Below are 144,179 nucleotides of genomic sequence, written 5' to 3' on the forward strand. Positions count from 1 at the left end.
TTCTAAGCGCGAAGTCTGAAACCGTGCGACTGCTACAGTCGCAGGTTCGAATCCTGCCTCGGGCATGGATGTGTGTGATGTCCTTAGGTTAGTTAGGTTTAAATAGTTGTAAGTTCTAGGGGACTGATGACCTCAGATGTTGAGTCCCATAGTTCTCAGAGCCATTTGAACCATTAGAGTCACAAGGGACAGTACATAACCCGTATTGCCTGAATATACAAGTTGTTACATTCAGCCGGCCGCGGTGGTCTTGCGGTTCTAGGCGCTGCAGTCCGGAACCGCGGGACTGCTACGGTCGCAGGTTCGACTCCTACCTCGGGCATGGATGTGTGTGATGTCCTTAGGTTAGTTAGGTTTAAGTAGTTCTAAGTTCTAGTGGACTGATGGCCTAAGATGTTAAGTCCCATAGTGCTCAGAGCCATTTGAGCCATTGTTACATTCAATGCAAGTAATTTTATAAAACCACTATTATATATCTGTTCTGTTGTTGTTGTTATATAAAATAGGAGCTGTGGTGGTTGTCGTACAATGAATTTGATAATTCCAAGATTTGAAAGTTGTGGCTAATTCGTCGGATCAATTTCCTAAATATGGAATTTTACACAAACTAAACTAAACTAAACTAAACACCATCCGAACAGGCCTCGAAAGACCCTTACGATACTGATCGACCGCCGTGTCATCCTTAGTCTACAAGCGTAACTGGATGTGGATATGGAGGGGCGTGTGATCAGCACACCGCTCTCCCTGCCGTTGACAATTTCCATGACCGGAGCCGCTACTTCTCAATCAAGTATCTCCTCAATTTCCTTCGCAAGGGCTGAGTGCACCCCGCTTGCCAACAGCGCTCGACAGACGAACGGTGACCCATCCAAGTGCTTGCCAAGCCCGACAACGCTTAATTTCGGTGATCTGACGAGAACCGGTGGAATTGTACACGAGCAGATTTTAAATATGGCTGTTACTGCATGGAGGAAATAAAGGTAGGGCAGTATCATTGTCTCTTGGGTAGAATGTTGTCAGCTAGGTCATGGCGATAGCCACTGATAGACGCAATAAACACAATTACATTTAGTTCAGTCTGAAAAACCTGTTTTGACATTGGTATTAATGTGAGACGATCGACCATTAAATGGAAGGCAGCATGTTTGTGTGTTACGGATGTCGTGAATAAGAAGGTATTACAGTGTGACGTATGTTTTAGTTCGTAATTATTTAGAACGACAAAAATAAATATACTAAAAGTATTGCGTATATTACTGTGCTGGCGTATATTACTATGCTGTTCTCAAACTGTTGTCCATATAAGTTAAATTTACTTGTAACTAAAGTAGGAAGTGAGGAATATTAGGGTTTATGTCCTGCCGACATGGTGGTCATTATAGACGCACCATTAAGCTGGGATGACGAAAGGATGGGAAATCGGCCACGCCTTTTCAAAGGAACCATCCCATATTTGCCTGCATCGATATAAAGAAATCACGCAAAACCTAAATCTGGATGACCGGACGCGGATTTGAACTGTCAAGCCGGCCGGTGTGGCCGAGCGGTTGTAGGCGCTATAGTCTGGAACCGCGCGACCGCTACGGTCGCAGCTTCGAATCCTGCCTCGGGCATGGATGTGTGTGATGTCCTTAGGTTAGTTAGGTTTAAGTAGTTCTAAGTTCTAGGGGACTGATGACCTCAGATGTTAAGTCCCATAGTGCTCAGAGCCATTTGAACCATTTGAACTGTCAACATACCAACGTGTTTTCAATGTGCTACGTAAATAACGTAAATGACTGATAGTCTAATGTAAGTAATTACAATGAATATAGCTAGGTAATAACTAATTATCGTTTAATCATTGTACCCTTGACTACCCAGTGAACCATCGCAAAAGTTCTCTGTACAGTTGGCTTTCTAACGAAGATTATGCATTTAAGTACTTCAAAGTTTAGAATTGGTTTAAGGAATCGTAATGGCTTTCGTCTGCAGTAATTCAGGGAAAACACGGGATATCTAAATAATCTTGTTCATGATTGGATTTGAACCCCGCTCTTCCCGAGTGTGGGACGCTTTTCTCCACAATGTTGCTGTTGCAGTGTTAGCTGCAAACGAATCTGTGTAACTTTAGGTAAAACTGGTAGAAGTATTTCGTGTCTTATTTCGTGTCTCCGTTTCCTCTTTCCATACCCATTAAGTGAGAAAAGATCGGTTGTAGCACACTCCATTACGAACGACAACCGTGTCAATGAGATGGGTCGGAGGCCGATGCGGTGAGTGCTTTGTCGTGGATTGGTGACAAAGCAGCGGTTGTCCAAGGAGGTTGGTTACAGTTCTCACTTGCAGGAGACATCAGACTGCGTGGTCCCCAGTGGAGACACCATTCCGCGAGAAAACGTAAATTCCTGATATTCATCCAAGAGAAGAGTTCTCTATGCTTACTGCAGTAGAAATATAGCGCTTCATGCTGCGAATTCTATTTTCGGACAGCCGTAGATTGTTTCACGGGCCACATCCTTTCTGTAGACCGAACTCAAAAGCTTCTACGTGTTTGAAAAATGAAGTCATGGCCACCGGATAGCTTCAGTATGAGTTTGTTTTATTGAATAACTAGACAGTGTTATCATTCGATCTACCCTATTAACACACCACTGTCATTTAGAAACTGTAACTGGTAATATCTAAAGAAAGTACCGTAGAAACTTTGGGAACGGGTGCGGCTACGTGTAAAAGTTGTCGGCGCGCGAGGTCAAGTTTGACAGATAGAGGGGGCGGTAACAAGCACCGCGGTGGCTGAGCGTGGCTGCACACAGTGGCAATCGCTTTGTAGTTCGTCCGTTAGATGTCGGTGCTCTTTGAGTTCTGCTATTGGAGGGGACACCATGTATGAGAAATTCTGATGCTAGCAAACGACTAACTCACTCTGAAAGCACGTAGCCGGTATTTCCACTGCTCGAAAGCCGTTGGGGAGAAACTCCCGTCATGAGGGACTAAAGGATCTTGTTAAAGACTGAAAACTCAGACACGTTCTAATAAAATGTGAACCCAGTAAGATATTGGGAACCCAGACCACAGAAAAAAAGGGAAAATTATAGCGAGTACGAGGGTATAAATGCACCCTCGGTGCGATGAATAGCATTATTCTGTGTTAAACAACTTGTAACTCTGTGACAACTACACCGATTTTCATAAACAAAGTGTGAATGGGTAGATCTAGTACAGCCATATCAGAGAATGAAATAAAAATTGTGATAAACATTAACATTTTTGAATTATAGTCAGGAATGTTTATTTCGTACTGAACAATAGGCAAATTTAGCCACAAGATTAATTTATATCGTAAAAGAAGCAGCAGCACTAAAGAATAAGAACTGTTAGTAAAGGAGAAATAGGTTCGTAATTTGTTAACAATGGTGTCACTAAAAGTAACGTTTTAATGTTAAAAGTGTAGTTTTTGCGAAAACCGGTGGCTGAAAAGCTGATAAAATTTTCAAGAATATATATCTCAAGATATTTATATTTTTACTTGATCATGAAGCAAATATACTTTATTTACCTCATGTGACCTACACGAGAGTATAAATTCCCGACCGCCATCTTCGCGCAGGCAGGCTGATTTGGGTGGTAGGCCTGCTCGCGAGCAGTGTCTGTGTGAGTTGGTTGGACAGCGAGTTGGTCGTCTCGTGAAAGTATTGAGATTTTTCTAAGTGCTGAATTGTGGACTTAGAAAATTTTCCCGTGTGTGACCAGTAACATTTAGTAATATTTTCGAGCTGTGGACTTACGAGTATTTTTGCGTCAGGGAGCGATTTCTAACTCTGAGACCTTACCGCCTGTGTAGAGTGTAGATTCGGACTTGTTATTTTTGCCAGTTGGCATCTGAGAATTTTAACTTGGATCCGAACCAAGCTGGACTTCGAATTTTTCGAAGGTCTGGAGTAACTGGGGACTGAGCTAAACGGCTCTGGAGTAAGTGGGGACCTAGCTGAGATACTGCCTGGTTATTTATGTTCCTACATAGGATAAACATTTATCCCTGGAAGTTTCTGTGGGTCATAACAAAAATAAAACTAATAATTTCGTGAAGCTTCAACCCTTGTGAGTTGTGGACTTTATTGCGCAAATCCCTGCCTGCATTCTGTTTAACAATTTGGGCAAATGTGACAAGTGAACGTTTGCGCCCTCGAAGTTAACGCAGCCAGATTTTAGAAAAATCCAAACTTTCACTGTGGCTCGCGATGGTGTGCTACTAATTAAAACTTTAATAAATAGATAATTTTGCACAGTAGTGCTGGGCGCTCAGAGCTGTTTTAGTGGTCTATTGGGCACTGACATCCAAGTGGCATTTGTGCGGTTCAGTACTCCAGTTTTAAGTTTACATTTTCAAGTTAGGCAGTGCATATTGCAATGAGTGGACAGTGTAGTATAGTCGCAACATATAGGGTGTTTCAAAGTCTTTAGATCAGACGTTGTGGATGAGAGATCACGTCATTGGGTACAACTTAGTTTAGAAATAATATGTTTGCTGGTGGGATAAAAAAGTGCCCCCACGCGACTCTTTAAAATCCCTAGATTCCGCATTGTGGCAGAGTTCTCAGTCAGACGATCTGGGCTCCGACTCCGCGTCCGTCGACTCCAGCCTCGGTGCAGCTCCGCGTAAGTCTGCTCTCTCACTTGGAATGCCTCAGTGAACAGTGCCACATTCAGTATGTTTTGTTTTGCAACTAAGTTGTTGCCTTAAGTTTCTGCTAGTGTTTGCTACTGTGGTTAGCATCCACTCCTGGGGCTTCTGCACTGGATTCTGTTGTAACAGTGTTATTCATGTTTTTTCTGACCCTAGAACTAGCCTCCAGCCTATTAGTTAGTCCTGTCTGGAATAAACAACTGTTTTAGAACCGTGTTTGTCGAAGAGTCTCCACAACGAGTTCCCTACCAAGTCCCACCACCTGCATTTCTAGTAAATGTTTGTACCAGTGTCGGGTCACAAAGAAGAAAACAATCAAATGCCTTCACTGTGAATTGTCCCTCTGCCTTCTGCTCTGTACTGCTAGGGAGCGCAGACTGACCAGCAACCCCTTTTCTCCCTCTCCCACCTATGTCGGGACACGACAGACTCTGATTATCCTGAATGTCGAGATCGAAAGGAAATGAGCTTCTGTTGCTTACATACAGTATGAATTACTGACTTTCGTTCAAAATGGTTCAAATGGCTCTAAGCACTATGGGACTTAACATCTGAGGTCATCTACTACTTAAACCTAACTAACCTAAGGACATCACACACATCCATGCCCGAGGCAGGATTCAAACCTGCGACCGTAGCAGCAGCGCGGTTCCGCACTGAAGCGCCTAGAACCGCTCGGCCAAAGCGGCCGGCACTGACTTTTGTACCGGTTCGATTAGCGTTCCGCAGAGTACACCATGAGAAGACGAACTGTCTCACACTCCAGAAGTATTTGTAAATTTATTTATAAATACATATCTTTTTTATTTTAAATATATTTACATATTTATTGTCATACTAGACTACAATGTAAGCCTGTCATTAACACTGGAAATATTTTTCATTTTAGTCTGTGCTTCCAGATTTTAATTTATAGGAAACTAATTTAACATATTTTATTCCCGCAATTTTTCCGTCTTTGAAGTTAAACACTTGTTGCTTCATGAATTTTAGACCCAGACAAGACCTTTCCTTCTTTTTTTTTTTTTTTTTTGAGGAGTTGATTGCAATTTTGGTGTCTAGTTGAATTTGTTTCAGTACCCTAGAGATCTGTACTATCTAACTATTTACTTGCTGTGAAAACATCCGCAAGTATTGGTAGTCCTTTCTCTATTACAACTTAGTTCTACCCACGGAATTGGAGGAACGAGTGCGTTTTCATCTGTATAAGTATTCACTACGAAGCCGCAGAACGTTTGTAGTTTCCCACATGCAGGCATCACTCATGCTAAATCCTGACAAAGCAATCACCAAACATATCAGGATCCAGCACTGGGAAACCGAATATAGGACAGAAACTTCCTGATTTCATTTCAGGAGTATAGGTCATGTGTAAGTCTCTACGTTTGTATCTTTCGCAACCAGTTCTGTGTTAGATGATATTTACAACTTCGGATTCTCACATTAGTCCACACTTCACTTCCGACATTCATAATACTTTCTTGTAAGTCTGAAAACATTGTTGACAGAGATAATTTCAGACCTTGACTATCGCACTTGACAAGAAGTGTTGAAAACACATGCTGATAAGATGAAGCTTTCTTATCGTTCAACAAAGAAAAATAGTTAGAATATAAAGTCCATTAACAAGCCCATGGATTGCAAAACAGTGACTAAATAACTTTGTGCAATATTTGAAAACTCCACCAACATATAATGCATTGTGTCATACTAAGTGATTCGATAACGTTGTTGTCACCATTATGACGTAATAACAAATCGACCCAATCTTTAGTTTTCACACTTAAGGTGTTTACTCGTAGAATAACAAGAACCTCCTGAATACTTGTAGATAATTACTGTGGAGTTTTCCGTCTATCTTTGTGAATGGATTTAAGAAAGCTCCAGACTTGTTTAATGGTTACCTCTGTCCTGTGTGGTCCTTTCGCTTGATTATATACAAATTTTGATGCTGACTCATACATATCGCCTGCAGCTTTCCTCTTCAGATCACAAGCTGTTTTCTGCCTCTGAATTTTATCATCAACTATTTCTGGTGATTATGGTCGTTTTAACTCTCGAGCACATCGCTGTCTTCAGTGGAGGCAGTTTTAATAAAACTTTTGAAATTCTTAATGTGCACGTCCAGCGCGCTACACTAGCTATTAACAATTTAGGAATTCGAAACAGTAACCTTTCTGAAGTCGCAGTTTCTCTTCCACTATACTCACAGTAACTGCAACAGCGTCGGAGGATACGTTCGCCACGCAGCAATCCGTCACAGGTTTAAGACTGAACCCTGAGTTCACAAGCTGCCACTCCGAGGAGGCACGGAGTTCTTAGGACTACTTCCTACTGGCATGTGGACGTGTTCAGGGACAGATAGGTCCTGCTGACTGCTATACCTACCTGCTTACCGGAGGCTTGGATCTTGCGCCCGTCGTCCCAGGGCGAGTGAATGCTAATGTCAGACCGGCGGAAACATCAACGAAAATTTTATCTCTCATAAAAGTTGTTCCCCATGACGTGATCTGTCAGCCCTAGACATCCGATGCAAAGACCCTGTGTATCAAAACTCAATAGCAAAAACTTACGTAGTTGAGTCGTACTAACCGATACAGCGAGCCATTATCATCAAGAGCCACAAATGATTAAACATCCCTGTTTTGATCCTAGCAGCGCAATTCTGAATTTGTTCGATGTCTGCTAAGACGTCTGATAAGAATCTGATCTCATCTTCGGGAGGACAGTGGTTTGAAAACCCATCGGGCCATACAAATTGGGTTCGTCACGGTGTCACGATATCGCTTGAACGAATGATGAGGTCCAAGACAGAAAGACAGTCAATTTAGTTTGACTGATGCATGTACATACCAAAGTTTATTCCAATATGTGTCGTTGTAATTATACAGAGTCTAAATGACTCCTGTAACGTACTGATGATACCTGCACTTAAGCTGAAATCTAGATTTTCAATAAGATACATACGATATTACGACCGACGCTGACCTCCTTTCTTTCCTGGATTACACTATTGTTCCCGTGGAATCAGCCCTGATAATATAACGGGACGGTCGATTCAAAAACGACAGGCCGATTTGTTTCGTCTTCCTCCTGCTTCGTCTCTAGCCATCTCTTCGTCCACGAGCCGTTAAAAACCTAGACCCTTTCCTTCTTTTCTTGATAAGAACTCCAGACTGTACCAGAATCTTGGATGCAACGTATTAGTAAGCAAGGAAGCAAAGTGGCCAGAGATGGAACAAGCAAAGAGGAAGTAAGAAGCAGAACTGCCCAAACGAGAAGTATCTCCAATAAATAGAAGAAGATATTAACCTTGTATCGTGGCCAAGGAATAGAGTTCTGTCGTCACAGACTTGAACGGTTATTAGAACGCTTTGATCGTTGTGTGCAGAGACTTAGCGACTATGGTGAAGAATAATGTCATTTATCTGTGTCATTTTGAAGTATAGTGGGGAATTCAATGAAAGTTACTTGACCTATCATAATAATCTTCTATGTCTAATAGCAAGAGCCGCGCGGGGTAGTCGAGCGGTCAGAGGCGTCTTGTCACGGTCCGCGCGGCTGCCCCCGTCGGAGGTTCGACTCCTCCCTCGGGCATGGATGTGTGTGTCGTGCTTAACGTAACTTAGTTTAAGTTAGATTAAATAGTGAGTAAGCTTAGGGACCGATGACCTCAACATTTCGGTCCCATAAGACCACACATAGGAAGACCAGCTGCAGATCCTCGCGCACATTTTGTCTTTTCGTACTCCAACGGGTAGAGTGAGTTGTTGAGATCTGGTCCATTATACAGACGCTTCTTTCCAGCCAATGTCAGGCGAGGTGGGAGGTGGGAAACGAAGATTCCCAACTGTGAATAGCTGGAAAATTTTGGAGGGGGTTATAAGTTCTGGTACTTTATTTGTATTACATAAAAAGGAAACTTCCCGAAATCGTTATTCGGAACCGGGGCATCGGAACATTTTTTTATTCATTTCTGAGAGAATGTTGCTCATTGTTTAAGACAAATGTGAAAACAATGTGTGTGTGTGTGTGTGTGTGTGTGTGTGTGTGTGTGTGTGTGTGTATGTGTTTAGAGATGGTGGTGGTGGTTGTTAGTGTTTAACGTCCCGTCGACAACGAGGTCATTAAAGACGGAGCGCAAGCTCGGGTTAGGGAAGGATTGGGAAGGAAATCGGCCGTGCCCTTTCAAAGGAACCATCCCGGCATTTGCCTGAAACGATTTAGGGAAATAACGGAAAACCTAAATCAGAATGGCCGGAGACGGGATTGAACCGTCGTCCTCCCGAATGCGAGTCCAGTGTATGTGTTTAGAGATAGGACTCATGCAGTTCATCTCTGAAACACTCTCTTCAAAAGGACTAAGGGAACACGTGAAGCAACATCCGGTATTTTAAATCTATTTCGATACAGGCGGTACCTATGGTCTTACTGCATGTATTGAGGTCTTCACTTTCCATGTATGCAATAATTAAGATCGTTCGCCATCTGTTAGCTGTGTCATGCATTGCAGTGTCAGGTAACCCCTCAGGAGGAAGTGAGTACCGGTGTCCCAATGTTTTCTGGTGAGGCACACAGATGGCAGTTGTCGTTTTTTGGACGTTGTATTCAACCAAGCACATGTAATGCGACATCTTAATGCAATGAAAGTTGCAAGTGCGCTTCGTTTCATCCAAAAAGAGTAGACGTTCCGTTGTGTTGCTGCAAATCCCAATTGTCTCTCTACGTGTCATCAATGGGTTGAGTTACAGGGAGGTAGGTCAGTACCCAAGACGAGCTGGACGAGGTCGCCGATGCATGACAACGCCACGTGAAGACCGATATCCGGTCAACTCTGCGTTGCGGCGTCTCGCAGGTACTACCAGAGCGCTGCAAGACGATCTCGGAAGAGCAACTGGAACCGCTGTGTCCGATCGGACTGTAACGAACAGTGTATAATAAATGATCGTACGACCAAGATGTCGTGTTTGAGGAACCCGCTTGACATGACAACATCTTGCAGCTCGCCCTCAGTTCTGCCGTTCCCATGTCAACTGGCAACTTCGTTACTGGCGAAACATGTTATTCACAGACGAGACCAGATATCCTCTGACGCAAGACGATGGTCGAGTTTCTGTGTGGAGACCCTTAGTGAATGTTCATTCCCAGACGTCCAGGAAATCGTCAGATTCGCAAGGTCCTATGGTTTTGAGGAGGCCTAAGTGTTGACAGCCATACAGATATCTATATGAAGATATGTCCGAAAGAACAGATACCATCTTCATATAGACAGGGCTTACCGGCTAATGATCTTCTTCAGTGCGGATGCACTCACATTGTCCGAACACTTACGGGAATCGGTAGATTGACTACCGCGTGTAACGAGTATAGTGGGCAGGGGCACTACAAATGTAGTGTGCGGACAGGACCTTGCGAATCTGACGATTTCCTGGATGTCTGGGACGTAACACTCACTAAGGGTCTCCATACACGAACTCGGCCATCGCCTTGCGTCAGAGGATATATGGTCTCGTCTGTGAATAACATGTTTCGCCAGTAACGAAGTTGCCAGTTCACATGGGAACGGCAGAACTGAAGGCGATCTGCGAGATGTTGTCATGTCAAGCGGGTCTCACGGGGAGCGTGCTAGAGATAAGTCCCTGCAGTCGCACTATCCTTTGTGTCCTCGGTGGCTCAGCCGGATAGAGCGTCTGCCACGTAAGCAGGAGATCCCAGGTTGGAGTCCCGGTCGGGGCATACATTTTCAACTGTGCGGGTTGATAATTATCAATGCCTGTAAGCAGCTAAAGGTCTGATTTATTTATTGTTCCGTGGGACCAAATTAAGGAGAAGTCTCCATGATCATGGAACGAGTCAATACATGAAATTATAACACGATATGAGAAACAGATAAAATGAAATATAAAAAAACATATTCAGGTGACAAGTCGTAAATTTAAATAAAGAAAATCAACAATGTAACACTGGAATTTGCTTAATTTTTTAGCTCTTCTAGGAGCTCCTCGACAGAATAGAAGGAGTGAGCCATGAGGAAACTCTTTAGTTTCGACTTAAAAGTGTTTGGGGTACTGCTAAGATTTTTGAGATCTTGTGTTAGCTTATTGAAAATAGATGCAGCAGAATACTGCACTCCTTTCTGCACAAGAGTCAAGGAAGTGCATTCCACATGCATATTGGATTTCTGCCTAGTATTAACAGAGTGAAAGCTGCTAACTCTTGGGAATAGGCTAATATTGCTAACAACAAATGACATTAAAGAAAATATATACTGTGAGGGCAATGTCAGAATTCCCAGACTATTGAATAGGGGTTGACAAGAGGTTCTCGAACTTACACCACATATAGCTCGAACAGCCCGTTTTTGAGCCAAAAATACCCTTTTTGAATCAGAAGAATTACCGCAAAAAATAATACTATACGACATAAGCGTATGGAAATATGCGAAGTAGACTACTTTTCGTGTTGAAGTGTCACTTATTTCAGATACTGTTCTAATGGTAAATAAAGCAGCATTTAGTTTCTGAACAAGATCCTGAACATGGGCTTTCCACAACAGCTTACTATCTTTCCGAACTCCTAGGAACTTGAACTGTTCCGTCTCGCTTATAATACGCCCATTCTGTCTGATCAAAATATCGGTTCTTGTTGAATTGTGTGTTAGAAACTGTAAAAACTGAGTCTTACTGTGATTTAGCATCAAATTATTTTCCACAAGCCACGAACTTATTTCATGAACTACGTTATTTGATACTATTTCAATATTACACACAAGATCCTTCACTATCAAGCTGGTGTCATCAGCAAACAGAAATATTTTTGAATCACCTGTAATACTAGAAGGCATATCATTTATATAAATAAGAACCGACCCTTGGGGAACGCCCCACTTAACAGTGCCCCATTGGGACTGAACATCACTACCACTCTCAATATTGCGGAGAATTACCTTCTGCTTTCTGTTCTTAAGGTAAGAGGCGAACCAATTGTAAGCTAATCCCCTTACTCCATAATGGTCCAACTTCTGCAGTAACATTTTGTGGTCAACACAGTCAAAAGCCTTCGTTAAATCAAAGAAAACACCTAGCGTTCGCAACCTTTTATTTAATCCGTCCAAAACCTCACTGAAAAAAGAGAATACAGCATTTTCAGTTGTTAAACCATTTCTAAAACCAAACTGAACATTTGACGGCAAATTACGTGAATTTAAATGGTCCAGTAACCTTGCATATACGACCTACTCGATAACTTTAGCAAACACCGATGGCATAGAAATAGGTCTATAATTGTCAGCATTATCCCTGTCTCCCTTTTTATAAAGTGGCTTCACTACCGAGTACTTTAATCGGTCAGGAAACCGACAACTCCTAAAGGAAAAGTTACATATATGGCTAAGTACTGGGATAATATACATAGAACAATACTTCAGTATTCTGCTAGATACCCCGTCATATCCATGAGAGTTCTTGGTCTTTAGTGATTTAATTATCAACTCAATCTCCCTCTCGTCAGTATCATGGAGGAGCATTTCAGGTAACAGTCTCGGAACACTTTTTTCTAAGAGCGCTATATGATTTCCTGTTGGGACTAGGTTTCTATTTAGTTCACCTGCTATATTCAGAAAGTGATTATTAAATACTGTACATATATGCGACTTATCAGTAACACGGACATTCCCACACGCACTGATTCTATATCCTCGACCTGTCTCTGCAGACCAGCCACTTCCTTTACGACTGACCATACGGTTTTAATTTTATCCTGAGACTTAGCTATTCTATCTGCATACCACATACTTTTTGCCTTCCTAATAACATTTTTAAGCACCTTACAATACTGTTTGCAATGGGCTGCTGCATTTAGATTTTGACTGTTTCTAACGTTTTGATATAACTGTCACTTTGTTCTACAAGATATTCTTATCCCTCTAGACAGCCACCCAGGCTGCCTGTTTGTGCTAGTACCCTGTTTTGATCGTTCTAACGGAAGGCATCTTTCAAAGAGCACGAGAAAAGTCTTGAGAAAAGCATTATATTTATCGTCTACTGTATCAGCGCTATAAACATCTTGCCACTCTTGTTCCTTGATAAGGTTTACAAAGGTCTCTACAGCAACTGGATCAGCTTTCCTAAACAGCTGATGACTATATTTAACATGTGTTGCAGCACAAAAATCTTTTAGAGTTAAAATTTGTGCATCGTTATCTGAAAGGCCATTCACCTTTTTGCTAACAGAATGCCCTTCTAGTAATGAGGAATGAACAAAAATGTTGTCTATGGTTGTTCGACTGTTCCCTTGCACTCTCGTTGGAAAGAATACGGTTTGCATAAGATTATATGAATTAAGGGGGTCTACCAGCATCCTCTTCCTTGCACAATCACTTATACAATTAATATTGAAGTCACCACATATAACTAACTTTTTGTATTTCCTATAAAGTGAACCAAGAACCTCCTCTAGCTTTAGCAAAAATGTTGTGAAATCGGAGTCTGGGGATCTATAAATAACAACAGTTAGAAGTTTAGCTCCGTTAAATTTAACCACAACTGCACAACATTCAAACACCTTTTCAGTGCAGTTCTTTGAAACATCAGTTGACTCAAATGGGATGCCGTTTTCACTGTAGTTTCATACAGACATCTTGTCCATGGTCGCCTTACCGAAAAGCATAAAATCGAGCAGATCCTGTTGGATCATGTGGTGGCATGAATTTCTTTCAAAAGCCAGGGCCCCTGTGGCAGGCATCAACAAGGAAGTCTTGCGAAGTCTGGACATTGTAGTAATGAAATGACCGGCGCTGAGTCCTGACCTTAATCCCATCGTGTATGTGTAGGACAACGATGGTCATCCTCCTACATCATAGACTCTCCAAGAATTTCCACAGGCTCTCACTGAAGAAAGGGAAAGGATACCAGAGTGTAACCTCCGCAGACTAATACGGAGCACGCCCTGTAGGTGTCAGCCAGTGATAAACGCTCACGGTGGGCGTAAGCATTATTGAAGCCTTCATACTACGATGAAAAACACCCAGCACGACGGAATGAATGATTGTTTCCACACTGTTTTCGCCGCCTTTCGAACATTTCAGTTCTTCTTACACCAACGATCGAGGATGTAATGATGTTCTGTTGTGCACTTGGTTTCTGAAAAGTAATATTTGGTAACATACCCAACACTCAGTTATCGGTAAGTGAGGTATGGCAGACACCAGAAGTCATGTTCAGGTAGTTCTTTTGAGCAAGGCATTCCTGCGAGGTGACTTGTAGCAGCTGTGACAAGTAAACCTGAATAGGAGCGAGAAGTGTCGGATGAAGGACACGGATGCTATGGCAGTGCGTACAGGTGCGTGGGCAGCTGGCGGACTCGTTAGGCTCGCCTGCGTGCAGCGGTGTGGGAGGGCGTGCCAGAGGACCATTTAGCGGCGGTGACGGAGCAACTTGCTGACGGCGCTGGGCTGCTCCGCCGCCCGTAACCTGAACGCGACGCAAACAAAACTCCTTGCGCCGGCCGCAGCCAATGATACCCGCATCCGGAAACGGTCGCGGTCAGCGCATCACGGCTTCGCTGCTTCTGCTGCCGCCGTGGCGCATTACAAACAATGACAGGCCGGCAGAACGTGCACGAAGTGTGTCTTCACAGAAAAGAAAGAGCGTGGTGCCATGGGTTTTAGGCCAGTGTCCTAGAAAAAGGTGCGAAATTTAACGGGATCCGTAATAATTGCATCAGAGTAACCCAACTAAGGATGCTCCACTAGTCTGAGGTGACAAAAGTTATGGGCACTTCCTACTGCCCTGCGTAGTTCGCATCTCGAGTTGGCATGGACTGAAAATGTCGTTGGGTCTCCAGCAGAAATAATGAGCCGTAATATCTCTACGGCCGTCCGTAACTGCGAAGTTGTTGCCGGTGCAGAATTTTGTACACACTGACCTCTTGGTTATGTCCCATAAGTATTCGATGTTATTCTTGTCGAGCAGTCTGGGAGGCCAAATCATTTACTGAAACTGCCCAGAATGTTCTTCAAACCCATTGCGAACAACTGAATTCCATCGTTGTCTGGGCACATGAAGTCCATAAATGGTTGCAAATGGTCTCCAAGTAGCCGAACGTAACCATTTTCAGTCAGTGATTGGTTCATTTTGACGACAGCAGCCAGACGATTCCATGTTCTATGCAAACACAGCACACACCATTTCGGAGCCACTGTCAGCTTGCACAGTGCCTTGCTGAGAATTTGGTTCCTTGACTTCTTGGGGTCTGCGCCACACTAGAACCCTACTATCAGTTCTTACCAACTGAGAGCGGGATTCATCCGACCAGGTCATCGTTTTCCAGTCGTCTAGGGTCCACCTGATATGGTCGCGAGGCGATGAGGGGCACTGCAGGGGATGTCATGCTGTCAGCAAAGGATCTTCCGTAGCTCTCGGTCGTTAAGTGAAGGCCACCTGCCACTATGTTGGCCGTGGTGGGAGGTAATGTCTGAAATTTGGTATTCTCGCACACTCTTGACACTGTGGATCTCGGAATACTGAAATCCCCAACGACTGACGAAATGGAATGTCCCAGGCGTCTAGCTCTGAACACCATTCCGCGTTCAAAGTCTGTTAATTACATTCGTGCGACCATAATCACGTTGGACGACTTTTCAATGAATTACCTGAGTCCAAATGATAGTTTAGCCAATACACTCCCCATTTATACCCTGTGTACACGATAGTACTGCCATCCGTATGTGTGGCTATCCCGGTTCCACGACTTTTGTTACATCGGTGTGTAGTGAAGTGCGCAGCGGGAATTCGATCAGACTTCAGAAGGGCCCTTTAAGGAATTAAATCCCACATCTGCTTTCTCATAATTTTTTATTACATGACAGTCCGGGTTAATGAGCCCTGAAATTTTGTTGTTGTGCTGGAGCGCACATTAGGGAGAAGCTTAGAATACTAAATTGGCTGCAAGTTGCATTTATTCATAAACTGCAGCAACCCTGCAACTTCAGATAACATTTAAGGCTTACAAATTCTATCAATCATTTCGAACGAGAGTGTCCACACGTTCCAACATTACAGGGTCAGAGCCGTGTTAGGCCTGCCGGCAATCGGGTTTGTGCGACCTCTAGAATTATTATTGTTATCTCTCTGATGGTATAATGGAAAATCTTTTATGCTTAAGCCAACTTGTTCAAATATTAAATTTTTAAAACTAGTTCCAATGTTCAGGGTCTTTTTATCTTCTTTTTTTCAAAACATTATTCAGTACTGGAATGAGATTTTCACTCTGCAGCGGAGTGTGCGCTGATATGAAACTTCCTGGCAGATTAAAACTGTGTGCTGGACCGAGACTCGAACTCGGGACCTTTGCCTTTCGCGGGCAGGTGCTCTACCAACTGAGCTACCCGAGCACCACTCACGCCAGGAAGTTTCATTATTCAGTACTTCTTGTTGCGTAGCTAGCAGAGCTAAGCTTTTGAAGTGCATTTATTTTCTCTGTCAGTACAAAATTAAAGGCATTAGATGCGGTTTTCTTAGGAAAATTTCGTTTATTAAGACAACTTTGCCAATCAAGATCCACTCATCGTTGTGATGTGAATCAGTAATTCTACTTCTTTCAATAAATTCATCTGCACTCCCTTCTCAAGTAAATTTAACATCCTTAAGTTTTCTTCAGTGCTATTCTGTGTGCCCGTGACGACGATCGTTGGCTGCAAAGTTCATATGTTTAATCAGATTAGCCTGAGCGTATCCATGTTTTTTTCGGAATGTATCAGTTTGGTGAATATAAAATTTGGTGCTTTCATAACAGTTCGGTTTAAAAATGTCAGATTTGTGGTGTTTTTCGTCGTTACTTTTAAATATGAGGTAATTTTTCTTTCATTTTATTTGTGGAAAAGCTAATCTGGGTATTTTTTAGCAGAGAACATGTTTGCAATCTGATATGAAATATTACCAGTGGCTATGCTCCTCATAGTGTAGCGGGGGCAACAGTATCAAGTAGTATTTGTTGTGGATATGGAGCCTTTTTTAATTTTGTTTGTTCTTTATATTGAGGTGGAGTTTACCGATTGTAGCAGAGCTATAACTATTTTTGCAAGCCACTGGTATAATTGTACAATTTTTTTAGCGGAAATATTTCCATTTTTTCAAATTTGCGCTACAATAGGGCTTTCTTCCGGCCACTGGAACAACGATTAGTTTTTCTCGTAGAGTAAAATGCTGTTTTCCTTGTAGATTATTCCAGGGAACTTATTTCACAATGTAAAAAGCTAGTGCTACAATGTTTATTCATTTCTCAACACGAATCACAGCATACCTTCTCAGTTGACATCAAAACCACGACTGTGATGTTTAATTTTCGTTTTGTCACGGCAACTTCTCATTGTTTTGCCTCAAACGTTGGCTCACCAACCCTCCATAATGATAGAGACATTGTATTCAGAAATAGCTTAAGATGTTAGGATTATCAACAGCAGAGCTTTCGTCTAAATCCTTCCAGAAAAAAAGTTACAGTGCATAACCCTATCGTAAAACGAATCGTGTTTTATTACTATTTGAATTTGCCAAACCCATAATACCCTCTGTTATCTAAGTAACTTAATACACAGAATTTACTGCTTAACACGTACATTTAACTACCCGTTTAAAAAGTTTGTTTTAGTAATCTCTTTAATGACTTTAAGCAATTAATTGTCTAATTTATTTCATGATGGAAATTGCTGTGTCTGGGTTTTCTGTTTTTCTTTCTTGATAAAAGTTAGTTCATTCTGGCTCCCACTCCATGGAGACAACTGTTTGCACTGTAATAATTAACTTATTTTTGATGTGCATAACTAATTGGTAAATATATTCACAGAGTGTAGTTAAACCTTCACTGATATGAACAGATCTTTACAACGAACTCGATTACAATTTTTTAGCTAACATTCTGTCTTGAGACATCAAGGAATAATTTCAAACGTACTAGTGGGAGCTCTAGAAGGTAAAAACCGTAGACGAAGAAAAAGATTATAGTATACCTAATAAATAATTGAGGACTGTGGTGCAAATACTTTCTTAGAAGAGCAGGTTGGCACAAGAGAGGAATCCGTGGGGACCTTATCAAACCAGTCACGAGACTGACGATAAGAGGAAAGTAGTTTGAAAACTATGTCCATGTGTCACGCTATTGTTACCCAACGAAGAACTGCCTAAGTGTTAGCTAATTGTACATATGAATAGTACGTAACTAAAACAAGTTTATTGATGTACACTAACGACTGGATACTAAGGCATAATAAGGTGATGACTTTCTGTTTACCAGTGTCTTTGTCTGTTTGCACCACTTCATCAGATAATCTATATTTATTCCTAAGAAGTTTGTGTTCCTTCGCAGTCTCCTTTTAATTTAACAGTGTTAGTCTCCCTGTTCACACTGATATTATCAGTATTCGTTATCAGGTTGGCAAATATATATTTATTGTATATTGGCCATCTGGATAATTCCACAGAGGATACATTTGCTTTCTCAGCAAGCAGTGAACTTCTCTTTTTTCACTGGCTATGATATTTCTGTCATTAGAAAGGTTTCCTGTAAAGAGAATAAACGTTAATATACCAAGCTGCCATCTGGATATATGTAGAATAAGAACATTGTGAACTGTAATGCGAGTGATCAAAATTTATTTCACGTCTCTTGCCTGAAAGGGCATAAAATGAGAAACTACAAGGACAGCACTGCAGTATCAACAGGAGCACATAAGTCTTGGCGAGTGATAAAAATGCCGTTGCAGAAACAGATTAAATAAAATCAGTTGCAGTTTCCCGATAAAATTTATTTATGTGTCGCATTCAGAGGGTTAGAGAAGCTTACCTTCTAGTGGCGACACGTTGCACAAAACTTAGAGTGCGTGTTTTGTAGCGACCGAAGCTAAATTATCGCAGTAAATTGAAGCAAACAACCTTTAACGCAGTATTTAGCTCCACAGAAGTAAGTAACGTTTTTCAGATGCTTAAATATTGTTGCAAGCTATGTGTCATATATATCAGATTGCTAAAGAGACAAACTGACACGTAGAAATATCTTTGACGTAGTCAAGTGAACTATATCGTTGAGTGTTGTCTTATTGCTGTCATTTGTTGGTATACAAAATGTTGAGAAATATTCTAAAGTATAACATCAAAATAAAATATAAATTAGGTATTATGAAAGGATTACAAAATTCTCATCTTTTGGTCTCAGAAGCTTTGTGCTTGACTGACAAATAAAAAAAAAGAATATAAAAATGCGCATGCAGCAGCAAGAAAACAGCAACTTTAACACGACACAACCTTGTGAAACAACACCACAACATCAGAAAACCATGGTAAGCTGTAGAATGAATGGGTGTGGGATGTCAGAAGTTTGACCCTGATAGAGAAGCTAGAAAATGTGAAAAGGAAAATGCTAGGATTCAATCTAGACATAATGGGGTTGGTGAAGTGAAACAGAAAGAAGACAAGGTTTTCTGGTCAGAGTGTAAAGTAATATCAACAGAAGCAGAAAATAGTATAACGGGAGCAGGGTTCGTTATGAGCAGGAAGGTACGGAATAGAGTAAGTTACTGCGAACTGTTCAGTGATACCGTTGTTCTCACCAGAATCGACAGCAGACCAACACCGACCGCAGTACTTCAGTCAGACACGCTAACGTCGCTACCAGAGGATGAGAAGACAGAGAAAGAGTATGAGGATACTGAACAGGTGATGCAGTACGTAAAGAGAGAGGACAAGAGGTCGTGGGGGTATTGGGATGCGGTTGTAGGGGAGGCAGAAGAAGAAAGGGTTATGGGAGAAGTTGGGCTTCGTTGCAGAAATGAGAGAGGAGAAAGACTAATTGAGTTCTGCATTAAATACCAGTTAGCAATAACGAATACTCTGTTCAAGAATCACACAAAAGGAGGTATACTTATTGGATGATTTCAGTTGGATAGTAAGGCATATCCAGAATCAAATACAGACTGAGATTACGATTTGGTGTCTGCCCCCGGTAGCTGAGTGATCCGCGCGACAGACCGTCAATCCTAAGGGCCCGGGTTTGATTCCCTGCTGGGTCGGAGATTTCCTCGCTCAGGGACTGGGTGTTGTCCTAATCATCATAATTTCATCCCCATAGACGCCCAAGACGCCGAAGTGGCGTCAAATCGAAAGACTTGCACCCGGCGACTGGTCTACCCGGCGGGAGGCCTTAGTTCAAAAATGGTTCAAATGGCTCTGAGCACTATGGGACTTAACATCTATGGTAATCTGTCCCCTAGAACTTAGAACTACTTAAACCTAACTAACCTAAGAACATCACACAAATCCATGCCCGAGGCAGGACTCGAACCTGCGACCGTAGCGGTCACGCGGTTCCAAACTGAAGCGCCTAGAACCGCACGGCCACAACGGGGAGGGCCTAGTCACACGACAATTTGGTGATGATGAAGAGTAGGCTGAAGTTTAAGAGAATAGTCAGGAAGAATCAATGTACAAAGAAATGGGATACTGAGATACAAAGGAATGAAAAGATACGCTTGAAGTTCTCTGAGGCTGTGGATACTGCGATAATGAATAGCTCAGTAGGCAGTTCACTTGAAAAGAAATGATCTCTAAAAAGAGGAATCACAGAAGTTCTAAAGGCAAAGATAGGTACAAGGAAGGTAAGTGGAAAGAAACCATGAGCAACTGGAGTAATAATTCAGGTGATCGACGAAAAAAGGAAGTTCAAAAATAGGAACGTGAAAGAACTTTGGACGATTTAAGATCAAATACGGCTGAAGGGATAGATAATATTCCATCATAATTTCTAAAATCATTGGGGAAAGTGGCAACAAAACGACTATTCACGTTGGTGTGTAGACTGCGTGAGACTGGCGATGTACCATCAGACATTCGGAAAGACATCATCCACACAATTCCGAAAACAGCAAGAGCCGACAAGTGCGAGAATTATCCCACAATGAGCTTAATAGGTCATGCATCCAAGTTGCTGGCAAGAATAATATAGAGAAGAGTGGTAAAGAAAATTGAGAATCAGTAAGATGTTGATCAAAGTGATCGTTATCTGATCCTCAATTTTCTTTTCTTCTGTATATCAGTTTAGTCATGGAGAGCTGCATCAAACCTTTCTCAGGACTAAAGACCACAACAACATCAGTTTAGCTTTGTGAAAGGTAAAAGCATTAGAGAGGCAGTTCTGACGTTGCGGCTGATAATGACTGGAGAAAAGTCAAGACACGTTCATGGGATTTATCGACCTGGAAAAAAAGTTCGACAATGTAAAATGGTGCAAAATGTTCTAAATTCTGAGAAAAATAGCGGTAAGCTACGGGGAAAGATGGGTAATATATACTATGTACATGGACCAAGAGGGAATAATAAGACAGGAAGACGAAGAACGAAGTGTTCGGATTAAAAAGGGTGTAAGACAGGGACTTAGTCTTTCGCTGCTACTGTTCTGTCTGTACATCGAAAAAGCTATGACAAAAATAAAAGGAAGTTTCCAAGATGGGATTAAGATTCGGGGTGAATATATATTAATGATAAGATTAGCTGATTACATTGCAGTCCTCAGTGGAAGTGAAGAAGAATTACAGGAACAACTGAATGGAATGAACAGCCTAGTGAGTACAGAATATGGATTGAGACTTAATCGAGGAAAAACAAAAGTAATGAGAAGTAGTAGAAATAAGAACAAGGACACACTTAACACCAGAATTGGGGATCCCAAAGTAGACAATGTTAAGGAATTCTGCTACCTAGCTAGCCAGCAAAATAACCCATGTCGGACGGAGCAAGGAGAACATAAAAAGCAAACTAGTACTGGCGAATAGGGCATTCTTATCCAAAAGAAGTCTACTGGTATCAAACATATCCCATAATTTGAGGAATAAATTTCTAAGAATGTACGTTTGGAGCACAGCACTGTATGGTAGTGAAACATGGACTGTGGAGAAAGCGTTTGAGATATCGTGCTACAGAAGAACGTTGAAAATTAGTGGGCTGATAAGGTAAGGAATGAGGAGGTTCTCCACAGGATCGGCGAGGGAAGGAATAAACGGAAAACACTGAAAAGAAGAAGGGCTAGGGAGATAGGACATCAGTTAAGACATCACGGAGTAACTTACATGGTACTAGAGGCAGCTGTAGAGAGTAAAAACTGTAGAGGAAGACAGAGATTGGAATACAGCCAGCAAATAATTCAGGACGTAGGTTGCAAGTGTTATTTTGAAATGAAAAAGTCGCCACGGCAGAGGAATTCATGGCCAGCCACGTCAAACCAGCCATAAGACCGAAGATTCGAAAAAAATCTGCCATCCGGTACAAGTTAATAACGTCATGTGAGAAAGAAAATAAAGGAAAAAACAACTGAAGACAGCACATAAAAAGCGATGAAACAGGTCTGTGTAAAACAAAACTATAAAATGGTGTCTTACGCAGGGCTGAATACCTTTCCAGTTTATATATATATATATATATATATATATATATATATATATATATATATATATATATATATATGAAGCATCCCACATTTGTTAGGCTCGGACAACTCAGTCTCATGCACTTGGTGTGTATGTCAGTAGTAGTCATTTCTGGCATTTGCAATGCACATTTATAACTTTAGGTTAGGGGGACGTGGTTTAACTGATTTGTTCGCTTATTTGTCATCCTCGCCTTTTTTATCATCTTGCTCTTGCTCGGTTGCTGGATTTACAGTTAATACCTAGTTCTGTAATTGATCAAGAATCTCGCCACTTTACCTCTGTGCTGCAATGACAGCACCGCCGAATTACTGAGGGTCGCTACTAGATTTCTCCGAGATTTACAAGTTTCCTCAGAGTGAAATATCTAATTTGCCTGAACCAAATATTTTAGTGCTTTTAGGAGCAAGTTGTACTCTACTGTTTTTAATGGCGGTAAACGTATTTTTTGATTTACCATCTTATACGTCGGTGATCGTCGAGGAGCATGAAAGGGAAGCAGTGGTTGGGAAGGGAGTGAGACAGGGTTGTAGCCTATCCCCGATGTTATTCAATCTGTATATTGAGAAAGCAGTAAACGAAACAAAATAAAAATTCGGAGTAGGAATTAACATCCATGGAGAAGAGATAAAAACTTTGAGTTTCGCCAATGACATTGTAATTCTGTCAGAGACAGCAAAGGACCTGGAAGAGCAGCTGAACGGAATGGACAGTGTCTTGAAAGGAGGATATAAGATGAACATCAACAAAAGCAAAACGAGAATAATGGCATGTAGTCGAATTAAGTCGGGTGATGCTGCGGGAATTAGATTAGGAAATTAGACGCTTAAAGTAGTAAATGAATTTTGCTATTTGGGGAGCAAAATAACTGATGATGGTCGGATATAAAATGTAGACTGGCAATGGCAAGGAAAGCGTTTCTGAAGAAGAGAAATTTGTCAACATCGAGTATAGATGTAAGTGTCAGGAAGTCGTTTCTGAAAGTATTTGTATGGAGTGTAGCCATGTATGGAAGTGAAACGTGGACGGTAAATAGTTTAGACAAGAAGAGAATAGAAGCTTTCGAAAGGTGGTGCTACAGAATAATGTTGAGGATTAGGTGGGTAGACCAAATAACTAATGAGGAGGTACTGAATAGAACTGAAGAGAAGAGAAATTTGTGGCACAACTTGACTAGAAGAAGGGATCGGTTGGTAGGACACGTCCTGAGGCAACGAGGGATCATCAATTTCGTATTGGTGACCAGCGTGGAGGGTAAAAATCGTAGAGGAAGACCAAGAGATGAATACACTAAGCAGATTCAGAAGGATGTAGGTTGCAGTAGATACCGGGAGATGAAGAAGCTTGCACAGAATAGAGTAGCATGGAGAGCTGCATCAAACCAGTCTCTGGACTGAAGACCACAACAACAACACATTTAAATGATTATTCAAGTTCAATTACGAAGTTTTATCAACAATTTCGGAAGTTATATTCCTGCGTTACTGTGGTCCTTGACCATTCAGTGCCATGCCGTATCATTCTGTGATAACTTCTAGTATTTGACAACTCTTCACACGCTTCGAAGTGTTGCCACAATCAAGTTCCTATCAGCTGCGCTGAGGTAGAGACTTCCTGTAGGGGATGCTGTTCCATTGACTGTCACTTTTCTGTCTTTAGGTAACACGTAGCCTCGGTCTACGTATGCCACACGCGCTCTGCGTTGACAAGGATTGCCAGAGAAGCCACTTGCTCTAGAGGTGTCTCCTCCAGAGAGTAGCCACTTGGTCTGGAGGTGCACATCTGATTCTAGAGGAAAGGTCAGAAGGGTCTGAACATAGCAATTATCGACAACCCGCTGTCAGCTGAGCTGAAAGACTTGCCAATGGCTATCATTTTTTTTTACTTTAGGGAAACGTAACCTTGGTCTGCGTATGCCATAGAAGTTATCATTGGCACGGGCGCTCTAAATAAGTCATTTATTTTGGGGCGCGTCATCTGTTCATTGGCGTTCGGAGAGCGGCCTCATGTCCTATAAGCGCACGTCTGGTTCTAAAGGAAAGATTAGAAGGCGATGGACACAGCGCTGGTCCACAGTCCGCTAGCAGATGTGTTGAGGAAGAATCTCAAGGGGACGCTCTTTCATTGGCTGGCACGTTTCTGTGTTTAGGGAATACGTAACTTCGGTTTACGTATATCATAGATGCTCAGCCTTGCCATGGGTGTAATAAAAAATTGGTTTGCTCCACAAATGTCCCAGGTGTTGATGAACGCTCGTTCCTCCTAGAGGACAGGTAGCCAGGGCCTAGGCGAGACGCGGATCCACAGCCCCCCAGCTGGCGTGCAGAAGAAGCCGTGCTGCTCCAGAGCGGCCGGGCTGCCCGAGGAGCGCGGACACTGGCGCAGCTCGTAGCGCGACAGCAGCGCCGACAGGCCGGCCTTCATCTGCACCAGCGCCAGCGTGTCGCCTGCAACATGTGACCAGTGCCAGTCAGCTGAAGCAGTGTGGACAAACACAGTTGCGTCAGATGTTCTCCCGATTTCTCCACAAGGAACAGCTTTGTCCTGGAAGGACAGGTATTAGGAAACTCAGCACAATGGAAGAGAATGAGGAATAATCACTGCAGGCGTACCACAGGGGTCGAAATTGGGTCCACTCTTCTAATATACAGGGTGGTCCATTGATCGTGACCGGGCCAAATATCTCACGAAATAAGCGTCAAACGAAAAAATTACAAAGAACCCGTGTGTGGTGAGTGATCTTTAAAGACGGAAAGACAGTGGATCGAGATCAGCCGACACCTGAAGAGTCTTTATTTTGATCCAGTTGTTTGAATGGTATGGCATAAAGTGGTGGTGGCAAATGGGGTTTTTGGTTACATGTAATTTTTTTAAATGTTGAATCGCTTTGTCGTGGATTTCAACTTGCAGGCACTCGTTCATTACGCCGACTGCTTCTGTAAGTAAAAGTCAAATAAAGCAAAGTTGTGTTAAAAGGTAACTGAAATACTCCCCATAACAAAAAGAACAGTAAAAGACTTTCCTCCCTAAAGTAAGTAAGGGAAATATTTAACTGGAAGTAAAATTCATTAACGGAGATAGCACTGGATATTTCCAGGCAGAGATGATGACATTTAACTGTGTGAAGTAATTAAAGTTCAAATATAGTAGTTTAACTTCAGGTGTAAGAGAATACTATCAGGACTAAAGTCTAGAAACTTTCAAAGCAATTAGTTTACCTCAACGGCAGGAAATATTAAGAAAATAATTCCGGATTTTTTTATTTAAAGTATAAATAAATAGACGAATAACAACGCCATTGATTTTATTACGTGAACAAACCATATACTTTATAGTGAGACAATATTATATTCCAGATTAACAATTAGTCGCATCTCTGGATACTAAACTGAAGGCAGATAGAATTTATGAAAATTAGATTTCTTTAATAAACCAGTATTGTAAGTAATTTTTTACTTGATAACCAATAATAACAAAGATGGTAAGAAAAATAGATTGGTAGCCCTATGATCAGTTAAGAGGTATGCTGAGCGTGTGTCATTTTAATGCAGAAACGATGATACAAATGGATCAACGGCACAAGTAGACGCATTTTCTGATCCCAGTTATTTTAGAAGGCTTATTTATTTACAAGATATCGCATGACCAAGAACTTTTTTGAAATTCTTATTTGCTAGATAATACTGTAAGTTGCATCTTGTGTTAATAGCAGCGGTGTGGTGCACTTAGCCGCGTTCAGTGTATGCAGAGAATCTAATTATTTCAAGTCTCGGACCGGCACACAATTTTAATCTGCCAGGAAGTTTTTATTTTAATTAGTGATTGTTATGAGAGCGTATGTTGTGTTTGTAAGGACATAAAAAGCAGTATATACATTGATGTGCTGGGTTTAACTGTAATATTCGAATCAATTCGAAACTTACTATTTTACACGTAGAAACAAAGCGTTTCTCTGATCTCTGCCGATTCAGATGTGTGCGCGTAAATGATTGTACGGTTTTCATAAATTAATAAGTAAAACTATCTTGAGCTGAAACGGAGTAACCCTAGATAAATAATCAGTGCATTACCACGTATTTATAATTTCGTCGAGTGTAGGAACTGTTAGTACATAGGTTACACGGTAGGAGTTGACGTATAGTCAGCTACTTAAATTATTGGTGATACTCCTTGTGAGAAGCTTATACTGGTAACGCGTAGGGGTGATCAACCACTGTTTAAAGGCGATTGCTGCTCTAATTCCACTCAGTGTAAAACAGTATAGTGTAATGGTACTTGAATTACGTAACCATTACGGCACCTCACCTCAACCTCTAGATAGCAGCAATAATCTACTGTGTTTCCGTAAAGTAGTTGACATATTTCTGAGGCAACATTCAGATTTGAAAAAAAAAAAAGATTCAAATCGCTCTGAGCACTATGCGACTTAACTTCTGAGGTCATCAGTCGCCTACAACTTAGAACTAATTAAACCTAACCAACCTAAGGACATCACACACATCCAAGCCCGAGGCAGGATTCGAATCTGCGACTGTAGCGGTTGCTCGGTTCCAGACTGTAGCGCCTAGAACCGCACGGCCACTCCGGCCGGCTTCAGATTTGATTTCAATAATGTAGAGGTACTTTGATACATCGATATGTTTATATTGCAATGTTATTATTCTTATGTGAATTCTCTCTTTTGTCACTATGATCTTTGACGTATTTGTAACTCTGATTTTTGGGCGCGTAAGCGGTTATTAGAGAGTCAAGTCTTGGACGTCATGTTGAAAAGACGCAAATTGTAGTCAGTTTATAAAATGTGAACTTTAACAGTGAGGAAGATATTTTCAAGTATGTTTTATATTGTGCAGTGATGTTTTGTGAGTTACGTGATATTGCAACAAAAGTAATAAAAAAGAAGTGTAACTTAAATTAGGAGTGCTGATTACTTTTTTACATCACCATTGTGCTAACTTTCAAAGATTTAATCTTCAAGAATGGTTTGTGAAACACATCTATAAAATTTTTGAATATCGCAGATTAACACCTAGACCTCTTTGCATCCGAGCTTGGAATCATCACTACCTAGATTTTCGACGATTGAGCCATGAGTTCACAACGAGACCAGCGTGGGAAACACGAAAAGATGAGTGCCTAGTTATCCATTATTTCATTAAATGACTTTATTAACGGTGCTCTAATAACACCTGCCACATAATATAACTCTGTTGTTGCCCGAAAATGCAATATTTAGCAGCGTGAGCAATACTACAAATCATAATTAATTTTTGACCTTTGTTGTGGTAGGGTTGTTATTATAGGGAGTGACTTACTGACTAAGATCCGCTCCTTGTTAGTGTAAGAAGCGTAGTCCGCTGCCAGGGTTCACTTCTTACAAATCAGTCAAGAATTTTAGCAGATAACATTACAAGTAGTGAACAAAGAGCGACGGTGTTTATTAAAATTGTCACTTCTGCATAACAACAATAAGTAGCGACAGTTTACTCCACGAAAGCATCTAAGTCTAAATCTACATGGATACTCTGCAAATCATATTTAAGTGCCTGGCGGAGGGTTCATAGAACCAACTTCACAATAATTCTCTATTATTCCACTCTCGAACAGCGCGCGGAAAAAAAAGCGAACACCTATGTATTTCCGTGCGAGCTCTCACCTCCCTTACTTTATTTTGATGCTTTGTGGGTTGGCGTCAATTTTCACATTCTAAGGAGAAAGTTGGTGATTGGAATTTCGTGAGAAGATCCTGCCGCAACGAGAAACGCCTTTGTTTCAATGATGTTCTCCCCAAATCATGTCCGCGACACTCTCTCTCCTATTTCTCGATAATACAAGACGTGATGTCTTTCTTTGAATTTTCTCGAAGTACTCCGTTAATCCTATTTGTTAAGGATCCCATGCCGCGCAGCAGTACTCTAAAAGAAGACGGTGAAGGGTAGTGTAGGCAGTCTCTTTACTAGAACTGTCGCAGTGTCTTAATGTTTTGTCAAAATAAGCAGTCTTTGGTTCGCCTTCCACACACCATTTTCTGAGTGTTCTTTGCAATTGAAGTTGTTCCTAAGCATAAGCGCTTAGGAGTTGTTCCGTCACAGGTGGCGTTTTCTGAAAGTTTAGTATGTAACTTGCAACAAAAAGATGTATGGCTTTATAGTCAATAATACATGTACCTACATATCTCGGTGAAGTGTGATGTTGATGTTTATGTGTTAGTTCTACATATCGTTTTTCTCGCAAACTTCAGCAGTGAATGATAAATCTGCTTTTTTGAATTTCATGCCTTCAAGAGGCAAGAGATCATTTCTAATACACCTGTGGCAAAGTTGTAGTGAAAAAAGCAGCAGCAGACAATCTCAGACTTTGTCAAAGAATCGTATTTTGTGTACTTCGGCGTACGGGGTGGGGATCAGGACAAGTCATGGGGACCGTATCGACTGCGTTCAAGTTGTGAGGAAGGATCCCTACTTCCTATGCAAATGGGCCAGTCGCTCAAAAGATAAGCACTGGTCTCAAAGAATCTGACCAGTTAGAATGTTGGAGGGAAAATCGTACTACTCAATTCAAAGCTGGAAAATACAATTTCTGCCTCCAATTTACGTAGAACTTCGCATCATTAAATAAGTTATTAAAGCCCACCAGAATACAGTGTGACTTTTAAGTATGTGGCAAGTACGTGACCGCGGATGTCAGAAGCTAAGACGAAAAGAGATTTTCGTCAGTCCTGACATTCGGAAACCAAATCTGAATCATTTGAAGACAAAACGAATGAAGTTGGAAAATCATCTTGAATATCCTTTAAAAAAGTTGTCAGTAAGTTTCTTCGCTACTCAAAAGACCCTGATTAAGAGAATTAGTAAGAAACACGCCGGATAGCTTCAAAGCACTGGATGCCTCAATGAGCTTGATGCTGCACTTCATGGACTCCCGCATCAGCTATTTTATAGAAAATGTAGGTGTTGTGGTTAAGGACAGTTCCATAAAATAAAAACTGAACAGGAGTACCAGGTCATATGGGATGCCAGCATGATAGCTGACTACTGCTGCATTCCGCACACAGAATTTCTTCAATCAGTGCACAGAAAAAAATGCAATCCCTGCTCGTACGAACTATACCTACTGGATTTGTTATTGATGGATTTGGGTACCAATTGTTCGCTTACAACAGGTATTTTATAGTGTGCGTTTACCAACAAAATAACTCCTGACACGTTCAGTTTCTATCGCATATATATGTCGTTAGCACTGGATATATACTTCGCTAGCAGTTAAGTGGTTAAATAATAGCTAAATCATGCACGTACTGAACTATGTGTTCCATAAAGAACTTACCCAATAAAAAATTATGATCGACAAAATCGAATACTGTAAGTCAAAGAAGATTCCAACTAATGGTATTTCAGGAGCTGTTAATTGTCCGCCCCTGGTAGCTGAGTGGTCAGCGCTACGGAATGTCATACCTAAAGGCCTGGATTCGATTCCTGGCTGGATCGGAGATTTTTCCGCTCATGGACTTTGTGTTGTGTTGTCCTTATCATCATCATTTCATCCCCATCGACACGCAAGTCGCTGAAGTGGCGTCAACTCGAAAGACTTCCACCAGGCGACGGGAGGCCCTAGCCACACGGCATTTCCATTTACCTGTCAATTTTATTAAATTAGCAGTAAATGTATAAATACCTGCTTGTATTAGGATGAAGAAGTTTTAAATGTGACCTTTTGTATCCCTGAATCTAATAAGGAGAACACGTGGCAACAAGGAGTTTTGTAAGTTTTTATGTTATAGTACGTGAAGTTCAGAACTCCAATATCAGTCAGCCAAAGCAAGTCCGTGCTTAAAATTCTCGAGGAAATCAAATTTGAAGTTCTGTGAGCGACTGTATTTCACTATAGTTAGGTAGATTGTTCGATGGGCATGTGGTTCTGTGGCAGAATGATAGAACTCTCGGCTGCCTTGGCGGCAGTCTGGATTCAATTTAAAAAATAAAAAAAAAAGCAGAAACGAGACTCGATCCAACATTCAGCGATTACAAATCTCGAAACGCTACCTTTTCTTCTATGCTTCACGGAAATGCTCATAGAACAAGCCCCTTCGTTCACAAATTTGAAATGGCCAGGACTCAAACCAAGGTCAGCCACACAGCAGTCTAGCCTTATACCACAGAGCTACAATACCCATCGAGAAATCGACCAAACATCAGCTAATTACAGTCGCTCAGAGAATTTCAACGTCGATTTTCGCCAGAATTTTTGAGAGTGCGTCGACAGCTTGGGTGACAGATTTCATTCTGAACTTCACGTACCATACATACAGGGTGCTCTAAAATTCCCCTTACAGACTTCGAGGACGTGTAGAGGGGACTGAGTAAATAATATTTTAAACTGGAATCCATAACCGGAAACGTATAGTTTTCGTTCTACAACCATTTGAAAACAACTTGGTAACGCGACCACTTTTATAAGCAATTTACTAGTCCTGACCCAGTAGTTGTTTTACAGTTCCACTCATTCGTAAACAAAGAAACAAACAGGAAACTTAATAAGTTTTCACAAACACCGTTGTTTACAGCTAAACCGTTCTTGTCTTTTTCAAATGAGGGTTAGCTTTCTGATCCACTACAAGTAAGATTCGATGTGGCAACCGCCAAGTACGATGTGCGCATTGCACCTACGAATGATGATGTGGTACACACCTCTACCACACCTGGTGTCTCTCCAATCTGTCCTACAGCGACCACAACTCGTGGAACCAGATCTTCTTCTGTCTCTGCAGGAGTCTCATAAACCAAACTCTGCATTCGACTCCAGGGGAAAGAGTCCAATGGAGTCAAATCAGATGACCGTGGAGACCACGCAATTAGACCACCCTGACCTATCTGTCTGTGCCTAAATCATTGGTCCAGAAGTTCCTGAACATAACTGGGACAGTGAACGAATGCGCAGTCATGGTGAAGCCAAATGTCTTGATGGACGTACAATGGCACAGCACCAACAACATTCCCATCAAGAAGTTTAGGCCCATGAGCTTGGTTGGAAGCATGTACGACAGTCACATAACCATCCAGAATACCTGCCCGCACATTGATACAAAATCTGTTTCGGACGAATTTAATAATCCTTTATGGTACGTTTAAATGCATGCAAGTGTCGATAGCATACGGAAAAATTAATATCTTTGCTAGGAATATTCTCAGTTACATATTGATGTCCCGTCTGCCCTGCACGGAGCCGAGCGTTCGCGAAGTGTGGCGGCCAAGCCGACTAGTATGACGTCACAAGTTTTAGTTATTTTATTTACACATCTAATTCCGTAGGACCAAATTCCTGGAATCGGGTAGGCGCGCCGGCCCCAGATCGAATCCACCTGGCGGAGTAACGACGAGGTCCAGTGTGCCAGTCAGCCTGGATGTGGTTTTTGGGCGGTTTTCCACATCGCACTGGGTGAATACCGGGCTGGTCCCCAAGTCCCGCCTCAGTTACACGACTCGCAGACTTTTGGAAACGTTCGCACTATTTAATGGCTTACACTTGACACAGACAGCTGGGGTACACGAATTTCATCCCACGGTTTCAGGTTGGGGACAGGAAGGGCATCCGCCCACCCTCTGACACCAACATCGACAAATCCGTAGTAACAAGGCCAATCCCGCGTTGAAGTGGGACAAAGGTCCACAGACAACGATGATGATTGAGAGGCCAATGTCAGTATACCCAGACTATTGTACAGGGGTCGAGAAAGGTTCGCGAACTCACACCACTTATTGCCTGAACTGCCCATTTCTGAGCCAAAAATACCCTTTGAGAATGGGAAGAATTACCCCAACATATAAAACCATATGACATAAGCGAATGAAAATAAGCAAAGTAGACTGATTTTCGTGTCGAACGATCACTTACTTCAGATGCTGTTCGAATGGTAAAAATGGCAACATAAAGTCTTTGAACAAGATCCTGAACGTGGGCTTTCCACGACAGTTTACTATTTATCCCAACACCTATAAATTTTAACTGTTCTGTTTCACTAATCATATGCCCATTCTGTGAAATTAAAACGTCGAGTTTTGTTGAATTGTATGTTAGAAACTGTAAAACTGAGTCTTACTGCGATTTAGTGTTAGTTTGTTTTCTACAAGCCATGAACTTATGGCATGAACTGCACCATTTGAAATAGAGCCAATGCTACACACAACATCCTTTCCTACGAACAAACAATATCAGCAAACAGAAATATTTTAGCATTACCTGTGCTACTAGAGATTATATCATTTATATAACTAAGGAACAGGAGTGGCCCCAACAATACCTGGTGCACCCCCCCTCCCACCACCCATTTGACAGTACCCCACTCAGACCCCACATGACAACCATTCTCAAAACTGTGCATAATGACCCTTTGCTGTCTGTTCTTAAAGTAAGAGGTGAACCAGTTGTGAGCTACTCCCTGTATTCCATAGTGGTCCAAATTCTCGAGCAATATTTTGTGATCAAAACAATCAAACGTCTTAGTTAAATCAAAGAATATGTCTAGCGTTCGAAACCTTTTGTTTAATCCATCCAGTACCTCACAGAGAACAGATAATATAGCATTTTCAGTTGTTAAAGTACTTCTAAAGCCGAACTGTACATTTGAAAGCAAATTATGTGATATAAAATGATTAATTATCCTCCACAGCCTTTTCAGTAACTTTAGCAGACACTGATGGCATAGAAATAGGTCTAAAATTGTCTACATGTCCCTTTCCCCCTTTTTATAATGCGGGTTTACTACTGAGTACTTTAATTGCTCAGGAAACTGACCATTCGTAATGGAAAAATTACAAATATGGCTAAGTACAGGGATAATATGTACAGCACAGTACTTTAATATTCTGCTAGGCACTCCATCATATCCACGAGAGGCCTCAGTCTTCAGTGATTTAATTATTGACTCAATCTCCCCCTTGTCAGTATCACAGAGGAGTATTTCAGACATCAATCTCGGAAAGTCATTTGCCAAGAAAGTTATAAGATTCCCTGTAGAAACTAAATTTTTATTTAATTCAGCAGCAACGTTCAGAAAATGATTGTTAAGGGAACCACACCTTGCCTATCTAACCAATGTTAATTTAGGCAAGTATTTGACCCATTTCTGAAAAAACTATTTGATGCAGGACCTTAATATTTTTATGTATGTTACATGTTGCTAATAGAGTCAACTGTACTAAAAATCTACTTTATCCATTTTATCGTTTTTAAGAAATACTTTTTAAATTTATTAACAAAAAATATTAAGTTTGTGAACTTCCTAATGGGTAAATATTAATGAATGTAGTATCAGAGGTGGCTTTTCATGTTATGCAGAGTCTCTGAAAATTTCATTCATTTATCTATGATAGCTTCTGATATAATGGGGCATAAGTACTGAAAATTGTAGTTTTCGGGAAATGACTTTAAAGTAAAAACTTCTGAAATTTCTTACTTACAGTTAATTAAAACTGTCCTGCTGCATATGATGGCCCTTCTTCGACCTCTAGCAGGTCTTCAAGCTTCTTTTTCATCTTCCTGGATGTTTGTCTTGCTTTCTTGGTCATATTAGATGCAGACCTGTCTGCATCGGCTATCCTCATTTTATCGCAATTTTCAGCCCTGTGATCATATTTTCACCAGGATTAATTCCCACCTTTTTAGTACCCAACACTTTCCAATATTACCACAACCGAATGTAATAACAGCATCATGAACTCCTAATTTCGTTGTATGCATACCTACAAATACAGTTTTAGGAAGGCGGTTCCAAATTAAGCTGTCGAAACATTTATTTGGGTTGTGTGTCTGCCCATTTCCTTAGAAGGTCAGGATGAGCCAAGTCTCTGAAAATAGGTTTAATTGCTGTAATAACAGCAGCAGGAAGAGAATGCTGGTGAGAATAAGATTCTCCAGTTGCCTGAGCCCTATTGTACTTGCACCACGAATTTTCTCCCGATGGAGGACTTATGGAAGAATATGGCCCAAACATCTCTCTTCATTGCCTCCAGATTTCCTTTATTTCTCCTAACTGCCTGCCCATAGTATACCTGCAAGTTTTCTATTTCAGTTTTAGTTAACCGTCCCTGTCCACTCAACAATTTTCCATCTTCTAATTTTTTTCCTCTTATATCAACAGTTAGTTTTCTCAGCCTTGTTCCCAAACGTTTTTTAACATGGCCTACACATTCTATTTTGCTAATAATGGCATCTCCATATGGCTCAGAGTTGACAGTGGGTGGGTTGACAGTGGGTGACAGAAAACTGGGCGTGGAACATAAACACACGTGGTAGGAAAATGCTCTTTAAATGCTCAGAACATTTTTCAGCAAAATCCTTTTCAGTGTACTTAAATAAACCCTTAATCTATCGAAATATTATGAAAGCCGATAATCGATTTTTTTCGACCTGAACTACGGTGTGGTCCCCTTAAATACTGTACATATATCTGACTTATTAGTAATAGAAATATTTTTACTACGAAATGAATTTATATTGTCAACCTCGTGCTGCTGACCAGACATTTCCTTCACAACTGACCATATGGTTTTAACTTTATCCAGTGTATTAGCTATTCTATTTGCGTGCCACATACTTTTTGCCTTCTTAGTAACATTTTTAAGCATCTTCTAGTACTGTTTGTAAATGGCTATTGTAGCTTGTATGTGACTACTTTTAATATTTTGATATAATTCCCGTTTCCTTCTACATGGCATCCTTATCCCACTTTTACTGCTAATGCCCTGTTTTAGAACGTTCTAATGGAAAGCAGCTCTCTAAGGGCATGAGAAAATAATGTGTTAAGTTCCAAATGGCTCTGAGCACTATGGGACTTAACTTCTGAGGTCATCAGTCCCCTAGAACTTAGAACTACTTAAACCTAACTAACCTAAGGACGTCACACACATCCATGCCCGAGGCAGGATTCGAACCTGCGACCGTATCGGTCGCGCGGTTCCAGACTGTAGCTCCTAGAACCGCGCGGTCACTCCGGCCGGCTGTGTTAAGGAAAGCATTATATTTGTCATCTATGTTACTGCCACCATAAACATCCTGCTACTCTTGTTCCTTAACGAGGATTAAAAAACTCTCCATTCCCATTGGATATACTTTCCTACATAGTTTGTAATTATATGTAATATTTGTTTGAGTAAAAGTTCGTTGCACGGCCCCAAGATGACTACCTTGTGGCATACCTACCTAGTAAATATGTTTACAAGCGGCTGTAGCACGGAAATGGTACGGTTTCGTGAGGGGATTTAAATGGTTCAAATGGCTCTGAGCACTATGGGACGTAACATCTGACGTCATCAGTCCCCTAGAACGTAGAACTACTTAAACCAGACTAACGTAAGAACATCACACACATCCATGCCCGAGGCATGATTCGAAACTTCTACCGTAGCGGTCGCGCGGTTCCAGACTGAAGCGCCTAGAACCGCTCGGTCACACCGGCCGGCGAGGGAGTTTATTTCAAAATGTTGTGTACTCAGTCATCTCTGCAATCCTTTGTAAGAGGAATTTTAGTGCACATTGTATAAAAAATTAGAAAAATCCGAATGTCGTGTAGCCTCCTTGTAAGAATTACTGCTTCCTTTGACCCATAATCACAGCTGCAGTAAAATATCCAAATAAGTGGTCACAGCGGCGCCGCAAGCCGATCGTCGCACTCACCGGGGCAGTTGCGCGGTCCTGCGCCGAAAGGCAGGTACGTGGTGGCCAGTGGGGACCCTTGGAGCTTGCCACCGGCGAAGCGGTCCGGGTTGAAGCGCAGCGGCTCCGGGAAGAGGCGGTGGTCCCTGTGGAGCGCCAGCACCGGCACGAACACCAGGGTGCCCTCCTCGAGCACCACCTCGCTGCCAGGTATGCGGTACGGCTTGGTACACTGCCGCAGGAGCTGCCCCATCGGCGGGTACATCCGCAGCGATTCTGCAAGTAAGAAAAGTGGCACTAGCATCTCACGTTAAGTCATTTGGCGGGTATTTAGGTATCCTCCACTCTTTCTGAGACGACTGAACCATCCCGATTCATAATATGCAAAACATATTCCTCTATTACACACGATTCTAAAGATGTCTGACATCGACTATTTTTGTAAGTGTAATATTGTATCAGAGCAAAGTACACACATGCAGCATTTCTACTAGGGGATTTATTATGGCGAGGGCCATCGTAAAAGTAAAGAACGTTTCGATCTAACGAGCCTCTCAGTTTTGCCTCCAACACCCTGGCCATCGCGTTGTGGGCTTTCGTAATAGCTGGCCACACAAGAGGGGATTTCTGCGACGGGCCAGAGCCGCAGGTCAATTCCGCCGATATTTTTGACGAATCTAGCCCGTCGATCTCGGACCCGTCGTTTTCCACTAACGATCAGGAGCCACCCGTCGGATCTAGTCTCTCAGATCTGCCCGGAGGCCGGGCCCCGTCTTCTGTGACATTAACCGCCGGATTTTCGTGATTTACCCGCCGACCCAGGACTGAAATGCGTCATCCTCCACAGGATAGCGGCCACAGGAGACTAATTTCAGGAGTTGCGACTTTGTCTCGCCGAAAGTACGTTGTACAAAACAGCATTTTTGGAAATCATTTGATTTTAGTACATTTTAGAACATTGGAACTCGTTTATATTATTCAGAAGGAGTTACCATGGACAGTAGTTGGAAGAAAACTACGCCAGTCACCGCCGATATGTAGCTTACATATTCAAATATTTCTCGGAAAAAATGTGTCAAAATTGGATTCAATAACATCTTCCTGGTTTACAATTCATTTCGAATAAAACACTCGAGTTTTCGATAGCTGTTCCGCCATCGTCATCAGGAGTTGAAATCACTGACTGCCGGAGCTGGCACGGTATACTGTTTATGTTAAGGTGTCCATTTCCTTTATTACTAAACAAAGGGACATTTAACAAATTTTAGAATTGCACCTCAGAAAAATAAGGGAAAACAATGGGACAGAACAGTATTGACAAAATTTAATGGATATAGTTTGTCTTTACATTATGCACACAGATATGATCCAAATAACTTTTTACGATTATTCTGCCGCATTGTTGCAGTACTTTTCTCTTTTATCAAGAAGTGCACTTCCTTTTGATGTTATATTGTTTCATGAAAGTTAGTACGTTACACCCACTAAAGTGTCTAGACAATGAGCAAGGCCTTCACTGTTTCATCTTTCATCCTCTTTTTTTTTTTCTTACATCTGACCACAAGGAGTTCACTCAGGAAAACACACGTTTCACAGCAACATCTGACCCAGGAATTTCCAAGCAAAACTCCACACCACATTGCACTAACACTTACATTGTCTCCTCATACACTTTTAAGTTCTGCACATGTGAAAGTTCATCGAAGAGTTAGTCTTCGTCAACAGAAAAATTTGGTACAATAGTTCTAAAAAAATGGTTCAAATGGCTCTGAGCACTATGGGACTTAACATCTGAGGTCATTAGTCCCCTAGAACTTAGAACTACTTAAATCTAACTAACCTAAGGACATCACACACCCACGCACGAGGCAGGATTCGAACCTGTGACCGTAGCGGTCGCGCGGTTCCAGAGTGAAGCTCCTAGAACCGCTCGGACAATAGTTCCAACAGAAGCACAGCAGTCGTCAATGTCCTTCCTCTATAGCCGCTCCTTTAGAATGATCACCCAATCAAATACTTTACAAGGCGACAGAAATAAAAACCTTTCATTAATATATGCAAGAGTCATAGAAGATGTTAGCAGAATTCTGAAATTCTTTCACAGTAATTTCATTCTCTTCTTCCAGCTTTCTTAGCTGCTTGTGAACAAAGAATGAGAGAAATTTTTCAGGCTTTATACACTGTAATTTCCTCAATAATTTACTTCCTGGTACGCCTTTACTACTGTCATTTCTAGTGTCTCAGTAGATTTAACTGTTGTGTAGAAAGGTTTTTGGTGACTAACGCGAGAAACAATAGACAGAGATTTTTCAAAGAGGGGTTAAGGATAGCAAGGCAGTTATCAAGGCAAATGAAATTGTATTTTAAAGCAGGAAAAAGCGTTATAATCCTTTTCAATGTTGGTAGCATCCAGAACATTCTTGCCTTTTGCCCGAGTACAGTTTTGTATTCAGTTTCAGTAAACTTAGAGAGTGACTGAGAGATTCAACCCTTTATATATGTATATATGTGGGAATGCTGGTAGATTTTGACAGTCGATAGGTAAGTATTTATGCCAGTCTGTAAAAAAAAAAAAAGAAAAACGTGTGGACTACATGTGCTGTGCAGTGAACATCTACAATAATATTCACTGCCTTCTGTTGCAATTTACAGAATATATTGTTTTGTGCTTTCCTTTCTTTACCACCAAAATTAGTGTTATTCTTGTCTTCAAAACTGCAACGACTTTTCCCTCAAGTTTACATTTCTTTAAAATTTCCAGCACATAATTCTGGAGTTGATCTGGAGTTTCCCCAGACAAATTAACCAAGTCGAACTCTTTCACCATGATTCCAGTTTTAGGGTGAAAATACCTGGCAAGGAGATAAATTAACCTCACATCCAGATGATGCGATGTATCAATCATTACAGGAATGAATCGAGCACTTTTCAGTTCATTTAAAACTTTCTGAGCTACATATGGTGCAATAAAATTTAAAATGACTGCTTACATTTTGTGTGTCAACATGTGAAATCAGGACAATAAAGTTTTGGTACATGTGCTGTAATAAATCCATTGACTTAAAGCTATGGTTATGCATTGTACTGTGGTAGCAAAACTACGTTTTTGTGCTGCCAACTACTTATTCATTTCAGTTCCTGTTTTTAAATTTACGTAGTAATCACTCAAACTTTTATTTGCAGTTTTCGTTTGGACAGCCATGTGACGTTTTTTCGTCTTAAAATGATTCTACATCTACATCTACATTTATACTCCGCAAGCCACCCAACGGTGTGTGGCGGAGGGCACTTTACGTGCCACTGTCATTACCTCCCTTTTCTGTTGCAGTCGCGTATGGTTCGCGGGAAGAACGACTGTCTGAAAGCCTCCGTGCGCGCTCTAATCTCTCTAATTTTACATTCGTGATCTCCTCGGGAGGTATAAGTAGGGGGAAGCAATATATTCGATACCTCATCCAGAAAAGCACCCTCTTGAAACCTGGCGAGCAAGCTACACCGTGATGCGCAGAGCGCCTCTCTTGCACAGTCTGCCACTTGAGTTTGCTAAACATCTCCGTAACGCTATCACGGTTACCAAATAACCTTGTGACGAAACGCGCCGCTCTTCTATGGATCTTCTCTATCTCCTCCATCAACCCGATCTGGTACGGATCCCACACTGATGAGCAATACTCAAGTATAGGTCGAACGAGCGTTTTGTAAGCCACCTCCTTTGTTGATGGACTACATTTTCTAAGGACTCTCCCAATGAATCTCAACCTGGTACCCGCCTTACCAACAATTAATTTTATGTGATCATTCGACTTCAAATCGTTTCGCACGCATACTCCCAGATATTTTACAGAAGTAACTGCTACCAGTGTTTGTTCCGCTATCATATAATCATACAATAAAGGATCTTTCTTTCTATGTATTCGCAATACATTACATTTGTCTATGTTAAGGGTTAGTTGCCACTCCCTGCACCAAGTGCCTATCTAAAATTCTACAACAGATCGACGTCAGAGATATAGGTCTATAGTTTTGCGCATCTGCTCGACGACCCTTCTGGAAGACTGGGACAACCTGTGCTCTTTTCCAATCATTTGGAACCTTCCGTTCCTCTAGAGACTTGCGGTACACAGCTGTTAGAAGGGGGGCAAGTTCTTTCGCGTACTCTGTGTAGAATCGAATTGGTATCCCGTCAGGTCCAGTGGACTTTCCTCTGTTGAGTGATTCCAGTTGCTTTTCTATTCCTTGGACACTTATTTCGATGTCAGCCATTTTTTCGTTTGTGCGAGGATTTAGAGAAGGAACTGCAGTGCGGTCTTCCTCTGTGAAACAGCTTTGGAAAAAGGTGTTTAGTATTTCAGCTTTACGCGTGTCATCCTCTGTTTCAATGCCATCGTCATCCCGGAGTGTCTGGATATGCTGTTTCGAGCCACTTACTGATTTAACGTAAGACCAGAACTTCCTAGGATTATCTGTAAAGTCGGTACATAGAATTTTACTTTCGAATTCACTGAACGCTTCACGCATAGCCCTCCTTACGCTAACTTTGGCATCGTTTAGCTTCTGTTTGTCTGAGAGGTTTTGGCTGCGTTTAAACTTGGAGTGAAGCTCTCTTTGCTTTCGCAGTAGTTTCCTAACTTTGTTGTTGAACCACGGTGGGTTTTTCCCGTCCCTCACAGTTTTACTCGGCACGTACCTGTCTAAAACGCATTTTACGATTGCCTTGAACTTTTTCCATGAACACTCAACATTGTCAGTGTCGGAACAGAAATTTTAGTTTTGATCTGTTAGGTAGTCTGAAATCTGCTTCTATTACTCTTGCTAAACAGATAAACCGTCCTCCCTTTTCTTATATTCCTACTAACTTCCATATTCAGGGATGCTGCAACGACCTTACGATCACTGATTCCCTGTTCTGCACTTACAGAGTCGAAAAGTTCGGGTCTGTTTGTTATCAGTAGGTCCAAGATGTTATCTCCACGAGTCGGTTCTCTGTTTAATTGCTCGAGGTAATTTTCGGACAGTGCACTCAGTATAATGTCACTCGATGCTCTGTCCCTACCACCCGTCCTAAACATCTGAGTGTCCCAGTCTATATCTGGTAAATTGAAATCTCCACCTAGGACTATAACATGGTGAGAAAATTTATGTGAAATGTATTCCAAATTTTCTCTCAGTTGTTCTGCCACTAATGCTGCTGAGTCGGGAGGTCGGTAAAAGGAGCCAACTATTAACCTAGCTCGGTTGTTGAGTGTAACCTCCACCCATAATAATTCACAGGAACTATCCACTTCTACTTCACTACAGGATAAACTACTGCTAACAGCGACAAACACGCCACCACCGGTTGCATGCAATCTGTCCTTTCTAAACACCGTCTGTGCCTTTGTAAAAGTTTCGGCAGAATTTATTCTCTGGCTTCAGCCAGCTTTCTGTACTTATAACGATTTCAGCTTCGGTGCTTTCTATCAGCGCTTGAAGTTCCAGTACTTTACAAATTCAGCTTCGACAGTTTACAATTACAATACCGATTGCTGCTTGGTCCCCGCATGTCCTGACTTTTCCCCGCACCCTTTGAGGCTGTTGCCCTTTCTGTACTTGCCCGAGGCCATCTAACCAAAAAAACCGCCCAGTCCACGCCACACAACCCCTGCTACCCGCGTAGCCGCTTGCTGCGTGTAGTGGACTCCTGACCTATCCAGCGGAACCCGAAACCCCATCGCCCTATGGCGCAAGTCGAGGAATCTGCAGCCCACACGGTCGCAGAACCCTCTCAGCCTCTGATTCAGACCCTCCACTCGGCTATGTACCAAAGATCCGCAGTCAGTCCTGTCGACGATGCTGCAGATGGTGAGCTCTGCTTTCATCCCGCTAGTGAGACTGGCAGTCTGCACCAAATCAGATAGCCGCCGGAAGCCAGAGAGGATTTCCTCCGATCCATAGCGACACACATCATTGGTGCCGACATGAGCGACCACCTGCAATTGGGTGCACCCTGTAACCTTCATAGCATCCGGAAGGACCCTTTCCACATGTGGAATGACTCCCCCCCGGTATGCACACGGAGTGCACATTGGTTTTCTTCCCCTCTCTTGCTGCCATATTCCTAAGGGGCCCCATTACGCGCCTGACGTTGGAGCTCCCAACTACCAGTAAGACCACCCTCTGCGACCGCCCGGATCTTGCAGACTGAGGGGCAACCTCTGGAACAGGACAAGCAGCCATGTCAGGCCGAAGATCAGTATCAGCCTGAGACAGAGCCTGAAACCGGTTTGTCAGACAAACTGGAGAGGCCTTCCGTTCAGCCCTCCGGAATGTCTTTCGCCCCCTGCCACACCTTGAGACTGAAACAGGTGAGGGATCAGCCTCAATGCGGGCAGTATCCTGGGAAACCACAGTCGTAGTCCGATCGGGGGATGCGTGGGACGAGCTGGCCGTCCCCGACAAACCCCCATCCGGACCCCCACAGTGATGCCCATTGGCAACAGCCTCAAGCTGTGTGACCGAAGCCAACACTGCCTGAAGCCGGGAGCGAAGGGATGCCAACTCAGCCTGCATCCGAACACAGCAGTTGCAGTCCCTATCCATGCTAAAAACTGTTGTGCAAATAACGTCTGAACTAATCTACAGAGAGCACTAACAATTCGACACAAAATTTAAACGCTTATTAAAATACAAGATTGCCTAATAGATGCAGTAATGCTGCTACTTGCGCACTGCTGACACACTGCTCGGCGGCGGAAGGAGACTACGCGATTTTACACTATTCAGGTACTAAAACGCGATGCTACACTCTCAAATACTATAATACGCCCGAAATATATGAATTAAACAATGAAAGTACCAAAAACACGCAAAGAAATTAAGAATTAAACTATGTAACAAATAAGTGAGCTAGGAGTATACGACTTTCTGCTGGCAACTGCTTATCCAACGGCGGCAGGGAGCACACTGGCTGTGACCAACCGACACTGGCCGTTCAAAACAAAAACAGAAGACAGACGACTACGCGATTTTACACTATTCAGGTACTAAAACGCGATGATACACTCTCAAATACTATAATACGCCCGAAATTTATGAATTAAACAATGCAAGTACCAAAAATACGCAAAGAAATTAAGAATTAAACTATGTAACAAATAAGTGAGCTAAGAGTATACGACTCGCTGCTGCAGCTGCTTATAAATGTCAGAAATTTCACCATGTCCACATTTGACTTGCACCACATGTATGCTACAATTTCTCCACTACCAGTAATATGAGGAAACTCACTTTTTATATTAATGTTAAAATTGCCCTTTAGTTTTAGCACGGTAGTGCTTGCGTAGATTTAAAATTGTCCCGTATATACCATAACGACTGCTAACAACAAACAATCGAAAATACAACTTGAATTGGTATTACAACAGTGCAAAACATTAACAGAGTGTCGACGAAAGCAAGTAGCTGTGGTGCAAAGTGTCTCTGGACCGAAAAGACGGACTAGAAGGGGACAATCTTTGTTGTTAAGTAATTTTTTGCTTGCTGTATTGTTCTTCCTGATTCCTTTCGAGTTAAAGAAGAAGTTAAGTGCTGAAAGTCACCATAGCTTTAATTAATTATAGAACGTAGTATCCAGAACAGTAAATAAAGTTTGGTAACAGTTCGTACAAGTGGCGCTTCCCAGCGTACATAACTGCACAGTTAATTGGAAATCAAACATCTGATGGAGTAAAATACTTACACCAAACGGAATAAAATGAATCGGGACATTCGAGCGTCCCCAACAAACTTTCGGAACGGTGGGACATATTTTTCTTTCTTTCTTTTTTTTTTTTAAAAAAAAGAAAAGACTGTCTCTAGAAAAATGGGACGAACTGCCACCCTAGCTTATATAAATACAGTGGTAGGATCTGGAACCTTCCAAATACGTATGAAATAAGGCGTGAGAAGAAGGCAAGTTGGGCAGCTCCGCGGGACCGAATGACGTCACATGGCACTAGCGACCGGGGCCACGTTTGAAACTGCAGCTCCCGCGTCCCTACAAGTGTCAGAGCTCCGTCTTTGCTTCCCCTCCCGTCCAAAGTCCGCCCCTGTGCCCTACAAGTGTACCAATGTTCTCTGTTAAAATGTTGCCGTGTATTATAATTTCGGCCGCTTCTTTGATAACAGAATTCCAGTATTATGGTGTTTGAGTCAAAACTCGGTTTGTTTTCAAATTGTATTTCATGCCTGTGTTATAGACAATGTTCAGCCACGGCCGATTCCTTAAGTTGTCCTTGTTTGATATGTTCTGAATGCTTTCCACAGTGCTCAGCAACAGTGCGAATGGTTTGACCTTTGTAAACGCTACCACATTCACAGGAGACACCATACACTCAAAGACTCCTGCTGTCTTTAGCGGGACGTAACATATCTCTTATCTTGGTAACGGGTCAGAAAATTTGTCTCAGTATATGTCTCTTGAGCACGCGTCCTATCTTGCTAGTAGTGGCTCGACAGAATGGAAGAAATGCAGGTGGCTTGGCCTCTTCCACCAATTCAGGAGGCATCTTTCGGCGGTGGCACTTGAGAGCGATAGCAATTTTTCTCTTGTTCTAACCATTTTTCTGAGCAGGTGCTTCAAATGCTGGAATTAAGACTCTAGATGTTCGTCGTCAAAACAAGCCTTGTCGACATTCTGTTGGGATTGGGTAGACGTAGCCACGACAGCGCAACAGCGTGCGAGCTTGTTCAAGGCGACAACCAATCAATGTTCCAAGTCTCACCGCTTAACTCGCGGACGTACTGGCCAGGAGTCCAATAACAGCCACAAAACTGTTGTTGATCTTTCCAACCAAGAACTGGATGACGGCTCTGTTGCTGCACTGAGTAAAGGCCTTAACTTTTCTGCAGCACCGCGACGTTTGCCAATACTGAATATTGTTAGTGGAATAGAGCAGTGCATCAGGCCGTATCTACATCTCCATCTACATCCAATCTCCGCAAGCCACCCGACGGTGTGTGGCGGAGGGTACTTTGAGTACCTCTATCGGTTCTCCCTTCTATTACAGTCTCGTACTGTTCGTGGAAAGAAAGATTGTCGGTATGCCTCTGTGTGGGCTCTAATCTCTCTGATTTTATCCTCATGGTCTCTTCGCGAGATATACGTTTGGATTTGATAGCGCGCTTCAAATTTTGCAAAGTGTCCGTGTTACTTCGTGTTTTATTTGCGGCGTCGTGTTCCAGAAAGTCAATGAGCTGCGGTCCGTTGCAGTTAAAGCAAAAAGGTCATCATGACTCGTGATTTACCGGAGCTGGCGTGTCTATCGTTTCGACTACGCTGCAAGTGTTTCGCTAAGAAGCCCCCACACATCCTCTATATAGTCCATACCACGTCAGCACAGCCCACACCTTTACGTAGCCACCAACAGCTTTCACAGTGCCTTGTTGACAACGTGAGTCCATGGCTTCGTGGGGTCTGCGCCACACTCAAACCCTACCATCAGCTCTTACCAACTGAAATCGGGACTCGTCTGACCAGGCCACGGTTTCCCAGTAGTCTAGGGTCCAACCTATGTGGTCACGAGCCCAGGAGAGGCGGTGCAGGCGATGTCGTCCTATTAGCAAAGGCACTCGCGCCTGCTATCATAATCTATTAACGCCAAATTTCGTCGTTATGTCCCACATTGATTTCTGCTGTTATTTCACGTTGTGTTGCTTATATGGTTGCACTGAAAACTCTACTCAAACGCCGCTTTTCTCGGTCGTTAAGTGAAGTCCGTCGGCTACTGCGTTGTTCGTGGTGAGAGGTAATGCCTGAAATTTAGTATTATTGGCAATCTTTACACTGTGGATCTCGGAATAATGAATTCCCTAACGATTTCGAAATGGAATGTCCCATGCGTCCGCTTTCAAAGTCCGTTAGTTCCCTTCGTCCGCCAATAATGACGTCGGAAATCTTTTCACCTGAGTACCAATGACACCGCATATGCACTGCCGCTTTAAACCTGTGTACTTGGTAATACTGCCTTGCGCATATCGCTATCCGATGGCTTTGTCACCTCACTATGTTAAATACGATTGAGATGTTAGAGCCAGTTGAAACTGTGCTAGGAGAGGATATGACGAATGTGGAGTCATGCGCGTTCGATGATATAAACTTGTGACAGAACTGCAAATTTGGGAGAGAGCTAAGGGACTTCTGAAGGGGATAATTAAAAGTTTAATACCATGCCTCGTATACATTGATACAGCAGTTGGATACAGTACAGTGATTTGTAACCGTTTCTTTCAACAAAGACCCTGGCTTCTTTGTGCATAAATAAGCAGGAGAGAATACATCCTACCTGCCACCACCATGTCCAGGTAGGCCATCTCTTGCAGAGCTTCGTAGCTAATCTCTCCGCAGTGCCTCCGCAGGGCAGCGTCAATCTCCATGCGGGCTCGTGTCTGGAGGTCTGGTTTGAGGGATAGCTCGTGCAAGCAGAAGCACATAGCCCATGACATCATGTCGAAGGCAAGTGCGAACGCAATCAGCACCTGCGCTGCCAAGAAGCTGTCGGTGATTTCTGAAACAGTAACATGAAAATCCAGTACTTACCAACATTCACAGTAACTCCCATGCACATATCAGATCTTAACACTTATCGACTACATTTCCCAGCTTAGCATTCTTTCGCAATCCCTGTTAACAAACGGAGCTATCCATCAATATGTATTGCCCACCATATGCTCACATTCCGCCCTCCTTTCCTTCCCTTGTGCCACTTACGGTTGACAGCCACGTATTTTCCAGAAGCATCTTCGTCTACACCATAATAGCATGCACACCAGTCCATCAGCGTTCCTTCTTAACAGAAACGCTCCCAAAGGAAATCATCACTTACAATGAGATGTGTTAGTCATCTTACCGTAAAATCTTCGGTTATTTATTTATCCTCTGACTGAAGAGCAGCAGTAGGTCAAAATGTCATTTTTTTAAATTGCGAACATCTGATGGATTTCCCGCCTATGACTATAGTAGTGTGAAGTACTCGTGTCGGTTTTTCATTGCAAAGGGAATGACGGAATGACTGAAGCAGCACTACTGCATCAAATTTTACCAGAAACTGAGCGACAGCCAGATGGAAACCATTAGGAAGATTCAAACGGCTTTAGATGATGATGCTATGGGAATCACACGGATTATGGAGTGGTACAACCGGTTTAAAGACGGCTGCACATCGGTGAAGAGAGAGCCACGCTGTCGTCGGCCATCAACACGCCAAAATGACGAAGTCATTATCAAAGTGGACGCTATGGTGATGTGGGACCGTCATATGACTGTCGGGAAATTGTGGAAGAGCTGGACACCAGCACTTTATCGGCACATTCCACTGCGACCGGAGATTTGGCCATGAAGAGAGTGTCAGCGATATACGTGCCGAAGCTGCTGACGGCGGAGCAAAAGGCAACTTCGTGTTGCTGGACTCCACAAACAGTGACTTAGACTTCGTGAACACCATAATCACTGGTGACGAGTCCTGGGTGTACGGCTACGACTCGGAAATCAAATCCCAGACATCACAGTGGAAGCATTCCTATTCACCAAGACGAAAGAAGACCCGCCAAGTGCGCAGCAACGTCAAAGTGATGCTGACTGCTTTCTTTGACTCCAGCGGTGTGGTACACCAAAAGTACGTACCACAGGGTACAATCACCAAAGAGTACTACAGGGATGTCCTCAGTCGCCTACGTAATGCTGTGCGGCGAGAGAGACCGGACTTGCGGTCAACAGGAAATTGCCGCCTCCATCACGACAATGCTCCAGCACATTCTTCGCACTTGATTCGGGCTTTTTTGCCGAAACACCAGATTCCTGTGATTTAAAACGCTCCGTACTCTCCCGATATGGCCCCCTGTGACTTCTGGCTGTTCCCCAAATTGAAAAGGCCATTGAAAGGAATGCTATTTCGGATAAGAGAGGACATTATGGCAGCAACGACGGCCGAGTTAAACTCCATTCCGAAAGAGGCTTTTTAAGCAAGCATTCAGTACAGGTGGCACCGCTGGGAGAATTTAACATCAAGGAAACAATGCTCCAGGTCAGCTAGTCTTATCCCAGCCAAAGATCGTATACTTTTTTAACAGACCTCGTATGAATGGTTGGAATCACTAACAAAGAAAAAACTTCTGTACCCTTATACACACTCCATCCAAACAGTCTCTTGTACGATTATCTTAGCAAAGTTAGCCGCTTTGCATCCCGTCTCTCCCCCACTTCGCAGATTCTTGATAACCCTGTTATCTATTACTCTATACTCCCCATACTCCTTATATGTATACCTCTGCTCCAATACATTTTCTGAGATCCACTATCTGAATAACGTAACAGAATAGAACGGAACAATTACAGCTTCAGTCCACCTACAGAAACTGGCATAATAGCACTATCATCGAAACAATCCTAAAAATAATCTGCTAGTTCTTGGTAATCCTTGTAACCATCTGCATATGATCTCCATAGTTCAAACTTTGGTCTAACCAAAAATCTCGCCCCTGCCACTTAATCAGATTTTCTTCGTTGCCTATGAGGGTCTTCGAATTCAGTCTCTCCCTCCTACAACGTAGTCTTAGAAAATATATCAGCACCAAGCCTTTCTTATCCTGTTTGAAATTTTCTTCTGATGATCATCTCTATTCTACATCTACATCTACATCTATACTCCGCAAGCCACCTGACGGTGTGTGGTGGAGGGTACCTTGAGTATCTCTATCGGTTCTCCCTTCTATTCCAGTCTGGTATTGTTTGTGGAAAGAAAGACTGTCGGTATGCCTCTGTGTGGGTTCTAATCTCTCTGATTTTATCCTGATGGTCTCTTCGCGAGATATACGTAGGAGGGAGCAATATACTGCTTGACTCCTCGGTGAAGGTATGTTCAACAAAAGCCCGAATCGAGCTCCTGAGCGTCTCTCTTGCAGAGTCTTCCACTGGAGTTTATCTATCATCTCCGTAATGCTTATACGATTACTAAATGATCCTCTAATGAAGAGCGCTACCCTTCGTTGGATCTTCTCTACCTCTTCTATCAACCCTATCTGGTACGGATCCCACACCAGTGAGCAGTATTCAAGCAGTGGGCGAACAAGTGTACTGTAACCTACTTCCTTTGTTTTCGGACTGCATTTCCTTTGGAGTCTTCCAATGAATCTCAGTCTGGCATCTGCTTTACCGACAGTTAATTTTATATGGTCATTCCATTTTAGATCACTCCTAATGCCTACTCCCAGATAATTTATGGAATTAACTGCTTCCAGTTGCTGACCTGCTATATTGTAGCTAAATGATAAAGGATCTTTCTTTATATGTATTCACAGCACATTACACTTGTCTACATTGAGATTCAATTGCCATTCCCTAAACCATGCCTCAATTCGTTGCAGAACCTCCTGCGTTTCAGTACAATTTTCGATTGTTACAACCTCTCGATATACTACAGCATCATCCGCAAAAAGCCTCAGTGAACTTCCGATGTTATCCACAAGGTCATTTACATATATTGTGAGTAGCAACGGTCCTACGACACTCCCTTGCGGCACACCTGAAATCACTCTTACTTCGGAAGACTTCTCTCCATGAGAATGACATGCCGCGTTCTGTTATCTAGGAACTCTTCAATTCAATCACACAATTGGTCTGATAGTCCATATGCTCCCACTTTGTTCATTAAACGACTGTGGGGAACTGTATCAAACGCCATGCGGAAGTCAAGAAACACGGCATCTACCTGGAAACCCGTTCCTATGGCCCTATGAGTCTCCTGGACGAATAGCGCAATCTGGGTTTCACACGACCTTTTTTTTTCGAAACCCATGCTGATTCTTACAGAGTAGATTTCTAGTCTCCATAAAATTCATTATACTCGAACATAATACGTGTTCCAAAATTCTGCAACTGATCGACGTTAGAGATAGAGGTCTATAGTTCTGCACATCTGTTCGAAGTCCCTTCCTGAAAACTGGGATGACCTTTGCCCTTTTCCAATCTTTTGTATCGCTACGCTCTTCTAGAGACCTACGGTACACCGCTGCAGGAAAGGGGGGGGGGGGAGGGGGCAAGTTCCTTCGCGTACCCTGTGTAAAATCGAACTGGTATCCCATCAGAGCCAGCGGCCTTTCCTCTTTTGAGCGATTTTAATTGTTTTTCTATCCCTCTGTCAACTATTTAGATATCTACCATTTTGTTATCTGTGCCACAATCTAGAGAATGAACTAAAATCCAGTCTTCCTCTGTGAAGCAGCTTTGGAAAAAAGACATTTAGTAGCCGCTTTATGATCGCTGATTCCCTGTTCTGTGTTAACTGTTTCAAATAGTTGGGGTCTGTTTGTCACCAGAAGCTCTAATATGATATCACCCCGAGTCGGTCCTCTGTTTAACTGCTCAAGGTACTTTTCAGATAATGGACTTAAAAAAATTTCACTGGATTCTTTGTCCCTGCCACCCGTTATAAACATTTGAGCCTCCCAGTCCATATCTGGTAAATTAAAATCTCCACCCATAACTATAACATGGTCGCGAAATCTACTCTTTTCCTTCAGGTGGTCTGCTACAACAGCTGCTGAGCCAGGGGGCCTATAGAGACATCCAATTACCATATTTAAGCCTGCTTTAACCGTGACGTTCACCCAAAGTATTTCACATTTCGGATCTCCGTCAATTTCCTTCGATACTATTGCACTTTTTATCGCTATAAAAACGCCTTCCCCTTCACTGTCCAGCCTGTCTCTGCGGTATACATTCCAATCTGAGTTTAGAATTTCATTACTGTTCACATCTGGTTTCATCCAACTTTCTGTCCCTAGTACTATGTGGGCATTGTGACGCTTATTAATGAGAGCGGTTCTGGGACTTTTTTATAGGCGCTCCTGCGGTTTACTATTACCACATTAATATTGTCCCTCCATGTTGCGTTTTGCCTACTGCTACCTTGTCGCGTCTCAGGAGGCGTCTTCTTGGGCCTATGGAGGGAATTCTCTAACCTAAAAAACCCACATGTGCACTCCGCACATACTCCGCTACCCTTGTAGCCGCTTCCTGCGTGTAGTGGTCGCCTGACCTATTCAGGGGGACCCTACATTTCTCGAGCGGAGGTCGAGAAATTTGCACCCCAGATGTCCGCAGAATCGTCTGAGCCTCTGGTTTAAACCTTCCACTCGGCTCCAAATGGGAGTACCGCGATCGGTTCTGGGAACGACACTACAAATAGTTAGCTCCGATTCCACCCCGCGAGCGAGGCATTCCGCCTTCACCAACTCCGCCAACCTCCTGTATGAACTGAGGATGACCTCTGAACCCAGACGGTAGGAGTCATTGGTGCCGACATGAGCAACAGTTTGCAGTCGGGTGCACCCAGTGCTCTCTATCGCCGTCGGTAGGGCCTCCTCCACATCTCGGATAAGACCCCCCGGCAAGCAGACAGATTGAACACTGGCCTTCTTCCCCGACCTTTCCACTATTTCCCTAAGGGGCGTCATCACCCGCTTAACGTTGGAGCTCCCAATAACTAATAAACCCCTCCCCCATGTGCCTGCTCGGACCTTGCTGAAGGAGCGGCCACATGTCCACTCACAGGCGATGCCACACGGCCAGCCTCCACATTGACCCTCCACCTCGTGCGGCGCGAACGCCGCTGAACCCGCCACTCCCCTTGGGGAGAGGGTGGCCCAACCACGCCCGGTACCCGCGAAGATGTCTCGACAGCAGGGACCGTGGGTGAAGCACGTAACACCTGGGGTGTACCACGTGACGCACCAGACTCCCCACTGCCGCTACACTCCGAGGCAACAGCCTGAAGACGGCTGACCGCGGCCATCAGCACGTTCAGTTGTTCGCGAACAGTGGCCAGCTCCTCCTGCGTCCGTACACAGCAGTCACACATCCTATCCATCCTAAGAGATCAACACTTTACTGTAGAGAGTTAAGTAGACTCCTAATTCACTAAAGGCGACTGATAGCTGACGAAACTGTGGTTGCTAGACAGTTCTTGTTGGAAACAATGAAAATAGGCACTAACTGTCTCTGGACTGTATTCGAAACAAACACGAAATCTATGGAACACTATTACTAGCGCTCGACAATGAAAGCTTCCTAAGAGCAAAAACACACGGAAAAAGAAGTGACAAGTAATAAAAACAAAGTCATTACTTAAATTTACGAAGCTTGCTGCACAGCAGACGTGAAGCAGATGGCAGTTACGACGACACTAGCACTACCGGCACTAAAGCTGACTAAAGGAGTACTCCAAAATTAAAGTATATTAATGCAACCACCTAGTATCCCATTAACTTAATGGCTATATGGAGGGGATCGTCCTATGTGTGGACGTATGGATCGTCCTAATAAGAGTCTGTCGGTGGAAGACATGGCGCGAGGTAAGACGGAAAGCGAACGCTGTTCTAATTTGTCTTCACTGCACTAGGGAAAAATACTAACCTAGACCAAGTTGTTCACCAGAGATTGCAAACTGTTTTTGTGGAACTCATAAAAATATAACGGAACACATAGCGTGCGAGTACGAGACATTACTAACCATTATCGATAACGGAGAACCTTTTTGAAGAAACTACACTAATGGCCACTAAAATTGCTACATCACGAAGATGACGTGCTACAGACGCTAAATTTGACCGACAGGAAGAAGACTCTGTGATATGCAAATGATTAGCTTTTCAGAGCATTCACACAAGGTTTGCGGCGGTGGCGACACTTACAACGTGCTGACATGAGGAAAGTTTCCAACCGATTTCTCATACACAAAGAGCAGTTGACCGGCGTTGCCTGGTGTAAGGAGGAGAAATGTGTACCATCACGTTTCCGACTTTGATAAAGGTCGGATTGTAGCCTATCGGTGTGTTCAGGAGGGCAACGGCCTCGTATCACTGGCAGTCGAGATGACACGCATTTTATCCGCATGGCTGTAACGGAACGTGCAGCCACGTCTCGATCCCTGAGTCAACGGATGGGGACGTTTGCAAGACAACAACCATCTGCGCGAACAGTTCCACGACGTTTGCAGCAGCATGGACCACCAGCTCGGAGACCATTGCTGCGGTTGCCCTTGACGCTGTATCACAGACAGGAGTGCCTGCGATGGTGTACTCAACGACGAACCTGGGTGCACGAATGGCAAACCGTCATTTGCTCGGATGAATCCAGGTTCTGTTTACAGCATCCTGATGGTCGCATCCGTGTTTAGCGACATCACGGTGTACACCCATTGGAAGCGTGTATTCGTCATCGCCATACTGGCGTATCACCCGACGTGATGGTATGGAGTGCCATTGGTTACACGTCTCGGTGACCTCTTGTTCGCATTGACGGCAATTTGAACAGTGGACGTTACATTTCATATGTGTTACGACCCGTAACTCTACCCTTCATTCGATCCCTGCGAAATCCTACACTTCAGCAGGATAAAGCACGACCGCATGTTGCAGGTCCTGTACGGGCCCTTCTGGATGCAGAAAATGTTCGACTGCTGCCCTGGCCAGCACATTCTACAGATTTCTCACTAATTGAAAACGTCTGGTCAGTGGTGGCCGAGAAACTGGCTCGCCACAATACGCCAGTCAGTACTCTTGATGAACTGTGGTATCGTGTTGAAGCTGCATGGGCAGCTGTACTTGTACACCCTATCCAAGCTCTGTTTGACTCAATGCATAGGCGTATCAAGGCTGTTATTACGGCCAGATGTGGTTGTTCTGGGTACTGATTTCTTAGGATCTAGGCACCCAAACTGCATGAAAATGTAATCACATGTCAGTTCTAGTATAATATATTTGTCCAATGAATACCCGTTGATCATCTGCATTTCTTCTTGGTGCAGCACTTTTAATGGTCAGTAGTGTAATTGTCACTTATTCTCCCGTACCTGACTGTTGTACTGATAACAAGATACACGCAACTACTGCTGAGCAATTACACATTACTTTTCCGCAATCTCAGGTTGTACTCTTCAAAATCTGACGCTGGAATGAACTAAACATTTCATCTTTGCATAGTACAAAACATCTATGTTAATGTCACATGATCCAGGTTCTCATAGCCCTATTACACGACCTCGTTCAAACTCTGTGAGTTTGTCTTGAAGGCATTCTTGACTAACATGAACTCACCACGTCCGATCTCAAAGATACCTAATGCTCACAATCGATTTGCATCCTGATAGTGGAGCTACTAGCGCCACTCTTATACGACTGCCGCGAAATTTTAATAGACATCTTCCAGATGTAGAAACACACCTCGCAGCTTTCGTTTATGCTACAAAATTCTTCTTGTTACGATTTCTTTCCGTCAGTAAATATATATGTATGTCCCTCTTAATTATATTTATACGCACCTGTCATTATCTATAACGGAGGAAACGCTTCTTGTGATCTATTGACATTATATAGATATTCGGAGCGTCCACTTAATCTTAGAGCAGTTGCCTTTTAGGTATACGATGCGCTGTCATATTAACTGTAGTACACAAGTTTCGGTCTCTTACAATTCCTTTCAGGTCGCAGTCTAATTATCTGGATTGAGTCGTGCTTGGGTAGTTCAGTCGGTAAAGCACTTGCCCGCGAAAGGCAAAGGTCCTGAGTTCGAGTCTCGGTCCGGCACACAGTTTTAATCTGCCAGGAAGTTTCATATCAGCGCACACTCCGCTGCAGAATGAAAATCTCATTCTGCGTCTTGCAGTGTTCCTAGTGTCCCAATCAGCCTACCGTTTATCTAACTTCCAGGCTCGTAAACGTCTTTTATCAGTAATATGCGTTCCTGTGATCTCGTACACACTATCGTATTGTTCACGCCCCAACCAGTACAGCCTTGCCATGTAACGTACAATGATATCCATTGCAGATGTCCCGAGAATGAACAGTAAACCCTCGGCAGGTGTAGTGCGAACGGGCACTGATGAGGTTCGGTAGTACGGTGCACTGAATTCGTTCCAGTATTGTTCTGCACCTGCGTAATCAAACGCGCCATGTGCTGGTAGAAATCTCTACTCCTACACCTTCTCACAAAAAAGTGCACTCAAATGGTGTTTCTGAAAGAGAAGGCCGCTGCGCACTCCTCTCCAACACGTAGAATGTATGTAGCTTTACTCCTGCCTATTTTGTTCGGTGGCGCTGAGTTGTTCAAAATGGTTCAAATGGCTCTGAGCACTATGGGACTCAACTGCTGAGGTCATTAGTCCCCTAGAACTTAGAACTAGTTAAACCTAACTAACCTAAGGACATCACAAACATCCATGCCCGAGGCAGGATTCGAACCTGCGACCGTAGCGGTCTTGCGGTTCCAGACTGCAGCGCCTTTAACCGCACGGCCACTTCGGCCGGCTGCTGAGTTGTTAATCATGAGCACATCTAAGCATGTACTACTCTTTATCTCACATGAATTTTAAAATTTTCCCGGTGAACTGAATCTTGAAACCAACTTCGGGCTTGCAGCCGGTCGTCGTTTAATTCATCGTCCGATGTTTCGACTGGGCTCTTACCAATCATCCTCAGGTGAGCCATCGAAGACTGACGAGGAGCTGCTCTGTTGCGCAATATATAGCGCAACCGACAAAAGCAAGCTGACAGACGCACCACATTTACCGGCGGCGACGCCCTCGATGATGGAACCTCTGCATAACCGCTTGCCGCGGTCGATGGCGCACTCTGTGGCCTTCTATTGAAAAAAAAATCGTGGAGATGGTGGTGTTCCACGCACGGTCCAACTGGTAGCCACTATCGCGGTTTCTCAGATTTTCTGCCAGGCGTATTTCTACAGATTCTTTCGTAATGGAGTCCCTAAAAGATGTTGTTGTACTCAGAGTCGTAGTTCTATCATACTCCATTGAATGTTCAGTGGAAATAAATCTATGGCAATAGCGAACTTGCTTGTTGCAAAAGGCAATGTTCAGTGCAGCTTTCTTTCACAGTGTATGTGTCTGATCCGTTCTATGCAAGCCACTGCATACTTACGAGGTATTTTGTAAATTCCGGCCTTCCGCACTAACATACAGTCCTTCACTGATCCCAAAAGGTCTGCATACTTAGATGGTTGACAGAAAATACTTTCATATGAAATTTACAGAGGATTCTTGCTGTTTTAAACGAGGTGTTGCTGAAGAAGCGCTAAAGATATAGTCGGCGTATTTTCTTCTTTGTCCATTACCTGATTCTTGGTTGTAACTGACGGTGCCCTGGTAATCTGCTGGGTGTAATTTCCATTTTAGGTGAGCGAGCTGTTTTGACAAACTATCTACATCCGAGACAGCGTGAGCTTTGTGTAATAGTGTTTCAAGCATGCTCACAGTTTGCAACGGGTGAATACAGATTAGTATAAGTGGGCTTACGTTAAACTGAATGCTGCAGAGAGCCATCACTTTTTCGTCTAAGACATCCAAGAAAGGTAGACAACCATCTTTCTCTGCTTCCATAGTGAACCGAATGTTGTTATTAATGGAGTTGAGGAGGTGAAGAAACTCCATCAATTCATCTTCTCCACGAGGTAACACTACGAAAGTATCGTCCACATACCTCCAAAATACAGTTGGTTTAAGTGCAGTTGATTCAGGCGCTCTGTCGGCGCATAAGAAGATTGACCACCAACGGAGACAGAGGGCTGCACATGGCGACGCCGTCAATCTGTTCAAACATTCTTGAACATAAAACAGGCTGGGGATAGAGCATGACGAACGCTTTTGCCAGTTAGTTCCGAGGGATCTGCGAGAGGGACCTTTGTAAAAAGAAGTACCACATCGAAGCTAAAAAAAAAAAAAGATCAGTTCTGCTTCGACAGAGACCCTACAGTATGTTGATAGAAGTGAGTCTTCGATGGCTCTCCTGGAGATGACTGGCACATGCGCAGTCGAATCGTGTAATGAATTAAACAACGATCGGCTGCAAGCCCGAAATTTGTTGAATATTTCGCATCAGTCGGTGAAAGTTATAATTTTAATTACCAGCAATGCATTTTAATTTTTATAGTCAAAGGCTAAATTGCAGTAACGTGGTCACTGTCAGCTAATCCCCTACCATGAGGATGTAAATAACAGACAAATCATTAGGTATCACGAATTTCATGCAATTTTCGCGGATGATGCTGTAGTATACAGAGAAGTTGCAGCATTAGAAAATTGTAGAGAAATGCAGGAAGATCTGCAGCGGATAGGCACTTGGTGCAGGGAGTGGCAACTGACCCTTAACATAGACAAATGTAATGTATTGCGAATACATAGAAAGAAGGATCCTTTATTGTATGATTATATGATAGCGGAACAAACACTGGTAGCAGTTACTTCTGTAAAATATCTGGGAGTATGCGTGCGGAACGATTTGAAGTGGAATGATCATATAAAATTAATTGTTGGTAATGCGGGTACCAGGTTGAGATTCATTGGGAGAGTCCTTAGAAAATGTAGTCCATCAACAAAGGAGGTGGCTTACAAAACACTAGTTCGACCTATACTTGAGTATTGCTCATCAGTGTGGGATCCGTACCAGATCGGGTTGACGGAGGAGATAGAGAAGATCCAAAGAAGAGCGGCGCGTTTCGTCACAGGGTTATTTGGTAACCGTGATAGCGTTACGGAGATGTTTAACAAACTCAAGTGGCAGACTCTGCAAGAGAGGCGCTCTGCATCGCGGTGTAGCTTGCTCGCCAGGTTTCGAGAGGGTGCGTTTCTGGATGAGGTATCGAACCTATTGCTTCCCCCTACTTATACCCCCCGAGGAGATCACGAATGTAAAATTAAAGAGATTAGAGCGCGCACGGAGGCTTTCAGGCAGTCGTTCTTCCCGCGAACCATACGCGACTGGAACAGGAATGGGAGGTAATGACAGTGGCACGTAAAGTGCCCTCCGCCACACACCGTTGGGTGGCTTGCGGAGTATAAATGTAGATGTAGATGTAGATGTAGAGAAGCAGGATCACATAACGAGAATGACAAATCGGATTTAAGAAGTATTAGGTATAACTATGTCTAACTTACCTATACTTTCTCCATTTTTTCCTGACTTGAGTCCTTTCTCTTTCAATTCCATCAGCATGTGCATCAAATCGTCTCTGATAATTCCTTTCCCCTTTCTGTAGTGGATGGTCTCGGTGAAAACTCTGTTGAAGAATTTCATCACATGAGGATAGAAGAAGTTGCTACCGAGGAGCATGGATACTTGTGGCAGCATGAGTAAGATCATACCGCGGAACGACCCCTTCCTGGTTTTATCGAAAATCTGTGGAGAACAATATTGCACATTACACTTTCCAGGCCTCAGGCGATTTGTTTTGCAAATCCTAGTTTCGGACCAAGGTGAACCAAGCAAGCATACTCAAAGTAAACGCTTAGGAAATTCTCATAACAAGATTTTACTATTTGGAAAACTGTGGAAGATATTTGAGGACGGAATGTGTGTACTGAAGATATTAATTTTCTTTTATACTGGAATGAAATCATCAGTGTTACACCAGAACTGTGTAAAATATTTAATCAAATTTTCATTCACACAGGAAAAGTGTCCACAATTTTCAGAACCTCCTGTTCCTCAATAGTCAATTCACATGCACATACAGATATGTGTAATAAAAAGATGGTTATGTACTTGGAAAAGTGCTATGTACCAAAATATGTTCATGATGTTTTTATACATTGGTCCCTGTTCGTCGTATAGATAAAAATATGGTCATTATTTTTTAACATAATTTTAAATATTATTATATGAAATTCAATGAAAGTGTACATTGGCGTAATATTCTCCCCATTCCTTTTTTGTTCTCCTACATCCCTTCCTGTTACCTTTCCATTTTCTCGTTCCTCCACAATCCCCCATCCCCCATATCCAACATCCCTCGCCTATTTTCCTACTCACATCCCCAGAATCACATCTACTTTCGCCTCATATGCTCATTCTATTCCCTCAGTGGATCCACTCCCCACCAGCCCTCCGCCCCCTCTGTTTATCTCGAGTCCAGCCTAAAACGTTTAGAAAATATGTTCATATGGTTCAAATGGCTCTAAGCACTATGGGACGTAACATCTGGGGTCATCATTCACCTAGACTTAGAACTACTTAAATCTAACTAACCTAAGGACATCATACACATCCATGCCCGAGGCAGGATTCGAACCTACGACCGTAGCAGCAGCGCGGTTCCGGGCTGAAGTTCCTAGAAAATCTGTTATTTATGATGAGGATGTGGTTGTTTTGACATGCCCCGTCTATGGTCTCATAGGCTGACAGTGGCTTGCTTTATTTGAAAAGTAATGAAAAAGTTCATATCGTTTTCCTTTATAATGATGGCCTTTACATTGCTGCGTCTCGATGGAATAGGTAGGCAGAATGCCTAGTATGCTTTGCGTTCTTTATATATGTCCCATGATAGGTTTTATTCATAATATATGCTACTTTGTTATATTATTTCATTGACGATATGACGCTTGTTGTTAAAAAAATAGATGTAATGTGGTGAGGGATAGTGACGATGTTTTGAATATTGTAAACAGTATGTCCTGGTATGTTTCGATCTTTGAGATTAACGCCATGTGGCGCCAAATTGAAGTAACACGGATCTTGAGTCTGCTGTCTCCAGTCTGACATGCAACGTCTCAGAGTGGCATCTTTTGAAATGACACTGAACAGCAACTGTACATGAGAGTGTACATTTTTCTTGTGTTGTTTACTTGTATGAGCTTTGCTAAGCATATTGTGTGTACTTATACTCAATGTGTATTTCCTTTCCTGATGTTACATTGGTCTTGTAGTATTTATACATCAATTTCACTTATTTTGGCCACAGTTATCTGATGATTATTACTCGAAACGTGTCATAAATAAAATATTTAGCGATCAAGACGTTTCCAAGGAATTATTACATGCCAAAAAGATGTAAACACCCAACAAATCACTATGGTGTAACCAAAACTTACTCTTAATTACTCTCTTGGCCTCACAAACTGCATTCGGTTTTTGGCCTCGTCAACCTGTCTTCTCCATCCGAAGCATATTTCTGACGTTGCGTGACAGGTTTCCTTTTATGGGAATGGTTTTAAGCGCAGTCCCCAACGCCTAACCTTGAAGACCAGTCCAGTTATTTTTCACGGTGAGTATTTTATTTCCTCACTATTCTCCGACACTGCTGCCGGCAGAGGCAGCGACTCTTAATTCCCCATTTCAGTGGGGACGAGCCTTTAGGAGGTAACTGGCACATTCTCACAAGGGATAGTGAAAACAAAGAAAAAAACATATTTTCTGTTTTAAAAGTGACGTGTAGTTGAAGGGATGAAATGAACAACGGTTCTAAATGCCAAAATAAGGAATTTTGAGGTTTTTTGTGAAATGGGATCTACATGCCAAGCCCAGTAACGTATAATAGGCTCAGGCTGCCACGAATGAAACTGTAATGCCAAATGCAATCAATAGAGGGTATGCGCTTCAGTAGCCACTGCTGTTAACATGTGGGAGGCTCTATGTTGCGCGCACTTCCTCCTTACTGTTAATAAAATGGCAGAGGATGCATGTGTTTGTAACATTTTGAGTAGAAAGAAACACGAAATTAAAGAAGAAGGTACTGGGTTGGCAATGAGGAAAAATCTTAAAAATGAGTACATAAGTTGAAGTAATAAATGTATTCATGCAAACGCTAGTCCAGCGCAGAAAATCAGTCTCGTTACTGATTGCTAACCTACACCAAAACTGGACAGAATGTTCATATTTTAGCTAGCAAATTTATTGTTCCAGATGATGTAAAGGAGACGACACAGCAATCAAATTTACCGTTAATAACATGAACGCATCCAACGCTTAGATTTTGAGAAAGCTGCAGATTGCAATATAAACACAGCAAGTGTAAACATAGCCAAAGTACAATGACTATGGTTAAACAAACATAAACGTCATGTGGTCAAGACAAGCAGAAGTTAAAATGAAATTTAAGCCTTGGAAGGTATTCCTATTTTGAGACGCTAGTAGCGTCACTATGAGGATCCAAATCAGGTTTCCTCTGAACACACGCTGTAACAGTCTTGAGCGTTAGTTACCTTTGAGATGGGACGTGATTAGTTGGTGTCAGTGAAGAATGCCTTTGAGGCGGCAAACACGCCATTACAACACCTCACTGAATTTGAACGAGGTTGTATATAGGGCTATGAGAAGCTGGATGCTGTTTCTGCGTTACTGCATAAGGACTTGGCAGGACTGTGATCCCTGTACGTGATTGCTGGCCCCGGTGGTCACGGGACTGTACGTTCGCTTCGGATGTGGCACTACCGACAGGGAAGACCACCGTGTTCGGCGTATAGCTCTGGTGCATCGTTCTGCTTCTGCAGCAACAATTTGAGCAGCAGTTGGCACTTCAGTGACACAACAAACTGTTACAAACCGGGTACTTCAAAGACAGGTACGAGCAAGACGCCCTGTAGCGTGCATTTCACTAACCCCAAACCACCACCGTTTGGAACTTCAGTGGCGTGGAGCTAGAGCTCATCAGAGGGCCGGGTGGAGTTCTGTTGTGTTTTCTGATGAAATCTGGTTCTGTCTCGGCGCAAGTGGAGGCCGTGTTTCGATTAGAAGTAGGCCAGTTCAGGGCCTGCAACCAATCAATTTATGTGCTAGATACACTGCATCTACACCTGGCGTTACAGTGTGGAGTGAAATTTCGTATGACAGCAGGAGCATTCATGTTGTTATCGCACACACCCTGACTGGCAATTTTTACGTCAATCTGGTGATTCCTCCTGTCGTGCTGAACGACTCCCTTGGCGATATTGTAATCACACATGCACTACAGAGTGTCGATATGCTGCCTTGGCCTGTTCGATGACCAGATCTGTATCCAAATGAGCATATCTTCGGACGACAAACAGCATTAACCGTCCCTGCTTTGTCTGACCAAGTGCAACAGGCATGGAATTCCATCCCACAAACTAACATCCGGCACCTTACAACACAATGCTTGTACGCTTGCACGCTTGCACTCAACATTCTGGCGGTTACACTGCTCAAATTTGGGAAGTCTTATCTCGCGCTTACATTAACCTGTGATTATGCAATGTTAATCACTTAAATATGTTGCCGAGACAAATGCATTCCAGAAATTTCAGTACAGTAATTTTTTCCTGTCAGTGTGTTTACAACGATATTACATTACAGATCAAACAAAAACCAACAGAAAAATCAAATACACAAAAAAATCGCAGCAATGACACGGGATCATTGCAACGAAAATCTTGACTATAGAATCATTATTATAAGAGTTAATATTGTTTTTAATTACAACAAATCATAAAATTAATAACAAATAACCCACTGGAGCAATATCAACTTATAATGTCATAAGAAAAGTTGACGACATGCATAATCACCACAACAAATTAGATTTAATTTTATCCATATTTCGGAGCTTCAAACGTGACTGTACTCAATACACTCGACGTATGAATTAAAAACCGCCTTTAGTCACAACTTTTCGTGGTTTATTCAGTACACGATGCATTTCTGAGCGTGTGTGTCTATCTTCAGACGTAATTCGTCTTAATACATGCTTTATTTTTTCTCTTGCAGATCTCAAGCAACATCCAACTATAATATTCCAAAACAAAGAAAAATGGTTTATAAATGCCATTTCCTCTTCACAGAAAAACATGCAAAAACGTGCATTTTAATGAATCCCACAGCTCCAAGACAGACCTCAACCTAAGACCCATAACCCCAAGTCTCATTGAGGCCTATTGTTAATTGTAAGAATACACTGCTTCCAAAGTCACCCAATTACTGAACGAAATTCTGAAACAGTACTATACATTTGATAACTCATATTCGGTTAAGAACAGAAAGGAATTAGCAACTAAAATTAAAGATATAAATATTCCTGCAGGTTCCAGGTTTGCCTCTTTTGATGTAACTAGCCTAATTACAAATGTACCAACTGAAGAAACAATAGACATACTCTTTGAAAACTTAATAAAACAAAAAAAAGTCAATTGCAGAAATATCGGAAGTCAAGAACATGTTGCAGCTAATGTTGTCGCACAATTACTTTACATTTAATGGGAAAGTTTACCAACAGAATGAGGGTCTTGCCATGGGTAATAACATATCATGTTTGCTGGCAGATATATTTCTCAATCATCTGGAAAGTAAGTTATTTAATGAAAACAATAGATTCAAAAGTAAAATAATGTATTACTGGATATATACTGATGATATCTTGCTTCTATTTGATGGAACAAAAGATGAGATCGAAGAACTACTGGCAGTATTCAATTATTTCGACAAAAACGCAAAATTCACAATAGAACATGAGAACAAAAAAAGCACAAATTTCTTGGATCTTAAAATCACCAACCATCAACAAAAACGTAAGTTCAGCATACACAGAAAACACACATACACAGACATAACACTGGACAACTCATCATGCCACCCCATCACACAGAAACATGCTGTACATAAGTCCATGCTACACAGAGTATACTCTCTTGATTTAGAAGAAAACACCCTCAAGAATGAGATAGATACAACAAAGAGCAATGCCATAAGCAATGGCTACACAGCCAAAACGACTGACAATTTAGACAGACAAATACACAAAAGCAACACAACGAATGGCCACACTATGAAAGAAGAAAAAATATTCGCCAGTATCACGTACCTGGGCCCCATATCACAAAAAATAGTTAACCTCTACAAAAAAAAAACAGTTTCATTCTCAACTAATAATAAGTTAGAAAACTTACTCATCAATAACATAAAATCAAATACGCAAACATACAACAACAGTGGAATGTACAAAGTATCATGTCCCAGTTGTCACGGCTACTATATAGGGAAAACAGGCACAAACTTCAAAACCCGTTTTCAAGAACATGTAAATGCTTTGAGGCTCAACCACTTTCAAAAATCAGTCATTGCACAACATATGTTGGAAACGAAACATGTCATCAACAATCTAGAAAACAATTTGGTAGTATTACATAATGAAGCCAATTGTAAGACCCTAAATCTGTTAGAACAACTCGAGATATACTCCCACAAAATCAAGAAACCAGAATCGATGTTAAGTGAACAAACACATTTCGCAAACCACAGCTGTTTCAGTAATTTTAAAGACCTATCACAAAGTTATTTCCTGCATACGTCAATTGGTTCGTGCATATATCAATTGCTTAAGAAGTATGTCTTTATCACCATGAAAAATTCATCTTTGGCCACACCATGTACTAAAACCTCTATCGAGTGTTTACAAACATGTGTATACCAATGACCCTCTTGAATGAAGTGATATGTACGAAAACGATGGAGAAAAAAATATATGCTGGTGCTAAAACGCTAAAAACGCTTTTCTTGGATCATTTAATAAGTTTAACTGTTGATCTTTTCCACTATTTCGCTCATATTTTCCGCGTTTGATTACGAAATTCGTAATCTAACATCAAACCTTTTTGTGACAGGAATACGCATTTCGACTCATTCAAGAGAAAAAATAAAGCATGCATTAAGACGAATTACACCTGAAGATGGACCTACAGGGTTCAAAATGCATCGTGTACTGAATAAAAACCGAAAAGTTGAGACTGAAGGCGTTTTTTACAACAAATTAGGTTACAAACCACCTGTGAGCACAAAGAATTGGAGACGATTGATTAAAAGCTGATATCCAAATGTGCCAATGCTATAAAATCGCCACAGTTGAACTTAATACGAAGACGGCATGAGTTTCCCAGACCAACAGGTAATTTTCTTGTGAATGGTTAACCATAATTTATTATTTCATAAGTAAGTTTTCTCATGTTGTAAAATCGGATGTAAAAATGTATTCGTGAACTTCGTTAATAATCTGTTTAATACCACACTGATATTTATGACAGTTTGCAAAGTGATCACAATACTTTTCCATGTCTTCTGGTATCATACGTATAGGTGTAACTAACTTTAAATTTGAATAGTGGTCATTATTTAAGTAACTAAACTGGATGAAGTAATGCATGGCTTCATTAATAGCATTCAAGAGTGAGCAGGGGTGATCACAAGATCTTTGGTTGGCAGACCCTTTTGTCTCGGGTTATTGACTAAACTGAGTGGCCGATGTGCCACGTGAGTTGGAGTTAAAAGTTTTGAATAATTTTCTGCAGGTGTTAGACTCTTTAACATTTCAAGGAAGTTTTAATAACTTCATGCGTGCAATTTCCAAGCATTAACAGTAATTTATTGCCCAAATATGGCAGGCTATGAGTGTTTATTTAGAATCTTCATCGCTATAATTTATGACGCAGTATGGTTGTCACAATCAAACATTGCTACCCCAATTAAGTCCACCATTATGGCATCACAATGGACGTATCCCAGAGCAGACGTTGTGGGAAATTTAAATAAGAAATCCAAGTGAGTTAGCTAGCATATTGCATGGTCTATTTATCTAGGAACTTGTCTGAGTCCCTCCAATCATGCATGTAGTAGTGATATGTTAAAAAACACACATTCAGGGTGACTATGACGACGTTACAGTCTTTTAGGGATGGTGAAGAAGTACCTCGTCTCGCAGAAGAGCTTCTGTGAAGTTTGGAAGGTAGGATACGAGGTAGCGGCAGAATTTAAGGTGTGAGGACGGGTCGTGAGTCGTGCTTGGGTATCTCAGTTGGTAGAGCATTTTCCCGTGAAAGGCAAAGGTCCCGAGTTCGAGTCTCGGTCCGGCACACAGTTTTAATCTGCCAGGAAGTTTCACATACATGATTCTTGTCATAATACATATGAACGGCTTATTTCAATTCATTTTGAGATACAGAGTCCTAAAGTTAAATCAGCTCTGAAAAATCTCAGTTGAGATACAAGAAACATTGAAGCATATGGCTTGTTACTAGAGATGAACCTTTCTATCTGTTTGTTTGGATCATTAATTTCAGAAGCATTATAGGCAGAAAAGTGTAGGTAATGGACTTGTACCTCTATTGAAACAAGCCCTTCATATACGATTAAAGATATCTAATCGCGCATCACATTCATCAAATATGTCGCAAATAGAGCGCGGCTGTGGAGCATGTTTGGAGGGTGTATCAGTTTACCATGGAGGGAGAGAGTACAGCTGTCTAGCTATAATGCTATAAATTCAGGATGATATAGCATTAATAAATAAGTGCCACTACCTTTCTCCCTAAATAGCAATTTTCCGGTCGGGAGTGACAGTGTATGTACAAAACACACGCATTGCTTGTCATAATATGCAAATATAATTACAGATCTCTGATCACGAACGTCCCGTATTTACTATAGTCTGCATGCGTCTTGGGATGGCGATCTTGAATAGTAGTTGGGTGATACTGAAAAGCAAATGCAAGGGGTTGTTTGGACAACTTTGAAAATTAGTTGAAAGTTGGTAATTGAAAGTATGGTAACCCTTTTTTAATCAATATTGGCTGTAGCATGTTTTCTAACTTAATTCTACCACATGAAAATCAAGAGGGACGCAAAAAGTACTTAAATTAATAGGCAGTGCAATAAGCAATATATCTCAGTTGGATTTTTTAAATTTCCAGCCGTTTTTACACTGAGTCATGTCCTCTGTGGCCTCGAGTGGGGAACTGGTCTTGGGCAGATTTGCTTGATTGTGGGAGCCATTTTGGGTCATAAATTCTAGCTATAAAGAACCTAAATACACCCACACAGCCTGCCGTGTGATAAATTATATGAAGGGATGGAAAATAAATTAGATCATAAATGAGTGACTTTCAAAATGACTGGTAGGAGAGGAAGGCATAAATATTTGCGACCGAACTGTTAGAATACCATTACTTCTAACTTCCATTAATATGATTTAGAATAATTTGAGTGTTTTTCGGTGATTCATTTTTACACGACAATATGAACTTTAATTTTGTTTGCATGATCTGAGACAGTTGTAACTGTAGTTATTGCTGCATTTAATGTTAGAGTTAGTGTATTTATGGACTTGTTTCACATTTAACTATAGTTTTTGAAGATCAAGGACTTTAGTTTATGCCGCAGTGAGTTGTGGGTAGCTACGCTTACTGATCTTTGAAAACTTGCTGCTGATTTTGTGAATTGGTGCGTAGTTGAATGACCATTGCTCAAAAATACATTGTATGCCCTGTTCACATTGCATAAACTAATATTTTTTCAGTTGTTTGAATTCAATCCAAAAGTCTATATGAAGCCACCATTCTCGTATGTGTTGAATTAAAACACCGCTGCAATTGTATAGTTACTTTATTACGAAAGCATGACCAGTTTCTAAACGTTAGTTATATTATTAGGTGAAGTCAATTAGAACATGATGCAGGACTGCATTTGATATTAAACTTTTCTCACGATTTCTAGACATAAAAAAGGTGTTGAAATATCCAGTTGTGTCAGCATCATTATCCTATCGGATTTGATCCATTTATTTCACAGATTTTCAAGTTTTTTACATGTTTAAATGTCTTTTTTAGGTTTCCATACCTCAGTCAGCAAAAACGGTACACTTGTTGGATCATTTTGTTATCGAGTTGATTGTCCGTTTGCAAAGACCCATTTTTCTCAGGCACGGGTAGTGATAACAAGTTGAAATTTCTGTGAAATACTAAGGTCCACGGTAGCATGGTGGCGTACAACATTCAAACTTTTACATCAATGCGCTCAAAATATACGGCCATTTATGTGACATATTTTGACATTCGCAAACTCACTCGTCAGATAAAGTATATATGCAGACTGAAGCAACGAATGAAAATTTGTGCCAATACTGTGATTCGAAACCACATCCCCTGCTCACTAGGCAGATGCTCTAACCACTACGCCACCCTGGCACAGTCGCCTTGCACAACTGCACGGACTACCGTAACACGCCTCCCTCTTCAATTCAAATTCCCATTCGCTCCTCAGCGCACTTGGTATTGCCCCTAAACTCAAACAGCATTGCAAAGGCTCTCCGACAGTACTGGAATAGCACTTCAGCATCCAACGAAACGGGGAATGCCGCCTGAAACCCAGGCACAGGTGCTTTAATCAAATGAAATTACATGGTATTAGATACTTTTTCAAGTCCCAAACATCTATGATATATACATGCAGACTGAAGCAGTGAATGAAAATTTGTACCAAGGCAGGGATTCCAACCTGTGTCTCCTACTCACTAGGCAGATGCGATAAACACTACACCACCTTGGCTGCTACTTACTGTCAACCTGTCTGTACCGCTGATGAGACACCTTGTTCTCAGGGACAGATGGATGTATCAAATAAAAATGTATGTCAGCTGCTAAAATCTAATCCCTTGGCGGTGAAAAAATTTAACATTCTAGGTCTATGCAAACAAAAGATGCGACTATTTATGTCACATTTTGAAAGTCACAAACTCATTCATCGAAAGGTGTAGATGCACTATCTGTATACTAAAATTAAGTTTGTAAGGAACGTTCAGAGAGCGAATCCTTCTCGCACTTGTGCATTTTTTAAATTTTTTCATGTCCAATCTACTACAAACGCATTTGCGGAACATTTCGATGTTGAATATTTGGGCTTTAAAGCGGCGGTGCACAATCGACCCCTTGTGACATAAAAATAATCAAACCAACAACTTTATCCAACCCATTGCACTAGTGCGCTCATACAGTGTAAAAAAAAAAAAAAAAAAAAAAAAAAAAAAAAAAAAAAAAAAAAAAAAAAAAAACAAGCGATTCTTTTTTTTTTTTTTTTTTTTTTTGTAAAGTGCTTTGCGATTTTGTTGGTTTTAGTTCATCTTGGAACACACGAATATCTGACTGCTGCTTAGTTTTCGGTTCACACTCATGTACCCCATTTTCGTCGCCCGCTAACGTTTTGTTTACAGACTTCGCATTTCGTTGGTCGAAATGTTCGAGGATTTCCTTATGCCAATTGACACAAGCCTTTGGTCACATTCTGTGGAATCCATCAGGAAGAGATCTACACAGCTATAAGTTGGTGCAGAATCAAGTGCAGTGCAGTGTTCAATATGCCTAAAGATGTATCTGTCTTTATGTCCAACCTCTTCAGTCACGTTGCGCAAGCTTACATGTGTTTTGGAACTACAACCGATTTTGGTCGACCTCCAGGAAATTCACGACTGATGCAAGCACGACCACGACGGAATTATGCCAAGCAGTTGTCTTTTCTGAAGATGACTGCTTTCTAAAACTCGGAAGATGTGATTAATAGCACTGCTGATAGGTCTTTATGATGATAGTGAAAAGACCCTCAGATTACATGTTCCGTTTTTCGTAATACCGTTCCATTAAACGCTAAGTGTAAACAAAAACCGTTTAATGTCGATTGCTGTAAGGAAAAGCTCGTGTAACTCGACTAATCCGTATACATATAGTAACGGGAGGCGAAATCTAAGGAGCTGACAACTATTATGTTAACCAAGGTCAACTGAAACCAACAAACATAGTTGATTCGCGAGGCGTCACCAAGAAAATTATAGCTTGTTTATTTGATAACTCTGAGCTTGTCGCCATCTCAGCTTTAAAGGTCGGAGAATAGTTAATGCTGAATGGTGAACAGCAACATACACCACCTGACAAAAAAGGGGAGCAACCACAAAACATAGACGGTTGTGATCGTAACTTCGTACATGCGCACACCACAATGTGTATGTAAATGATTAGACTCGTGACGTAGAACGGCCACCATTATTTCATTAGTGCTGTTCGTGTCTAGTGTTGTTACCAAGCGTGGTAGGCTATATACTATGAAGGACTAGATCATACATACTCGTATGAGGCAGCGTTGTCGGCATCTGACAGAGTTAGAAAGGGTGTCTCAGTCTAGACTCCTTCAATCTAGACCCCACCTTCCAGCTGTTCGAATCGTACAGTACCCAGGTTTGTTAAGCATCCGGATCTGACACAAGCCCATTGTGGGACAGCCTGGGAACGTGGGACACACTCGTAGTCAAGGTTATGACTACCACGTGGGAGCATCGCCGTTCTTTATACCAGGTACAGCTGCATCTGCCATCCGAGGATGAATACATCTACAACTACATGGTTACTTTGCAGTTCACACTTAAGTGCCTGGCAGAGGTTTCATCGGAGCATTTTGATACTACTTCACTACCATTCCACTCTCGAATGGCACATGGGAAAAAGGAAAACCTAGATCTTTCCATTCGAGCTCTGATTTCTCTTATTTTATTATGAGGATCATTTCTCCCTACGTAGGTGGGTGTCAACAAAGTATATTCGCATTCGAAAGAGAAAGTTGGCGATTGAAATTTCGTAAATAGATCTCGTCGCAAAGAAAACCGCCTTTGTTTCAGCGACTGCCACCCCAACTCGCGTATCACATCAGTGACACTCTCACCCCTATTGCGCGATAACACGAAACGAGCTGCCCTTCTTTGCACTTTTTCGATGTCCTCCGTAAATCCTACCTGGTAAGGATCCCACACCGCGCAGCAATATTCCAGCAGAGGACGGACAAGTGTAATGTAGGCTGTCTCTTTAGTGGGTTTGTCGCATCTTCTAAGTGTTCTGTCAACAAAGGCAGTCTTTGTTTCGCCTTCCCCACAATATTGTCTATGTGGTCTTTCCAATTTAAGTTGCTCGTAATTGTAATTCCTAGGTATTTAGTCGAATTGACAGCCCTTATATTTGTGTAATTTATCGTATACCCAAAATTTATCGGATTTCTTTTATTATCCGTGTTGATGATCTCGCACTTTTCTTTGTTTAGTGCCAATTGCCACTTTTCGCACCATACAGAAATTCTCTCTAAATTATTTTTAATTGGAATTGATCGCCTGCGGCCGGGTTGGCCGAGCGGTTCTATGCGCTACAGTCTGGAACCGCGCGACCGCTACGGTAGCAGGTTCGAATCCTGCCTCGGGCGTGGATGTGTGTGATGTCCTTAGGTTAGTTAGGTTTAAGTAGTTCTAAGTTCTAGGGGACTGATGACCACAGAAGATAAGTCCCATAGTGCTCAGAGCCATTTGGTCCATTTTTTTTTATCGTCTGATGATTTTACTAGACGGTAAATTACAGCGTCATCTGCGAACAATCTAATGGGGCTGTTCAGATTATCACCTAGATCATTTATGTAAATTAGGAACAGCAGTGGTCCTTTGACAGTACCTTGCGGAACGCCAGATATCAATTATGTTCTAGTCGATGATTTACCGTCTATCACTACGAACTCTGACTCCTTGTATCATCCCACATCCGTGGTAGGAGACTATCAGCAGCCAGGCTAGGAAAATACGGTCCTGTGAGCAGGTTGTTCAAAGCTGACTCGCAGGTGTGCACCACTCTGAGTGACCATCGTTGGCGAGTCTGGAAGCGATCTGGGGAGTGGTCCAAGACGTCCAACATTCTTGTAAGGGGGAAAAAAACGAACACGTTTTTAGCTCGAGGCTGGTGGCGACCGAGAGACTCCGAGGCACAACAGTGCATCACCGAGATCCTGCGTCTTCACGTGTTACCTCTCATGCGACAGTATCATGGTGCCATTTTTCAACAGGACAATGTTCCTCTACACATGGAACGTGTGTCTAAGAACTGCAGAGTCATGGTGAGGTACTCCAGGGGACAGCAAGGTCGCTATATCTGTTATCGACAGAACATTTGAAGGAGCACCTTGGACGTCAACTCTGTCCCAGTGACAGAATCCACGATATAAAGGAGCAGTCACAACAGCTGTGGGCCAGCTTGTGGCAGTATACAACTTTCAAGATCACCAATTCAGAAATACTTCCGCACCGTGCAATGGCAGCAGTCAACCAGCCTGAAAACGAATCAGGTATACTAGTGGCAAAATTCAGTACTCCTCCAACGAAAAGACAGGGGCAAACCACGACAGTGAAGGATGCAATTCCTTTCAGCTTGACTTTATTTTTCGTCGCCACGGTCATCCTTGTAATATTTACATTACAAGTAGCTTTGTACACTGAAGCACCGAAAAACAGGCAGAATACGACTCTGCGATCGGCAACACGTATATAAGACAACAAGAGTCTGGCGCAGTTAGATCGGTTACTGCTGCTACAACAGCAGATTATCAAGATTTAAGTGAGTTTGAATGTGGTGTTATAGTCGGCGCACGAGCAACAGGGCACAGCGTCTGCGAGGTAACGATGAAGTGGGGATTTTCCCGTACGACCATTTCATGAGTGTCCGTGAAGACCAGGAATCCGGTAAAACATCAAATCTCTGACATCGCTGCGGCCGGAAAAAGAACCTGCAAGAACGGGACCAACGATGACTGAAGTGCAGCCCTTCCGAAAATTGTTGCAGACTTCAATGCTGGGCCATCAACAAGTGTCAGCGTGCGAACCATTCAACTAAACATCATCGATAGGGCTTTCGGAGTCGAAGGCCCACTAGTGTAGCCTTGATGACTGCACGACACAAAGCTTTACTCCTCGCCTGGGCTCGTCAACACCAACATTGGACTGTTGATCACGTTGACAACTGGAAACATGTTGCCTGGTCGGACGAATCTCGTTTCAAATTGTATAGAATCGATGGACCTGTACCGGTATGGAGACAACCTCACGAATACATGGACCCTGGCTGTCAGCAGGGGACTGTTCTAGCTGGTGGGGGCTCTGTAATGGTGTGGGGCGTGTGCAGTTGGAGTGATACGTCTAGATACGACTCTGATAGATGACACGTACGTAAGCATCCTGTCTGATTACCTGCATCCATTCATGTCCGTTGTGCTTTCCGATGGCCTTGGACAATTGCAGCAGGACAATGCGACAACCCACACGTTCAGAATTGCTACAGAGTGCCTCCAGGAACATTCTTCTGAGTTTAAACACTTCCGCTGGGCATCAAACTCCCCGGACATGCACATTACTCAGCGCATCTGGGAGCCTTGCAACGTTCTGTTCAGAAGAGATCTCCACTGTCTCGTACTCTTATGGATTTATGGACAGCCCAGCGGGCTTCATGGTGTCAGTTCCCTCCAGAACTACTTCAGACATTAATCGAGTCCATACCACGTCGTGTTCTGGCACTTCTGCGTGCTCACGGGGGGCACTACACGATACTAGGCAGGTGTACCAGTTTCTTTGGCTCTTCAGTGTACACAGTAGCGCGTAAACGCCGGCAGCGTTGCCACTGTACAGTGCGGAAGTATTTCTGAAATTGTTGATCATGAAGGGGGCACATTCGTGCAAGTCAGAATGTTAAATGGGCTCATGCCGCCAAGTTCTTTGCAAATTTGACTTAATTTTGTAATCACAGAGCCTCTCATACGGTGATGATAGGTTCCATTTCTTCGTTCCCCTCTGGCTGCTTTACCTCTTTTGTCAGGTAGTGTACTTACCACAATTCACAGATGAAATGACATTAAATATCCGAAAATTTCGCATCGGCCTTGACTGTGACAATGCCAGCGGAGAATAACGGCGAATTAGTATTTTCGTGCTCTTATTTACCTGACTTATCGCCTGACGCCTCCTTTTGTTTTTGTTTTGGAAATAGAATTTCCACAGCTACACGTGGATTTTATTTTATTACCTTTCGTTTTTTTGCGACAAGTATAGAGGTCGCAGCTCTATTCTAAAGCAGTTACCTCTGCCAGTAGTCAAGTTATCGATCTGGGAACCTGAATCACCACTGGTCAACAAACATTGCGTTGACAGCGGTTTTTATCACACCAGGAAATTGTTGAATCCTTCTAAAACCATGTTTTTGAAACACCAACATCAGAGTGGTATTGTGCTCACAATTGGCGAATATTTTGACAAACAATAATACCGCTACGTACCAAAAATGTTTTTGTTTCATCGTTTACTTAACATATTAATAGGTGGCCTTCGTATGTATTCAAAACGTGTCATAGCGGGGTAAAGTAAAACAAAATAATGTGATTAGTATTAGTACAAAACAGTGGCACATACACTTGAACGGTATGGCCACAGTGAAGCTGTTGGGATCAAAATAAAATTTATATCAAGCTTACCATATCGGCAAAACGTCGAAACTGTGAATTTGGGTCGTCGATAGCTCCACACTCGATACCAAATGCACACATTCCGATGACGTCAGTGGTGAACGACGACAGCAGGTCCTTGAGCTCCAAGTCGCGACTGGGCTGCCCGCTGATGCGAGCTTTCACCGAGTCCTGCAGCCGTGTGCAACACTCCTTCACCAGGAAGAAGTCTCGCTTCATGTGGTCCACGGTGAACACCAGGTTGGTTCGCAGACGCATCTCCTCCCACAAGACGCCGGTCAGGATGAGCATATGCTCTCCCAAAGTGGCTGTCTTCGTCCATGGATTCCCTAGTCTGGAAGAAAATGAGTAATGTTCCATAAACAATGTGACAGCCGTCCTTTAATTTCCTGGTCTGTTACCAAGCTTTCAGATTTCTTATGGAAACCGTAAAGCTTGAGCGAAAAGCCAAATCCGTCGACAGCACGCAGATAAACAGTATAATACAAAGACGAACATTCACAAGCAGTCATAACTCTACAGTGTTGTACTAGTAACGCCCTACTCGAAGCTTCTGATCCTGTAGCAGTCTGCTGGTTGTAAGTGTACCACTCACCTTAACCTGGTTGGTGTACATTTGGCAGCAGTAATGGGACATGTAAGCTCTCTATTAACAAACTGTTATCACAATTCAGTTAATTTACAGCAATAGGATTGTTTGATTAGTAGCAGAGCTGATATCCATTAATCATATTCTCTTCTAAAAACGATCCCATGTTCCTAACTAACATTAACACAGTTACATTCTTAATTAAAAGTATGTACTGTTAATGAGTTGAATAATAACAGTTTAAGTTTTGTAACACCTAGGATTTTATCAGACATCAATAGCTACAATATCTATCTCTTACACGCATATTACTGAAATGACAAATCTATCTCTTACACATCTCAGTCCATTAGCAGCGATAATTCCTCTAGTTATCTGAAATAGTGAATGTAATACAGATTCGGCATACCATCTCTTCCCTATTAACTGTTTGACATCCCCTTTTACATCTTTACCACGATTACAAGAATAGCGTTCAAACTCCACCCTCAGACTCGTGGTTCAACCAATGCGTATTGGCCCCCTAAGTGTGCTCCAGTTCAAAGGCAACCAGTGGCGGAAAAAAGGGTGCGCTGCATCCTGCGATGGTGATGGTACGCTTTCACGGTTCCGTCTGGCAGTTCCGCTCATTTCAGTTAACATTTCCAACAGGCAAACCGACCGCGACGGGAACTCCACCAGGTCTCGTTCCCATATCAGCAAGCCTGGTCTCTTCAAAAACGGCGAGTTCTCTCCAGATGTTACTAGGTGACAGGTCAGTCCTTAAGGCTTAAACCCGCTAGCCGGGCACCGGATAGTACCGTACTCCACAACTCCGAAAATACCGACCTTATTTGAGTGACATGAGAGTTCCGCAGGTGTCACTGTAATGTCTCTACCACCTGCGTAAGCTAGGGACGTACTAATCCTCTGAGTGGTGAGCGGACTGTCCCGTTCTCCACAGTGTTTTGTGCCACAGCCGTTCCCCAACTTCTGGGAAAACGAACCGCAACGTTTCCACGAATTCCCTTGTCCGAAACGACACAAGTCCAGCGCTTTTTTTTCAATTACAATACTCAGAATCAAGTACGGTAATCAAAGTTAAATAAAGTGATGAGAATCATGTGTCTCTCATATCTACAGACCAACAAGCGGCAAATAGTGTGTGCTGATTAATGGAAGGAGGCAAAACAGACGGCTAGTAAACTTTCAACTCTTACTCATGGTGAGTGGAATTTCTTAATATTTTACCTGCTTGGTAGCTACTTATTAGAAAATTATTCTTGTTAGTTTACTCCCTTCTAGGTATCATGGTAGCATTCTATGTGGTTTTATTTTTGAAGTCTGCTATTTGCGAAAATTTGCTGATGAAGAAAGCTGCGTCATTCCCTTCTCTTTTTTCGAAATGAACAAGCCTTTTGTATGTCGACTGCAAATACACTTTATCATTTTAGTTATATTTTCTTGGTGCCTTACAAGAGTCTTCGTCTACCAGTTTGTACAGATCGCAAGTGATGATGCAGATAAAATGCTGCAGAATCGGTCGTGCCTATAAATAAATGATTTACAGCTAAAGCGGTTCTATCTTTTCAGAGTGATACATCCAGGTTGTAGCTGCCCAGACTTCAATGTCTGCTGCGTGAAAATGCAAAGTTGACCCTCCCCCACGCACGAGGTATGGTTAGGAGGTAGCCAGTTGTACCACAGACAGATGTCCCCTTTACTAATACAAACTTTTCATGTAGAACATTTTTTTTCTCACGATGCGTCATTATCGAGATGTACTTGACTCAAGTTAAATCAAATACTCTGTATAGTGCCTCTTTGGAGTTAACAGGTTGTGTCACCTTAGTGTGGCAAACAAACGAGGCAAAAAAAGGCAGACTCATTACCAGCGCGAGAGTTGCACAGAAGTGCGCTACGAGCTCCAGTGGCAGGTACTACAAGAAAATTGTTGTGCATCAAGGAGAGGATTACTGATGAAATTCCGAAAGCTTATATTTCAAGAAGTATCGGCCTATATATCACTTTCACCCACATACGTCTCGGGAAATGATCACGACGAGTAATCAGTGACATTACATGTCCCAATCACCATTCCAAAATGGAAGAGGTGAATTGGAAAATTGTGGTGGTACCAGAAGCACTTGCCACCACACACGTAATGCGTATTACGTAGTATGCCATTGTAAGACGTCACGCAGCCGTGGCTGCCTCAGATCCGTGCCATCGACGCGTTAGTGGTGGCTAAGCAAGTCCTAGACTCCGCTGCGGCGCGAACGCATACAGGTAGCTGCCACCGCGAGGACGGATGGAGGAGAGAGGAAACTGACAAGGAACGAGTCTGGTGTTGGGGAGTGAGCTGGCAACAAGAAGTGGGCGGTCACTAGCAGAGTAAATGGCCATTGGAACTGAAAGCACGCCATGGCTGCTGTGGTGGGACAGCTGGATCAGGGAGGAGCGAGCTGGCCAAATACTTATTGCACGGCGAGGCTGGGACCAGTTCACTTCATTGCTACACTACTGGTCGTTAAAATTTCTACTCCAAGAAGAAATGCAGATGATAAACGGGTATTCATTGGACAAATATATTATACTAGAACTGACATGAGATTACATTTTCACGCAATTTGGCTGCATAGATCCTGAGAATTCAGTACCCAGAACAACCACCTCTGGCCAGAATAACGGCCGTCATACGCCTGGGCATTGAGTCAAACAGAGCTTGGATGGCGTGTACAGGTACAGCTGACCATGCAGCTTCAGCACGATACCACAGTTCATCGAGAGTAGTGACTGGCGTATTGTGACGAGCCAGTTGCTCGGCCACCATTGACCAAACGTTTTCAGTTGGTGAGAGGTCTGGAGAATGTGCCGGCCAGGGCAGCAGTCGAACATTTTCTGTACCCAGAAGGGCCCGTACAGGCCCTGCAACATGCATTATCCTGCTGAAATGTAGAGTTTTGCAGGGAACGAATGAAGGGTAGAGCCACGGGTCGTAACACATCTGAGACGTAGCGTCCACTGTTCAAAGTGCCGTCAATGCGAACAAGAGGTGACCGAGACGTGTAACCAACCAATGGCACCACATACCATCACGCCGGGTGCCACGCCAGTATGGCGACCACGAATACACGCTACCAATGTGCGTACACCGCGATATCGCCAAACACGAATGCGATCATCATGATGCTGTAAACAGAACCTGGATTCATCCGAAAAAATGTCGTTTTGCCATTCGTGCACTCAGATTCGTCGTTGAGTACACCATCGCAGGCGCCCCCGTCTGTGATGCAGTGTCAAGGATAACCACAGCCATGGTCTCCGAGCTCATAGTCCATGCTGCCGCATACGTCGTCGAACTGTTCGTGCAGATGGTCGTTGTCTTGCAGAAGTCCCCATCTGGAGACCCAAGGATCGAGACATGATCCTTGATCCGTTACAGCCATGCGGATAAGATGCCTGTCATCTCGACTGCTAGTGATACGAGGCCGTTAGGATCCAGCACGGCGTTCCGTATTACCCTCCTGAACCCACCGATTCCATATTTTGCTAACAGTCATTGGATCTCGACCAACGCGAGCAGCATTGTTGCAATACGATGAACAGCAATCACGATAGGTTACAATCCGACCTTTATCAAAGTCGGAAACGTGTTGGTACACATTTCTTCTCCTTACACGAGGCATCACAACAACATTTCACCAGGTAACGCCGGTCAACTGCTGTTTGTGTATGAGAAATCGGTTGGAAACTTTCCTCATGTTAGCTCGCTGTAGGTATCACCACCGGCGCCAACATTGTGTGAAGCTCTGAAAAGCTAATCATTTGCATTTCACAGCATCTTCTTCCTGTCGGTTAAATTTCTCGTATGTAGCATGTCATCTTCGTGGTGTAGCAATTTTAATGGCCAGTAGTTTAGTTAGCTCATGAGTTGCGACTACAAGTTCGTAATATACAGTCCTGATAAATAGTGGTACACGGCACCTATTTATTGTATGAGTCCTATGATACAGGAGCCGATGACTGGAAGTACCTATTTGATTCATAGTAGGATCTAATAATGACGGAAATATAACGTTGAAAGTACTCGTCTGAAAAATAAATACTATCAAAATACGGCTGCGATGTTACGTTCCCTTACCTTATCCCCAAGTACGGTAAACAATCAAATTCCTGCTGCAATTGCCGCTGGACATCGCTTCACTCTGCTGCACTCTTTCGTCGATTCGCCCTGCTGTACTCCCAAGTAACTTTGTCAGGCGGTAGACTCGGAAGTATTTCCTCTCGATATCTGTATTACCAAGGCCTGTGTCGTGTCTGTACTCGTTCTCGCTGCAAAAGTGTCACTGATTGCATCCTGCACTTCAACTGTCATTTCCTTCTATTTCGTTTATTTTCTTGTGGATTTCAGTTGGTCGCAGACTGACCAGTAATTACTTTAACTGTTAAAATGTTTGCTTATTGCTGGAGATTACGGCGAGGAGAAATCACAGGTCAGTACTCTACACCCTCAACACCGAAAATATTGTGATAGTGAAACGTCCCCTTAGAAAAATTATTGAATTACTGTGCTGGTAAACCCCTTACGTTATTTGATTTTCAAACAGCTGAGCAGAACTGAACGTACTCAGACATTTCGCTCTTTACTTATTATGATCAACACTAAACTGGCACACAATATTTTTAGCGCAACGCAATCTGACTTTCAATAATCCCTACAAAAGAATGGCCCTGAATAACAATAACCTATACCTTTCATGAATCACTTACCTCACAAAAATCTTCGTTACTTGAACTACTGCAACACAGCAACCAGCATTATTATGCCAGCTAAATAAAAGATTCTAACTACTGAAGGCACTAACAACTGATAGGCATAGTTAGCAAATGAACGATTTTGATAAAGAAGAACAATGTATTTACCTTAATGGTGTTCAAAAGTCATAATATATATATATCAGTTCATGTCATCCAGTCTTACAAATTTACTGTCTCTGATGGACACACGTGCGGATCATCCGCTCACAAAACTCCGCCATCTCTCTCCCCACATCCAACACTGCTGGCGGCTCACCTCCAACTGCTCAACGCTACGCGCTGTCAACAGCCAACTGCCCAACACTACAATAGCGAATATTACAACAATGCCACCTAGCCACAGACTGCACACAGCACAGCCAGTGATTTTCATATAGAGCGCTACGTGGCGTTACCAGCATAAAAATCTAAACAGCCTACTTGCAATAGTACTTTTATTTTGTTAGGGAGTTTCCGGATACCCTAAGACGAGAATCCGACGGACATTATTCCCTCTGTAATTTTGACCCATGTTATTTTTAATGCTATGCCTTTTAAACTGTAAATGTTGGTTGTCACCAGCATTATTTCTCGGATCGCTAGGCAACAATTCAAGCAAATCGCATCAATTAATTTTTTATTACAGTAAGATAAATGACAATATTTAATTTTGAGAATTTACAATGGTGTGTCGCAAGCAATGTGCGACAGAAAAATTAAAAAAACTCTTCAGTATACACAACTCCTAATACAAGTGAAACAATACGGTTCCAAAGTTGCTGCTGTTGGGCTCGTAGAACGGCTAGTCTTCAACTGGGGCGCCGCCAGGCGGTGCGGGCGCTTATATTCTCTTCTACCACACGCCGCTGCGGTCTCTGTATCGTCCTAGAGAGGGGTCGGTCAGCGTACTATTGGCTGACGTTTTCTTCACAGTCCTCTCTGCTCTGCCGTTCCTGACCCTGGTGCCGGCGCTTGAATTTTACACCGGAACAAGACAGAGGCCAGGAGCGCAATAGTACCTTCCTGGAAGGAAGCTGACAGGAACAGCCAGGTAATGACATACACTACTGGCCATTAAAATTGCTACACCAAGATGAAATGCAGATGATAAACGCGTATTCATTGGACAAATATATTATACTAAAACTGACATCTGATTACACTTTCACGCAATTTGGGTGCATAGATCCTGAGAAATCAGTACCCAGAACAACCACTTCTGGCCGTAAAAACGGCCTTGATATGCCTGGGCATTGAATCAGACAGAGCTTGGATGGCGTGTACAGGTACAGCTGCCCATGCAGCTTCAACACGATACCACAGTTCATCAAGAATATTGACTGGCGTATTGTGACGAGCCAGTTGCTCGGCCACCATTGACCAGACGTTTTCAGTTGGTGAGAGGTCTGGAGAATGTGCTGGCCAGGGCAGCAGTCGAACATTTTCTGTATCCAGAAAGGCCCGTAAAGGACCAGCAACATGCGGTCGTGCATTATCCTGCCGAAATTTAGGGTTTCGCAGGATCGAATGTAGAGTGGAGCCACGGGTCGTAACACATCTGAAATGTAACGTCCACTGTTCAAAGTGCCATCAATGCGAACAAGAGCTCACTGAGATGTGTAACCAATGGCACCCCATACCATCACGCCGGGTGATACGCCAGTATGGCGATGACTAATACACGCTTCCAATGTGCGTTCACCGCGATGTCGCCAAACACGGATGCGACCATCATGATGCTGTAAACAGAACCTGGTTTCATCCGAAAAAATGACGTTTTGCCATTCGTGCACCGTGGTTCGTCGTTGAGTACACCGTCGTAGGCGCTCCTGTCTGTGATACAGCGTCAGGGGTAACCGAGCTGATACTACATGCTGCTGCAAACGTCGTCGAACTGTTCGTGCAGATGGTTGCTGTCTTGCAAACGTCCCCATCTGTTGACTCAGGGATCGAGACGTGGCTGCACTATCCGTTACAGCCATGCGGATAAGATGCCTGTCATCTCGACTGCTAGTGATACGAGGCCATTGGTATCCAGCACGGCGTTCCTTATTACCCTCCTGAGCCCACCGATTACATAATCTGCTAACAGTCATTGGATCTCGACCAACGCGAGCAGCAATGTCACGATACGATAAACCGCAATAGCGATAGGCTACAATCCGACCTTTATCAAAGTCGGAAACGTGATGGTACCCGTTTATCCTCCTTACACAAGGCATCACAACAACGTTTCACCAAGCAACATCGGTCAACTGCTGTTTGTGTATGAGAAATTGGTTGGAAACTTTCCTCATGTCAGCACGCTGTAGGTGTTGCCACCGGTGCCAACCTTGCGTGAGGCTCTGAAAAGCTAATCATTTGCAGATCTCACCATCTTCTTCCTGTCGGTTAAATTTCGCGTCTGTAGCACGTCATCTTCGTGGTGTAGCAATTTCAATGGCCGGTAGTGTAGTTTTCTTAGAACTTTCAGGGTGACAATAGAAAATAGTGTCTACCCTGTCAGTATACTGTTTCCTTGATGGGACAGGGTTTCCAAATAGGACATAAAAAGGTCAATCTGCCACCTGTATGCCGCCATCTACATAACTTCCCAAGAGGCTACGATCTACAGGCTAGGTACAAGCTTTTGTATTTGCAATCCAGAAAAGCAACGCGATAGGGTTTATGTACCCATATAGCTAGGAACAATGTAAAGAACAAAGTACGACAACACAGTTTCTTGGGACCTCAGTTCGCGGTACTTGGTTCGGCTGAAAGTCGATACCGTCGTTGCACTGGAATATTCTCGTCTTTTGTGTGTCACTGAAATGGTACGGGAATGTTCTTACTCAGAGGATGTCCGAAAGGCCGTAGTCCGTGGCGAGTGGTATGTGGCACGGACGTCCAGTAAGGTGGTGAGCACATTAACGGTTGGAGACGAGGTCCTGCCAGGTGTGGGTTCAAGGACGGCTGAAGTGATGTCCAGCGAGATGTGAGATCGAAGGTGGCTGACACGTATTCCAGTGAGGCATGGTCTCGAGGATGGTTGAGACGAGGTCCAGTGAATCAGTAACCTGAGGATGGCTGAGACGAAGCCGAGCGAGGCAAGAGCTCGAGCGTGAACTCCCGACTAATGCGCTCCTAAACGAGGCCAGCGTAGGCCCAGAGAAAGAACGAGAGCCGAGTGCGAAATCCGAAGGGCTGCTGAGCGTTGATGGCGTGATTCATGAACGCGCACTGGCTGTAGAGTGGCCGGGCGACGCCCTAAATACCCACTTGGCGGAAAAATACCCGGATGGCATTTAGCAGGCACGTAATTTGGTGGAAGAAAAGCGATGCCTATGATTGCAACGTCGTTTACTGCTATAGAAGCACCGCTATGAGCGAGACGGGCACTACTTTGCCGGCCGGGGTGGCCGATCGGTTCTAGGCTCTACAGTCTGGAACCGCGCGACCGCTACGGTCACAGGTTCGAATCCTGTCTCGGGTATGGATGTGTGTGATGTCCTTAGGTAAGTTAGGTTTAAGTAGTTCTAAGTTCTAGAGGACTGATGACCTCAGAAATTAAGTCCCATAGTGCTCAGAGCCATTTGGACCATTTTTGGCACTACATTGTATGTGGCAGCCGTTGGAATTCAGATGAATGCAACTAGGCATGTTTTTATGTTGGTGCTAGATTGCTTTCGTCAATCATCAGAGATCGTGCATCTAGCGGCCCAGAGTTGTGACAACCCCCGGTACACTCCTCTATTATTGGTGCTGTGCTCACAGGTGGCTGCTTGTGAATAGAATACATCATGCTCCAATGTTACTCGTCATTGGTAGTGTTTCTCTCCCTCGCTCGTCTGAAACCTATGATGCCCTCCTTGTTGTCATTCTGTAACTTGCATTTTTAACTGACTCTTGTTCTCATCTGAAACCTGATACTGAACACTAATGCAATCTTTCCTCCAGAATTCTGTGCGCAGCATTCATGTTCCTGTTCGGCTGCAAAACTACTGTGCAGAATACATTCAATAAATGAGTCAAATTTGGGCTCCTCCAACTCCTACAACCATTCCTTTTCATTTTATTCTCATGATAAGCTTTGATTACTGTTGTTTAAATTTACTTCAGGATCGAATCAGATGGCTCCAAGCTCAGGCCACATGGCACAGCATCACTTTCTTTAGGTTATATTTGTTAGTGGAAATGGGGAAATAGGGGGGTGGGGAAAGGCCAAGTGAGGTGGAGCACCCAAAGGTATCAAGAATGTCCATTTGAAGTAATTCTCAACAACTGCTGCCTCTCACCTAGCCAGCACATTTAGAGAAATTTTCCTGACAGGTAACACTCGATTGCTTGGAAACATGCAGAGAGATTGACTATACCGCTCCGACAGCGGGTGGAGGAGATCCTCGACAGAGCGCTGCAACTACTTCGGGTAGGTCCTCCATTCATACGAAATTGAATTTTATCTGTTCGTGGCATATATATTAACATTTGTGCTCTGGAAGTCACTTTGCTCTGAATGGTGGAAGGTCTTTCTCCTACTTCTGTTATTGTCCCCCTTCGCTGTTCTAGTCCCAAATAATGCTTGCAAAGAATGATTGTCGATAAAACGTTTGTCTGAGCTCTAATGATCTTGCTGTTCTCATTTCGCGATATCTGTGGGAGGGAGTGAAATGTTGCTCGACTTGTCTTCGAGTGTGCACTCTTGCAATGAAAACAGTAATCCTCTTCTTGGTGCACAAAACATCTCTTGTAGCGTCTGCCATTGGAGTTTGAGCCTCTCCAACACGTTGCTGTGTTGATCAAACTACCCCGTGACAGGACGAGCTTCTCCTCTTTGGATCTTCTGTGTCTCCTCTCTTAATCCGACTTGATAAGGGGGTCAGACTAATGAGAAGTTCAGATGCAAACATATAGTTCCAGAGACATCTTCAAGAGTCATACTTCTATTAAGTATAAAGGGTGGTCCATTGATCGTGACCGGGCCAAATATTTCGCGAAATAAGCCTCAAACGAAAAAAACTACAAAGAACGAAACTTGTCTAGCTTGAAGGGGGAAATCAGATGGCGCTGTGGTGAGCCCGCTAGATGGCGCTGCCATGGGCCAAACGGACATCAACTGCGTTTTTTTAAATAGGAACCTCCACTTTTTATTACATATTCGTGTAGTACGTAAAGAAATATGAATGTTTTAGTTGGACCACTTTTTTTCGCTTTGTGATAGATGGCGCTGTAGTAGTCACAAACATATGGCTCACAATTTTAGATGAACAGTTGGTAACAGGTAGGTTTTTTAAATTAAAATACAGAACGTAGGTACGTTTGAACATTTTATTTCGGTTGTTCCAATGTGATACATGTACCTTTGTTGGCCAGCCGGTGTGGCTGTGCGGTACTATGCTCTTCAGTATGGAACCGCGTTACCGCTACGGTCGCAGGTTCGAATCCTGCCTCGGGCATGGGTGTGTGTGATGTCCTTCGGTTAGTTAGGTTTAAGTAGTTCTAAGTTCTAGGGAACTGATGACACAGATGTTAAGTCCCATAGTACTCAAAGCCATTTGAACCATTTACATTTCTGAGAACGCATGCTGTTACAGCGTGATTACATGTAAATACCACTCTTTTTTTTTGTCATCAGTTTACTGACTGGTTTAATGCGGCCCGCCACGAATTCCTTTCCTGTGCTAATCTCTTCATCTCAGAGTAGCACTTGCAACCTACGTCCTCAATTATTTGCTTGACGTATTCCAATCTCTGTCTTCCTCTACAGTTTTTGCCCTCTACAGCTCCCTCTAGTACCATGGAAGTCATTCCCTCATGTCTTAGCAGATGTCCTATCATCCTGTCCCTTCTCCTTATCAGTGTTTTCCACATATTCCTTTCCTCTCCGATTCTGCATAGAACCTCCTCATTCCTTACCTTATCAGTCCACCTAATTTTCAACATTCGTCTATAGCACCACATCTCAAATGCTTCGATTCTCTTCTGTTCCGGATTTCCCACAGTCCATGTTTCACTACCATACAATGCTGTACTCCAGACGTACATCCTCAGAAATTTCTTCCTCAAATTAAGACCGGTATTTGATATTAGTAGACTTCTCTTGGTCAGAAATGCCTTTTTTGCCATAGCGAGTCTGCTTTTGATGTCCTCCTTGCTCCGTCCGTCATTGGTTAGTTTACTGCCTAGGTAGCAGAATTCCTTAACTTCATTGACTTCGTGACCATCAATCCTGATGTTAAGTTTCTCGCTGTTCTCATTTCTACTACTTCTCATTACCTTCGTCTTTCTGCGATTTACTCTCAAACCATACTGTGTACTCATTAGACTGTTCATTCCGTTCAGCAGATCATTTAATTCTTCTTCAGTTTCACTCAGGATAGCAATGTCATCAGCGAATCGTATCATTGATATCCTTTCACCTTGTATTTTAATTCCACTCCTGAACCTTTCTTTTATTTCGATCATTGCTTCCTCGATGTACAGATTGAAGAGTAGGGGCGAAAAGCTACAGCCTTGTCTTACACCCTTCTTAATACGAGCACTTCGTTCTTGATCGTCCACTCTTATTATTCCCTCTTGGTTGTTGTACATATTGTATATGACCCGTTTCTCCCTATAGCTTACCCCTACTTTTTTCAGAATCTCGAACAGCTTGCACCATTTTATATTGTCGAACGCTTTTTCCAGGTCGACAAATCCTATGAAAGTGTCTTGATTTTTCTTTAGCCTTGCTTCCATTATTAGCCGTAACGTCAGAATTGCCTCTCTCGTCCCTTTACTTTTCCTAAAGCCAAACTGATCGTCACCTAGCGCATTCTCAATTTTCTTTTCCATTCTTCTGTATATTATTCTTATAAGCAGCTTCGATGCATGAGCTGTTAAGCTGATTGTACGATAATTCTCGCACTTGTCAGCTCTTGCCGTCTTCGGAATTGTGTGGATGATGCTTTTCCGAAAGTCAGATGGTATGTCGCCAGACTCATATATTCTACACACCAACGTGAATAGTCGTTTTGTTGCCACTTCCCCCAATGATTTTAGAAATTCTGATGGAATGTTATCTATCCCTTCTGCCTTATTTGACCGTAAGTCCTCCCAAGCTCTTTTAAATTCCGATTCTAATACTGGATCCCCTATGTCTTCTAAATCGACTCCTGTTTCTTCTTCTATCACATCAGACAAATCTTCACCCTCATAGAGGCTTTCAATTTATTCTTTCCATCTATCTGCTCTCTCCCCTGCATTTAACAGTGGAATTCCCGCTGCAATCTTAATGTTACCACCGTTGCTTTTAATGTCACCAAAGGTTGTTTTGACTTTCCTGTAAGCTGAGTCTGTCCTTCCGACAATCATATCTTTTTCGATGTCTTCACATTTTTCCTGCAGCCATTTCGTCTTAGCTTCCCTGCACTTCCTATTTATTTCATTCCTCAGCGACTTGTATTTCTGTATTCCTGATTTTCCCGGAACATGTTTGTACTTCCTCCTTTCATCAATCAACTGAAGTATTTCTTCTGTTACCCATGGTTTCTTCGCAGCTACCTTCTTTGTACCTATGTTGATATCCGTTTTACCTATGGCAGCGCCATCTAGCGGGCCAACCATGGCGCCATCTGGTTTCCCCTTTCAAGTAAGACAAGTTTCGTTCTTTGTAGTTTTTTCGTTTGACGCTTATTTCGTGAGAAATTTGGCCCGGTCACTATCAATGGACCACGCTGTATATGCAGACTGATGCCTCGGCCTTGGTACAAGTTTTCATCCATAGCGTCAGCCTGCATATATACATATTGAGCAATTCTCAAGAGCTGGTCTTACAAGTGTTTTGTATGTTACTTCTTTCGTGCTTGAATTACACTTCCTGAGGAATCTGCATCTGCAATCTGTATAGTCAGTTTTACGCAGTCTACTTTAGGTCGCTCTGGACGGTTACTCTTAGGTATTTTACGGATGTTACCTTCAGCAGTAACGCATTTCAATAGGTTAATCGAATAGCAGTGGATCCATTCTCCTGTTTACTTACAGCACACTAATTATGTTTACGTTTAGGCACAACTGCTAGTCCACGCGACAGTCATCGGTCTCTGCACGTCTTCCTGCATTTCGCTGCAGTCTTCAGTTTTCTACAGATAACAGTATCGTTCGCAGCTCGTGGTCTAGTGGCTAGCGTTGCTGCCTCTGGATCACGGGGTCCCGGTTACGATTCCCGGCCCGGTTGGGTATTTTCTCTGCCCGAGGACTGGGTGTTTGTGTTGTCCTCATCATGTCATCATAATCATCATCATTTGTGACAGTGACTAGATTGGATTGTGACAAAAAATGTGCCGTATAAAAATTGGGACTATGCATGGGCGCTGATGACCGCGCAGTTGAGTGCACAACAAAGGAAACATGATTATCATCATAACAGTATCGTCTGCAAACACTCATGTAGCTTCCAGCATCATCGACTAAATGATTTATATTTATTTGAATCAGTAACAGTCCTACAGTACTCTCTTTGGTTACTTAGGAAATTACCTTCACATCTGCCGATTTTGTTTTGCGATAGAACGTGTTGCGTTCCGCTTGTTAGGAGGTCCCGGATCTATGAACTCGTATTTCGCTCACGAACTATAGCGCAGAACTGCATCGAATGCCTCCAGAAAGTCAAGGAAGACGGCCTCAAGCAGGGCGCTTTTGTATGCAAGACTTTGAATCTCATGGACGAACAGAGCCAGCTGAGTTACGCAAGATCACTTTTTTCGCGGAATTTGTATGGAGGAGAAACGTTATGATGCGTTAGCATGAAACAGGTACCATAACTTTACAACAGACTGACGTCAGCGATATTTGCGTACAATTATGTGCACCCGCCCAACGACCTTTCTTATACACGGGAATGGCTGCACTCTTTTTTTTTTCAAGTACTCCGTTCCCTTCGTTACTCAAACGACCTACGATAAACTGCTCCTTGAAAGGAGCAACTTCTTTCTTGTAACCTCCTTAGAGACCCACAGATATCTCATCCGACTTAGACGTCTTCCAACTATTGAGCGATTGTAGATAATCAGCACCGGTGTTCCACAGGGTTCAATTCTGCGACCGATCATGTACGTGCAGTATATCGCAGACGCGCCTACAACTGACTGCGCACAGTCTACAGTGTACTCTGATGATACAGCAACCTTCAGACGCGACATGAATGCAAACATCGTTCAGCGCAGCTCTCTTGTGACGACTTGAGAAGTTAAGTGCCCTCTTCAGCTGAGTGCTTCCTAGACACAGACCTTGGCACTCATATGCCACACTATTCCTGTAGTCCTGCAACCCATTACCATCGCGGGAAGTCCTTTTGAGTGGCTCTTCACGACTCAGTATCCTGGAATTACGATAGACCGTCGTCGAATGTGGCGCCAAATGCTTCAAATGGCTCTGAGCACTATGGGACTTAACATCTGAAGCCATCAGTCCCCTAGAACTTAGAACTACTTAAATTTAACTAACCTAAGGGCGTAACACACATCCATGCCCGAGGCAGGATTCGAACCTGGGACCGTAGCGTTCGCACGCTTCCAGGCTGTAGCGCCTAGAACCGCTCGACCTCAACGGCTGGTGAATGTGGCGCCAGCACGTACAACACCTACAATAAGTAGCCTGAAATGCAGTCGTCGCCTTAACAAGCAGTTTTTTTCTTCTTCGACATTTTTGTAACTGTTACAAGGCAGTCTCTCCACGACTTATCATCTGCGCCAAGTTCTTCATTTCAGAGTACTACTTACATACAGTATCGTCGATTATTTTATATCTTTAAAGTCTCTGTCTTCCCCTAATATTTTGGACCCGACGACTCTCTCAAGTACGATCGTACTTATTCCCTGATGTCTTAAGACATGTCCTACATTCCTGTTCCTTCTACTGGTCTGTGTTTTCTATATATTCCTTTTCTTGCCGTTTCTCCGGAGAGCGTAATTTCCTTTTCTTACCAGTAAATCTATAGTTCCTTACAGAACTGACCTCCAGCATATAAAACAACTTCAGACTTCTTTTTTTCAATACATTAATGTGTTACACATTTCACTTTAAGCAGGTAAGCGAGAGAAAGTTTTGAAAAGGATTGAAATTATGTATCAAGTTTGCTGGAAGTCGATAAGTGCTCTCATTGTCATACGCTTTATGAGTGCAGTCTTGACAATTAGCGTCCCATTTTAAACAAAAGGTAGTTTTATCAAGCATCTGAATGTTTATATCGTCATCTCCTGAAATATGTGTCATACAATGATATAATTTTCCAAGTACATTTAGTGACATATGTGGATACTGTACGCCGAATGAATTATTAATAGAGTAAGTAGTCAGGAAGTAATGCATTAAAACTGCGTGCCTGATGCTGCAGTTATAATGAAGACACAGCGAAAATGTAGTAAGCGGTGAAATTTTCTTCTTTCGCCGTTTTGTGGGAAAGGGGTGAATCAACGAGAAAAAGTTTCGTGACAATTCGAACTTTCGTATCTTTCGTATGAAGTTTGTTACATGTCGCTAAGTGCTCTGACTCTCAAATACGGGGTGAATATACACGCTAAGTCACTAGCTATTGCCACCAAGAATAACTCCGAAAGCATGATAGGAGCTGAGAAGTTTGTGGGACAAAAGTTGCATGGGACAACGGGGGCCATAATATGACGTTTTTTTTTTTGGTGCTCGGTGGGGACGCTTCACAGATATGAAGGTCAACTTTGTTTTTTTAAATAGGGATGCTATAGTTTGGTACATACATTCTGATAGCGACTATAGAGAGGAATCCAGTGATGTGTAACAGTAAGGTCTTTGAAGGTCAACGAAGGTCACAAAGGTGGCATGAACGTCAATTTACAGAAGGTGTTCGAAGTGATGACCACTGGTATCATCAATGCAATTATCAAAAACAGTATCAATGCAGTACTGCAATCTTCTTATCATGGATTGAGTGGTATTCCTTATCACATCGGCACTCATTCGAAACACATGCTCTGACACTTCTCTCTCGCATATCTTCAGGTGTAGTTGGAACGTCTTTATAGACAATGTCTTTTACGAATCCCCATAAGAAAAAATCCAGAGGCGTCAAGTCTGGAGAACGAGCCGTCCACGACAAATCTCCTCCGCGTCCAGTCCAACGATTTGGGAATTGTCCCTGCAACTCATTTCTGGCCATCAGCGAAAAATGTGCCGGACACCCATCGTGTTGATACAACATTCTGTTGCTTGTTCCTAAAGGTTTTTCTTCCAATAACACACCTAATGTTTCTTGCAGGAATGTCCTACCATTAAGATTGCCTTCGATGAAATAGGGGCCTATAATTCTGTCTCCCAGAATCCCACACCATACATTCACCGACCACGGTTTTTGGTGTGCAACTTGCAGCAGCCAACATGGATTTTCAGTTGCCCAGTAACGCATGTTATGCAAATTAATATTCCCATGTTTCGTGAATGTAGTCTCGTCAGTAAATACAAACAAATTAATAAATGTTTCATACCTCTGAATCTTAAGTTGAGCCCATCAGCAGAATTTAATGCGACGCATACAATCCGTACCAGTTAATTCTTGGTGGGGACTGATATGGTAGGAATTATGGCGACGCAGAACACGAACAACACTACTCTGCCTCATACCAGATTCCCTTGCGATTTTACGCGAACTATCACAAGGATCTCGTACCACAGTGGCTAGAGCACACTTTTTCGTTTCCTCGGCAGTCGCTTTCCTTTGCCGGATATGTTACCGATGCGTTAAAGATCCAGTTGTTCTCATTTTATCATACACATATTTAAATGTACGACCTGTAGGACGGGTACGTTCAAGATATCTTTCGGTGTGTAAGTCTCTAGTACTCACTGAATTTCGTTGACACTCCCCGTAAATGAGAAGTTCGAAGGAATACATCATTCACATTCGCTTGATTCGACGACGATACTAGTCTTACCGTTCCTATTAGTGCTGTATTGCGAAACCGTCAAATGCTCTTTACATGTCAATGGCACATTAGATGGATACGCCGAACTGTCTGAATATTTACTGTTTGCACGATATACGAGAGAGAATTGCCAGAGGGTGTTCTTCGTTAAATGCCGAAGTGATAGGGAATATCACTCAATCCATGATAAGAAGATTCCAGCACTGCCCTGATACCAACAGTCTTCACTTCGAACTCCTTCTGTAAATGGACGTTCATGCCACCTTTCTGACCTTCGTTGACCTTCAAAAGCCTTACTGTTACTCATCACTAGATTCGCCTCGATAGCCGCTATCACAAAATAAGTACCAAACTATTGCATCACATTAAAAAAAAAAAAAAGTTGACCATATCTCTGAAGCGATGTGTCAGGTTGGCCGTTGTCCCATGCAACTTTTGTCCCACAAACTTTTCAGCTCCTATCATTCTTTCGGAGTTATTCTTGGTGGCAATACTTAGTGACTCACCCTGTAGTCTGGGTTTTGTGCCAGATGAGTTACGTTGCCTCAAGAGACATACACAGTTTTTATTATAATACCTGCCTTAATGTGTCAACCATTTAACATAAGATTATACTTCTTAAGTAGTAGATCACGACACCATTTTAAATTTTTGAATTCGGCCAAGAAGTGTGTGAAACATTGATAGTCAAAATTTTGATTCCCTGGGTGCCTCTAGACAGGCAGCCTGCAGCTGAGGCTAGGTGCCGTTTACTAATGAGATCACCATTTTCAGCAGTCAGTTGTAATATCACATCGCAGACGCTTCTATTCTTTTCTTTTGTGGTATTCCCGCGGTCGATGATTGGCCTACAATGTAATATGTGCTTTATTCTCAACAATGTCTTCCAAAAATTAAGGGCCCTAGGTAAAAGCTACGAAATTCACCTGATAATGAGGGCATTGACATTGAAACATCCACTGAATTGAAACATTATATAATCTTTTCTTTGTGGTCTTCTCAGACGCTATACGTTCCACCATAACACATTCTACATCTATATCTACATGGATATTCTGCAAATCACATTTAAGTGCCTGGCAGAGGGTTCATCAAACCACCTTCACAATTCTCCATTATTCCAATCTCATATATCGCGCAGAAAGAATGAACACCTATATCTTTCCATACGAGCTCTGATTTCCCTTATTTTATCGTGGCGATCGTTTCTCCCTATGTAGGTCGGTGTCAAAAAAATATTTTCGCATTTGGAGTAGAAAGTTGGTGATTGGAATTTCGTGAGAACATTCCGTCGCAATTCTTTTAAAGATATCCAGCCCAAGTCCCGTATCATTTCAGTGACACTCTCTCCCATATTTCGCGATAATACAAAACGTGCTGCCCTTCTTTGAACTTTTTCGATGTACTCTGTCAGAGCTATCTGGTAAGGATCCCCCACCACGTAGCAGTATTATAAAGGAGGACGGACAAGCGTAGTGTAGGCAGTTACCTTAGTAGATCTGTTACATTTTCTAACTGTCCTACCAATAAAACGGAGTCTTTGGTTAGCCTTACCCACAACATTTTCTATGTGTTCCTTCCAATTTAAGTTGTTCGTAATTATAATTCCTACGTATTTAGTTGAATTTACAGCCTTTAGATTCGACTGATTTATCGTGTAACCGAAGTTTAACGAATTCCTTTTATCACTCATGTGGATGACCTCAAACTTTTCATTATTTAGGGTCATCGTTAGACCGCCCTACTGTCTGCATCATATTTTTAAAAATTTCCAGAGACGTGCATAATCAGTGTTCCGTTCATTACTTCCAGTATCGTGTGTACAACTGAAGTACATTCTGGATGCTGGCCGGTTTCTGTTGGCATTCACTGTTTACAGAACAACAGTAACGAATAGTGAATAGTGCTCAATTCTTCGGCTGAAAGGTAATGACTAAATGACTAATTGAGTCTGCCAATTTGGTTTAACCATTGATAATTCCGTGAGAAAAAACCTCTAGTACCCATCCCATCATCAGTCTGAAAACTTGTATAATGTAACTTTTGCACGCCTCATCTGAATATGAGCCTCAGAAGGTTCGAGAAAATATTTCGTTAGTGATTAGTAGCAGCTATCAGTTATATTTCACTTATCATGCTGACCAAATACGAAAACCTACCCATTATTTTCAGCCTGCCACATACATCCACTTTTTAGCTCCTTCAGCATCACCTGATTTAATTCAATTACCTTTCATTTTCTGCACATTACTCTTACACGTGTCACCTTTTTACATTTTATCCAAAACTCTACCCGTTCCATTCACCTGCTCTTTCAATCCTTTACGTCTCTTACAAAATTCAAATGACATCGACAAATCCTAAAGGATTTATTTTTTCTCCCCGAATTTAACTCCTAATTTCTCACTGTTTCCTTCATAGCCGTTTATTTGCACAGATCAAATAACATGGAGGATGGATTACAACCGTGTCTCATTCCATCCTCAATTATTACCTTTCTTTCACGTCCCCCAACTCTTTTAACTGCGGTATAGTTTCTCTGCTAGTTGTAGATAACCTACCACTCGCTCCATTTTATCCCTGCTGAGGTATGGTGCTTTAATTACAACATGAAAACAAACGACCCTAAAAGGAAGTTGATGGTCTCTGAGGAAAAAGGAAAAAACGAAGCCCGAATAGATGTATATGATAAGTTGTTTAAAGTTGACTCATTTACTTATTGAGGGAGCAATATCAATTGAGATGGAAGAAAGAAAGAGGGTTTAAGTAACAAAACTGCTCCGGCGAACAGAGTAAAAATGAGAGAGTATTATGTTCGGCAAATAGCAGCCTTTGAATCGGTAAAAGATTTCTGAAAGCATTTGTTTGGAGAATGGAAGTGCGTACTGTAAGATCTAGGATCTGGGTGCTAAGAAAAGGAAACAACTATATTCACTTGAGATGCGCGTTTAAGACGCATCCTGAAAGTCCAGTGGAGTGATCACATCCCAAATGTTGAAGACCTTACAAGAGAGAAGAGGAATTTATTGAACATCATTACAAAGGGTTTAAACTACTGTTCATATCTCAAACAATATCCACTCTTTCTGACAATGAAACGCGAAGGCATGTTTACTTCACTCAACTTCTCTCTATTATCTCGATGCGTTTGGGACAACTCTAAGCACTCATCAAGAATGCTCGTCAAGAATGTTCTCAGCTCAGAAAAGTGTGGTCAGACTGGTCTACGGTATCAGGAGGGATAGGAAGCCAGTGTGCACTCCGTGTGCATACCGGGGGGAGTCATTCCGGATGTGCAAAGGGTGCTTCCGGATGCCATGAAGAGTACAGTGTGCAGCCAACTGCAGGTGGTGGCACATGTCGGTACCAATGATCGGTATCAATGACGTGTGTCGCTTTGGACTGGAGGAGATTCTCTCTGCTTTCGGGCGGCTAGCGGAAATGGTAAAGACTGCCAGTCTTGCTTCCGAGATTAAGGCGGATTTCACCATCTGCAGCATCGTCGATAGAACCCACTGTGGTCCTTTCGTGCATAGCCGAGTGGAGAGTCTGAATCAGAGGACCAGGCGGTTCTGTGACCGTGTAGGCTGCAGATTCCTTGACTTGAGCCATCGGGTGGTGGGTTTCCTGGTTCCGCTTAATAGGTCAGGAGTCCACTACACACAAGATGCAGCTACACGGGTAGCGGGGCCTGTGTGGAAGGGACTGGGCAGTTTTTTAGGTTAGAGGGTACCAGGGAACCACAGAAAGAGCGTCCGTCTAAAAGTGGGTAGGTGAAACACAGTAAGGTAGTTGCAGAAACGATCGGTATCGTAGTTGTAAATTACCGTAGCTGTGTTGGGAAAGAACCAGAGCTCCAAGCCCTAATAAAAGCACTAAAGCTCAAGTAGTTGTAGGTACAGAGAGCTGGCTAAAGCCGCAAGTAAGTTCAGCCGAAATTTTTTCGAACGACCTAACAGTGTTCAGAAAGGATAGAGTAAATATAGTTGGTGGTGGAATATTTATTGCTGTCAGAAGTATTTGCTTCGTAGTGAAATTGAAGTAGATAGTTCCTGCGAAATAGTATTGATAGAGGTTATACTTGACAATAGGACTGAACTATTAATTGGATCGTTTTACCGACCCCCGAATTGGAAGAAATAGTTGCTGAACAGTTCCAAGAAAACTCATTCCAGATAGATACCCCACTCATACAGTTATAGTCGGTGGTGTCTTTAATCTACCTTCGATAGGCTGGAAAAATTATACGTTTAAAGGCGGCGGCAGGTATAAAACGTCATCCGAAATTGTACTGAATGCTTGCTTAGAAAATTATTTTGAACAATTAGTTCATGAGCCCAGTCGAAGCGTAAATAGTTGCAAAAGCATACTTGACCTCTTAGCAACAAATAATCCTGGACAAATTGTGAGTATCGTGGCGAATACAGTATTAGCCACCACAAGGCAGTTGCTGCTAGGCTGAAAACCGTAACACCTACAACCATAAAAAAGAAACGCAAAGTATATCTATTTTAAAAAGTTGTTAAAAATGCTCTTAACGCCGATTTAAGAGACTGTCTTCACTCCTTCCGATCTGATCATGTAAGCGTAGAAAAGTTGTGGAATGATTTCAGTGACAGAAATTGAGAGATATATACCACATAAATTAATAAGTAATGGTACTGATTCCCCATGGTACACAAAGCGGGTCAGATCGCAGCGTAAAAAGCATACCAAATTTAAAAGAACGCAAAATCGTCAAGAAGTTCGAAATATTGCGCGTATTTCAATGCGAGATGCTTTTAATAATTTCCACAACGAAATTCTGTCTCGAAATCTGGCAGAAAACCCAAATAGATTTTGGTCATACATAAAGCACACCAGTGGCAAGATGTAATCAATACCTTCACTGATGACAGTGCCACTAAAGCAGAGATATTAAACACGGTTCCCCGAAACTCCTTCACCAAAGAAGACGAAGTAAATATTCCAGAATTCCAATCAAGAACACCTGCCAAGATGAGAAACGTAGAAGTAGATATCCTCGGTGTAACAAAGCAGCTTAAATCACTTAACAAAGGCAAGGCCTCCGGCCCAGATTGTGTACCAGTCAGGTTCCTCTCAGAGTATGCTGATACAATAGCTCCATATGTAGCAACTTTATACAACCGCTCTCTCACAGAATGATCCGTACCTAAAGACTGGAAAATCGTTCAAGTCACACCAATACCCAAAAAAGGAAGTAGGAGTTATCCGCTGAATTACAGGTCCATATCACTAGCGTCGATTTGCAGTAGGGTTTTGGAACATATACTGTATTCGAACATTATGAAGTACCTCGAAGAAAACGATTTATTGACACATGGTCACCACGGATTCAGAAAATATCGTTCTTGCGGAACACAGCTATCTCTTCATATTCATGAAGTAATGAGTACTACCGAGAGGGAATGTCAAATTAATTCCATATTTTTAAATTTCCAGAAGGCTTTCGATACAGTTCCTCACAAGCGTCTTCTAACCAAACTGCGTGCCTATGGAATATAGTCTCAGTTCTGCGACTGGATTCGTGATTTCCTGTCAGAAAGGTCACAGTTCGTAGTAATGGTCATCGAATAAAACAGAAGTAATATCCGGCTTTCCACAAGTAAGTGCTATAGGCCCTCTATTGTTTCTGATCTATATTAACGACATAGGAGACAATCTGAGTAGCCGTCTTAGATTGTTTGCAGATGATACTGTCATTTAGGGTATGGTAAAGTCATCAGATAACTAAAAATTATTGCAAAATGATTTAGGAAAGATATCTGTATGGTGCGAAAAGTGGCTATTGACCCTGAATAAAGAAAAGTGTGAAGTTATTCACATGAGAACTAAAAGAAAACCGCTAAATTTCGATTACGCAAATCTGAAGGCTGTAAATTCAACTAAATACTTAGGGATTACACTTACAAATAGCCTAAAGTGGGATGATTACATAGATAATGTTGTGGGTAGAACAAACCAAAGACTGCGATTCATTGACAGAACACTTAGAACGTGCAACAGGTCTACTAAAGAAACTGCTTGCACCACGCTTGTTCGCCGTATTCTGGAGTATTGCTGTGCTGTGTGGATCCGCATCAGATGGGACACGGATGACATCGAAAAAGTACAACGAAGGGAGCTCATTTTGTATTATAGCGAGATAGTGGAGATAGTGCCACAGACATGATACGTGAATTGGAGAGGCAATCATTAAAACAAAGGCGTTTTTCGTTGCGACGGGATCATCTCATGAAATTTCAATCACCAGTTTTCTCCTCCGATTGCGAAAACATTCTTTTGGCTCCCACTTACATAGGGAGAAATGATCATCACGATATAATAAATCAGGGATCGCACATAAAAATTTAAGTGCACGTCTTTCCTGCGCCATTCGAGGGTGGAATGGTAGAGATATAGCTTGAAGGTGGTTCACTGAACCCTCTGCCAGGCACTTTATTGTGAATAACAGAGTAATCACATAGATGTAGATCAGTTCGCGAGTTTCCTGCAGGCCGTTGCTCAGGTGTCCCGGAGTGCTAACTCTGTCATCCTCGTACGTATGTGCCACCATGCAATTTGTAGTTGACACTTTTGACTTTTTGAGAAGGAACTACAACATTCATTCAGTGAACGAAAGGCATAAAAATAATATGGACTTGTATAATACACTCCAGGAAAAAATTAGTACACCTGTACAGACGACGTCTATTTTGATCCGATGGCCATTTGCCACCTAGGGGATAGTAGATAAATTGATAACGATTTGAACGTCGTACGCCGACCGATAACTGGCATAGCTATGAGAGCGCCACCTGTGTCTACCCTTTAACAGGGAATGCTCACAGCCAGAAGGCTCAGGTGTGGTGCAAACGTGTAAAGCAAGGAGGCAACCATGCCACGGAGGCACACTCGTCCTTCCTACAGCCAACTGACTTGAGTTTCAAAGGGGTCAAACTGTGGCCTTCCGAATGGCAGGATGGTCCTTTCGGAGAATTGCAACACACAACTCTAGTTCCCCCCCCGGTGTGTATGAAGGTGTACGAACCAGCGCCCGAGAGATCTAGAATGTTTTTAGACCCGTTCTTCTGCAGTTCTTGCAAACGGAAGGTGATATGTTGTTCCAACAATGCTGCCCATACACTGTTTGTCAAACTCAACGTGCTCTGTCAGAAATGCAGCAACTACCCTGGTCACCACAATCTCCAGACATGTCTCGAATCGAGTACGTGTTGGATATGATTTGATGAGAAGTGACTCGTATAATTTCTCAACCAACAACACCTACAGAACTACATGAACAATTCGAATAGGGGTGGCATAACATACCCCAGGACAGTATTCGATATCTGTACGACCACTGGATGCCAGAGTCATCGCCTGCATTGGCGCTGGTGGAGTCTACACCACGTACTGATACCGGTGTTTCAGTATGGGTCGATATCTGTTACCTTAGAAACGCTTGTTCTATTGATCTGTAAACGTAATAGTTTCACGTAATCCATGTGCACTGTTGTAGCAATAAACATTGAGTGAATTGGAAACCTCTAAAGAGGCGTACCAATTTTCTTTTTCGGCAGTGTACATTGGTGTGTAAAACTTAAGGGTGAAAGTAACTTCCGCATGATGTGTCACTGCCAAGTACCATACACTACTGGCCATTAAAATTGCTACACCGAGAAGATGACGTGCTACAGACGCGAAATTTAACCGACAGGAAGAAGATGCTTTAATATGCAAATGATTAGCTTTTCAGAGCATTCACATAAGGTTGGCGCCGGTGGCGACACCTACAACGTACTGGCATGAGGAAAGTTTCCAACCGATTTCTCATACACAAACAGCAACTGACCGGCGTTGCCTGGTGAAACGGTGTTGGTTGGTTGGTTTGGGGGAAGAGACCAAACAGCGAGGTCATCGGTCTCATCGGATTAGGGAAGGATGGAGAAGGAAGTCGGCCGCTCCCTTTCAAAGGAACCATCCCGGAATTTGCCTGGAGTGATTTAGGGAAATCACGGAAAACCTAAATCAGGATGGCCGGACGCGGGATTGAACCGTCATCTTCCCGAATGCGAGTCCAGTGTGCTATGAAACGTTGTTGAAATGCCTCGTGTAAGGAGGAGAAATGCGTATCATCACGTTTCCGACTTTGATAAAGGTCGGATTGTAGCCTATCGCGATTGCGGCTTATCGTATCGTGACATAGCTACTCGCGTTGGTCGAGATCCAATGACTGTTAGCAGACTATGTAATCGGTGGGCTCAGGAGGGTAATACGGAACGCCGTGCTGGATCCCAACGACCTCGTATCACTAGCAGTCGAGATGACAGGCATCTTATCCGCATGGCTGTAACGGATCGTGCAGCCACGTCTCGATCCTTGAGTCAACAGATGCGGACGTCTGCAAGACAACAACCATCTGCACGAACAGTTCGACGACGTTTGTAGCGGCATGGACTATCAGCTCGGAGACCATGGCTGCGGTAACCCTTGACGCTGTATCACAGACAGGAGCGCCTGCAATGGTGTACTCAACGTCGAACCTGGGTGCACGAATGGCAAAACGTCATCTTTTCGGATGAATCCAGGTTCTGTTTACAGCACCATGATGGTCACATCCGTTGTTTGGCGACATCGCGGTGAACACACATTGGAAGCGTGTATTCGTCTTCGCCATACTAGCGTATCACCCGGCGTGATGGTATGGGCTGCCATTGGTTGCACGTCTCGGTCACCTCTTGTTCGCATTGACGGCACTTTGAACAGTGGACGTTACATTTCAGATGTGTTACGACCCATGGCTCTACCCTTCATTCCATCCCTGGGAAACCCCACATTTCAGCAGGATAATGCACGACCACATGTTGCAGGTACGGGCCGTTCTGGATACAGAAAATGTTCGACTGCTGCCCTGGCCAGCACATTCTCCAGATCTCTCACCAATTGAAAAGTCTGGCTCGTCACAATACGCCAGCACTACTCTTGATGAACTGTGGTATCGTGTTGAAGCTGCATGGACAACTTTACCTGTACACGCCATCCAATCTCAGTTTCACTCAATGCCCAGGCGTATCACGGCCGTTATTACGGCCAGAGGTGGTTGTTCTGGGCACTGATTTCTCAGGATCTATGCACCCAAATTGCGCGAAAATTGCGTGAAAATGTAATCACATGTCAGTTCTAGTATACTATATTTGCCCAATGAATACCCGTTTATCATCTGCATTTCTTCTTGGTGTAGCAATTTTATTGGCCAGTAGTGTAGCTCCATGAAACTTGGATCACACAAAGGAAGAACTACTACAGTATGGTGCAGAATGTTACTGAAAGAAATCCCCAGTGAAAGGAATAGAAATGAAAATTTCATACAAAGACAATGATTACACGGAAGAGCTGCGATTTATGATGGACCCCTGGACATTTCAAAAGGCGGGACATATTCCTTAATAGGATGTATGAGCACCACCGGCGGCAATGCGTGTCCAGCAACGCGCTCCCACACTGGCCACAAGTTTGTTAAGTAGCTTTAGTGGTAGGATCCCATTCCTCCACCGGCGGGGTTGGCAAATGTTAGGAGATCGCTTGCGCATGTGAACGTGCTGCAATATGTCTCACCAGCACATCCCATACGTGTTAGATAAGATTTAAGTCGGGGGGACGGGCGGGGGAATCCATTCGTCGAATATCCCGTCGTTTCAGAAGTTCCTGCAATTGCGCTGTTCGATGCAGTCCTGCATTGTCACGCGTAAAAATGAGGGCCGAATGCTCCCCGAAAAGACGCACGTGGGGAAGGAGTACAGCAGGAAGGCACAGACCGCGGCACGCGGTCCACGTGATCTGATGGAGGCCCGCCCTTAAGACTTCGGTCATGTAACTTTTTCTCTTTTTACTCATCTTCATTTCGGCTCGAAAAATATGGAGCTGGCCTTTACACAGTGTGTTTGCGTAAGAGTGTACAGATATATAACTTGAGGTAAGGAACATGCGATCATAGAAGCCAGCTTAAGGAGTTATGGAAGTAAACTTGTATACCGCCTTGTCTAGCATTACTGTTTTCCAGCTTATTTACAACTAACATGCCTACAAGTTCATAAGTACTGTGCTGTTTATTTTCCGGGTGATCAAAATCAATATGTCCACCATCGTTCCTCAACAACAGCTGTAGTCGAGGAATAATGTTGTGAACAGCACTGTAAAGCATGTCCGGAGTTATGGTGAGGCACTGGCGTCAGATGTTGTCTTTCAGCATCCCTAGAGATGTCGGTCGATCGCGATACATTTCCGGGCGGTTCTAGGCTCTACAGTCTGGAACCGTGAGACCGCTACGGCCGCAGGTTCGAATCCTGCCTCGGGCATGGTTGTGTGTGATGTCCTTAGGTTAGTTAGGTTTAAGTAGTTCTAAGTTCTAGGGGACTGATGACCTCAGAAGTTGAGTCCCATAGTACTCAGAGCCATATTTTGAACGATACACTTGCGACTTCAAGTAACCCCAAAGCCAATAATCGCACGGACTGAGGTCTGGGGACCTGGGAGGCCAAGCATGGCGAAAGTGACGGCTGAGCACACGATCATCACCAAACGACTCGCGCAAGAGATATTTCACGCATCTAGCAATATGGGGTGTTTTTTTTTGTTCTAATAAAACCTCATGTCATTCCAAGCATGTGTGCCAATTTTTACCTCTCTATCTACATTATTCCGTGGTTTATTAAGTTTTCAAATTTATACTAACTTTTTAGTCACTTTCTTTATTTCCTTTAAGGAAACAAGGAGAACGAGCCTGGTTACTAGGAAGTTATGATCCAGGTTTTGTTTACATTACTCTGTTGTATCGTATTTACATTGTCCTAGGAAAGAAAGTGTTATGAATTAACGACAGACCCAGTCAAAGACGTACAGTACAATACGATGGAGTAGTACCTGTAGAGTTGCGCAGAACTCATTGACATGAACTCTGTATATGGGGAAGTAAGTTGCAGTGCTCTTGCCGTTGAACGGTTTTACAGGGAACGATTTCTCTCGACCGACGAATGCGGGAATCTGGTTCATTGGACAGAAGAAACGAGGGACCTGGCGACATGAGGACCACTCACACACCCGATTTTGAAGACGAGGTGCTGGACTTGTTGCAGCAGTACTCGTCGTATTGCACGTGAAATGGACGTTGCACATACTAGTGTGTGGCGAGTACTCCACGAACAGCAATTACACCCACATCACCCTCAACGAGTTCATGGAATGCTTGTGCCTGACTTTTCATGTATGGGATGAGGAAAACCCTCGCGCCATAGTAGGGTCACACCATCAAGTACTTTTTTCTGTGAATATCTAGGCCGGAATTGTAGGCGTCATTCTCATTGGACCATATCTTCTACCTGGCCTTCTGACTGGCCCTCTGTTCTTCAGGTTCGTGCAAAGCCACCTGAGTTGTTGGAGAACGTACCCTTGGCTGTTCGTGAGAGGATGTGGGTACAACATGACGGTGCACCGCCTCATTTCAATGTGGATGTCCGAAACCATCTCAATGCTGTATTTCCTGGAACTGTATTGGAAGGGGAGATCCTATTCCATGGCCTTTGAGTTCACCTGATTTGAATCCCCTTGACTTTTTCCTATGGGGATACCTATAGTCACTTGTGTATGAGACCCCAGTGGATACGGAGATGGAATAAGTTACCAGAACTGTAGCTGCCTGTGATGTGCTGCGAAATATACCAGTGATATTTGTCAGGGTGCGTGAGAATCTTGTTCGCAGATGTCATGCTTGCATTGAGGTTGACGGCCATCAGTTGCAGCACATTTTGTAAGATACAGTACAAATGGTACGTTCATTGAGTCAATGGTGGTATTTGTAGTTAACCGTAACTAATGTAAATAAAAAAGTACACAGTAATGTGATTTGATTCCTACTATCTCCCTAAGCTGGTTTCTTGACCCCGGGCTCCATACTTCAAATTCTTCAGTGGATTCAAATGCTTCAAATGGCACTGAGGACTATGTGACTTAAATTCTGAGGTCATCAGTCCCCTAGAACTTAGAACTACTTAAACCTAACGAACCTAAGGACATCACACACATCCATGCCCGAGGCAGGACTCGAACCTGCGACCGTAGCGGTCGCGCTGTTCCACACTGTAGCGCCTATAACCGCTTGGCCACTCCGGCTGGCTCTTCAGTGGAGCATCCTCTATGTCATGTTAAATTTTTACACGCTGTTAAGGAAGCACTCTGTGAAACTTAGTTCTTTTGTGTCCAATCTAGCAAGCACTGTGGCAGGGAAGACCCCAACTCGGAATAATGAGTTATCCCGTACGAAGTTATTCTTGAACTTGCAACTCTTAGGTAGTTACACCGAGGGGTTTTCGGCCCACGGTACTAGCAAGTCTATAGACCTCCTCGAGCACATTGCTACAATTAGAGTGACTAGTGTGTGCGCTGTGTTCAAAATTTGAAGGTAAGTCAGCCCTTTGCAACATTATGCCCCTCACGCCATAACAGCTGGGCCACCAAAGCATTCACATTCTAAAATTCTGGACGTACCATGATAAACTGTCGAACAAGACGTTTTAGTGGCGCACGTCTTGCGGTGTGGGGAGGCATAATATTGAGTGGGTGTACTGACTCACCACCGATCAACGTAATTGTGACACTGTACTCCTTTCCCATATGCTCAGGAGTGAATTCAGCCCAGAGTACATTTTTGTTGAAGACAAGTTTCTTGAACAAATTTCATCGAGCTATGTTACTTGGCAGTAAACGTCATACGAAAGTTACTTTCATCCTTAAGTTTTGCACAGAGCATAGTGCACTTCTTTAAATACTATACAGAAAAATGTGCATTATTCACAAGGTTTCATTTTCAGTAGGCTTGCAGCAGAATGGTGAAAAGTGAATCCAAGTTGAAAGGTTTGTACCATTTTGTACAGTAGTTGCTCACAATAGTTGAGAACTTTTATCAGTAATATGTTATTTATTGGTATAGTCTCACATTTGTTTTTGTTTTATCACACAGCGTTCTGTGAACTATGCACTGACGTTCCTCGAGGATCTAGCTTCGGCTATGATGGACCCACGAAAATGATAAATTAAACAAATAAATCTGAGACGGGAAGGAGACGTAACTGCCAAAATTGACGGGTGCGTCAGTAGAGGTGAACGACTTGTCGGACGGCGTGATAAGAGAAAAAGGGAGTCGATGTGGAAGACATAAGGATGTTTAGCAGAGTTCTGGAAGACTTGCAAACAAATGATGATGAAAGAACAGATAACATTCATTCGGAATTTCTAAAGTCATTGGGGGGAAGTGCCGAATAAAGTTGGTTTCTGGAGTCTATGAGACTGTAAATATACCACCCAACTTTCGGAAAAATATCATATACACAATACCGAGAATAGCAAGCGTACATAAGTGCGAAAACTGCCGTACAATGAACTTAAAAGCTCATGCATGTTAGTTGCTGACAGTAGTAATATATAGAAAAATAGAAAATAAATTGAGGGTGTTACATAACAATCAGTTTTGCTTTAAGAAAGGTAAAGGCACCAGAGAGGCAGTTCTCACTTTGCGTTTGATAATGGAAGCAAGACTGAAGAAAAATCAAGATAAGTTCATAGGATTTGTCGATCTTGAAAAAGAGTTCGACAGCGCATTGTGAAATGGTGTAAGATGTTCGAAGTTCTGAGAAAAACAGGAATAAACTGCAGAGAAAGACGTGTCATACACAACATGTATACACAATACGTACAAGAACCGAGAGGAAACAATGTGGCTGGAAGACCAAAACCGAAGCACGCGTATTAAAAAGGGTGTATGACAGGGATGCAGTCTTTCGCTGCTACTGTTCAGTCTACACACTGAAGTAGCAATAACAGAAATAAAAGAGGGATTAAAAAGTGAGATTAAAATGCAGACCGAAAGGATATCAATGATAAGATTTGTTGATGGCATTGCTATCGACAGTGAAAGTGAAGAAGAATTAATGAATATACTAAATGGAATGGACAGCTTAATGATTGTAGAGTATGGAGTGAGAGTAAACTGGAAAAAGACGAAAGTGATGAGGAGTAGCATAAATGAGACCAGCGATGAACTTAATATCAACTGGGAACCTCGAACTAGACGAAGTTAAGGAATTCAGCTCGGATGGGATGAATCAAAGAGGACAAAAAAAAGCAGGTTTGCACAGGCAAAGAGGACATTCCCAGTCAAAACAAGTCTTCTATTATCAAATATAGGCCTTAATCTGCAGAAAACATTTTTGAGTATTTAAGTTAGGAGCACAGTATTGTGCAGTATTTAATCAAGGATTGTAGGAAAACCGTAAAAATCTATTCTGGTCTCTATTGCTGTCTTTTCCTTCCCGTTGTTTCATGTCCAATCTCCTAGTTATTTAAAACGGTCTACGTTAGATATTGTGTTGTTACATTTTTTGAGCCTTTGCGGTACATTACTGATGCGTATTTTTTCTTTTTTTTTCGAATTACGTTTGCAATACTACCGGAAAAGAAGAGAAACGAATCGAAGCGTTTGAGATGTGGTTTTACGGAAGGCTGTTGAAAGTTAACTGAGCAGATAAGGAATGAAGAGGTTCTCCGCAGAATCGGCGAAGAAAGGAACTTGTTGAAAACACTGACAAGAAGAAGCGACTTGATGACGGGACGTGTGTTAAGACATCAGCATATTACTTCGATGGTACAAGAGGGAGTTATAGAAACTAAAAATTGCAAGGGAAGACAGATTTTAACACGTCCAGCAAATAACTGAGGAGGCAAGGTGCACGTGATACTTCGAGATGAAGAGGATAACACAAGAGACGAATAGCTGGTGGGCCGCATCGAACCAATGATTCTAAAACCAATGTTGGTGGAAAAAGAACCAGAGAAAGTTAAAAACTGAAGCACATAGCTCAAATTGTGAAGGCTATGAAGGAGTAGGCAGAAAAGACTGTAGGTCTGCTACCATCGATACTGTTGGCAACCAGGCTACTTCCAACCAATTCAGCAAAGGAGGAGTAGGAAAGTAATGTTTATGACCACTGAACGCGATGTGCAGAAGTAAAATTTTACTCACCTGTCGCTGAAATGCGAGAAATCAGTAACGAGAATCCGGTTGATGAGGCTGACATCTCTCAAGATAATACACGGCGTCATCATCATGTAAAATCCACCAAATGGCTTTCCGTCCAGCTGGTGGTACAGCGCCTGCAGCATAGCAGAGAACGACTCCGTGGCGAAGAGAACACGACGGGTGTCTCCGAAGAACAGCTCGGGGCGCGTGCCCGGCACTCCGAGTCTCTTCCAGTAGTTGTTCACCGACCAGAGGTAAGCGTAAGACAGGGCAGCGACGGCGGCTACAAGCGCCAAGCTCACCCAAGTAACAATTACAGCACTCAACATTCTCGTGCTGAATGTTTTTTTCGTCGCACTGCACTGGATCTCGAATTTAGAGTGTCACACGCTACCGGCGAGGAGAAAACATAATATTTGTCCGTCACACGCGACTTCTGACAAAGCCTGGGTGTCACTGATGTGCATGATGTCATGCTTCCGTGAAGCTGTTCGTAGCGAAGGTTTTGTTATACTGAATGAAGCACGGAAACGTTCCGGAAAGTTCTCGTAGCACACAATGCGGTCAGCCGCTTCCCAACGCGATCACTCTCTATCTACGAGTCAGCGGCACTATTCGACTGAGCAGGAAGTGTGATTTGCGTACCGCGCACAGCAGCTCGCCGGGTAGTCGGCACGCATGTCCACCAGCCAACTGCTCGCCTCCTTGACAAGTGTCGGCTACTTGCGCCTATTTACTCGATGCTATGACGCACGCGAGAGGCGGCGCAGTCCCACTCTGGACGACCTTGTGTAGTCGCTTAACGAGCACCGACGTAGGACGCTATCAAGGATCTCTGAAATCATATGGTTGGAAAGTACACGGTCGTAGGGACTTTGGAAAAAAATGTAATTGAAGCTTACGCGCGAATAGCGCTTTATATTCTGAACTCACACTCAATGACGTATCTCGGCCGACCGCTGTGACCGAGCGGTTCTAAGCGCTTCAGTCCGGAACCGCGCTGCTGCTACGGTCGCAGTTTCTAATCCTGCCTCGGGCTTGGATGTGTGTGATGTCATTAGGTTATTTAGGTTCAAGTAGTTCTAAGTCTAGGGGACTGGTGACGTCAGATGATAAGTCCCATAGTGCTTAGTGCCATTTTTTTTGACGTATCTCGAACAGAATGACCTCCCTGACAAACAAATCGCACTTTTCTCACATGATCTCCTAAGAGTTATGGATCGAGGCAGTCGTGCAGATGCGGTTTTTCTCGATTTCCGAAAAGCATTTGACTCACAAGGGGAGGCAACGACGTTGGGATCGCGGATTTACTTCAAACTTTGTACAATTTTAGCAAGTCATTAAAACAACATAATGTCGGAGTAGTAAGGTACACTACTACTCTGAAGAAAATCGAAAGAGAAGTTTTCGTGTTTATTATGTAACTAATGTAACTGCGCGAAGATGTCTTCCGGAGGAAGTGACTGTAGCCAAGGCCAGCACGATAGATCAGCGTGTTCGGTCAGAGGGTTAGCTGCCATCTGTAATAATAATAATAATAATAAAAGAAAAGTGAATGGATCAACGAAGAACCTGAACGGATGTCATCGGAAGTCCGCCCCAAACAAATACAACGACTCCTGACGAACAAAATGAGATAAAAAAGCTTGTTCGGTCAGAAGGTTAGATGCCCTCTGCAATAAAAAACCTCAGTGAATGGATCAACGGTGAACTTAAAGGAGTGTCATGAAATGTCCGCGACGTCCGCTCCGCACAAATACAACAAACAATAACGAACAAAATGAGATTAAAAAAAGAAAGGAAGTGGTTAACTTTCGCACTTTGCAAGAGGATTGTGGAGGAGGCAAGGGTTAGAATCCTACCTACGTTGACTTTTTAAACTGTATTTTGTTCATCACAGGTCCCATTATTTAATTTATATGGCATCTGAGAGGTAATATAAAGAAAAAAACACGTGCATTTTCATGAAGTTGTAGTGAGTGTAGTGTTTGACTTTTTACTGTTTCCAGTTAAATTTTCAAGGACGAGGGACAGGCTTGGAAAGCTAAAGTCAAACCTCGATAAATAATAATGCTAATGACGTTGTTCACAATCAAAAATGGTTCTGAGCACTATGGGACTTAACATCTGAGGTCATCCGTCCCCTAGAACTTAGAACTACTTAAACCTGACTAACCTAAGGACATCACACACATCCATGCCCGAGGCAGGATTCGAACCTGCGACCGTAGCAGTCGTGCGGTTCCGGCCTGAAGCACCTAGATCCGCTCTGCCACAGCGGCCGGCTGTTCACAATCAGTAATGTTGTAGGTCACAACAGTAATGTACAATTACTCGTCGGATGTGCTCTCGACTCACACGTTGCAGGATGGTAGTTGTCAAACATGGGAAAACATTTACTGAAACTTCATGTAAATACACTGGTGATGATGATGTTCGGTTGTGGGGCGCTCAACATCGTTGTCATCAGCGCCGTACAAGTTCCAGATCTTTCCATTTCCAGTCTCGGCGCCAACCGAACGACGATGAGGTGATGAGTATAACACAAACACTCAGTCCCCGGGCGGAGAAGATGCGCGACCCGGCCGGGAACCAAGTGCCAATTGACAGTTGATGGTTCGAGTGCTGACACATCATCTGCGTGTCCAGTTACGCTGGCAACTGATGCGATATATATAGGGATCATATCAACCCGCTCCACATCAACTACAGCCTGAAGATGGCGCACTGAAGCGCTGAAACTGGTTGAAACAAAATAATATCAAATCATAAGGACGGCTTTAGGTGTTTCATTTTGTCACAATAGTAAACGGCCGTCGTCCCATACACGTCCTGCCAAGAGGATGGGCATACAAAAACTTCATACGGGTTTGTCTTACGTAGCTCGAACGCTAACCACTTGACCAAAATTAAGTCTAACGTCAGAAAGTTAGGCACGGTTACATAAGGCACTTAAGAGACGCGTAAAACTTCTCTTGCGATTTTATCGGAATTGACAGAGTTATGCACCTTACAACTTGTGCATTATGTTGTTTTCATTGTCCACAAAATTTGTACAAAGTTTGAAGAAAATCTGCAATCCCAACGTTGTGGCCTCCCCTTGTCATTACCACACCTACACTTTTTAACAAAAGTGCGATCGTATGGGGTATTAGGCGAAATTTGTCACTAAATTAAGAATTTACTGGTAGGGAGGACGTAGCATATTGTCTTGAATGCAGATTCATCGACAGATGTGCGCCTAAGTTCCTTTCCACAAGGGAAGTGTGTTGGAACTCTTGCTGTTCCTGTTGTACATTAATGACCTTTCAGACAATATTGATAGTAAACAACATGATTTTCGCTGATGATGCAGTTGTCTCAAGAAGTACTGTCTGAAAGAAGCTGCACATTCTGTTGTATCTTCATCAGATTTTAAAGTGGTGCAAGGATTGGCAATTTGCCTCAAAAGTTCAGATATGTAAGAATTCTAAAAATTGTGCACGGAAGAAAAACTGCCGCGAAAGATTTAAAATGGTGCAAACTCTGTTGCAGAGTGAAAATTCACTCTGGATACAATTCCGCAGGAGGTGGCTAAAACATGTCTCTGCAGTACCCGTTCCTTCTTTCTTTCTTTACTCGGAAGGTACCCAGGAGAAGTTCCGTGAAATTCGAGAGGTATAAGGTGAAGTACTGGTGGAAACTGAGCTATGAGGACAGATCGTGAGTTGTGCTTGCGTAGTTCAGTTAGCAGAGCACTTGCCCGCGAAAGGCAAAAGTCACAGGTCCGGGTCCTGGTGCGCCACACAATTCTTATTTGCCACAAAAGACTCAAATCAGCGCACACTCCGCTGCAGAGTGAAAATTCATGCTGGATAGTATCCTATGGCTGTGATATTAACAGTGCACAGTTGAAATCGGTGAACTCACAGAAATACCTGAATGTAATTGATTACCGGCCGGAGTGGCCAAGCCGCTCTAGGCGCTTCAGTCTGGAACCGTGCGACCGCTACGGTCGCAAGTTCGAATCCTGTCTCGGAGATGAATGTGTGTGATGTCCTTAGGTTAGTTAGGTTTAAGTAGTTCTAAGTTCTAGGGGACTAATGACCTCAGAAGCTAAATCCCATAGTGCTCAGAGCAATTTGAACCATTTTTGTAATTGATTGTAGGAATATGAAATGGAACGATCACGGAGGCTCAGACGTAGGTACAGCAGACTGCAGACTTTGAGTCATTTGTAGAATATAAAGCTAGTGCAATCAACCTACTTACAAATCATTCGTGAGATCCATCCTACTGTAGAATATTGGTCATGTGTGTTGGACCCTATTTAATACGACTAATAGGGAATACTGAATGTTTACAGAGAAGAGCAGCACGGATGGTCACAGATTTATCTGACACGTGGGAGAGCGTCTCAGAGATGTAGAAAAAATTAAAACTGACAGACACTTGAAGGTAGACGCAAACTACCCCGGAAAAGCCTACTTCAAAAGCTTCAAGAACCAGCTATAAATGATGAATCTAGAAATACACTAAAAATCCCCATATACGACTCGCTTAGGCATAGTGACTATAAGACTGGATTAATCACCCCACACACAGAGGCATTTAAACAATCATCCTTCCTGCGCTCCATACGTGAATGAAACGAGAAAGAGCCCTAATTACTGGTACAATGGGAAGGACCCTGTGCTATACAATTCACAGTGGTCTGCTGTAGATGTAGATTTAGATGGCATATTCTGTCGGATATTTGACGTCTGGTGGAATGACGCTGTTTACGGCATTCTCTTACGGGAGTTCAGGTCCATCTACAGGGTGTTTCAAAAACATGATACGTATTACAAAGTATTATTTTGTCCAAACTATCGATCGCTGCGCTTTGACTCGGCTATTGGAGAAACGAATAGATAGTCTAGTTTATATTAACAGCCGCTAGATGTCAATTGTCTTGTGTTTTGCTTGGTAACCGTCATATGTTCAAAATGTCTACTCCGCAGCAGAAATCATTTTGTGTTCTCGAGTTTGCGAAGTGCAATTCCGTGATAACAGCGCAAAGACGTTTCAGGTTCAGGTACCAAATTGATCCTCCGAATGGGTGGAACATTCGCAGATGGTATCGACAGTTTCCAGATACAGGATGTCTATGTAAAGGAAAGAGTCCTGGCCGCCCTCGTGTTCCTGAAGAAAATGTTGCACGAATTCAAACTACTTTCCAACGTAGTCCTTCAAAATCAACTCGTCGGCCAGTCGGCAGTTACAACTGCCTACGACAACAATTTGGCGTGTTTTGAGACGTCGGCTGGTTATGAAACCGTACAAGTTACAGCTGTTACAAGCTTTGGGTCCTGATGACAAACGCAAACGTGTGGCATTTTGTAACGGGAGTTTTGATTCTGTTGACAATTATAACACTTTCGCACAACGCATCGTGTTGAGTAATGAAGCGACATTCCATATTAGTGGTCACACAATGTTCGAATCTGAGACCTACAGAACCCACATGCAGCCATTGAACACGTACGAGATTCGCCCAAAGCCAATGTGTTTTGTGCGATATCCCGATAATCTGTTTACAGCCCATTCTTCTTTGATGGAAACATGGTTAACGATCAGCAATATCTCGCTATGTTACAAAACTGGTTGTTTTCGAGGTCGCACGAAGACAACTTCATTTTTCAACAAGACAGGGCACCCTCTCACTGGAGTCGACACGTGCGTGAATATCTAAATGGAACTCTACCGAACGGCTGGATTGGTCGTCAAGGAGCTGGCGACTAAGTATGTCTCAGCTGGGCTCCACGGTCACCGGATTTGACATCCTCTGACTTCTTCCTGTGAGGTTTGGTTAAAGACAACGTTTGCGTACCACCGTTCCCACAGATCCTGGAAGAGTTGAAGAACTGGATCCGTACTGCCATAACATCAGTAACGAAGGACATGCTTACCCGAGTATGGGAGCAATTTGAGTATCGATGTGACATTGTTTGTTTCGCTGATGGAGGACATATTGTACATCTGTAATGTGAACTTGAGAGGTTCGTAAATATGTCTTAAAGTTTAATAAATGTATGCATTCGAAATTCGTATATTCTTTTTGAAGCACCCTGTATTATGCAGACAACTAATATTTTTAACGCTCAAACGTGTTTCGATGCATTTATGCCATTATCAGTGGATACTTTTATTCAGGTCAATGTGTTTTAAGTACAGTGGAATCTCGATTATGCAGACTAGGTCATCTGGATTATAGACGACCCAGATGATATGGAAATTCAGAAATAAAATAGAACGTCGTGGGTTAAATCCTATAAAGACACGTGTTACATTTCTTTTCACGTGAAGACACAAATTACACGTTATTTTCACTCAGATGCTGACTAGAAACTCAAAAACAATAGTGAGATCTATACAATGAAATAATCACTAAGTTTCTTTTGAGTCAAAATCGTACCCTTCTCTAAATCGTTAGGCAGCTTACCATCTGCAATGGAATGATGTTTCTGTGAGGTTGATTGACGGGTTAGCAAATTATTTTATCTTTAAGCATAATTTTGCTCCATGAACGATTTCGGGATTATTTGTATTTGTTTCACCTGGCAGGATTAGAGCCTTCACGCCCTCTCTTACATCTAAACAGATATCCTTACTGAGTCAACATTACAATTCGTATAGTGTAACAGAAATATGTAATCGTAATTAATAATCATCATAATGACAGTAATTAACTTTCAGAAAATTTTGAAATAAAATCAGAAGTAAGACATCTGTGCGTCAGAAAAAGTGGTTAGAGAATGGAGGAATGTCATAAATACTAAGGGTATACAAATAGGAAGAAAGCCAAACAGGATCACTCTAGATCATGGGAAGGCAGTGAGAGAGGTGCACCCCAGGAGCCAACTGCAGGAGCACGGACAGAGGCGAGGAGCCAACAGCAGCCGACGTCTATCTGATAGTTTGTGCTGTAAACACTAGATTGCGATATGCGCAGTCAAGGTGCAAGCATAGCCACAGCAATGCACCTGGCTGAGTATGTTATGGTACAGTGTGTTGTGTGGTTGAAATGGCTAGTCAAAGCAATGTGGTAAAGTGCCGTTCTGCTTTACTGTTCAACTCTAATTGGGAGTGTGACTTGTTCACCGAAAGCAAAGGAAGAGCACAATGTTTGGTATGTGGTAAAATATTAGGCAAAAAAAGTAAAATTTAGAACGTCGCTACGGAACACATCACTTCAACCAGCATGTAGAGGGTTAAATACGACTTAATCTTCTTAACAATCTACGCGAGCAAGGAACTAAAGTAGAGTTATGTCTTATAATGTTGTACCTACGTACGATATAATTAATTACGGTGCCTAATAAACTAAATTTTCCTTTGAAATGACATATCCGTTAATTTCTTACACAGGAATGTGGTGCCTCGTCTTCCGATGTAGCTGTTACAGAATAGCTTTGCTGATCGCCCATTCTTCCCGACCATTTTTGACGGCGAATTGATGAAGCAGAATTTGGAAGTCGTAGCAGACGAACTGCGTCGACAATTATCACATTCTTTCGAAAGTCTGAATCTGTCGCGGCGCACTATAACTCGTATTGGAGGTTTGTCAGGTAATATTGTGGAACAATTAATGGATGTCATTTGGAACGTCTTGGCTGTATTAGATGAACGTACCGACTTATCGGACACAGTCCAGCTGCCAATATTTATTAGAGGTGTTGACAAAAACATAACAGTAAGGGAGGATCTCCTTGATTTATGTTCTCTCAAAGACACCACGACATGGTGATTACATACTGTAGTGCATGGAAGATGTACTTATCAGTTTTGGTCTACCGCGGGGAAAGGTTGTACCAGTTGCTACTGATGGAGCACCCTGCATGGTCGGATGTAGAGCAGGGCTTATCGGTCATCGAAGAAGCAAAACGACTACAACTCGAAGTGAGGTTCATACGTGCGCATTGTTTGATTCATCAACAAAACGTGGGCCCAAAAATGTCACAACGGCTAATGTAATGACTGTAGTAGTTTATTAAGAGTCATGGAGTGAACCATTGACAATTTAAAGCTCTACTGGAGGATTTTTTTTTTTTTTTTTTTTTGTCATCAGTCTACTGACTGGTTTGATGCGGCCCGCCACGAATTCCTTTCCTGTGCTAACCTCTTCATCTCAGAGTAGCACTTGCAACCTACGTCCTCAATTATTTGCTTGACGTATTCCAATCTCTGTCTTCCTCTACAGTTTTTGACCTCTACAGCTCCCTATAGTACCATGGAAGTCATTCCCTCATGTCCTGTCCCTTTTCCTTATCAGTGTTTTCCACACATTCCTTTCCTCTCCGATTCTACGTAGAACCTCCTCATTCCTTACCTTATCAGTCCACCTAATTTTCAACATTCGTCTATAGCACCATATCTCAAATGCTTCGATTCTCTGCTGTTCCGGTTTTCCCACAGTCCATGTTTCACTACCATACAATGTTGTACTCCAGACGTACATCCTCAGAAATTTCTTCCTCAAATTAAGGCCGGTATTTGATATTAGTAGACTTCTCTTGGCCAGAAATGCCTTTTTTGCCATAGCGAGTCTGCTTTTGATGTCCTCCTTGCTCCGTCCGTCATCGATTATTTTACTGCCTAGGTAGCAGAATTCCTTAACTTCATTGACTTCGTGACCATCAATCCTGATGTTAAGTTTCTCGCTGTCCTCATTTCTACTACTTCTCATTACCTTCGTCTTTCTCCGATTTACTCTCAAACCATACTGTGTACTCACTAGACTGTTCATTCCGTTCAGCAGATCATTTAATTCTTCTTCACTTTCACTCAGGATGGCAATGTCATCAGCGAATCGTATCATTGATATCCTTTCACCTTGTATTTTAATTCCACTCCTGAACCTTTCTTTTATTTCGATCATTGCTTCCTCGATGTACAGACTGAAGAGTAGGGGCGAAAGGCTACAGCTTTGTCTTACACCCTTCTTAATACGAGCACTTCGTTCTTGATCGTCCACTCTTATTATTCCCTCTTGGTTGTTGTACATATTGTACATGACCCGTCTCTCCCTATAGCTTACCCCTATTTTTTTCAGAATCTCGAACAGCTTGCACCCTTTTATATTGTCGATATTGAGTGTGAATTTGGTGACACTGCGTACCTTTGTGAAGTTTCTTAGCTCAGTGAGGTAATATGTTGAATCGCTTTTCTGATTTGGAAGAAATAATTTTATTCGTGGAAATGAACGGGCGTCCCATCCAAGAATTCACTGATCCTAAATGGATTAATGAGTTAGCATTTCTCACCGCCATCACATCCCACATGAATAAACTTAATCCTAAATTGCAGAGAATCAACATACTTATTATTACTCATTTGTATACAGTATTACTGTTTCAAGCAAATGTTGGAGCTTGGGTACCGTCAGATGTTTAAAGGTGAGTTAGCCCATTTTCCTAAATAGTCAGTGCCGAAATCTAGTTTAACTCAAGATCAAATGGTTCAAATGGCTCTGAGCACAATGGGACTTAACTTCTGAGGTCATCAGTCCCCTAGAACTTAGAACTACTTAAACCTGACTAACCTAAGGACATCACACACATCCCTGCCCGAGGCAGGAGTCGAACCTGCGACCGTAGCGATCGCGCGGTTCCAGACTGTAGCGCCTAAAACCGCTCGGCCACTCCGGCCGGCCAAGATCAATTGCAGGCATTTTCAGGTACTCTTGCGAATCTTGTAAAGGAATTTTCCATCCGATTTAGAGATTTGGATGATTTATCGATTTATTCAAAGTGTTTGCTGCGCCCTTTTCAACTACTATAATTTATTGATGACGTTCTGGCCGCTCTACAATGCGAGTTGCTCACAGTTCGATGTGATAGTGAACTGAAGGCTAAATAGGAATCACGAACAGGCCCATAACATTTTTTATGAACATTTTTCGCAAACAAATTTCCCAAATATGCACAAAATGGCTGCCTAACTGCTATCAATGTTCGGCTCAACATGTGTGTGTGAAAAACTGTTCTCTCCAATGAAGGTAAATAAATCTGCGATAAGAGCCACTCTAACTGACGCACAGTTCTCCGAACTGCGAGTGCGAGCTCGTCCGCAACAAATATAACCCTTATTCTTTAGCGAAAAGAGACGTACACCTCCACACTATCTGCTGAATAACTTTTCAGATATGCTGTATAAGAACATATACTCCTCTGTTTGTTTGTGGTGAATTATATTTATTCACTTACATCTGTGCTTAACCTAGAGTTAGTTTGTCGTTCATTGGTTATGCTGTATTCTACGAGGTGCATTCAAGTTCTAAGGCTTCCGATTTTTTTTTCTCCGGACTGGAAAGAGATAGAAACATGCGCATTGTTTTGAAATGAGGCCGCGTTCATTGTCAATACGTCCCAGAGTTGGCAGCACTGTACAGCAGATGGAATTTTACCACCAGCGCCGAGAATGAGAACTGTTTTAAATACTTAAAATGGCGACCGTTTTCCTTACTTGAACAGAGTGCAATCATTCGTTTTCTGAATTTTCGTTGTGTGAAACCAATTGAAATTCATAGACAGTTGAAGGAGACATGTGGTGATGGAGTTATGGATGTGTCGAAAGTGCGTTCATGGGTGCGACAGTTTAATGAAGGCAGAACATCGTGTGACAACAAACCGAAACAACCTCGGGCTCGCACAAGCCGCTCTGACGACATGATGGAGAAAGTGGAGAGAATTGTTTTGGGGGATCGCCGAATGACTGTTGAACAGATCGCCTCCAGAGTTGGCATTTCTGTGGGTTCTGTGCACACAATCCCGCATGACGACCTGAAAATGCGAAAAGTGTTATCCAGGTGGGTGCCACGAATGTTGACGGACGACCACATGGCTGCCCGTGTGGCATGTTGCCAAGCAATGTTGACGCGCAACGACAGCATGAATGGGACTTTCTTTTCGTCGGTTGTGACAATGGATGAGACGTGGATGCCATTTTTCAATCCAGAAACAAAGCGCCAGTCAGCTCAATGGAAGCACACAGATTCACCACCAACAAAAAAAATTTCGGGTAACCGCCAGTGCTGAAAAAATGATGGTGTCCATGTTCTGGGACAGCGAGGGCATAATCCTTACCCATTGCGTTCCAAAGGGCACTACGGTAACAGGTGCATCCTACGAATATGTTTTGAAGAACAAATTCCTTCCTGCACTGCAACAAAAACGTCCGGGAAGGGCTGCGCGTGTGCTGTTTCACCAAGACAACGCACCCGCACATCGAGCTAACGTTACGCAACAGTTTCTTCGTGATAACAACTTTGAAGTGATTCCTCATGCTCCCTGCTCACCTGACCCAGCTCCTAGTGACTTTTGGCTTTTTCCAACAATGAAAGACACTCTCCGTGGCCGCACATTCACCAGCTGTGCTGCTATTGCCTCAGCGATTTTCCAGTGGTCAAAACAGACTCCTAAAGAAGCCTTCGCCGCTGCCATGGAATCATGGCCTCAGCGTTGTGAAAAATGTGTACGTCTGCAGGGCGATTACGTCGAGAAGTAACGCCAGTTTCATCGATTTCGGGTGAGTAGTTAATTAGAAAAAAAATCGGAGGCCTTAGAACTTGAATGCACCTCGTAAATAAGCTTTTATGTCGGCCTACTGTATTTTCATGATTATAGATAGTAGCCAAAGGAATATTCAGTTACCTGATGTTAAAGTAACTTCTTTTGTTTCGTACGCATAATCTAATAAGAGGAATATAATTAAACGTATTTATTTAGCACCATAATCAAATGCACTGAATATGACGCGACGTTGGAGACCACAGAAATGTCAAAAAATTAACGTCTTGTTTGATACGCGTCCCTTCTCCAGTTGTTACGGCAAACTGTGCAAGCAGCTGCAAGGTTAACTTGCTCTTTTTACTGGCTGAGATGGAGCGCTGCTCATTGAGCCGATTTGTACCCGCCTCTGCTCAAGATAGTCTAGCACTTGCAGAAGACATGGCACTTATTATAGACTCAACTGAAAACGTACAAGAATAAATCACAGAACTACAATGTCAAGTAGTAAAAGTAGGATTACAAATATCATTTGAAATAACACAGATCTTGATAAACATAATTAATGCACCTGGAAAGCTTAAAACCAATAGTAGCCCAGCGTCTAAAGTAGAGTGTTTTAAATACCTAGGAGAATGAATATCAAGCAGCATGAAGGAAACGACAGCAATATAGACTAACATACATAAAATTAAAAGAAACTATCAAATAACAGGAAATATATATATCAAGAAATCTTTATCCTGGAACGCAAAACTAAAACATTTTGGATTAGTGGTTAGACTAGGAATACTCTATACATTGGAAATACTTAAACTACGAAGGGAGAGCTTGAAAAATTAGAAAAAAATCAGAGAAGAAACCGAAGAACAATACTAGGACCCAAAAGAAGCAGCGTATTATAATAGAGGGAGAGCTAATGCAGAACTGTGTCTGGAAGTTGAAAAGCTGATCTAACAATTACAAATCGAAAATCACGTGACAGAGAGAAATGGGAAGAGATATCGAAGGTATGGACATAATACGAAAGAACACTTTAAAAGAAGCAATAGAAAAAGAATGTTTTCAGGACAGGAAAGAATCAAGAATTCGAAGGTAGTGGTCACAAGAAGAGAGGGAACAACATTCACCAAGAATGAAAGACATGGGCCCAAAGGACCAAAGGAAACTGCAGTTGAAAAGAAGTAAAAACAACGTTGATTTGTTGTACTCTCTAAAAAGAGTTATTCGAAGTAAGAAAATGACAATATGTGTAGTAATGAATATGTGGAATTTTGCAACGGTCACTCTTATTAACGTTAAGAAATTTCTCCATTACACTCTTGTCAAGATCATCTCTCTTGACCATCTTTCAGAATAATCATCTCTTGTCATAAAACGTAAAAGGGTAAAAACAGAGAAGAAGTAAATTGGTCAGAGGAAGAACGAGAAATAGTAGTGTCAGGTAATGAAAACAAAACTAGAAAGGGACCAGAAAAGCACAGACAGATTACAAAGTGTCAGATATACTGGTTCCCTGTTGGTAAGAACGAAACCAGCTAGGTTATGCCGAGAGGGATACTACGCCGATAATGACAGATTATGTAATCTCCTATTGAATGTGTTGTGTCTAGACAAGACAGCCTAGACACAATGAGAGGAAGCCGAAAGGCACGCGCTTAAACTCACGCAGGCTGGCGTGAGGTCTGAAACAGGATACGTAATTAATGCTATAAAGAAAAGTACGTAGCTTCTGTAATACTTAACTTTAATCCACATTTGTAGAACATCGCTCTTGATGATACATTAATAGAATCTCAATATCAATAGAATACGGCGCCTTGCTATGTCGTAGCAAATGTAGCTGAAGGCTATGCTAACTATCGTCTCGGCAAATGAGAGCGTATTTGTCAGTGAACCGTTCCTTGCAAAGTCGGCTGTACAACTGGGGCGAGTGCTAGTACGTCTCTCTAGACCTGCCGTGTGGTGGCGCTCGGTCTGCTATCACTGACAGTGGCGACACGCGGGTCCGGCGTATACTAATGGACCGCGGCTGATTTAAAGGCTACCACCTAGCAAGTGTGGTGTCTGGCGGTGACACCGCATTCCTCCCCCGCAAATCGGCGTGCGGTTGTGTTATAAGGCTTCCGCGCGCCGTGGGGAGGACCCCATGTTGACGTATGCGACGAGGTGGGGAGCCTAACAACAGGGGAGGCCGTGCCACCCGCACCCAGCCATTCGGTCCGAGGGGAGCTAGGAAACGCCTGGAAACCTAGTCCAGGGTGCACGCCAACATGCGGTGTATGCGCCCGTAGAGAGACAGGAGAGGCCGAAGGGTCGACCTCCATCGCGTCGGGGTACCCGACGGGCGAAGACGTCATCTGGTCCGGAGCGGGCAAGCGTTCCATGTCGGAGGACAGCTGGTCACGGGAAGCGATCGGCAGTGCGTGACCCAGGGAGGCGGTGGCGGCGCGTCGCCACGGGGCAAAATGGAAGGCAGCGTCGGTAACACCTGGGGATGAGGCAAGCCAGTAGATGGGTCCCCAGGGCTCTGAGGACGGCACCGTCGCTGAAAGCAGACGGGGAGCGGCAGAACCCGTGTGACGACAGAGGCGCAGCTGATTGAGATGCCGACGCACCTCACCAGAGGCCCCCAAAACCAAATACATAGCGCGGCAGAGGCAGCGAAGAATGCGCCCTGCGAGCCAACGCCGTGAACCGCGATAGTTGCGACAGTATACAACGTCACCTGGAGCAAAAGCAGGTGGCTGCCGCTGCACAGGAACCTGATGCGGCGGATGCAGCAAAGACATCAAGGTTCGATGAGGACGACCGTGCAACAACTCAGCCGGCGAGCGACCATCTCGGGGCTGAGAGCGATACGAGGACAAAGAGAGCAATAACGCGTCCTCCCGAGAATGCGACTCTTTCAACTTCAACATCTGTGACTTGAAAGTCCGGACCAATCGTTCAGCGGCACCGTTTGACTGAGGCGAAAACGGCGCGGATGTCAGATGTTGAATACCATTTGCCTTGCAGAATGACTGAAATTCTGCGGACATGAATTGTGGGCCATTGTCGGAAACAGTCTGTGGAAGGCCTTCAATGCAAAAGATAGCCGATAACACTTGGATGGTGGCAGATGACGTCGTGGAAGACATCCTGACAACAAAAGGAAAATTACTGAAAGAATCGACGACAACCAACTATCGAGCATTCCAGAATGGACCAGCAAAATCGACGTGTAAGCGTTGCCAAGGGGAAGTGGCTTTCGGCCATGCAAAGAATTTCCGCGGTAGTGTGGATTGTTGTTCGGCACACGCCATGCAAGAAGAGCACATTTTCGTAATCGCAGCATCGATTCCGAACCAAGTACAGTGCTGACGAGCAAGTTGTTTCGTTCGCACCATACCCCAATGTCCTTGGTGGAGAAGCCGTAAGACATAGGACTGTAACGAACGTGGGACCACGACCCGAGACTGATCATTATCAGAACGCAACAGCAAAACACCACATCGAATAAAAAGTCTCTCCTTGTGAGCAAAAAATCGGCGAACCAACGGATCCTCGATCCGTGATTTCGACAAGGGCCATTGCGTAGCAACAAAACGCAAAACGGTAGCAAGGGCAGGGTCAGCAGCTGTGGCTGTAGCTACACGACGAAAATCAGTCGGAAACGATTCGACCACGGCATCGGTTTCCGCATCAATGAACATGCAAGCAATTTCGGAAGAATCGAATGCTCTATCCTCAGCAACAGGCAAACGGGACAACGCATCGGCGTTTCCGTGCTTAGCAGTGGACCGATACAAGATATCGTAGCGGTACTGTGAGAGGAAAATTGACCAGTGAATGAATTTCTGCGCTGTACGTGGTGGTACAGGCTTGTTCGGATGAAAAAGCGAAGTCAAAGGTTCGTGGTCTGTAATGAGGGTAAAGTAACGACCATACAAGAAATCCTGAAACTTAGTAACACCAAATACGAGAGCCAAGGCTTCTTTCTCTATCTGTGAATAATTTCTTTGCGCAGACGAGAGCAATTTGGACGCAAAGGCAATAGAGCGATCATGCGAGCCATCTTTGTGCGCAAGCACAGCACCAATCCCGAAATCCGATGCATCTACCATCAACAAAAGGGGTTTCTGGGGATCGAATGGCGTAAGGCAAGTATTTGAAAGCAACGCCTATTTCAACTGGCGAAAGGCGCATTCGCATTCCGTCGTCCAGACGAACGGAACACCTTTATGGCGTAAGCGATAAAGCGGAGCTGAAATGGAAGAGGCATGTGGAACAAATTTATTATAATAATTAAGTTTTCCCAGCACACTCTGTAGCTGCTTCAAAGTCTCAATTTTCCGGAAGGTTTTGGCAAAATTACTAAGGGTGATGCCCAGAGAGAAGCCTGCACACGTTCAATCACACCTTGTGATTCCAATTCGTTTAATGTTCTTGTGACCTCATCATGCAATGCGTGAGGAACATTGCGCGCTCTGAAAAATTTCGGCTGCGCGTTTACTTTCAGTTCCAAATGTGCTTTACAGTTCGTAGCGCAACCAAGGCCCGGTGCAAAAATGTCTGCAAATTCTTCACATAGACTAGAAACACTGGCTGAAGGCACAGTCTGGTTCACTGATAGGACCTGATTGACTATAGACAAGTTAAACAACTGAAATAAATCTAAACCAAACAAGTTCACAGCAGAAGAAGAACGAAGGACGTAAAATGACACAAGTTTTGTTTGTCCCTTGTATGTTGCAAGAAGGCTGCACTGTCCTAACACAGGGATATTCTGACGGAATATGTATTTAACTTAACATTTGCGTCATGCAACAGAGGTGTGCCCAGTTGTTTGTACGTGTCTTTATTGATCAATGAAACTGCAGCTCCGGTATCGAGCTGGAATGGTATCACGCAGCCAAGAATGTCCAAGTCTACAAAAAGTTTATTGTCCTGCTGACAAGAGCGACTGTCTCATGCAACGTGAACAGACACTGGTACAGAATCACTTGCTAATTGACGTGATTTCCGGCGACGTCGACGCACAGTTTTTGTGGGACGCACACAGTCACTTTTAGAGAGAGTGGCACTGGGCGGAGTGGAATTAACTACATGAATGTCCATGGGTGAAGGTTCACGAGCCTGAGTATTCTTGGTTCGATTCCGGCACGAAGCATAGGGCCTGGAATGGTTTTTAGTGTCCGATCTAAGCTTTTTCTGGCAAACACTCTGAACATGTCCTTTTTTATTACAGAAGAAGCAAATAGCTTGGCGTGACGGGCAATGTTCATGCGAAAGTCTAGTAGCACACCGTGGGCATGATTTTAGCACTGCATTTGCTTGCTGCCGCGGGACATGTGGTTGATAGCTGGGCGGCAGCTGCGCGGACGAGCGCGAGGGCTGTTTACAGTTCCGTGCAGCTCGCCCGGCGGGCCGGTTAATGTGACACACGGCTGGCGAAGTTTCAAATGATTCCTGAGCAAAGTCAAGTGTGTCTTGCCTATCCAATATGTCCATCACTTGTTGAAGGGAGGGATTGACTAGTTTCGAAATCTGTTCCCGTATACGAACATCAGAAACGTTCTGTGCAATTGCATCACGCACCATTGTATCTGAATATGGGAGTCCACATTCACACTCAAAAGCACAATCCCTAGTAAGGCCTTGCATAGTTGCAACCCACTACCGATTGGTTTGACCGGCCGTACGTTTTGTACGAAAGAACGTATACCTTTTTGCAACTACATTGACTGATTCCTTGAAATATGCATCTAATGCAGACAAAATTTCTTCGTAGGACAGAGTTGCTACGTCGCGGCGGGGAAATAATTTCACTATCACACGGTACGTCTGCACCTCTACACGCGCCAATAAGTGAGGCTGCCGCTCATTACCTTGACTTCTGTAGGCGGGGAGATGGAATCCAAATTGGCGTGACCACTCTGTTCAGCTTCCCATCGCCGCATCAAACGGACGAAAAGGTGGTGCAACAGCGTGTTGTGGCTGCGGTAGCGGTGGAGCGGCGGCTGCCGCATCGTTTTGCATTGCACGTTGACCCTGGATGAGCTGTCCAAGGGCATCCAATAAGACCTGCATCTGCTGATTCTGCAAGCGATAAAATTCGGACAGTACATCTGGAGATTGTGGCGAAGCCATGACACAAATAAATTAGAGTAATACGACCATCCCATCCTCGTTGCCAAATATGTTGTGTCTAGACAAGACAGCCTAGACACAATGAGAGGAAGCCGAAAGGCACGCGCTTAAACTCACGCAGGCTGGCGTGAGGTCTGAAACAGGATACGTAATTAATGCTATAAAGAAAAGTACGTAGCTTCTAGAAAACTTAACTTTAATCCACATTTGTAGAACATCGCTCTTGATGATACATTAATAGAATCTCAATATCAATTGAATACGGCGCCTTGCTAGGTCATAGCAAATGTAGCTGAAGACTATGCTAACTATCGTCTCGGCAAATGAGAGCGTATTTGTCAGTGAACCGTTCCTTGCAAAGTCGGCTGTACAACTGGGGCGAGTGCTAGTACGTCTCTCTAGACCTGCCGTGTGGTGGCGCTCGGTCTGCTATCACTGACAGTGGCGACACGCGGGTCCGGCGTATACTAATGGACCGCAGCCGATTTAAAGGCTACCACCTAGCAAGTGTGGTGTCTGGCGGTGACACCACAGAATGCATACATGTTTTGGATAAGACGCACGACAGGGCAGTTTGCTTCACAGACGTAGGCTGAAATGGAGGAGATAGAAAAAAAACTGTAGGGGAATTCAATATCTGGTGATTACGCTCAGTTCTTCTGAGTTTTCTTTCTTCATCTCCACGCACATCAGCTGCAGAAATGCGCACAGTGAACACAGTGCATGTATTTGATGAAGAATGCTCTGAAGTCAACACTTCGAACTTCACAAAAGAAGATTTTGTTCCTGTTCTTGACCCTGGTGATGTTCATATGTTCCTATGATGGTTCCGGAGCCTCATTTGAACTTCGTTTATCATCTCCTTCTTTAACGTCTCCCACTCCACGCCCTCTCTCTCTCTCTCTCTCTCTCTCTCTCTCTCTCTCTCTCTCTGTGTGTGTGTGTGTGTGTGTGTGTGTGTGTGTGTGTGTGTGTGTGTGTGTATGTGTGTGTGTGTTATTTTTGTCTTTCATCTGATTACGTTGACCTTTTTTATACAGTGATGGAAAAAAATTACAACATCAAGAAGGAGTTGTACGACATAAACGAAACTTGGTAGGTGTATTTCGATCTGATCGGTCTGATAGATGTCTGTCCAAATTTCTTGCGAGTCGCATAAGAGTGAGAGTAGTAGCCCCACTACGAGGACAGAAACCGCGTTTGCATTAAGTACTGAGTTGACGTTATTCATGAGTGCCTTTAAAGTGACAAAGACTCCGTTATCAGCACCTCACTGAGTTTAATAAATTAATAAAGCTACGAGAAACTGGATGTTCCTTCTGCGATATTGCAGAAAGATTTGGCAGGAATGTAAGCAATGTACATGATTGCTGGCAACGCTGGTCGTGAGAATGCACGGACAAGTAGATCGGACTCCGGACGGTCACTTGGCACTACCAAGAGGGAAGACCATCTTGTGCCGCATATGGTTCTGGGGCATCATACTGCATCTGCAATGGCAGTCTGAGTAGCAGTTGGCACCACAGTGACATAGCGAACTGTAACAAATCTGTTACTTCAAGGTCAGCTCGGACCCAGACGCCCTGTAGCATGCATTCCTTTGATCACAAACACTGCCATCTGCGACTTCATTGATGTCAAGTGAGAGCTTATTGGAGAGCAGGGTGGAGAGCAGTTGTGTTTTCTGGTGAAAGCTGGATCAGCCTCAGCGCCAGTGATAGCAGTGTATTGGTTAGAAAGAGGCCAGTTGAGGGCCTGCAGCCAATCTGATTAAGTGCTAGACACCCAAGACCTACACCTGGAGTTATGGTCTAGGGTGTGACTTCGTATAATAGCAGGATCACTCTCGCGGTTATCCTACGCGCCGTGACTGCAAATTCGTAAATCAGTCTGGTGATTCAATCTGTTTTGCCCCCATTCATGAACAGCATTCGAGAGGGCGTTTTCCAACAGGATAACGCTCGCCCACATACCGGAAGTGTAATCCAACATCGGACGACAACTCCAGCACCACGATCAACCAGATTTAACCGTCTCTGTTCGACCAACCACAGTGCAACAGGAATGGAACTCCATCCCATAAACTGACAACCGGCAGCTACACAACACAACTCATACACGTTTGCCTCCTTGCGTTCCACATTCTGGTGGTTAACGTACCAGAGTTTCATATTTGCAGAGCTTATCTCTCGCTTACATTACCCTGCGATCTTGCAATGTTAATCACTTAAATAGGTTACCTAGACAAATGTATCACCGAAATTTCGTTACTCTACGTTAATTATTTTTTGGTGTTGCGATTAATTTTCGTCAGTGTATTCTGTTACTGTCTTCTGTATCAGGAATTTTCCTGTGTGGTTAGGTGTTTTTTTATACAAGCTGTGACTGAATTTTAGTGTTTTAAGGTGGTCTATATTAATTATATTTGCGCAGTTGTTGCTGTAGGCTTCCAAGCGGTCGGCAAATGCATTTTATGAACTACTTTTTAGAGCCCTGCCATCTTCAGAAAATCTTGTTTTAATATTCCTGCATGTCCTATGGATTGACTGACAAGAGGTGAATGTTAATTAGTATATGCCTGATCCGTTGAATTTGTCTTTGGGTGTGCCCCGTGTTCTTAGCTGTGTCTGTGACGAGTTGTCTCTTCGGAGTCGTATTTGCGGTCCCTGTTTCTTTAAAATGTTATCTTTTTTGTTTTGTTTGTGGATTCTTGTCCTGCTGTGAGCTGTGTGTTTCTGTCTGCGTGTTAGATTCTTCTGTTTGGTTGTGTAGGGCCCTGTTATTGCTACGGTCGCAGGTTCGAATCCTGCCTCGGGCATGGATGTATGTGATGTCCTTAGGTTAGTTAGGTTTAAATAGTTCTAAGTTCTAGGGGACTAATGACCACAGCTGTTAAGTCCCATAGTGCTCAGAGCCATTTGAACCATTTTTTGTACCCTGTTATTGTGTGTATGTGTGTGTGTGTTTTCATTAGAGCGCAAAAACCAAACATGATGACTCTCTTACGCAGGTGGTTCAAATGGCTCTAAACACTATGAGACTTAACATCTGAGGTCATCACTCCCCTAGACTTAGAACTAATTAAACGTAATTAACCTACGGGCATCACATACATCCATGCCCGAGGCAGGATTGGAACCTACGACCGTAGCAACAGTGCGGTTCCGGACTGAAGCGCCTAGAACCGCTCGGCTTCTTTCGCAGGTGCTGATACTTCTGAATGATATATGTGTCGGGTGCCGAACTGTAAGCAATGGCAGTCAAAGATTTTGCTACCTGTCTCCCATTTTTATTACGTAGAACGAATATCTCTAAACAACTTTACAATTTGGAGTTGACAGATTGTTATTCAACATATAGACGAGACGGTGAGTCGCAGACAGGGACAGTGAAAAAGAATACTAGAAATATTTAAGCTTTCGGTCGACGTCCTTCTTCACAAATAGAAAACCCATACAACAACAACAATTATTCATACACACTTAGCCACTGTCTCCGAGCGCTAAGGTCCGAGGGCGACTGCATTCGACGTGAGCCGCCGTCTAGCTGCAGTGGATAGTGCGGGGAAAGGAGAGCTATAGGGCGGGGTTGTTTTTTCATCCTGGACTAACACTTTAAAAATTGTTGTACATGAAAATGTTAATATCGTACACTAATACAGGACAGAAATTTGCTTTCTCTCGTGTTTCTTCCATCACACGAATTAAACCTTGACACTTTGGAATATTAGTCTAAATGGACCATTGCTGCAGCTTCATTTTTTTCTTTTCTAAAATGTCCCATTGTTTGTAAATTTGCAATAAACTACATCATAGTAACAATATGATGTATAAGATATTGATCTGAAGTTACGTATAATGGGCAGGGGCTGAAAGTGGTGACTCCACCACTCCAATGGCCTATTTTTGCCCTAGTTACGTTCAAGTTACATGCGTTCCCAGAAATTTATCCAGGAGGGGGTCGAGAATCAAAAATTGCCATTCCTTATATAAATGATTTGGCTAGTTCCGGAATGTGTCATGCTACAAGAACTAAATATTTTTGGTGACAAATTCTGCGTAGTTCATATGGAGTCTTCTTACTTGGTATTCTAATTCTGTTTATGAATAATATTCATTGAAAACGGATAGTCCATCGTGAGTTACGTAAGTAGTCGTGTGTCACACCACCCTTTTTTTTTTTTTTTTTTTGCATCTTGGGTATCGTATCTCCTGCGGCCTTATTTCCAGTATGTCGTCGCAATTTGGGATTGTGCAGTTTCTTATCGTAATCTCCTACGAATGTAAGACGAGATGTCAGATGCGGTTCTGTAGCTGGACCTGTAAATTAACGTATCGATGAGACCTAGTATTTCACAAGTGAAAATTGTGCTGAACGCGAGAAAGTATGATTCAATAAGTCTTAAAGTTATAGTTGCCGTTTCCTATGGTTTTGCAACTGCCGTTGATCAAGAGAGATTTGTGTTCTTGTCTAACATTCGTAAGCTTTACGCCACGCCACCTGTTTGGCGCTGTTAAGGTGTCGTAACGCACATTAAAAATGTTTCCGCTCATGATAAAAAATAGCTCTCGTTGGATTTTTTTTCTATGGGAATAGTTGCTGGACGATCTGCGTCGAATACCGAGATTTTGAGTATTTGTTCTTTTTGTTACAGACTCATTTGTCTGTCCCATAACAATTCGATGTTAAGTCTAATTTTGTTTAGCATGTCCGTCCAGTTTCGCGTCGTCGGTTTGTGGGGTATTATCTTCAGATATATCCGAGGATTGTGTAAAAGCTGATTTCTTCATAATATCTTGTGTCACCGAGCCGTTACCGATGCGCAATAGAGAGGTTTTTATTTTATTTAGCTGAGCACCCGTTCCAACAGAAATGACATTGATGATGCCTCTCGCCAAGAGGAGATCTTCCGACGATGATATGGCAACACACATATAATCGGCGTGTGCTGTGGGGTTTCCTATGACGTGTGTTGTGGGGTTTCCTATGGCCACAGCAATGTTGCAGAGTTGAAGTTTTTAGCAGGGACTCTGAAGCACTCGCACACAGAACCACCGACGCTGTGCATCCTTGCCGGATTGAACGCCCGCTCATTTAGCATCCGTTGATCAGGACAGGTGGTGAAGCGTCTGCAATGAGCCCTATAATTAGTTTCATCAGAGGTGCACCATATCCCATTTTCTACATGATTTTGTAGAGATAGTCATAACTAATGAAGTCATATGCCTTGTCACAGCATAAAAATACGACATGGCAAGCTCTGCTGTACGCAAAGGCATAAATTATGTCGTGGAAATCGCAGGCGGCAGATATGACTGAGGGAGACCGTTGTATTCACACCCGCCTGAAGGTTCATGTTTAAAGCTGGTTACATTCGCAGTTGAAGCACCCAAGTCATGATCTTTTAGTTAGCATTAAGAGAGGAATGGTACTCATTTAATAAACATTCTTCCTGTTGTCCGTTTTAGGTAGTGACACGATGACATCATCTCCGAATGCGAGAGGTATGTCTCCGACGTTCCAAGACATTTCGAGGAGCGTGGGTGCCAGAAGGTCCCAGTAATGTTCGTATATTTCAGAAAGGATCCAGACAGGTCCTGCTGATTAACCTATTGCAGCTTTTTTAACAAATTCTTTAACTGTATCTTCGTTAAAGGGTGCATCAAGGTTCGCTTTTCCATTCTACGTCTACATCTACATCAATACTGCGCAAGCCACCTGACTGTGTGTGGCGGAGGGTACTTCTGGTATCACTAACTGATTCCCCCCTCCCCCTCCCTCCCTCACCTGTTCCATTTGCGAAGGGCGACTAGGATTGTATTCCTTTAAGATCGACACGTTGAATTCCGTCTGCAAGGAAGTTTTGAATCGAAGCGCAAATATTCGGCAAGCTGCGTCATTCGGCCGACAATCTTCTTATTCACAAAGATGTTCGTCGAACTCTAGTTTCCAATATAAATTACTATTATAATCCTGTGCGTGGGTTAAGATTTCACGCCTATTTAAAACTCTGTTTTCTAAATGTTGTGCCAAAAATTCACCATCTTCAGTTTGCTTTCCCCACATTATCTATGCCATCGTTCCAATATAAGTTATTCGTAATTGTAGTACCTAGGTATTTAGTTCACTTTACATCCTTTAGATTCGTTTGATTTATCGTGTAACTGAAATTTAGCGTTTTCGTTTTAGTACTTATGTGTATGACAAATCTGCATTTACATTCATACTCTGCATAACAGTGTGAAGTGTATGGCAAGGTTTCTTCCTAATCTATAAAAAAAATGGCTCTGAGCACTATGGGACTTAACTTCTGAGGTCATCAGTCCCCTAGAACTTAGAACTACTTAAACCTAACCAACTTAAGGACATCACACACATCCATGCCCGAGGCAGGATTCGAACCTGCGACCGTAGCGGTCGCGCGGTTCCAGACTGTAGCGCCTAGAACAGCTCGGCTACCCCGGCCGGCTCTAATCTATCACTTATTCGTATAGAGAATGTGGTAAGGATAACAGCTTAAAAGCCTTTGTGAGGAAACTAGCCGGCCGGAGCGGCCGAGCGGTTCTAGGCGCTACAGTCTGGAACCGCGCGACCGCTACGACCGCAGGTTCGAATCCTGCCTCGGGCATGGATGTGTGTGATGTCCTTAGGTTAGTTAGGTTTAAGTAGTTCTAAGTTCTAGGGGACTGATGACCTCAGAAGTTAAGTCCCATAGTGCTCAGAGCCATTTTAACCATTTGAGGAATCTAATTAGCCTGTTCTTATCTTTGCGGCCTTTACGGGAGCGATAAGTGGGAGACTAGTGTATCCATTAAGTCCTCCCTTAGTACCGGTTCCTGAAACTTTGAAATCAGGAAGCCTAATTACAAAGTTCCAGGAACTAGTATTAAGGGAGGATTTAATGAATTCACTAGTCTCCCACTTGTCATTCCCGTAAAGAGTGCAGAGATAAGAACCAGTATTAAGGGAGCCTGGTGATTTAGGATAGTTACCGCCTGTCTTCAAACACCTGCCAGTTCAGGTCTTCCAGCATCTCTGTGGTGCTCTCCGAGAGGTGAAACAAACCAATCGTGCTGCCCCTCTTCGCACACATTCCGTATGCCGTAGTAGGTGAGGGTTCCACATACTTGAGTAATTTGCTAGGATGGATCGCACAAGTGTTTGCTAAATAGTATATTTTTAAACCGATTGCATTTTCGCAGAATCCAGTTAAGGAACCGATTTTATCTCCTCCATTACCTACGCCTCACCAAATATCCACCACCACTGTATACGAGTATTCTTATATGAGTCAGCGACTCTGTGGTAAACTGGAAAGCAGCTCACCAAGCCATAAAATAGAGAATAGAAGCATACAGATATCGAGAACTCAACATGATAGCCACGTGGGGTAGCCGCGCGGACTTGGGCGTCTTGTCACGGTTCGAGAGGCTCCCGCCGTCGGAGGTTCGAGTCCTCCCTCGGGCGTGGGTGTGTGTGTTGTCCTTTGTGTAAGTTAGTTTAAGATTAAGTACTGCGTAAGCCTAGGGACTGATGACCTCAGCAGTTTGGTCCCATAGTCCTTACCACAAATTTCCAATTCTTCCAACATGCTGTAAAGGCTTTTCTGTATTAACAGCCTACTATTACCAAAAGTATGGTACATCACCCATATGCTTCTAACCCTAAATGTAAAAGCCAGCAAAAATTAAAAGGCAATATAACTGTTCGTACAGAACGGATAAATCTTCTAAGTCCCGCACAACACATAACAAATGGTCTAACAGAATGGAGGTTTCAATTTCGTCGATATCAGGGCGAAAAGGTATTGCCATCTCTGTAAGAAACATTTTAATTCGTCGCCGAGACACAGCTAAATCCCAGCCTCAGAGCCAAGAATCACCAATCGACGTAGGCGGCATCAACCCCATCCTTCGTCTTTCGACTTTTCTTTGTTGATCACGGCTACATTAAGGCACAGCTAAACAAAACGTAACGACCACGAAGTTATACTGTCTCATCCAAAAAGCAATGTAAGAGCAAAATAGAGACCGGACACTTCACAAGAAATTGAAAGAAAAGATGGTCAAGCACATAAAACCGGCTAATCGGCCTAAAGGTGTGTTTGCACCTGTCCGCCTTACGCCTAGTCTCCGTGCCACTGTGTATGCCCCACACGCGAGCTGAGGCACTCGTGTAGCTTAATCCTCCCTACACGGCACGTGGGTGCTAGTGATTCCATCCACACCTGTGTTCACAATGGGAGCCTCTGTTTACGTGTGGGGCAAGCTACAGGCGCACAGGTGTAAAAGCTCCTTTACAATCACGTCTAGTTGGTATGCGGTAACGCGTCAGAAGATCGCAATAAACAGCAAATTGTCACTCTCTGTAGCACTGTGCCCCTCCCCACTGTCTACAGGATATAATCGAGCCAACTCGGTACACCGAACTAGGTAGCGCAGTGGCTAGCACACTGTACTCACATTCGGGAGGACGACTGTACAAACCCGCGTCCGGCCATCCCGATCGATGTTTCCCATGATTTCCCTAAATCACTTCACGCAAATTCCGGGTTGATTGCTTTCAAAGGGCAGGGACAACTTCCTTCCCCATCCTTCCCTAATCCGATGGGACCGATATCCTCGCTGTTTGGTCCCCTCCCCAACACAACCAACCATCCAGCTCGGTACAGCACCAACAGATGCACTGAGAGACAGCAGAAATTTAGCAATGGGCAAGGCAGATTTAAAACTAATATTTACTAGCTCGTAGCGAATTATATCTGCTACGTAATCAATAAACGAGTCGTAATCAGTCTCGATGACTGTTGGTAGTTCTTCATTGCACAGCACCACAGAAAAAAGGTCAGCTGTTCTGATAGTGAGTTTATTATACTAATTTAACAGATACAAATGAAATGAAAGGTAAAGAAAAATCTAGAGATACTGGGTTTCGAAGAAGATGTTTTAGTGGAAACGAAGTATTTTTTCGAAAAAGAACTGTTATACGTGAGGAATTTTTAAATATTTTTTCCTCCCTATAATGAGGAAACTAGATCAGATCGCTGAAGGTGATTTAGGTATTAAGAAGTAGGACCTTGCTTAATTTAACTTTGTAATTATTATTTAAGGTGGCGAAGAAATGCCCTTTACTCTACTTAAATGAAGCAAAGACAACTTTCTTTCGTTATCCTAATTTCGATTTACCATTTGATAGTTATTGCTTTTCACGGTTTAAGTATCTTAGCAAGTAAAACAAATGCCAACGAAGACGGATCGAAGAGATAAAAAAGAATGAAATAATTTTTTTAAAAAAAGAAGAAAAGTCGCGTGTTTGATAACCGATCGGTCCAGGAATTTTACTGTTGCACTTACAATTTCTTTAACTTAAAAAAAGGTAGTAAAGTGACAAACAGCTAACCCAAAAATCTCATGTTCGATTCCCCGAAAAAATGCTAAAAGTCTCGTGTTCGATTCCCCGGCTGTCCTAGGATTTTTATCAAATTCTTATCACTTCTTTATAGTCTGGCAGTGTATGATAAGATAAACGCCGTGGTTCGGTGTCCACGTTAAGCAGTAGCTCCGCCCCCCTCCTCCCCTCCCGCAAAAAAAATAGTTCAAATGGCTCTGAGCACTATGGGACGTAACTGCTGTGGTCATCAGTCCCCTAGAACTTAGAACTACTTAAACCTAACTAACATTAGGACATCACACACATCCATGCCCGAGGCAGGATTCGAACCTGCGACCGTAGTGGTCGCTCGGTTCCAGACTGTAGCGCCTAGAACCGCTCGGCCACTCCGGCCGGCTCCCCTCCCGCACAATCCACCGCTATAACTGGCTGCGTACGTGAGACTCTGAGGTGCCCAGTGGCATACATATCTTTTTTGAAGTATTCCAGTGTTCAAACCAATTGTTAGCTTAAATACTGTAATGCTCCCGTTTGTGCGAAGAATTTACGTGACATATTGAATCAAGAATACAGCCTATCCCTCAAGGCAGACATGTAGGATATTGACTCAATCACAACCGTAACAGAATAGTTAAGAGGATGTTTTGCGATTGACAACAACGCGTAACCTAAGATCGCAGGGAGTTATCCGCGTGCATCAAAACGAGCGAAATAACTTACATCCGTTTCGAAACATTTGGTTGAAATCTTATTCTGTTTTTTTTTTCCTGTAATCGTGGCAATTGCTTTAAAAGTATATGAAAGGCGTAGACCTGAAAGGCACGTCAAAGCTGTACTGGGAACACCATTATTTTTACTTGCGATGAACAGTCTTTATGACGTGCGTTGAAGTGAATGAGTTATCCAGATGGAAATAAATTTGCTCTGCACCGGAGCGACTAGGATCACCAAAAAGAGCGAGAGCGCGTGAGACGCCAGCCACTACGTACCGCAGCAGGTTTACTCAGATACCAGGCCACTGCGCCAAGGACGCCCACCTGCACAGTGACGCAAACACCAGCGGCAGTACCTGGAATGACGTCTAATAACTCTACGACGACGACCAAAGCACACAGTAATCGACTTGCAATAACTTCCTTAAACTACAGACATCGAGCGACACGCTAGAAGATGTCTGATAAGAAGTGGCTCAGAGATGCATCTCGTGGATTTTAATAACCATACCTATTTTGCAATTTTTGTGGTTAATCTGAGCATTCCACACTAGTCTACCGTCTGCAAGGCTTAACAACTGTTACCCACCGCACTCCTCTCCAAATGTTCAAATGTGTGTGAATTCCTAAGGGACCAAACTACTGAGGTCATCTGTCCCTTGACTTACACACTACTTAAACTAACTTATCCTAAAAGCATTACACACACACACACCCATGCCCGAGGGAGGACTCGAACCTACGGCGGGAGGGGCCGTGCAATCCGTGACACGGCGCCTCAAACCACTCGGCCACTCCGCATGGCACGCTCCCCTCCATTATCAAACTGTTACTTGAGCGTCATAATGTGCCATATCAACCAGATCGCTTCTTTAGTTATATCATAAATCTCTTTTTACCCCAGTCAGATTCAGTGCATTACATTTCAGAACATTGTATCCGTTCTTCTCTTTACTGTTTACCGCGTAGGTTTCACTCCGTACAAGGCTAATCTCCAGGAAAATACACTCAGAAAAGACTTTCTAATACTTAAATTTATATTCGATGTCTACAAATTCTGTTTTCAAGAATTATTTTACTATTGGGAGTCTGCGTTTTGTATCCTCTCTAATTCCGCCATCATCAGTTATGCAGCTGCCCATACAGGAAATCACATCTAGTACTATTAGTGCCTCAGCTCCAGATCTAATTTCATCACCACTGTCTGATTTAACCATTAATGTATTACCCGTGTAATGCTTTTGTTGATGTTCATCTTGCCGGCCGCTGTGGCCGAGAGGTTCTAGGCGCTTCAGTTCGGAACCGCGAGACTGGTAAGGTCGCAGGTTCGAATCTTGCCTCGGGCATGGATGTGTGTTGTGTCCTTAGGTTAGTTAGGTTTAAGTAGTTCTAATTCTAGGAGACTGATGACCTCAGCTGTTAAGTCCCATAGTGCTCAGAGCCATTTGAACCATTTTTGATGTTCATCTTTCCACCACTTTTCAAGACAGTATTGGAACGTATCTTCCCTTACTGGCAGAATAAAAAGGGAAAGAAATATTTAAATCAGGTAAAAAGTATTGAATGCTTTAAAAGAGGTTTGTCTCGGAAACACACGCCACAAATGCTGTGTCACGATGCTGTTATTACTTCAACATATATCAAGTCGAAACAGATTTTCGTATTTTATTTCGTCATCTCGATTACCTTTCGGGTCCCATCGCTCTTTACCTTTTCTTTTTTGGTGTATCAGGCCCTCGTGGCAGCTACACACCGTCATTGCTTGAAAATATTTTGGCCGTGAAAATATTATAATGAATTCCATGTAAAAGTCAGCAATGAGTATTAAATCTGACTTCGTAGAAAAAAATACTCAGGCTCGATTTCGCATATACTCAATACTTAGACGACACGACACGATAAGCTGTCAGTCGGTCTGCTCTCAAACAATTTTTGCACATCTGTTACGTCTTTCTGTAACATAAAACTCGTACAGCAAAATTAAGATATTCTCGCCACAAGGAGTCTACAAATGATTACATTTACCAGAAAAGTGATAATCGTTACTCAATAAATGAGAAAATACATAGAGAGCAATACACATTTTCGATCGCTTCGCAATAGATAACTGAAGACAACAGAATGTGACACAGTTCTAGCATTTCGCCTGTGTATGGTGTAAGCATTACAGGAAACCCAGGACAAATTCGGAAACAGAACTAAAGTTCAAGGAGAAGTTTACCAATGATATACTTTTGTCACAAACTAAACTGGATTCAGAAGATCAGTCAGCTGATACTGAGATACTGCTACAGGTACTGCAATAACGAATATCGTAATAGGCAGATCAGTTGAAGAGAACGGAAATACATAAAAAGGGCGATCACAGAAATTTTCCAGACACATTTAAGTAAAAATTTTTTTGGAAATTTGTGGTAAGTTCCTGTGGGACCAACCTGCTGAGCCCATCGGTCCCTAGGCTTCCACACTACTTAATCTAACTTACGCTAAAGACAACACACACACCCATGTCCGAGGGAGGACTCGAACCTCCGGCGGGGTGGTGGGGGGGGGGGGGGGGGAGGTGGGAGCAGCGCGAACCGTGGCAAGGCGCCTAAGACCTCGCGGCTACCCCTCAAGGCCATATAAGCAAAAGACGGAAAATGCGAAGAAACCTAGGGTAACATAGGATTACTTCAATTTATGGACCAGAGAAGGTAGCAGAGAAGGAAATACAAAAATGTTCAGGTAAACAAAGAATACAGCAACGTAAATTACTTAGTAACGAAATAAACAGGAAGCATAGGTAAGCCAAAAGGAATGGCTGCAAGAGAAACGAGAAGAAGTCGAAACTAAGTCGTCGGATTCAGCATACAGATAAAAAGCTACAGTGGGTGAAATTAAAGGCCCTTGCATTAGTATTAAGAGCGCAAGAGGAATTCCACTCTTAAACTCAGTGGAGAGTGCTGATAGTTTGGAAAGAGTACGTTGGTTTCTGCAAGGGAGGTGAAAGGATACCGTGACAGAAGAAGATGTGGGAGTCGATATGGATGAAATACCGATTCCAGTATTAGAGTCAGAATTTAAGAGTGCATTGGAAGTCTTGTGATCAAATAAGGTGGAAGGTATAGATATTCCATAGGAATCTCTAGGATCAATTTGGGGTAGGGGGGGGGGGGAGAGGGGGGGGGGGTGGGTGGCAACCAAACGTCCGTTCGAATTATCTGTGATTACGGAGACATATAATCAGACTTTCGCACAAATATCATCCGCACTTTTCCTAAGGTAGCAGTGGCAGATAAGTGCGAGAACTATCGCGCAATCTGCTTAACATCTCAAGCATCGAAGTTGCTGACAAGAACAGCAAACCGAATGGAAAAGAAAATTGAGGCTCTGTTATATGATGATCGGTTTGTCATTATCAGAGGTTAGGGCACCAGAAAGGTTGTTTTGACTTTGCGCCTCATAACAGAAGCAAGACTTAAGACTCCTTCATCAGATTTGCCGACCTAAGAAAACCGTCAGAGAGTTTCAAACAATGCAAGACGTCCGAAATTTTCAGGAAAATAGGCGTAAGATATGGAGAAGTGCTAATAATATACAGGTTGGTCCATCGATAGTGACCGGGCCAAATATCTCACGAAATAAGCATCAAACAAAAAACTACAAAGAACGAAACTCGTCTAGCTTCAAGAGGGAAACCAGATGGCGCTATGGTTGACCCGCTGGATGGCGCTGTCATAGGTCAAACGGATATCAACTGCGTTTTTTTAAACAGGAACCCCCATTTATATTACATATTCGTGTAATACGTAAAGAAATATGAATGTTTTAGTTGGACCACTTTTTTCGCTTTGTGATAGGTGGCACTGTAATAGTCACAAACGTAAAGTACGTCGTATCACGAAACACTCCGCCAGTGCGGATGGTATTTGCTTCGTGATAAATTACCCATGTTAAAATGGACCGTTTACCAATTGCGGAAAAGGTCGATATTGTGTTAATGTATGGCTATTGTGATCAAAATGCACAAGGGGCGTGTGCTATGTATGCTGCTCGGTATCCTGGACGACATCATCCAAATGACCGGACCATTCGCCAGATAGTTACGTTATTTAAGGAAATAGGAAGTGTTCAGCCACATGTGAAACGTCAACCACGACCTGCAACAAATGATGATGCCCAAGTAGGTGCTTTAGCTGTTGTCGCGGCTAATCCGCACATCAGTAGCAGACAAATTGCTGGAGAATCGGGAATCTCAAAAACGTCGGTGTTGAGAATGCTACATCAACATCGATTGCACCCGTACCTTATTTCTATGCACAAGGAATTGCATGGCGACGACTTTGAACGTTGTGTACAGTTCTGCCACTGGGCACAAGAGAAATTACGGGACGATGACGGATTTTTTGCACGCGTTCTATTTAGCGACGAAGCGTCATTCACAAACAGCGGTAACATAACCGGCATCATATTTTGCACTATTGGGCAACGGAAAATCCACGATGGCTGTGACAAGTGGAACATCAGCGATCTTGGCGGGTTAACGAATGGTGCAGCATTATGGGAGGAAGGATAATTGGCCCCCATTTTATCGATCGCAAAATAAATGGTACAATGTATGCTGATTTACTAAGTAATGTTCTACCGATGTTACTACAAGATGTTTCACTGCATGACATAATGGCGATGTATTTCCAACATGATGGACGTCCGGCACACAGTTCGCGTGCGGTTGAAGCGGTATTGAATAGCATATTTCATGACAGGTTGATTGGTTCAAAAATGGCTCTGAGCACTATGGGACTCAACTGCTGAGGTCGTTAGTCCCCTAGAACTTAGAACTAGTTAAACCTAACTAACCTAAGGACATCACAAACATCCATGCCCGAGGCAGGATTCGAACCTGCGACCGTAGCAGTCTTGCGGTTCCAGACTGCAGCGCCTTTAACCGCACGGCCACTTCGGCCAGCACAAGTGGATTGGTCGTTCACCGGATCTGACGTCCCCGGATTTATTTTTGTGGGGAAATCTGAAGGATATTTGCTATCGTGATCCACCGACAACGCCTGGCAACATGCGTCAGCGCATTGTCAATGTATGTACGAACATTACGGAAGGCGAACTACTCGCTGTTGAGAGGAATGTCGTTACACGTATTGCCAAATGCATTGAGGTTGACGGACATCATTTTGAGCATTTATTGCATTAATGTGGTATTTACAGGTAATCACGCTGTAATAGCATGCATTCTCAGAAATGATCGGTTCACAAAGGTACATGCATCACATTGGAACAGCGGAAATAAAATGTTCAAACGTACCTACGTTCTGAATTTTAATTTAAAAAACCTACCTGTTACCAACTGTTCGTCTAAAATTGCGCTCAGCGGTCAGTGCGGCACTATGTTTTGGAATTTTTTCAAACTGTTGCATCCTTGAGCCCCCGGTTCGCGACGTACGTGTAGCAGCTACAGAGGTCAAGGATCACATTTTATTAATAATTATAGAACAAAGTAATATCTCCAGTTACAGTTAGATTGTCAGCAAGTACACCAAGTCCTTTCATTCATACATGTATTTTTTCATCATTACTAACTTTACGACAAGAGCGAGTGTACAATATATAGCGCATATTTCTATATACATAACTAGGTCTACTTTGGGTCTTGGGATCCATTCCACAATGCCAGGTCTTGTAGGCGATGACATCTCGATAGGCGAAAGATTCAAGTCCAGGAAGAGAGGCGTTTTCACAACGAACAATGGCTAGAGTAAACCAACCACTACCAGAATTTCCAGTAACGACATCCAGAGTAAAATTAACCCTGTAGCCACGAAAGAATATTGGTCCATTGAATATGACTGCTTGGGATGTTCCATTTCCTCCACGTTTATTCTAGAGGCCAATAATATGTTTGTAGACAGGCATGCGGTAGCGGCGTTGACGATACACACGTCGACGAGGCATAGTACTTCGATGCTGTTGCAGATAGAGCTCACAGTGGAATGGTTCCGCTGGCGTGCACTGCCCGCTTACATAGAGGCCGAGTGACCTTGATTACGTAACGCGCTGATAACAGACTTAAGACTCTGCAGGCACCAGCGGGCGAGTCCCACTTTCAATTAAGCTTCTATGACCAGCGACGCCACGGACAGCGGTGAGTTACCAAACTGACTGTCGTCCGCTGGTGGGATCGATAACAAGTAATGGTGACCGCTACAGTCGCAGGTTCGAATCCTGCCTCGGGCATGGATGTATGTGATGTCCTTAGGTTAGTTAGGTTTAAGTAGTTCTAAGTTCTAGGGGACTGATGACCTCAGAAGTTAAGTCCCATAGTGCTCAGAGCCATTTGTACCAATTTGAACTCCAGTCAATGGTATTAAAGATCGAAGCCTGCCGGGATGGCCGAGCGGTTCTAGGCGCTACAGTCTGGAATCGCGCGACCGCTACGGTCGCAGGTTCGAATCCTGCCTCGGGCATGGATGTGTGTGATGTCCTTAGGTTGGTTAGGTTTAAGTAGTTCTGAGTTCTAGGGGACTGCAATGACCTCAGATGCTAAGTCCCATAGTGCTCAGAGCCATTTGAACCATTTTGAAGAGACCGAATATGCCAGGCACCAAGCAAACGGGCATGTTGGTGTACAGAGGTCAATGGTAGTTGGTGCAAGGGGCGACATGAGCTCAGCGTCTTTCTGTTAGCCGCCTGTTAATCGTTCTTGTGGTCACTGATGCACGAGACTCACAAGCTGCACATCGTATCGACGAGAGTGATGAATTCGGAGCTCTGAGTGTCCCTTTTACGACTGATTGGTCCTCTCGTTCCGTCTTTTCTCCACGTCAGCCGCTTCCTTCTTGACACTGTGTACAGCCATGGTACACCCATTTCTGAGAAGTTCTTCGAATAGAGACATTATTCCTATTGAAATGTCGAGCAATTCATCGACTATTCCAAGTGGAATCTTTGAGCCCAACTACACCTCCACTATCAAATGCTGATATCTGCTTATATTGCTGACGCGTCTGTCTGTGAGACATAGTTGGGTATTGTATTGTCTGTATTGAACCGGGTACGTAGAAACGATGGAGAGGCCTCGCCCTGCCATAGCCCTCAGCTGTTTACAACCCCATAACAAGCCACAGCAGTCCACCCACCCAACTGCCACCCCACACTGAACCCAGAATTATTGTGCGGTTCAGCCCACCATTGGACTCCCCCCCCCCCCCCCCCCCTGGGAAGTCTCATTCCAGACAAGTGTACCCCAAATGTTCGCGTGGTAGAGTAATTATGGTGTACGCGTACGTGGAAAAAGTTTTTGCACAGCAATCGCCGACATAGTGTAACTGAGGCGGAATAAGGGGAACCAGCCCGCATTCGCCGAGGCAGATGGAAAAGTGCCTAAAAACCATCCACAGGCAGGCAGGCACACCAGACTTCGACACTAAGCCGCTCGGGAAGCAGCACGTTAGACCGAGCAGTTAGCTGGGCGGGCGAGACATAGTTACTGTCTAACTGAGTTCACGGAAAGAAATTCGCAAAGACTTTATGGCCTTATATCGGCATGTCCCTTGTTTACTACTTTACTACCTTTGCCAGCTGCATGGTGAAACTGCGCTGTTGCGTAATGCGCTCAGCCATGGGCCGCCACAGTTTACAATTTTGCATTTTTCGTCAATATCTGTATGAGTATCAATCTGTGACCAATTTGCATAACTCCTTCGTGGTGAGTCGTCTTTTATCTGTCTCTGAGTGTATCTTACGTGTAATGGCACATAGTTATAGAAGGTTTAATACTTGACCGGCAGATACCAATAAAGTTTTGACGATTTTCAGGACTTTAAAATTATCGAGCTTGCAGCAGGTCTGCGTTTACTACCATGCACGACATTTTGATCAGGCACTTACCAATCATCCTCAGGTGAACCACCGAAGATTGACGCCCGTAATTTATTAGTGCCCTTTGGTTTTTCGCACTTGCATTAAGATACTGGCGACAGATTACTGGTGACAGACTGACTATACTAGCTGACTGGCAGCGCCTTCGCTGGTGGAATTGCGGAAATCGGCTGTTCGCAGAATTGCCACACACCGCGGCCATAGACATATTCTGTCGTTTCAGTGTAATTCAGATTGTGGATAAGTTGGAGTTTCATGCATTTATCGAACAGGTACCCGCTAGCACAGTTCATCTGATTTTCCGCCATGCGTATTTCCATGGATTCAGGCTTACACGGTATCGGATTCGTATTGCCTGAATAGCTCGTCCTCCTACAGACAGTGTTCCAATTCGTCCATTTTTTAGCAATACTTCATTCAAGATAGCCAGAAATCATTGGTAAATTTCACGATAAACTGGTTTTCCGCTCGCCTCCTAGGATTGCAAGCTTTCTGGGATTAGCGCAGAACAATCGTGATTTTGCGGAAGGCTGTAATTTACGAAGTATCTTACCAACGTGGTATGCCTTACTGACAACGTGGGATCGATCATCAGCGCCGCTTTCACCGTTTGCAACCAAGAAAGCCTACCACTGATAAACATTATATCTCAGCAGTACATTTAAGGGAATATGATAAAACAATAATTTTGGGCACAGAAACGTTGTTTTGGGACTCCATTATTAAAAAAATCCATGGAAATACGTTGGGCGGAAAATATATGAGCTGTCGTCGTAACTACCGTCTGCTTCACATCTGCTGTGCAGCGAGCTACATTAGTTTAATTATTAACTGTATTTTTCTTACTTGTCACTTCTTCTTCCTTTTTTTTTTTGCTTTTAGGAAGCTTTAATTTTCGAGTACCAGTAATAGTGTTCCATAGATTTTATGTTTGTTTTGAATACAGTCAGAGAGAGTCCCTTTAGTCAGTTTGTAGTGCCAGTAGTGTTAGTGTTTGTTTTGAATACAGTCCAGAGACAGGTAGTGCTTATTTTCATTGTTTTCAACAAGAAGTGTCTAGTAACCACTGTTTAGTCAGCTATCAGCCACCTTTAGTGAATTAGCAGTCTAGTTAAAAGTTGATTAACTCTCTACAGTAAATTGTTGATTTCTAAGCATGGATAAGATGTGTGACTGCTGTGTACCAACGCAGGAGGAGCTGGCCACTTTTCGCGAACAGCTGAACGTGTTGATGGCCGCGGTCAGCCGTCTTCAGGCAGCTGCCTCGGAGTGTAGCGGCAGTGGGGACGGGTACCAGGTGCTGTTGGGCCACCCTATCCCCAAGGGCAGTGGCGGGTTAGGCGGCGTTCGCGGCGCACGAGGCGGAGGGTCAATGTGGAGGCTGGCCGTGTGGCATCGCCCGCTCTGCCTGTGAGTGGACATGTGGCCGCTCCTTCAGCAAGGTCCGAGCAGACACACGGGGGGAGGGGTTTATTAGTTATTGGGAGCTCCAAGGTGAGGCGGGTGATGGAGCCCCTTAGGGAAATAGCGGAAAGATCGGGAAAGAAGGCCAGTGTTTGTCTGCTTGCCGGGGGTCTCATCCCAGATGTGGAGGAGGCCCTGGCCGCGGCGATAGAGAGCACTGGGTGCACCCGACTGCAAATTGTTGCTCATGTCGGCACCAATGACTCCTGCCGTCTGGGTTCAGAGGTCATCCTCAGTTCGTACAGGCCGTTGGCGGAGTTGGTGAAGGCGGAAAGCCTCGCTCGCGGCCGGCCTACAGTCTGGAACCGCGCGACCGCTACGGTCGCAGGTTCGAATCCTGTCTCATGCATGTATGTGTATGATGTCCTTAGGTTAGTTAGGTTTAAGTAGTTTTACGTTCTAGGGGACTGATGGCCTCAGCAGTTAAGTCCCATAGTGCTCAGAGCCATTTGGCCCATTTCAACCTCGCTCGCGGGGTGGAATCTGATCTAACTGTTTGTAGTATCGTTCCGAGATCCGATCGCGGTCCTCTGGTTTGGAGCCGAGTGGAACGCTTAAACCAGAGGCTCAGGCGATTCTGGGGAGATATGGGGTGCAAACTTCTCGACCTCCGTTATCGGGTGGAGAAATGTAGGGTCCCCCTGAATAGGTCAGGCGTACACTACACGCAGGAAGCGGCTACAAGGGTAGTGGAGTACGTGTGGAGTGTACATGTGGGTTTTTTAGGTTAGAGAATTCCCTCCCTAGCCCCGACAAGACGCCTCCTGAGACGCGACAAGGTAGTAGTAGACAAAACGCAACAGGGGATAACAATATCAATGTGGTAATAGTAAATTGCAGGAGCGTCTATAGAAAGGTCCCAGAACTGCTCTCATTAATAAACGGTCGCAATGCCCACATAGCACTAGGGGTAGAAAGTTGGCTGAAACCAAATGTAAACAATAATGAAATTATAAACTCAGATTGGAATGTATACCGCAGAGACAGGCTGGACAGTGAAGGGGGAGGCTTGTTTATAGCGATAAAAAGTGCAATAGTATCGAAGGAAATTGACGGAGATCCGAAA

General features: G+C 43.1%; 1 protein-coding gene across 1 annotated transcript; it reads right to left on the bottom strand.

Annotated features, from left to right (window-relative positions):
• Positions 1-24,398: 24,398 nt before the first annotated feature.
• On the bottom strand, positions 24,399-106,700 carry LOC124775265 (probable cytochrome P450 6a13). The gene is made up of 6 exons (XM_047250103.1): positions 106,015-106,700; positions 73,674-73,998; positions 57,746-57,986; positions 46,088-46,309; positions 35,808-36,062; positions 24,399-24,583 (listed from the first exon to the last, which is right to left on the bottom strand). Exons 1-6 carry the CDS (start codon positions 106,338-106,340, stop codon positions 24,399-24,401), a joined length of 1,554 nt encoding a protein of 517 aa, XP_047106059.1. The 5' UTR covers positions 106,341-106,700.
• Between the last annotated feature and the right edge of the window lie 37,479 nt (positions 106,701-144,179).

This window comes from Schistocerca piceifrons, chromosome 2 (genome assembly GCF_021461385.2).
Source record: "Schistocerca piceifrons isolate TAMUIC-IGC-003096 chromosome 2, iqSchPice1.1, whole genome shotgun sequence".
Classification (NCBI taxonomy): Eukaryota; Metazoa; Arthropoda; class Insecta; order Orthoptera; family Acrididae; genus Schistocerca; species Schistocerca piceifrons.

Excerpts from the sequence above, each read along its gene's own strand:
- LOC124775265 (XM_047250103.1), bottom strand. The coding sequence starts at position 106,340 with ATGTTGAGTGCTGTAATTGTTACTTGGGTGAGCTTGGCGCTTGTAGCC. Across the intron at positions 73,999-106,014 it reads TTCTCGCATTTCAGCGACAG|ACTAGGGAATCCATGGACGA; the intron begins GTGAGTAAAATT and ends ATTTTCTTCCAG. Across the intron at positions 24,584-35,807 it reads AGGACCGCGCAACTGCCCCG|GCGACACGCTGGCGCTGGTG; the intron begins GTGAGTGCGACG and ends CACATGTTGCAG.